The sequence below is a fragment of the Triticum aestivum genome, chromosome 5B (genome assembly GCF_018294505.1).
Source record: "Triticum aestivum cultivar Chinese Spring chromosome 5B, IWGSC CS RefSeq v2.1, whole genome shotgun sequence".
Lineage (NCBI taxonomy): Eukaryota > Viridiplantae > Streptophyta > Magnoliopsida > Poales > Poaceae > Triticum > Triticum aestivum.
In genome coordinates, this window is record NC_057807.1 from 178,347,022 (window position 1) to 178,491,200 (window position 144,179).

General features: G+C 47.2%; 1 protein-coding gene across 6 annotated transcripts; it reads right to left on the bottom strand.

The window, feature by feature from the left end:
* Window positions 1–11,153: 11,153 nt before the first annotated feature.
* Window positions 11,154–75,015, bottom strand: LOC123110955 (SAGA-associated factor 29 homolog A). 6 transcript variants are annotated; one of them, XM_044531613.1, is made up of 9 exons: window positions 74,642–75,006; window positions 66,625–66,718; window positions 56,908–56,984; window positions 56,707–56,819; window positions 45,662–45,744; window positions 33,158–33,217; window positions 29,230–29,380; window positions 12,359–12,406; window positions 11,154–11,622 (listed from the first exon to the last, which is right to left on the bottom strand). In XM_044531613.1, the coding sequence occupies exons 1-9, from the start codon at window positions 74,799–74,801 to the stop codon at window positions 11,605–11,607; spliced, it is 804 nt and encodes a 267-aa protein (XP_044387548.1). In that variant the 5' UTR covers window positions 74,802–75,006; the 3' UTR covers window positions 11,154–11,604. The 6 variants fall into 6 exon arrangements, with proteins under 6 accessions (XP_044387548.1, XP_044387546.1, XP_044387549.1 ...); XM_044531611.1 differs by having other exon boundaries at window positions 12,393–12,406; window positions 74,642–75,002; XM_044531614.1 differs by lacking the exon at window positions 33,158–33,217 and having other exon boundaries at window positions 12,393–12,406; window positions 74,642–75,008.
* Window positions 75,016–144,179: the final 69,164 nt, after the last annotated feature.

The window sequence follows — 144,179 nt, forward strand, 5'->3', positions numbered from 1 at the left end:
CTACTCCCACCGGGAGTAGGACTCCCTTCTTTCCAAGTAGGAGTAGGAGAAGGGGGGGAAGAGGAGGAAGAGAGGAAGGAAAGGGGGGGGGGGCGCCGCCCCCCTTCCCTTGTCCTATTCGGACTAGGAAGGGGAGGGGCACGTGGCCCCCTCCTGGCTCCTTCCCTCTTCTCCCTCGAGGCCCATGTAGGCCCAATAACCCCCCGGGGGGTTCCGGTAACCTCCCGGTACTTCGGTAAAATGCCAATTTCACCCGGAACGATTCGGATGTCGAAACATAGGCTTCCAATATATCAATCTTTATGTCTCGACCATTTCGAGACTCCTCGTCATGTCCGTGATCACATCCGGGACTCCGAACAAACTTCGGTACATCAAAACTTATAAACTCATAATAAAAATGTCATCGTAACGTTAAGCGTGTGGACCCTACGGGTTCGAGAATTATGTAGACATGACCTAGAACTATTCTCGGTCAATAACCAATAGCGGAACCTGGATGTTCATATTGGTTCCCACATATTCTACGAAGATCTTTATCGGTCAAACCGCATAACAACATACGTTGTTCCCTTTGTCATCAGTATGTTACTTGCCCGAGATTCGATCGTCGGTATCCAATACCTAGTTCAATCTCGTTACTGGCAAGTCTCTTTACTCGTTCCGTAATACATCATCTCATAACTAACTCATTAGTTACAATGCTTGCAAGGCTTAGGTGATGAGTATTACTGAGAGGGCCCAGAGATACCTCTCCGACAATCGGAGTGACAAAACCTAATCTCGAATTATGCCAACTCAACATGTACCTTTGGAGACACCTGTAGAGCACCTTTATAATCACTCAGTTACGTTGTGACGTTTGGTAGCACACAAAGTGTTCCTCCGGTAAACGGGAGTTGCACAATCTCATAGTTGTAGGAACTTTGTATAAGTCATGAAGAAAGCAATAGCAGTATACTAAACGATCAAGTGCTAGGCTAACGAAATGGGTCATGTCAATCAGATCATTCAACTAATGATGTGATCCCGTTAATCAAATAATAACTCTTTATCCATGGTTAGGAAACATAACCATCTTTGATTAACAAGCTAGTCAAGTAGAGGCATACTAGTGACACTCTGTTTGTCTGTATATTCACACATGTATTATGTTTCCGATTAATACAATTCTAGCATGAATAATAAACATTTATCATGATATAAGGAAATAAATAATAACTTTATTATTGCCTCTAGGGCATATTTCCTTCAGCCGGCCTCCCTTTCCTTCCCCTTCTCCATTCCCCCTTTCTTACTCCATATGGGAGGTGGAATCCTACTAGGACTAGGGAGTCCTAGTAGGACTCCACACCTTGGCGCGCCCCCCTAGGGCCGACTGCCTCTCCCTCTCCCTCCTTTATATACAGGGGCAGGGGGCACCCTAGAATACACAAGTTGATATTTTAGCCGTGTGCGGTGCCCCCCTCCACAGTTACACACCTCGGTCATATCATCGTAGTGCTTAGGCGAAGCCCTGCGCCGGTAACTTCATTATCACCGTCGCCACGCCGTCGTGCTGACGAAACTCTCCCTCGGCCTCAACTGGATCAAGAGTACGAGGGACGTCATCGAGCTGAACGTGTGCTGAATGCGGAGGTGCCGTATGTTCAGTCCTTGGATTGGTTGGATCGCGAAGACGTTCGACTACATCAACTACGTTAACTAAACGCTTCTGCTTTCGGTCTACGAGGGTACATGGACACACTCTCCCCTCTCGTTGCTATGCATTTCCTAGATAGATCTTGTGTGATTGTAGGAGAATTTTTGAAATTACCGCGTTCCCCAACACAATGATGATGGTCCATCAAAGCCTTTAACTCTGGTCGACCAAATTCGTAAACCAAATGAGTGTTGAAGACTCTGCTACTCACACTACATCGAAACAACATATGTCGTAGCATGGTCCGTCGAGGACAATGACTAATCATGAACTACTCATAAGTGTTTCATCATAAGTTTGACAAGGAGAGGAACTAGACTGATGACAAGTGACTGACATTGCTCATGAAATTAATGGTGTAAGCAACATTGCTACCAAAATCACTATGTTTCTTATGAAGCATACCGCTGCTCGTGGGGAGCCATACAACCTTCAATTCAAGTTACAAAACCTTGAATTCGAAACAGTAGGTTGCTTGATGTACAAGGTTATGATCTTATTTTAGGCATTGACTAGTTCTCAAGTTTTGGTCAAATGACAGTTGACTGGAGTAAAGGAATGCTAAAACTCAAGCATAAAAGCAATCAAGATCTTACAAGTAGGGAAACTACCTCGCCTTGGGGCCAGCATAGGATTCAGTAAGCCTTCTCGAAAGAAAAGGCCCCTATAATACTAGTCCACATGTCATTCTTGGGTCCCTACTTTTCAAGAAAAGTCTGTTGAGTATATGTGTTATGTGTATATTGTGTATTGGGCCCGCCTCCTAGTTCCTTGTATAGTTGAGGTCCATGGTCCACCTTTGCACATCATATATATGTGCCTATGCACGAGAGAAATACATCATGCAATTCACATATTCTACATGGTATCAATTTCCGGGTTCTAACCCTAAGCCCTCCGCCGCCGGTGCACGCCTCCTTCACGCCGCCGCCGCCATCCTGCCGGCGCCGCATGCGCGCCTCCCGTCCCGTTCACCGCCACCGTTCGCGCACTCCCCCACGCCGGCCACTGCTCCCCCGCCACTGCGGCCTTCCTTGCCGCCGCTGCCTCTCCCTCTTGTTAGCCGCTCGCCTGTCGATCCCATCCGATGGATCTAGCCGGCGAGTAGTGCGTGCATGTATCCACCAAGCTAGTTGCTTTGCTTTTCTACGTCAAAATCCGTCGACCTCTGTGCTTGCTTGCTTCTTTTGCTTTGCTATGTCTCGCGCCGCTCCTGCCACCCGACCCGCGATCCCATCGCGCTGCAGCCGCCCCGCCCCGCGCTGCATCTACCCAGCGTCGCCTGCTACCCGACCCGCGTTGCATCGCTTGCTGTCACCCCGAGAGCCCACTGGCCGAGTCGCCAAGCGTTGCGCCGCTCCACCTGTGCAGCCGCGCCGCTGCTTCCTCTCTGCCCGCATCGCCCGACTCGCTGCTGCTGCCGCGCGCTTTGTCTGCCCAACTGCTGTCGTGCGTAACTCGCTCGATCGCTCGACGCTGACCGCCGCTGCCCAGTCGCCATCGTGGACCGCGATGGCGTCCACCGGCCCGTCCGCCGCTGCCTCTGCCGGCCCACCACCGGCGCACTACGAGGCGGCCCCGCCGGCCCGTCCTGACTTGCCGCACGGCTCGGCTCCACTGCCCCCACTGGTGTACGTCGTCGCCCCACCGCCGGCGCTCTCCGGCCAGTCTGTCATCGCCCCGCCGCCGACGCCGACTCTGCTAGCCGACCCCTTGCTGTTGTGCGGCGCGTTCGACACGCCGGTGTATGGGGCTCCCTGGTACCGGTGGGGGTCATCCGCATGCCAGCACTCGCACGTTGGGCCTCAAACAGACGACACCCAGCACCTGCAGCATCTATCAGCGGGCCAGTAGGTTCTTCCGGCGGGCCATCCGGCCTACCCGATACCGCAGTCGCAGCCAGGGCTCCTTCCCATACCGTCTGGAGAGTACCCACCGCCGCTTTCGAGCGGTGGCTATGGCCTTCCCATGGCGTCTCCATCCCCCTCGCCGGCCTTGCCGCCGGCGCCCTGGGACCCGGTGCTCCTTCCCGCACTACATGCCGCTCCTACGCTGAACAACTACACCGGAGGTGATGATTGGTACATGGACACCGGGGCTACGGCTCACATGTTTGCTCATCCTGGTAATCTTGCCTCCTTCACTCCCGTCACCACCGACCGCCGCATCATTGTCGGCGACGGTTCCACACTCCCTGTCACACATGTCAGGCACATTTCTTTTCCTTCTAATTCCATGTCTATTACTTTGTTTAACATACTTGTGTCACCTCTATCTTATTAAGAACCTTGTTTCCGTTCGTCGTTTAACTCATGAAAATCCTGTTACTATTGAATTTGACGAGCTTGGGTTTTGTGTCAAGGACGCTCGCACCAGGACGGTACTTCATCGATGTGACAGCCTCGACGAGCTCTATCCAGTGCATTCATCGTCCGCCTCCACCACCGCATCGGTTGCTCTCTCCGCCGGCGTCGATCTCTGGCACGCTCGTTTGGGTCATCCCAACCCCGTCACACTTTGTCTTATTCTTAGGAGTTTCAGTTTCAGTTGCCATAAGATAGAGGATCACACCTGTCATGCCTGTCGTGTCGGCAAACATGTTCACCTCTCGTTTAATAACTCCACCACCATTGCGTCTTTTCCTTTTCAGTTGATTCATAGCGATGTGTGGACCTCTCCGGTTCCTAGTAATTTGGGCTATTTATATTATGTGGTTATCCTTGATGATTATTCTCATTATGTGTGGACTTTTCCTTTGCGCAGAAATTCGGATGCACTCTCCACTTTGACGGCTTTTTACTCCTATGTTAGCACGCAGTTTGGGTGTCCCATCCTTGCTCTTCAGATTGACAATGGAAAAGAGTTCGACAACCTTGCTTTCCGCACTTTCTGTCACATCACGACACAGTTTTTCGTCTCACATGCCTGTATACTTCACAGCAGAACGATCGAGCCGAATGCATCCTTCGCACTCTGAACGACTGCGTTCGCATGCTCCTGTTTCATGCTAATGTGTCGCCTTGTTTCTGGTCGGACGCACTCGCCACTGCATCACTTCTCCTTAACATTAGACCCTGCTGCCCACGGTGTAACTACGCATCTCACCATCTTCTCTTTGGTACGCCCCCATCTTATGATGGCTTGCGTATTTTTGGGTGCCTTTGCTATCCCAGCACTGCCAACACTGCTTCTCACAAGCTTACACCTCGATCTGTCGCTTGCATCTTCATCGGCTACCCCTCCAACTCCAAGGGATATCGGTGCTATGATCCTGTCTCCCACCGTGTATTCACTTCCCGGCACGTTTACTTTGATGAGCATGTGTCTTCGTTTCACCAGGTACCCCCGGCTGTTCCTCCCGCCACTGGTGACGCGGGCTCCTTGACGCCTCTCCCAGGGCACTCCCGCGCCTCTCTTAGCCCACCACCTGGCTTTGAGGCGCGCCCCTGCATGTGGCGCCTCCTACAGCCGTGGTGCTGGCGCCACCAGCGTACCCGACGTTGGCGCCCGCGGCCTCCGCGCCCTCCCTCCTGGTACCCCCGGTGCCCGTGGCACCCGCAGCCTCCACCCCCCCCCCCTAGGCACCCCCGGTGCCCGCGGCACCCGCGGCCCCCTCGGCGCCTGTAGCCGGTCCGGTCACCTGCTCCCGTACAGGCGTTTTTCGCCCGAGCTCGCGGTACGCCTCGGATGACTACGTCCATGCGGCGTCCACCCCTGAGTCGTCGCCGTTGCCGTCCTCTGTTTGAGCCGCTCTTGGTGACCCTATCTGGATGGCTGCGATGTAAGAGGAGTTTGACGCCCTGTTGCGCAATCGGGCGTGGCAGCTTGTTCCCCATCCCCGGCACGCCAACGTGATTACCGGGAAGTGGGTCTTTAAACACAAGCTTCGTCCTGATGGTACCCATGATCGCTATAAAGCGTGGTGGGTCATCCGTGGCTTCCGACAGAGTGTTGGCATCGACTTCACTGACACCTTCGCTCCGGTCGTCAAGCCCGGCACGATACGCACGGTTCTCCACCTTGCGGTCTCCCATGCTTGGCCGGTGCACCAGATGGACGTCTCCAACGCCTTCCTCCATGGTCACCTCGAGGAGCAGGTCTTCTACCAGCAGCCCACCGGGTTTGTTGACCCGATGTTTTCCGACCATGTGTGCTTGCTTTCGCGGTCCTTGTACGGACTCAAGCAGGTTCCGCGTGCTTGGTACCAGCGCATCGCGACGTTTCTCCACCAGCTTGGGTTCCGCTCTACCTGCTCGGACGCCTCGCTCTTAGTCTATCATCAGGGCTCTGACACGGCCTACTTGCTGCTCTATGTTGATGACATCATACTGACGGCATGTACGGCTGGTCTCCTCGGTCAGCTCACGGCTCATCTTCGCGCTGAGTTTGCCATCAAGGGCTTGGGTCCTTTGCACTATTTCCTCGGTGTCGAGGTGGTGCGCCGTCCGAATGGCTTCTTCCTTCATCAGCGGAAGTACGCTCATGATCTCCTCGAGCGCGCCGGCATGCTTAACTGCAGGCCCGCCGCTACGCATGTTGATACAAAGGCCAATCTCTCTGCCACGGATGGTTCTCCTGCTTCGGATGCTGCTTTTTATCGGTCTATCGTTGGTGCTCTCCAGTACCTCACTCTGACTCGACCGGAGATCTAGTATGCCGTGCAGCAGGTGTGTCTTCATATGCATGCTCCTCGCGACGTTCATTGGGTTGTCGTCAAGCGGATTCTCCACTATCTCTGTGGCACTATGGATCTTGGCGTCACGCTTCACGTCTCCGCCGACACCGCCCTCACCGCCTACTCCGATGCAAACTGGGTGGGCTGCCCTGACACTCGTCGCTCCACTTCGGGCTATTGTGTCTACCTTGGCCCCTCACTCATCTCGTGGTCGTCCAAGCGGCAGCCTACGGTCTCTCGTTCCAGTGCTGAGGCTGAGTATCGTGCGGTGGCCAACGCCGTCGCCGAGTGTTTGTGGCTTCGCCAGCTGCTTCAGGAGCTCTCTTGCTCTGTTGACCGTGTCACGGTGGTCTACTACGATAACGTCTCGGCGGTCTACCTCTCCACTAACCCGGTGCATCATCGACTGACCAAGCATACTGAGTTGGATATTCATTTTGTTCGGGAACAGGTGGCCCTTGGCCATATTCGTGTTTTACACGTCCCCACTTCCCAACAATTTGTAGATATCATGACCAAGGGCTTGCCTACGGCGTCATTTCAGGAGTTCCGGTCCAGTCTTTGCGTCAGCCGCGATGCCGCTTCGACTGCCGGGGGGGGGGGGTGTTGAGTATATGTGTTATGTGCATATTGTGTATTGGGCCCGCCTCCTAATTCCTTTTATAGTTGAGATCCGTGGCCCACCTTTGTACATCATATATACGTGTCTATGCACGAGAGCAATACATCGTGCAATTCACATACTCTACAAAGTCAACTATCGCTTTTCCTGCTTTCAAGAACTTCCTACTAGTCACTTCAGTCACGTTTGATCTCTTCCGTTTCGCTTTGCTTTTCGGTTTCCTTTTACGATCATCATCTCCTTCATTGAAACATGCTTCAAACCACTCACGTATTGAAAATCGAATGTACAATCTATTTTCTTATCCCGTAAGAAACTTTCCAAGACAATAGAAAAAATGCACGCCATGGGATTTCTTTAAGCATTTGACAACAGAAAAAATACAAGCATCGCCCCACTCCACCCCTCTTTAGTTCATCATCCAGTTCGTCCGAAGACACTACATCATTGACCATGAAGATACTAGTGCTACATCGCTAGATCCGGCGACAGAGCATCGCCCAGATGCTTCGACCGGCCCATCTACTCCAACGCACATCCTCGGTGACACTGCTCGGTTGTACCAACTTCTTCCTGTACATCTATATAACACTGGATGCCCGTGAATACATGTGTGTTGCATCCTATTCTTTCTCTATAAGAAGCAATGCCAGGCGGTGGTGGCAGATCGATTCATGGGTAGCGCTTCTTCGCAACAGAGCGATTCTTGGGCAGCGCTTCTTAGCGATGGTTGTGATGGAGCGATTCTTAGGCGGCCCTCCATGGCAGCAACGGCCTGTGAACGGATCGATTCCCTGGCTGCTTGCTGTGGCAACGGGCATGGCATAGGAGAGCAGCGGTGAGCCTCAACGAAGCAGCAATAACAATAGAGCCTTGGCAAGAAATGACTAGCGGCCAACAAAGCAGCAACACAAGAGCTTGAGTTGCTAGCAGAGAGACGAGCAATAGTAATCGACTAGCAGCGACGACTTTTGCAAATACGTTTTCTTTCTCTACCATCATGGTGCCAGCAGCCCAAGATTTTGTGATCGGATGAGTTTATGTTATTGTGTCGTACTACTTTCGCTAGTTTCATTCTTTGTGGAGTTGAAATCATTTCTAAACACAATGTTGTTCGACAACCTACATTTAGAGGGGATTATCCCCAACCCAAGTTCGTTCATCAATCATGGCTTCCCATCTATTTGATTGGGCGATTCAAGGGGCTTTTTAGAGATAAAGGAGTGGTAAAAGTGGTAGTCTTGCTGCTCTGATCCAATTGCACTTTAGTCTTAGAATAATTTCGTCTTGCAAGGATTGATGCCACATAGAAGATATCTCCAAAAGATTTTACTATAATTCTTAGGTTTAAGAATTACTTCATAATTCTTGGATCTTACATCCAAAGGAATTTATCTAAACAAGTACTCTCTCCATAATGTAGTGCGTACAATTTTTTTAAAATCAAACTTTACAAATTTTAACCAAATTTGTAGAGAAAAGCATATACATCTAGAATACCAAATATATATTCTTACATACATCACAAAACGTACTTTTATGCTGTATATATTTGGTATTGTATATATAAATAGTTTTATCTATAAACTTGGTCAAAGTTTGTAAAGTTTGACTTTTTAGAAAATTTATATGCACTATGGAACGGAGGAGTATGGATAAAGTTACAGGTGTTTGAAAAAAGACTGGACTTCCCTTTAACAGTAAAGATACGTCTAAGGTAGACGCATCCTTGAAAAAAAAGGCTAAGGAGCACCCGGTCTGATTCGTTCAACGGCAATAGCATCATCTTTGGTGAGCCATCTTGGAGGTCCGTAAAGTTGCATATCAACGATGGAGCCGCGTTGAACTCGGGTGAGGAGGTGATCTGCTATTTTTTTTCTTTGATGATTGCAGTGGTGGTGCCAAAGGCTGGTGACGGACGTTGATGTCAAGCTCGGCGATGTTCTGCTATCTTTTCAGTTTTGTCATGTCGGTCTTTACATGACTTGTAATTTGATCTTTATGTTATGAATGAGACACGTATTACCATGCAAAAAAGGTAGGAATCTAGTTTTTTCGTTTTTTGATCAATATGGCAATGGGTACCCGCAACCCGCGAATCCGACGGGTAAAAACCCTATTAGGGTAATGGTTTGGGAAAAATAAATACCCATGGGTTTACAAATGGGAAAAAATTATACTCATCGGGTAAGCCGAGTATGGGTATGGGAAGGAAATACCCATACCCATGTACCCGCATACCCGCGTACAAAAATGCAACCGTTAGCCTCGACCCAAAATCCCATCCCCTTACCCATGTGCATGATCTTATTTAAATGTGTTGGTCTTGTTTTGTGAACTCATGATTTTGTCTCTGATTTTGTTGATCTTATTATAGTCTCCTTCATTTGATCATTCTAAAGTAGGGCTGCAAAAGTAACTTCAATAAAAGAAAATTATAGGAAAGTGTGTCCCTCTTGTTTGTCTTGTAATTGGTAAAAAGAAGAAAGAACACATGTAAATGTTTCTCTAAGAGCAACTCTAGCAGACCCCGCAAAAACTTGACCTGCAAAACGCGTTTGCGATTTGACGAAGATCACGTTTACGGGTCGAAAACTAGCGCGGCCGAACAGAAACCGTATCTAAAACTGCATAATTTGAAAAAACACTTTCGCGGGAGAAATTGCACCTCGTTGACGCGAGTAGTTCATCACATACTACATAGATTTTACATGATCAACACAGTACAAACATAGTTCATACTACATACTACGTTAATACTAGTACTAGAGGGGGTCGGATCTGACGGCGGCGAGGTCGCGGCAAATGGACGACTTCGTGGAGGAGAAGGATGCTCAATCCTCCTCGCCGGAGCTGCAGAGGTCGATGTACTTCGCCCTCTACACCTCGCGGATGCGGCGCCACTCCTCGTCCTTCTCCTTGGCGGCGACCGTCTGCCGCCACTCGAGGTCTTCGAGCTCCTCGGCGTGGCGCCGGCGCTCCGCCTCCTCGCGCACGCTCCGCTCGGCGATGGCGGCCGCAACGGCATCGACGTCGGCGACATAGTCTTCCGGCCTGACGACTCCGCGGCGGCCGAGCGGAGCAGGCTCCTCCTTGACAGGGATGAAGTCGAACTCGTCCGGCTCCTCCGGCTCCTCCTCGTCCTCCAACCACTCCCTCTTCACGGGGAGAAGGCCTGCATCGGAGGAGGAGGAGCTCCTGGCGTACGAAGATCTCGCAGAGGAGAAGGACGCGCGCCGACGGTCGTACTCCTCTGTCTCGCTCCGCCGGAAGCTCGCCGGCAACGATAGGCCGCGGTTGGTCCACTTCCGGGCCCCGCGCTTCCTCGCGCCGTCCGACCGGATGCGCCGCTCGCGCTCCGGGTCGCTTCCGCCGCCGGATCTGCTGCCGGAGCTACATCCGGAGCTCCACATACTGCCCCACATGGCGGCTGGAGCGCGCGGAGGTGGTCGCCGGCGGCAAGAAATGTGGAGAAGGGGGTGGGGAATCTCATGGCTCAGCGGCGGCGGGAGATAGGGTTTCGACCCGCAAACGAGCCACGGAACCGTACATATAACGGTTGGGGCGTGCGGTTTGCGGGCCGCGGCAAATTTTTTTGCGTGCCGGACGAGTATGCGGGCTCTGTTCTGGCCGGAAAATTGGGCCGAACCCGCATACTCGCCAGAATTTTGCGGGTCTGCATGTTTTACAGGGTCTGCTAGAGTTGTTCTAAGTTCACTTACATATGTGATTGTTCGGTGCCATCTAGTTCATGTTTATTGCTACCCACTTTTGTAAATTAATACCATTTTTTTATTCCATCGGACAACAAATCGTGATATGTATGTGCTGAAATGCTAAAACGTGGTATATATTTGTTGAAATGTTGAAGTATACATGCTGAAATGTTGAAACGTTGTATATATACGAAAAAATGCTAAAAAGAATACATGGTGAAGTGTGAATTGGGCAAAGTGGTCGAGAAGGATATTTTTATCCGCAGGTATTACCCACACCCGGTCGGGTACGGGTATGGAAACAATTTACCCGAGGTGCGGGTACGGGCACTGGTTAATATTGAGATGGGTAAGGGTTTGGGCGACCATGACCCGCACCCGAACCTGGCGGGTGCCATGTTGATTTTTTGAACTGAAACCTTTGTTCTACGAAGTATATATAGGTAGGAATCTAGTTGAAGCCAGGAGTAATTGATCAGATTGTCACCAAAGTATTTTACAACGTGTGAAGTGAGGCAAACATATATTCTGATAGGGCCACTTAATGTTCTAAAACAACGCTCAATCAATTTCTATTTACATAACCTTCCACTTGCAAAGCCTATGAAATACAGTACATGGCATGCAAGCCAACTCTAACTCAAGATATATACATACAATGGTACAGTAGCACAGTCATATGAACTGCACCTAGTTGTCGGCTGCAGGTAAAGTAAGATTACGACATCATCAGGCTCGAAAACTGTCATCTTCGTACACACTATCATTTGCTAGAGCAAAGCCAGATGTCCATATCGAGGTTTTTCATTGCCGATGGCCCTCCGGGAGCGCAACCACTCTGTAAAATGGAACAGCTCTCTCTGGTAGATTCCCATCCTCTTCGTCGTCATCAAATAAGAGATTGTAACTATCAAAATTAAGATAGCAGTCACAACATATTCTTCAGAAAAGGTGGACATACTATTATTAAATACAGTATTTGCTGAACGGTGGTAATCAAAAGGTTTCATTGTAATATATACGTGCATATGTATGTCCCATCTACAACTTCAGCTACGTTTAATCAAAGCCCTGTTGTGTGTTTAAAGAAAGCAAACACGAAAGTACTGTTGTATTTTCGTAAATAAGAACCACGTACAATCGTACATGCAGAGCAGCTAGTGCAATAGATGGTTGAAAACAGTTGTGCTACTGACAAGAAAAACACCAGACTAAATTCTCATGCAAAGTCATAATTTATAACATCACAAATTGATCCAAATATCACCAGATAAATCTATAAGATTTCCTTATTGAGTAACGTTGGCTAGTCCTGCATATATTACAGATACTGGAGACCATATGACACGACCATATTGCCCAATTCCATGGAGACGGGTCATCTTAGTTATTGTTATGCAAGATATCTTATGTTTTGAGAAGGCAGAAGCACAAACATAAACATAGACCCAAACTAAATGAAGTAAAAATGGAAGGAGATTGTCATCTCTCGATCCATGGCGAAATAACCATCTCTAAGTAAACCAAGCTGTATATACAACTTCTAAAATGTGCAATACTCAGGAAATAAGAATTTCTAAGTAGATATAGAAATAGACACTTCCGAAATGAAAAATGTGTCATTTGCACAGATAAGACTGTACATCATAGAAGGTTGTAGAAGTATAGGTTACGTACTCATCAGACTTCCTCTGCAATTTGTTGCAGTGCAATTTCACCACATGATGGCAAAAAGAGAGTATTAGTGACATAGCAAATAACGGAAAAGATAGAACAAATGGATAACAGCAACTTGGTGATTTTAAACAGCACATACGGCTTCCACAAACTTCATACATGCCAAGGAATTAACCGAGTAAAAATCATGTTTATGCCACCCAGATGGAATGACTGTACAATGCTGAAGCATGTATATAAACAGGACAAATAATACTAATATATTACACCTTTAATGGCATTAATATTGACAGCATAATACTATTTGCACAGTAGTACTCGCATTAACTATGGTGAACCAAGCTAGTATCAACCTGTCCTAGAGTAGGCGTGTCATACGCCCAATCCCACAGCCATGTTCGTAACCACACTGGTAATACCGAAAAAGGCTTTCGCCCCGCTTTATAAATAAAGCAAACCGCCGGAGAGCACACATACAAGGACTAGTCCACACACACACACACCCAAGTCTCACAGATAAGTACAGAGGTTCTGCTGAGGGCACAGCTCAACAAGCCCAGACAAAATAAAAGAAAAAAGCCGGAGAGCGGGACAAGCGTCTAGTCAGGTTCCGGCGGGGGCGACGGGGGCGGGGGCGGCGGCGACAGACGGACGGCCATCGAGCGTAGGTCGGCGATGAAGGCGGAGATGGCGTCGCGGTCCTGAGGGCGGCTAAGCGGCCGCCAAAGCTGCAAGAAACCAGAGAGTTTGAAGATAGCGTTAGTAGCTCGTCGCAGAGGAGTGCGCTTATTGAAGATCGTCCAGAGAGTCCAAGCAATGACCCCAATCTCAAGCCACCTAATGTGGCGAGACGTTAAGGGGGAGTTCTGGAGTTCGGCAAATAGGTCGGGGAAGTTGGTGTGGCACCAATTTCCACCGACCGCTTCGCGAAAGCAGCTCCAAACGAATTGAGCGGACACGCAGGAGAAGATGTGATTCGAGTCTTCGGGGATACCGCATAGCGGGCAGATGCCAGTGCTCGGGCCATTTCGCTTGCGAACCTCGACCCCAGACGGGATCCGACCGCGAATCCATTGCCACATGAAGATCCGGATCTTCAGAGGCAGGCGGATGGACCACACCGTCATAAGGGGGGGAGGGGCGGAGGAGGGGGCGATGGCCTGGTAGAGAGACTTGGTGGAGAATTGGCCAGAGGGCTCCAGGCGCCAACGCACCTGGTCAGGCCCACCGTCCACCAACGGCTCGTGGAGAGCCACACAGTCCAGTAACTCACGCCAAGCGGCGGACTCCGGGGGCCCAAATGGCCGCCGGAAGGCGAGGCGCCCTAAGTCAATAAGGGCCCTGTCGACAGAGATCACAGGATCGACGGAGATGGAGAAGAGGCCGGGAAAACGCGCCGCGAAGGGAGCGTCTCCGGCCCACCGATCAAACCAGAACAAAGTCGGCGCCCCGGAGCCCACCGAGATGGAAGTCCCGATGCGAAGAACCGGAAGAAGCTGGACGACCGACTGCCAGAACCGGGACCCGCCAGATCTCTGACAGAAGGCGAGGGGCTGTTCGCGCAGGTATTTGTTCCGGATGATGTCGAGCCAGAGGCCACCGTGACCTTGCGAAATGTGCCAAAGCCAACGGGATAGGAGGGCGATATTCATGCGCTTAGAGCACATAATGCCGAGGCCGCCTTGTTCCCTGGGCTTGCAAATGTCAGGCCAACTGACCATATGATACTTCTGCTTATCGTTGTCGCCTGCCCAGTAGAAACGAGACTGGACTTTGGCGATCTCATGGTGCAGAGTCTCGTGGAGGCTGTAGAAACTCATGAGAAACAAGAGGAGGCTGGAGAGGGGAGAGTCATCCGCGGTTTCGGCCATGATGGCCGTCGCCGCCAATTCGTGGAATACATGCGTGATGAACACATTGACATTGTCGCCATCCAAGAAACCATGCATTCTGAATTCTCGCTTCCTGATCTTGACCGTCTGAGCTCCCACCTCTTTGCGTGGCATTGGCTCCCACCTCTTTGCGTGGCATTGGCTCCCTTCTAGTGGGAGCATCGGCCATTCGGGGGGCATCCTTTTAGGCGTTAAGGATGCCACCTTTGAGGTGAGTAGCATGGACCGGGGGGAATTCTTTGTTAGCATGGAACTTTACGAGCGGGCTCTTAACTTCAGGTGGGAGGTTATCATCGTCTACGGGCCGGCAGACCACGCCTCCGTGGTGCCCAGAAATGGGTTTTGAAGGGCGACGCGAACACGGCCTACTTTCAGGCCATCGCGAATGGCCGCCGTAGACGCAACACCATCCCCCTCTTGTGGGATGGCGCGACCCTCCTTCAAGACCCCGTGACATTCAAACCCACGTGGATGGGTTCTATAGATCTTTGTTCTCTGCCGCTTCTAGGAGCGGCCTCTCCCTGGCCCCTGATTGCTGGACCGGCCCCCAACTGGTCTCTGATGCGGAGAACGCGGCCCTTACGGCCCCCTTCTCCGAGGGCGAGGTCTGGGCTGCCATTAGGGGCATGAACCCTACCTCGGCGCCGGGTCCAGACGGCCTCCCGGTTAAATTCTTCCAGACCTTCTGAAACATGATTAAACTGGAGGTCATGGCCATCTTCGAAGAGTTCTACGTTGGATCCATTGACCTCGGACACCTCAACTTTGGGATCATCTCTCTCATTCCCAAGGTGCCTGGCGCTTCCGACATCCGCCAGTTTCGCCCGATCACGGTCATTAACGTGATTTTCCGGATTCTAGCAAAAGGTTACGCCAATAGGGTGACCCGTCTTGCTGACCGCGTTACCCACCCCAGCCAGTCCGCCCTCATCCAAGGTCGGTATATTCTGGATGGGGTGCTTGTCCTTCATGAAGTCCTCCATGAGGTCCGCGCGAAACACCTCAAGGCGGTATTCCTGAAGATTGATTTCCATAAGGCCTATGACACTGTTAGCTGGTCCTTCCTTCGGGAAGTTTTGCTCCGGAAGGGCTTCGACGACCGTTGGATCACCAGAGTCATGCGGATGGTCTCCTGCGGTCGTACGGCCGTTAACATCAACGGCGAGATCGGCCCTTACTTCCCCACCCTTTGTGGGGTTAGGCAAGGCGATCCCTTCTCCCCGTTCTTGTTCAATATGGTGGTGGACGCTCTTGCCGCCACCCTGGATAAGGCGAAGGCTGCTGGCCATATTCGTGGGATCACCCCCCACCTAGCCGGAGGCTCCGGGATTTCCCTCCTCCAGTATGCCGACGACACCACCATCATGGTCGAAGGCTCGGAGGCGGACATCTCCAATCTCAAGTTCCTCCTCCTCTGCTTCCAACAAATGTCTGGCCTTAAGATAAACTTCGACAAGAGTGATGTTTATGGTGATGGGCTATTCTCCTGCGGAGTGTCTGGCCATTGCCAACCGGCTTAACTGCCGCCTGGGCTCCTTTCCCACGACCTACTTGGGTACGCCCATTAGTGACTCCTGGCTCACCGTCGCGGACTTGCGCCCGACCGTGGACAAGCTTCAAACACGCATCGAGCCTTCGCAGGGGAGATGGTTATCAAAGGCAACCCGGACCACACTGGTAATCATGCAACGGGATTCAGGTGACGCAACACGGTAGTAGTCAAATTAACTATAGTGAACCAAGTTAGTATCAGCTTCTTACAGGCACCTTCCTGGGGTAGGCGTATGCAATAATAGGCCAATGCCGACAACCATGTTCGTAACTAGAATGGTACTCCGAAATCGTTAAGGGGTACCCCTAGCAAAGGTCACTCACACCTCCTCTGGTGGTCACAAGTGGTGCACTGCATGTGCGACACTTTTTGCAACAAGGGAGTTTTGTCGGCATTTTTTCCCATGCATGGGAGGCACCATGGGTTTGTTTGTGTGTTTGTTTGTAGATTCATTTTTTCAAATGTTTTATCTCCTGAACCGCGTGCCCAAATCACGAACTGTTTTCACGGTTGCCTTTCTCACATTGAGATTTTCAAACTAGATTCCATTTTGGTAGATTTCAATTAACTTTTTTGGGGCAAATTTATGCTTCCAGCTAGTAGCAATTTGTGCTTCAGTGTGAACTAAACTGTGCTCCCAATACAAACTAAACTGTGTTTCCTGACGGAAGCACAAATTGTGCTCCGTGCGCGGGTTAAGCACTACTTTGCTTCACGGGAAGCACTACTACGCTCACGCAGACGCGAAGCACTACCATGCTTCACGCTGCTGACAAACCAAAAGCCGAAAAAACAAAGAAAAAAAGGGCAGCCCGATGCACATGGGTTCGGGGAAGGATCCGACCACTTTACTTCTTTTGTACCCAGTCTTTCCCTGCAGGGTCCGGGGAAGGGGAGCTTTGGCGCAGCGGTAAAGTTGTTACTTGTGACCATGAGGTCACGGGTTCGAGTCCTAAAACCAAAGAAAAAGCAAAACAAAACAAAGACAGGAAAAAACCGAATCAACCCTCCCAAAAATAAAAATAAACAAGAAAAAAACCAAACTGCCCAGCACCGGGCGCACGACATGTGGCGCGTTGGGACGCTCTCGCGCACCAGAAAAGTGTCCGCTGGGATACCCAGCCATGGGGTGCACCCAATTAGTTGCTCCCATGGTAATCATACCACAGGATCCAGGTGATGCAATGCACCTAGGCAGGCCAAGAGCTGCAAGTTCATCTTGTGCACCGGAAAAGTACCTCGGGTTTCCAAAGTTGTTAGGACTTGTTTTTCCAAGTTTTATGATATTTCTAGCAAAAGTATTGAAAGCACAACTGCTCCCTGGGTGATTTTGGTAATTAATGTCAACATATCTCTTGTTGGACTAACACTTTTACCTAGTATGTTTCAGATAAGTTCAACAATAGTAGCATGGACTAGAGGATGTGGAACCCCTTTGAATGCTAAGGACAAAAGGATTGGCTTAAGCTCAAAGCACAAGACTCTACATTTTCTGTTTTAGTGATCCAAGATCACATTGAGTCTATAGGAAAAGCCAATACTATCAAGAGGGGATGAGGTGTTGCTTAATGGCTTGCTTGCTCAAAGTGCTTAGTGATATGCTCCAAAGCCCTCAACTACCTTCTCACATCCACATATGACCTAAACCAAAAGTCCAACTCGGCCCCACCGATTCTTTCTATCCGGCGCCACCGAGTTCAGATGTCATAGTCACTGCCACAAACCCTAGGCAAATCGGTCTCACCGATAGGGATCTCGGTCTCACCGAGAAGGGATTGTAATCTCTCTGTGTATGTCCATTACCAAAATCGGTTTCACCGAGTTTGCGTAATCGGTCCTACCGAGATTACAATGCAAACTCTCTGTTCCTCTTCGTAACATTTCGGTCCAACCGAGATGAGCGAATCGGCCCCACCGAGTTTGCCTGACCAACTCTCTGGTTAGCCTATTACCAAAATTGGTCCCACCGACTTTGTGTAATCGGTCTCACCGAGATTACGTTATGCCCTAACCCTAACCATATCGGTCCTACCGAGTTGCATGTCGGTCCCACCGAAAATCCTAACGGTCACATTATTTGCTAAATCGGTCTGACCGAGTTTGACGATTCGGTCCCACCTAGATTGGCAAGTTGTGTGTAACGATTAGATTTTGTGTGGAGGCTATATATACCCCTCCACCCACTCTTCATTCGTGGAGAGAGCCATCAGAACGTGCCTACACTTCCAGCATACATTTTCTGAGAGAGAACCACCTACTCATGTGTTGAGACCAAGATATTCCATTCCTATCATATGAATCTTGATCTCTAGCCTTCCCCAAGTTGTTTTCCACTCAAATCTTCTTTCCACCAAATCCAAATCCTGTGAGAGAGAGTTGAGTGTTGGGGAGACTATCATTTGAAGCACAAGAGCAAGGAGTTCATTACCTACACACCATTTGTTACTTCTTGGAGAGTGGTGTCTCCTAGATTGGCTAGGTGTCACTTGGAAGCCTCCGACAAGATTGTGGAGTTGAACCAAGGAGTTTGTAAGGGCAAGTAGATCGCCTACTTCGTGAAGATCTACCCTAGTGAGGCAAGTCCTTCGTGGGCGACGGCCATGGTGGGTAAGGTGGTTGGCCTCGGTAAGGTGGCCATATCACATGATAGCTCCATTCAAAATGTTATGCTCGTTGAATCTCTTGGCTACAATTTACTTTCAGTATCTAGACTTGCTGATTTCAGTTTCAATGTCCTATTCACTGAAGTAGATTGCCAAGTGTTTCATAGAGATAATCATAAAATGGTCTTTACCGGTATACGTAGAGGTGATCTATACATTGTTGATTTCACTAAAAAGGCTCAACCTAGAACTTGCCTTATTGCTAAATCCTCTAAAGGTTGGTTATGGCATAGACGATTAGGTCATGTGGGCATGCGAAACCTAGACAAGCTTATTAAAGGAAATCATATCTTTGGCGTTAACGATGTCATATTTGATAAGGATAGACTTTGCAGCGCTTGTCAAGCAGGTAAACAGGTTGGAGGAAGGCATCCCGTCAAGAACATCATGACCACAAGGAGGCCACTCGAGCTACTTCACATGGACCTTTTTGGTCCCAACGCCTACAAAAGTCTCGCTGGAAATTCTTTTGGTCTAGTTATAGTTGATGATTTTTCAAGATCTACGTAGGTGTTCTTTCTCGATGATAAATCGCAGGTCCAAAGGATCTTCAAAAACTTCGCTAGGAAGGCCCAAAATCAATTTGAAGTGAAGATCAAGAAAGTTCGCAGCGACAACGGAACGGAGTTCAAGAACGCAAATGTGGACACCTTTCTTGACGAAGAAGGGATTTTACATGAGTTCTCGGCTGCGTACACACCTCAACAAAATGGAGTTGTTGAGAGGAAGAACCGGACGCTCATCGAAATGGCGAGAATGATGCTTGATGAGTACAAGACGCCGAAGCACTTTTGGGCGAAAGCGGTTGAGACAGCTTGTCATGCAACAAATCGCTTGTATCTTCACAAGCTACTCGGCAAGACGGCATACGAGCTCCTCACTGGTAACAAACCCCAAGTTGGATACTTTCGAGTATTCGGCTCAAAGTGCTACATTCTTGATAAGCATCGTCGTTCCAAATTTGCTCCTAAGTCTCATGAAGGTTTCCTACTTGGTTATGGCTCAAACTCTCACACTTACTGTGTCTACAATAATTTCACCCGAAAGGTTGAAGAGACGGTAGATGTGAAGTTTGATGAATCTAACGGCTCGCAAATAGAGCAATTGCCAATTGATGTAGGAGACAAAGACCCTTCTGAAGCAATCCAAGACTTGTCTATTGGCAAGATTCGTCCAACGGAGGTGAAGGAGAGTACCTCGTCCGTCCAAGTGAAAGCTTCCACCTCACGACAAGGTGAACCAAGAGTTGATACGGAAGCATCCACAAGTGGGACACACCAAGACGAAGAAAACGAGGAAGTACACCAAGATGAACGTCAACAACCTCCTTCTCCACCACGACAAGAAAATGACAACGTCAACAATGAAGAAGGCCAAGAAGAAGAACAAGATGAAGAAGATGTTCCACCTAGATCCAAGCAAAAGCCTTCACGAGTTCGAGCAAGAGTTGCCAAAGACCATCCCGTCGAGCAAATCTACAATGATATCCAAACCGGGAGAATCACTCGCTCTAAAACTCGTTTAGCTAACTTTTGTGAACACTATTCATTCATCTCTAAAATTGAACCTATGAAGGTTGAAGAAGCTTTGGAAGATCCGGATTGGATAAACGCCATGCATGAAGAGCTACACAACTTTGAGAGAAATCAAGTTTGGACATTGGTTGAGAAGCCCGACAACAACCACAACATCATCGGTACCAAATGGGTGTTTCGCAACAAGCAAGATGAAGATGGACAAGTAGTTCGCAGCAAAGCACGTCTCGTCGCCCAACGCTACACTCAAGTCGAAGGTATGGACTATGGTGAGACTTATGCTCCTGTTGCTAGACTTGAGTCCATTCGCATCTTACTTGCCTATGCTAATCACCATGATATCACATTGTACCAAATGGACATTAAAAGTGCTTTTCTAAATGGTGAAATAGAGAAGGAAGTTTATGTTAAGCAACCTCCCGGCTTTGTCAATCCTAAGAAACCTAATCATGTATACAAACTTCACAAAGCTCTTTATGGTCTTAAACAAGCTCTTAGAGCGTGGTATAAATGCTTGACCAAGTTCCTTACTGAAAAAGGCTTTGAAATTGGAAAAATGGATTCTACTCTTTTTACTAAATGGGTTAATGGAGAACTATTTGTGTGCCAAATCTATGTTGATGATATTATATTTGGTTCGATTAACCCTCACTTTAGTGAGAAGTTTGGAAAGCTAATGTCGGAGAAGTTTGAGATGTCTATGATGAGTGAACCAAATTCTTTCTCGGTTTGCAAATCAAGCAAACTAAGGAAGGAACCTTTGTATCTCAAACAAAGTACACCAAGGACTTATTTAAGAAGTTCAATATGCAAAAATGCAAAGGTATGACTACACCCATGCCTACTAGTGGACATATTGATTTGACCAAAGATGGTGAACCGGTTGATCAAAAGGTTTATCGCTCTATGATTGGTTCATTGTTATATCTATGTGCTTCTCGTCCCGATATTATGCTAAGTGTGTGCATGTGTGCACGATATCAAGCCGCTCCTAAAGAATGCCACCTTAAGGACGTGAAAAGGATAGTGAGATACTTAATCCATACACCAAACTTTGGCATTTGATATCCAAAGAGGGCCTCTTTTAATCTTGTTGGCTACTCCGACTCGGACTATGCCGGTGACAAGGTTGATAGAAAGTCCACTTCGGGTACTTGTCAATTTCTTAGTAGATCTCTTGTGTCTAGGTCTTCCAAAAACAAAACTCGGTATCCTTATCCACCGTCGAAGCGGAATACATTGCCGCTGGTTCATGTTGTGCTCAATTACTTTGGATGACCCAAACTCTTAAAGATTATGGAATATATGTGAAACATGTTCCATTACTTTGTGACAATGAAAGTGCTATCAAGATTGCTCACAATCCCGTGCAACATTCTCGAACTAAGCATATTGAAGTTCGTCATCATTTCATTCGAGATCATGTTGCCAAAGGGGACATTAATCTTAAGCATGTTCACACCAAAAAGCAATTAGCGGACATATTCACTAAACCACTTGATGAGAAAGTGTTTTGCAGGTTAAGAGGTGAATTGAACGTCATTGATGCTTCAAACTTGGAGTAGGAACTCCATTTGATACATGCAAGACATGAGACTATGACTAATTCTTGATATTTCTCTTATGATGATAATCTTATGTCTTGGTTATATTTGCACCTTGCATGTTATCTAACCCATGTAGGTACTTGAATGAATCTAAATCAATGAGATTGCAACTCACTCACATCTTGAGCAATCTCTACATCACCAAGTCTCTACACAACGGTGGTTGAAGACGAGGAAGCACGAAACCATTCAAACATATCCTTTGACAAATTTATTATTGAGATTCATGATTGTCATTTTGGATACACAAATGCTCTTCCTTGCAAAAACTAACCCATGTAGGTAGATGAACTCAAATTCCAAAGTGGTGCTCCCAACTCTTGATGAGCTACATCAACCTTGAGCTACCCACATAAGTTGAACTACATGATCACGATCAACACCATCACCCAAGGTACGTTATTCCATTTTAGAGAAACTTTACTCCAAGTCATGAGTCAAAGCAACTCGATAAGATGTGAATACATCAAAATGCTTAAACGAAAAATGGTAACCCCATTTTGAGCTTAAACGATGAGTATGACCTATGATCAGGTGATCTCACTTGACTCCGAAGTCAATATACTCTAACGTAGGTGACTTTGTCGCCGACCAATTGTAGATGAAGTTCTCTCGTGTCCTTTTTCTGTGCTCTTGCATTTGTCTCATGCATATTTGTTTTCCCTTTTCTCAAAAAAAAAAACTTCATCTAGATTTCTTTTCTGTTTCTTTCTGTTCTGCATTCTCTGCATCCAATTCATTGCAAATCTTTCAGCTGATTCCTTACAAATCCTTGTGAGATCTTGTCTAGTGAGCTGAGGTGACAAGTGTTTTCTCTGTGATGAACTCGGTCACACTGGTCTGTTGTTTTCGGTTTAACCGAATTCCTTCGGTGCAACCGAAGCATAAAACTCGGTGCCACCGATTTCACTACAGGGAAGACATTTTGCCACTTGTTCGTGCATTACTTTTGAACTAGCTCCACTCAATGAATCTTGTCCTCTATCAGCATCACATTTAACTTCCTGCTTTGTTCTGTGACTCAAGGACCAAACCCATCGTGACAAATATCCAGAAGAACCCTTCTTGAAAATTGATGTCAAAGAGGGAGAGAGAGATCACATCAAAGCTTAATCATATCTATAAGGGGAAAGAATACTCAAGGGAAGAGAGAGTAATCATCAAGAACCCCAGATGCTTGATGTTCAAGAGGAGAGAAGTCGCATGTCTTTAAGAGGGGAAAGACATGTTCATATTTGTTTGTTTGCATTACCTCTGTTTATTTTCTTTAAGCTCTGATTTTCTGTTCCCTATCTTTTCCCAGTATCCCATGCTAGATTCAGGGGGAGCAAGACATCTAAGGGAAGGAAATCCTTGAATTCGTTGCACATCTTTATCTTTGAGGACATGTCTATATTCAATGTGGTACTCAGTACTCACTCTCTAAATGTCATCCCAGTCTTGGTACTCTTGTGATTTTTTTTTGTTTGCTCTGGCTAGTAGGTGCATTTGTGTTATCTAACCTTGTTTACGCAGGTTCATTCCATCCTAAGCCAATTCAAGACCACAAGGTAAGTATATGCATCACAGTCATGTGTATGAGGGATTCTTGCTGATGTACATACTGTTTGCAAGAAGGAGTCATGAGCATGAAGGTACATTTCCCACATTCACATCTTTTGCTCTGATGCATATAGCCAAGATACATGTAACACATTGCCTACTCTGTCATGCTTATGCATTCACTTGCTCCTATATTCCATATTCACATAATTGCATACATGTAGGGGGAGCCTATGCATGTTACATGTCTTTCCAAAGCTTTACTTGTTATTCTCTATATCTTTATCTAAAGCTTTGATGTACGTTGTCATCAATTACCAAAAAGGGGGAGATTGAAATCGCAAGTGCTTCCTGGGTGATTTTGGTAATTAATGTCAACATATCTCTTGTTGGACTAACACTTTTACCTAGTATGTTTCAGATAAGTTCAACAATGAAGTGGCATGGACTAGAGGATGTGGAACCCCTTTGAATGCTAAGGACAAAAGGATTGGCTCAAGCTCAAAGCACAAGACTCTACATTTTCTGTTTTAGTGATCCAAGATCACATTGAGTCTAAAGGAAAAGCCAATACTATCAAGAGGGGATGAGGTGTTGCTTAATGGCTTGCTTGCTCAAAGTGCTTAGTGATATGCTCCGAAACCCTCAACTACCTTCTCACATCCAAATATGACCTAAACCAAAAGTCCAACTCGGTCCCACCGATTCTTTCTATCCGGCGCCACCGAGTTCAGATGTCATAGCCACTGCCACAAACCCTAGGCAAATCGGTCTCACCGATAGGGATCTCGGTCTCACCGAGAAGGGATTGTAATCTCTCTGTGTATGTCCATTACCAAAATCGGTTTCACCGAGTTTGCGTAATCGGTCCTACCGAGATTACAATGCAAACTCTCTGTTCCTCTTCGTAACATTTCGGTCCAACCGAGATGAGCGAATCGGCCCCACCGAGTTTGCCTAACCAACTCTCTAGTTAGCTTATTACCAAAATCGGTCCCACCGAGTTTGTGTAATTGGTCTCACCGAGATTACGTTATACCCTAACCCTAACCATATCAGTCCTACCGAGTTGCATGTCGGTCCCAACGAAAACCCTAATGGTCACATTATTTTCTAAATCGGTCTGACCGAGTTTGACAATTCAGTCCCACCGAGATTAGCAAGTTGTGTGTAACGGTTAGATTTTGTGTGGAGGCTATATATACCCCTCCACCCACTCTTCATTCGTGGAGAGAGCCATCAGAACGTGCCTACACTTCCAGCATACATTTTCTGAGAGAGAACCACCTACTCATGTGTTGAGACCAAGATATTCCATTCCTACCATATGAATCTTGATCTCTAGCCTTCCCCAAGTTGCTTTCCACTCAAATCTTCTTTCCACCAAATCCAAATCCTGTGAGAGAGAGTTGAGTGTTGGGGAGACTATCATTTGAAGCACAAGGGCAAGGAGTTCATCACCAACACATCATTTGTTACTTCTTGGAGAGTGGTGTCTCATAGATTGGCTAGGTGTCACTTGAGAGCCTCCGACAAGATTGTGGAGTTGAACCAAGGGGTTTGTAAAGGCAAGGAGATCGCCTACTTCGTGAAGATCTACCCTACTGAGGCAAGTCCTTCGTGGGCGACGGCCATGGTGGGATAGACAAGGTTGCTTCTTCGTGGACCCTTCGTGGGTGGAGCCTTCCGTGGACTCGCGCAGCCGTTACCCTTCGTGGGTTGAAGTCTCCATCAACGTGGATGTACGATAGCACCACCTATCGAAACCACAACAAAAACATCCGTGTCTCCAATTGCGTTTGCACACTCCAATCCCATCCCTTTACATTTTTGCAAGTTACATGTTTTACTTTCCGCTGCTCATATACTCTTTGCATTCTTGCTTGATATGTATTGTGATTGTTAAACTTGTGCCAAAACTCCACTTCAACTTAAAGAAATTAAAAACTGCAACTTTTCTCACTTAGTGTCTAATCACCCCCCTCTAGACACCTCTTCTCGATCCTTCCAAGTATCCACATGCATTTCTACACCAAAGAGATAACAGCTACCATGTCTTGTATCGGGAACACTGCTAAGAGCCCTTATTTGTCCATCTATGGTACATAACAGAACACCTGCATGACTGGCAATAGCGCTAAATATTAATAGTGCATGTTCAAAATGCTGAGATAAGCACATACTTTACAGAGTGTCTTCTTAACCTTTTTTGCACACATCACAAAACTACAAGATTGCAATGTATGTCTAGTCAGAGTCAGAGTTACCAGATTTGCTCAAACCATTGTCGAACTCTGATCTAGATTGATCGATCTAGATTGGGATTCGAATTCGTTTGATTCATTCCAGATTTGCTGTCTGATTCGCGACCCAAGGGCGAACCGACATGTGTGTCCTTCATGTCCTCATAGTTGCTGCTTGGCAGTGCTACCTCCGTCACCCTTAATTTCAAGCAAGACGGGAATAGAGTTCAACCAGTAGCACCGTCAAGGAGCAGCCTGGACGTGTCGCTGGAAGGAGATGGAAGAGAGCTGCAGCCAGCACGGAGCAGCGTGCACACGGGGCTGAGAAGGCATGGGAGCAGGCAGAAGAAGAAGCTTCGTAAGGAGGATTTTCAGAGCCTGATTGACCAGTTGAGAAACAGATTAGGGCTCTGGCGAACTGGATTCCTCTACCAGAGCGGTCATTTAATTTTAGTCCAAGCAGTGTTATCAGCCATCCCAATCTTTCACTTAATGTCCCTTGACCATCCACCATGGGTGTTCAAGGCCATTGACAAAATCCGCAGAGCATTCCTTTGGAAAGGTACTAATGTGGTAAAAGGCGGCCACTGCTTGGTGAGTTCAAATCAAGTTTGTCGTCCGAAGGAGAGCGGAGGACTAGGCATTCTGGACCTAAAGATCATGAGCTCCGTGCTCCGGTTGCGTTGGGCTTGGAAGGCACGTACATCAAATAATCGTGTGTGGAGCATCTTGATAAACCCTTTGGAAAATCATGAAAGGCGTCTACTCGATGCTGCTGCTCGTGTTGAGTCACGTAATGGGAATGGATGTTTCTTTTGGACCGATAGATGGATCAATGGCGCAGCAGTATAAGATATCACGCCGGAAGTTTTCAGTTCTGTGCCTCCAGCCGCCAGGGAGAGAAGAACAGTAGCCAAAGCAATGGTCAGTGCAGTCAGGATTATAAGGACATAAAGGGGAAAATAAATATTCGTATTTTCCATCAGGTTTTAACCTTATGGGAGGTGATTTCTGAAGTTCAGATTATACAAGGTGCTGAAGACAAAGGTCATGGAATCCTAAAGGTACCTCTCTTGAAACAGGCTTTCGCCCGCTTTATATATAAATCAACAACCACAACAAGTACACGGCTGAATGATACAAGATGGTGAGGTAAACCTCATACAATGCCGATCCCAAGATAAACGAATCCCACAGAACGCAAGCGACTATGCTACCGAAAGAGTACACTGGAAGAGCATAAAACAACGCCACACAAAGCCCTAAACACCTAAGTTCCACGACAACGCCCAGGAGGGAGAACGGCGCAAAGTGTCACCGCCGTCGAGTCCAGAAGGGACAAGGGTCTTCACCAGGAACTCTGATACGGAGAGGAGTACCACAACGACATCTTCGGGAAGAGAACGGCGCCCGCGAGCGTCGCCGTCGTTGTTGACAAAGCGCGGAGCTTTCGTTCGGCAACTCCCCTGTGCCCCCACCAGGTCTTCGGGACAAGTGCGGCGAGATCAGATCTCCAGGTCCGGATCGGGGCGACGCCACTGCCAAAGATAAGGAGCGTGCCCGGGCCACCACCGCTATACCTCCTGCCATCCACACGACCAAGAGGAAAAGCCACCACCACCAACATGGTGCTCGCCGGAGAGCCAACCATGCGGACCACCCTCCGGAGCCGCCGCCCCGGCATCCATGTCCGAGCCACCACCCATCATCCACATCATGGTGCACCAACCACAGAACGGAGGAAGAGTAAAAGGCGTCTCCTTTCACTCCTAACCCGGCATCCGTCACGAAGTTTGGGTTGATGCCTCCACGGTAGGCGGCTTCCACACGACCACACCTCCCAGCCAGTCCCGATGGACCGGGAAGGGGGGGGGGGGGACACAACCCCGTGACTACCAACGGCCGTCGCCGAGCACTCTCGCATGACGCCATGCCCGTGATCAACAACGCCGATATGCCGACAGATAGGGGCGACTGGACCACCACCGCATCCGCGAGGGGAGAGACCACCCACGGATACACCCGGATCAAGCCCACCATCACCTACTCGGAGCGAGAGCTCCAACCGTCTCGGGCCCCAAACCGATCCGCCCGAGCACGAGCCTCAAGTCCGGCCATCTCCGCAACGCACACAACCGCGTCGCTGACCAAGACCCGGGAGAAGGGATGGGCTACCACCACCCACACCCCTCCACTAAGCAGCACCCGCCGCTGCAGACGCCTCGCCGGCTAGTGCACCACCCAGGCCGCTTGTAGCCACCCGAGCCCGACGGATCGAGCACCCACGAGCAGGCACCACCACATCGGAGTCCTCACTACTCCGGAACACAACAGCAAAGGCCAACCCGCGCCGCCGCGGCCCTCGTCGGGAGAGGCGGCCGCCTTGCGGATCTGGCCGCCCTGCAGATCTGGCCCAAGCCACACCACCGACACAGCCACCTCTGCACGCGCCTCCACCCACCATGCCGCCCGAGACCCAGCCTCGGCACCGGCGCCCAGGCACGAAGGAGCTCCGCCGCGCCAACTCCTGCATGCGAAGGGACGCGAAATCCTCACCGCCGCCGGCTCCGGTCGAGCTTTGCCCGGGCCGAGCCCCTTGGCGGCAGCGAGGGAGGGGGGAGGAAGGGTGGGAGGGCTGGTGGCGGAGGATTTAGGGTTTCCCCCCGGCCGCTCCGCGCGCGCGGGGGGAGGGGGGGGTTCGACGCATGAGGAGTTGGGGAGGAGCGGGTGGATCCCTAGCACCTCCGGTTCATCGGGCTTTTTCTGTGTTGCTTACTCCGCAAATCTGTTTATAAAGCACACTTCGCTGCATCTGTCATGTGTAGTACTGCCTGCACCATTTGGAAGGCTTGGGCTCCTCTAAAATGCAAACTCTTTCTCTGGCTGGTCGTTAGGGGGCGTGCCTGGACAGCGAACCGTCTCGCTAAGCGTGGTTTGCCTCACAATGCTGCATGCTGTTTCTACAAACTGCGCAAGAATCCGCTCATCATCTCTTCATGGGTTCCAGTGTAGTGACCATCATTTGGAGTTCAGTGCTTTTTTGGGCAAATCTGAGCAAGGTCATCCCTCAAAATGCTCCTGAATTCCGGGATTGGTGGCAAGAGGCCAGAAATAGAGTCCATGAATCCAAGAGGAATTCCTTGAACGCCATGGTACCATTAATTATCTGGAGCATATGGAGGGAAAATGAGAGCTAACACTATGACCATGCAATTCTCCCAAGTTCTTCGAATTTGTTAAATATGTTGAAGTTGGTTAATTTAAGCATTACAATGGAAGGGTAAAAAGACAGGCCTGGCGCAGTGTGAAGTAATCCCTACTTGTGCCAAGGAGTCCCGGGTTCGACGTGGACTCTCTGCATTGCACTGTGCATGGGGAAGAGGCTTGCCTCGTATAATCCTCCCCAGACCCCACCTGGTGTGGGAGCTTCTAACACAGGGTCTGTCCTTTAATGGAAGGGTACATGATGCGTATGAATAACAGGCAATACACTATAACAAGCTTCGCCTATCAGTAAGCACCAATCAATGCTTAGCAGTTTCACTACTTTGGTGGAAGATCCTATGATAACAAAATATTCTGACGTTCAGATTACTCCCCACCTTTTAGCCTATATAAGTTTAAAATTCCCACTTCCTAGGTAGCCTCCATTTAAATGGTTTTAACAATCAAGGAGACTGTTTCACACAGAATAAAATGGCACCATACATATGGATGTCCAACCTTGTGAACAGAACAAAAAGTCACATTATTATGAAGAATTGATGATCTGCCGAGGATTCATGTGCATGTTAAGATGTTACCTTACGTTGAGAGGCTACGGTAGCCCTATATAATGCTGTTGTGCCAGGATAAACAGCTAAGACTTGCCGACCCTGTCCAAAATCCTGAGCACTAGACGGATCTCCTTTCTTTGGAAATGGAATAATATATGACATAGGCAACTTGTATTTCCTGTACACATGGTTGGGATGGAACAGCATCAGTTTATGGGCCGCAGACATTAAGGATAAGGCAAATTAGCCCAGAGTGTACCAATAAAACTTTTTATTGCAAGGATATAGATTTTTTTAAAGGAAAGTCAATAAAACAGCTGTGGTCTCACTGAAATTCATACAAATAAAAAAGAACAAGATGTAGAAATAGTACAATATGACAACTGATGTGGAATTGAGAGATTTAATGATCGGATGGACCTTTAAGAAATAAGGGGAAAGCAAATTTGTAGATACAAGGGTGGGTGCATAAATTTTGAGAATATTTGAAGATGCACAAGTAGGTAAGCTCTAAAGTCTAGCAAGAATCTACTATTGGATGTAAAAAGTCCAGACCGACAAATAATTCAACTGAACTAACTAAGAATTTGATGAAGCATATCACAGCGCTGGATATCTTTTTTTCTCGAGTACGCAGGAGACCTGTGCATTATTACATTGAGAAGGAAAAGAAGGGGTAAGAACCCTTACAAGGCACACACCCGGCCACCTACAAGCCTTATCTCAGGGATCTGTCTAACTGAAGTTCAGAACTGACGAGAAATTCAAAAACCAAATTCAAAGTAGTGGATTTTGGACGACAAAAGCTTAGGGTTTCAGGCGCTCAGATACACATATTATGCCAGCAAGACAATCAGCAGTCCAGTATTTGTTGTGCGCCACTAGCCACATGAAAAACGGCGTTTGCACGGCTCGCAGGTCTTCCAGATGCGAACCCAAGGTTCAAAAAGGGTAGCTCCCTGGAAAAAAACCTCTATAGACTGACTTGGCCGAATAATGTCCACAGGCTAAGAGTTTCCAGTCCTCTACTCCTGGTTTCAGTACTGTCTCTGACAAAAGATCCCAAAGCTCCATATGTTTGGCTAGCTCATTGCTGACTATGCCTGATATAAACTACTGACTATGTCCGATAAAAAACTACTCCTCCGTTCACAATATAAGATGTTTCGGATATTTCAATATGGACTACATACGGACTGAAATGAGTGAACAAACACACTAAAATGTGTCTATATACATCCGAATCATAAAAAAGTTAGAACATCTTATAATAGTGAACCGAGGGAGTACTAGCTAGTTCATTGCTGTCAAATAGTCCAAAAGGGCCCGGTGTATTCATCTACTAGTAATCAATTCACAAATACCATTTGCAGCTTCTTCAGAGTTAGCCCTGCATATCAAATACGCAAACAGCATCGCCGAATTTAAGGTGTCCTCAACTACATCTATTTCTTATAGTTTCTTATGGGTCTCATCTACTCCCGAAGCTGGCTTCCGGCATATCATTAGGGGGAAATTTTCATTACACACTAGTAGGGAAAATAATATCAGAAGAAAATTAATTTCAAGAAAAAGTAATACTTATGTGGCAAAAAGGCAAAGCATCACTTGATCTGCTCACCACAAATGAAGGTACCTCAAAACATCGAAACTCGTCAACATTTTTTATCTGAGTAAATTACACAGGACCACACCTAATCCGGATGTGCTCAGGCAAAACCACAGTTCCTTTTCTTTTCTTTTCACATAACCGTACTAACCCAGCCTTTTGCCTCTCTGATCACCAAATCTTAGCAGTATGGCCCGCATGTTCAGTGAACATCTGGCAAAAGGGTGCCATTCCTCTGTTTTGGTTGCTGTGTTGCCTAATATCCAAAAGGCTGTGGTTATGTGGAAAGGGATAAAAAAATGTGGTTCCCTATTAACACCGCCTCAAAAACTGGAGTTCTATTACATTTGTTCTCTTTTGGTTGCTGTGGAATGCATCATTGATGAACACTCGAAGCCCCCCCCCCCCCCGGTCCCCCGCGTCCCTCTCGGAGGCAACACAGGGGAACCCTAGCCACGCCGCCGGCCCTCATCCACCCTCCCCTCCCCCTCGCCGTGCCGAGGACCACCGCCGGGCATAGCCCGGTCAGTGCCGGCGGCGGCGGGGCTTCTCCCCTGGCGCGGCTCTCCCTTCTTCCTCGCGGCGGTGCAGTCGCTCCCGGTGGGCTTGGTGACGCGGCACTTCGAAGTTCCGGCGGCGGCTCGCTTTGCGGCGGGGTGGAGGGCATGTCCCCGTCTGGTGGTGCCACCTACACAGCGACTGCGGCCTGGGGCTCTTGACCCCAGATTGGATCTGGGTGGTCTCCGGCCTAGCCGTGGCTGCCTGTCAGGCGTAGTGGCGGCGAGTCTCGCGGCCTGTGGGCACCGTGGAGGTGCCGGCGGCGGCGTGTGCTCGGCCTGGTGGTGGCGGCGGCCGTGCACGAGAGTTGGATTCCTTCGAACAGATCTGGGTGAAAACTTGCTTTTGGTACTGCCAAGGCTGGCAGTGGTGGCGCTATCTGCGTCGTTCCCTTCTTGAAGGCATCTCCGTGGAGAAGTTCAAGGCCACTCTCTACTACCTACAGGGGAAACCCTAGATCAGATGATCGGATGATGGCGGCGCTCTGGTGTCGTTCCCCCCTTGGGGGCGTCATTCTTGGAGGTACACACGTGATCGAGGGACCAGAGGACGGATTCTTTGGTGGAGCGGTGCTTCATCTCACACATTGATGGCGGCGGATCTCGGCGACATGGAGCTGTGGAGACTCGGCGTCCGATGCGCGGAGATGGACTCGCGCAGGAGGAGTGTGTTGTCTGGCGTCATGGTGGCGTCGATGGCAGAGAGGCATGGCAAAGTCGGTGCATTTGTTTCTACTCTGAAGATGGATTGATGGAAGATGGCGGCGACGACACAGAGTGCGTCGGACCAGCTTGTGCCCCAAACCCGGTATGTGGCTTGGTTGGGGCCTCTGGCTTTAGATGTTAGGCATTTGTGCGATGTCTGTTTGGTATTAGGCTCGGACTATCGGCACCCCTTCATCAGGTGGATAGGAGTAGCGACAGTTGTTGCTAGGATGGTGGCTTCAGACTACCTCATGTACTACTTTGTAAGGTCTTTGTGAATAATTAATAAAATGGCTGCATGCATCGCGCAAATGCAGAGGCCGGGGGTAATCCTCCTTTTCAAAAAAAAGTAAAAAAATAAAAAAATAAATGTACCACAAGGAAAGAATAGTGCATGTGAAGGGAGCAGGGACACACAGTGAAAATAAAAGTTGTGCAACCAAAATCAAAATTCAATGGTCTCTGTAGATGCATAGCTGCCAAGGAGACAGCATTCAAGCTACCAGCAGAAGGGCAACACAGAAGCTAGCGTGTCCTCAACATGTGCCCTCATATTGAAAAACAGTCAAATATCCAAAATTTAAGATGTACTCCCTCCGTCCCAACATAAGTGTCACTGATTTAGTAAAGTTATACTAAATCAGCGACACTTATTTTGGGACGGATGGAGTATATGTGTAGCTGCTAGGAAATGATCCACGATATGGCTGTTTAGACGGCAGAAAGAGAAGCCTAGAGGTGAAAAGTGCATGATTTAAGAGTCAGAGAGCGCTACATATTCGGACAGGGATAACAATTGACAAGGGTCAAGTACACTCATGGCTTGTTTGGTTCATAGCTTAAAAGTGCCTAACTTTTTTTTCTTAACTGGCCTAACTTGTGGTGAAGAACAGCTCCACACATCAAAACAAAATTGGCCCTTTATTAGTCAAATATTTGCTTAACTCGCCTAACTAAGGTACACGGAATATTAATTCACGGATTAGCAGTGTTCTGAGGACATTTCAGAATAGATCAAGAATAACATTTTTCGCCCGTACACTACAAAGAAATCACAAAGGGAATATATTTTTGTGACATAAACCTCTCAAACTTTTGGGCGCTCTCTTCATCATCACCAGGCTCCTCATCCAATACTTCAAATCTGCAAATTCATTAAGAGTGAATGAGTACTACTTCCCTGAATAGTATAGGCTAACCTGCTATAAATTGTATTTCATATAATGACCATGGCAATTGCATTTGTACTTATGCAGAAGTTGATAGTCTACCTGGTAAAGAAATATCGCACGTAAACAATACTCTCTCAGCGACGCGCCACATCGGAACCCGGGTGTGGTGGAAAATGGGCAAGGGCCGGGCCGGCACCCCCCAAGTGGCGCGCCGTATCTTGATCCGGATACGGTGGCAAGTGAGCGAGGATCGGGTCGTCGCATCCTTAGTGGCGCGCTACATCGGCGCCCGAATGTAGTGGAAAATGAGCAAGGGTCTTCGCATTTGACTCGACGAGTGCGAAGGGTAAGGAAGCTAGCCGAGCCTAGGAGGATTCGCTTAGGTAGCTGGAACGTAGGGTCTCTGACAGGGAAGCTTCGGGAGCTAGTTGATGCAGCAGTGAGGAGAGGTGTTGATATCATGTGCGTCCAAGAAACCAAATGGAGAGGACAGAAAGCGAAGGAGGTGGAGGATACCGGCTTCAAGCTGTGGTACACGGGGACGGCTGCAAACAGAAATGGCGTAGGCATCTTGATCAACAAGAGCCTCAAGTATGGAGTGGTAGACGTCAGGAGACGTGGGGACCGGATTATCCTGGTCAAGCTGGTAGCTGAGGACTTGGTTCTCAATGTTATCAGCGCATATGCCCCGCAAGTAGGCCACAATGAGAACACCAAGAGGGAGTTCTGGGAAGGCTTGGAAGACATGGTTAGGAGTATACCGATTGGTGAGAAGCTCTTCATAGGAGGAGACCTCAATGGTCACGTGGGTACATCTAACACAGGTTTTGAAGGGGCGCATGGGGGCTTTGGCTATGGCATCAGGAATCAAGAAGGAGAAGATGTCTTAAGCTTTGCTCTAGCCTACAACATGACTGTAGCTAACACCCTCTTTAGAAAGAGAGAATCACATCTGGTGACTTTTAGTAGTGGCCAACACTCTAGCCAGATTGATTTCATCCTCTCGAGAAGAGAAGATAGGCGTGCGTGCTTAGACTGTAAGGTGTTACCTGGGGAGAGTGTTGTACCCCAGCATAAGCTGGTGGTTGCTGACTTCCGCTTTCGGATTCGTGTCCAGCGGGATAAGCGTGCCAAGGTCGCTAGAACGAAGTGGTGGAAGCTCAAGGGGGAGGTAGCTCAGGTGTTCAAGGAGAGGGTATTTAAGGAGGGCCCTTGGGAGGAAGGAGGGGATGCGGACAATGTGTGGATGAAGATGGCGACTTGCATTCGTAAGGTGGCCTCGGAGGAGTTTGGAGTGTCCAGGGGAAGGAGAAGCGAAGATAAGGATACCTGGTGGTGGAATGATGATGTCCAGAAGGCGCTTAAAGAGAAGAAAGATTGCTTCAGACGCCTATACCTGGATAGGAGTGCAGACAACATAGAGAAGTACAAGATGGCGAAGAAGGCCGCAAAGCGAGCTGTTGGTGAAGCAAGGGGTCGGGCATATGAGGACCTCTACCAACGGTTAGGCACGAAGGAAGGTGAAAGGGACATCTATAAGATGGCTAAGATCCGGGAGAGGAAGACGAGGGATATTGGCCAAGTCAAATGCATCAAGGACGGAGCAGGCCAACTCTTGGTGAAGGACGAAGAGATTAAGCATAGATGGCGGGAGTACTTCGACAAGCTGTTCAATGGGGAGAATGAGAGTTCTACCATTGAACTGAATGACTCCTTTGATGAGACCAGCATGCGTTTTGTGCGGCGCATCCAGAAGTCTGAGGTGAAGGAGGCTTTAAAAAGGATGAAGGGAGGCAAGGCGATGGGCCCTGATTGTATCCCCATTGAGGTGTGGAAAGGTCTCGGGGACATAGCGATAGTATGGCTAACCAAGCTTTTCAACCTCATTTTTCGGGCAAACAAGATGCCAGAAGAATGGAGACGGAGTATGTTAGTACCAATATTCAAGAACAAGGGGGATGTTCAGAGTTGTACTAATTACCGTGGAATTAAGCTGATGAGCCATACAATGAAGCTATGGGAGAGAGTCATTGAGCACCGCTTAAGAAGAATGACAAGCGTGACCAAAAATCAGTTTGGTTTCATGCCTGAGAGGTCGACCATGGAAGCCATTTTCTTGGTACGACAACTTATGGAGAGATATAGGGAGCATAAGAAGGACTTGCATATGGTGTTCATTGACTTGGAGAAGGCCTATGATAAGATACCGCGGAATGTCATGTGGTGGGCCTTGGAGAAACACAAAGTCCCAGCAAAGTACATTACCCTCATCAAGGACATGTACAATAATGTTGTGACAAGTGTTCGAACAAGTGATGTCGACACCGATGACTTCCCGATTAAGATAGGACTGCATCAGGGGTCAGCTTTGAGCCCTTATCTTTTTGCATTGGTGATGGATGAGGTCACAAGGGGTATACAAGGAGATATCCCATGGTGTATGCTCTTTGCAGATGATGTGGTGCTAGTTGACGATAGTCGGACGGGGGTAAATAGGAAGTTAGAGTTATGGAGACAAACCTTGGAATCGAAAGGGTTTAGGCTTAGTAGAACTAAAACCGAGTACATGATGTGCGGTTTCAGTACTACTAGCTGTGAGGAGGAGGAGGTTAGCCTTGATGGCCAAGTGGTACCTCGGAAGGACACCTTTCGGTATTTGGGGTCAATGTTGCAGGAGGATGGGGGTATTGATGAAGATGTGAACCATCGAATCAAAGCCGGATGGATGAAGTGTCGCCAAGCTTCTGGCATTCTCTGTGACAAGAGAGTGCCACAAAAGCTAAAAGGCAAGTTCTACAGGACGGCGGTTCGACCCGCAATGTTGTATGGCGCGGAGTGTTGGCCGACTAAAAGGCGACATGTTCAACAGTTAGGTGTGGCGGAGATGCGTATGTTGAGATGGATGTGTGGCCACACGAGGAAGGATCGAGTCCGGAATGATGATATACGAGATAGAGTTGGGGTAGCACCAATTGAGGAGAAGCTTGTCCAACATCGTTTGAGATGGTTTGGGCATATTCAGCGCAGGCCTCCAGAAGCTCCAGTGCATAGCGGACGGCTAAAGCGTGCGGAGAATGTCAAGAGAGGGCGGGGTCGATCGATTTTGACATGGGAGGAGTCCGTTAAGAGAGACCTGAAGGATTGGAGTATCGACAAAGAGCTAGCTATGGACAGGGGTGCGTGGAAGCTTGCTATCCATGTGCCAGAGCCATGAGTTGGTTGCAAGATCTTATGGGTTTCACCTCTAGCCTACCCCAACTTGTTTGGGACTAAAGGCTTTGTTGTTGTTGTTGTTTAAACAATACTCTCAAACCCAAGTTCATTCCCCGATGAAACGCCATGAGCCAGCTCATGACTCTCATGCCCTCAACTGTGGTGTGCTCGCGCTGCTGCGCCCTCTTTCCCCAAAGATTTTTTAGCTGGTGGTCGCCGGCTTGAGCCGGCTCGCTGTGGTGTGATCGCGCCATTCCAGCATCGTATGCTTTCCCATGCTTCTTATTGTACGCGGATGACAGTGGTTCTTCTGCAACCTGACGGCAGGCATGTGCCTTGCCTCCAAGGAGATCCTCGTGCTCTTCGGCGATACTTCTGGGTTAGGTACCAATTATGAAAAGAGCGCCACCGCTGCCATCAATTACAGCAACGACGAGAAGACACCGATCAGCTTGCAATTTGGTTGCCAGTTCCCAATCACTTACCTAGGGATCCCCCTGACCATGAGCAAGCCGTCTAGCAACCAGATGCAATGCCTCGTCGACCAGATCGCCAACAGACCGCCTTCCTGGAAGGCGAAGCTTATGTCCAACACAGGGAGGGTCGCCATGGTCAACTCGATGCTTACCTCCTGTTAGAATAAATCCGAGGCACATAGTTGACCTACCGAGGACCAAGCAAACCAAGCAATTAGACGAGCACGGCATCGAGATTTGTTAACGAGGTTCACCGTCATGGCTACATCCCCGGGGACTGACTACGGGCGCTCCTCCCCGTGACACCGTCACAATACCGCACACCAGCCATCCGGGTGCCGGCACACGCCGCCGGCTCGCCCTGCGTACCTGTGCTATTATGTTGGCTTAGGTTACATCGTGTGTCTACCCCCTCATATATAAGAGGCCTAGATACAAGTGTCCTATTAGGACACGACTCCGTAATTCTATCTACACACCATACAACTCAAAGTCCAACTGTAACCTACCTTGTACACTAATATTCGACACAACTCTAACAAACTCCACCTTGGCGAATATTCTCCATCATCTTGGATTCATCGATGCGTTGAACCTCCATGTGCATTGAACTTGAGATACGCCATGAGCACCGCTGCTACTCCCAAACTCCATGTGCCTCCACCTGCAAATTTAGTCCCTTCTCGTCTTCTTCACAGTCAACACTCGAGCAAAATTAAGTTCCTCGTTACTCTAGTTTGTGATCCCAACTTCCGGGGTATCCGTTCGACACCATCACACACCGATCACTGATCTGCATGAAAGTGAACAACTCACCTATTGGACACCACATATAAGAGTTACCTGAACTCAACATCACCACTCTTTCTTGGCCGCCTGTCTGAAACTTGAAGAAATTTCACCGTCACCCTGAGTCAAAATCGCAGTTGTCTCATCCTTTTTTCCGGATAGTCTCTTACATGCCCCACAGCTATAGCACTCTGCCTCCTTCTGTATTTGTCATCCGCACATTGCCATATGCACCAAACACCACAGAATATACAGCCATGTACTCTCAGCTTTTGACAATTTCAGACTTTCCGCCACTTTCTCAGATTCCCTGTGGTCCACTCATTCATCAGACATGTCAAACTCGATAGATCTAGTCACCAACTTGAATCTGGTACTCGCCAACACTGCTTCAGCACCCTCCGCACACTTTGTCTGACCACATGTCTGACCACGAGTGCCTTGGCCTGTCACTGCCCGTGCTTACCGCACGCCTCGCCGCTCCGCGTCGACCTCTGCTGTCCTGGCCGATTCTCCCAAGGTCGCGAACCCACACCACTCAACCCTCACTACAGAGAACCACTGATCATCACCGACCGATGCCGAGTATCACGTCTTCATCAGACCACTGGTACCCAGTCTGAACCACGTGTCTCTCGCTTTCCCGCTAAAATAGGCTGCGATTCTCCGAATTCTTACGTCGTAGCCCCTCCATCAGCTTAGAGTGAAGTCTTCCGCTAGACTCCAGCTCCAACTGCAACATGACTCCATGTAGCTGGCCATGCTACCCCGCACCCTATCGACTTCAAGCTCTCATGTGTACACTGCCTTAAATCAACTCCGCGGCATAGTCTTGTCGAAGCCACACAAGCCCTCAGGCATGCACCACGTGTTTCCACGCCCCAGAAGGTGGCCACCATCAGCATCACGCTCGTATGCCATAGACGCTGAAATCACCGCCATCTTCTGCTTTGACCGACATCCACGTCGATGCGCCAGACTGTCCAGGTCGTCCGCCTTATATGTCTGACCCCAACCGAACTTGTCCAACTGCAACCGCGCTTCACCCTGCGTCGTGTCCGCCCTGCACATCTCCATGCCCCTGTGTATGCATGATCCTGCCACGACACGCTCCAGACTCCTACACCTGTTGCCATCCTCGTCACATACTCTCTTAACCCCCTTGGCAATGTTGACAGAAAAACCTTCCGTGCAAACATGATTCCTTGCAAAATTATTTTCCTTATCCATCGCTAGCACTAGTCCATGTGCCCCTAGCAGCCAAGACAAGCTATTTCATCTTCCAACTGCTCCTGGACACCAAGCACGTTCGTTTGCATGTGCCGCAAGGCACTTAGGCCTTTCTTTCTTTTTTACCAACAAATCTCATGTAGCTTAGCCAGCCTCATCGACTCTGAAGATCACCGCAACCCCGTGCGCTTTAGTCGGCCTGTGTCCACCATGCCACTTCGGCCTAGTCGCTTGGGCCACCACCTGCGTTAGCGCCCGCACATGGGCCTTGCACCACCTGCGTTAGCGCCCGCACATGGGCCTTGCCGTTGCACGCGCCAGGGCACCAGCCCTGCCCTTGATCGATCCATCCGCCGCCGCCACAGGTTTCTGCGTCCTGCACGCTATCGGATCGCATCTGCCGCACGTGATCTGATCTTGCCGAGTCTCTAGCCTATTTTCGATTGCTTCCGTGGACAAGACGACCGCTGCCTGTTTCTCGTCGACGGGCGTCACCCTGTGACAACTTCTGCAGCCACGACTTCTAAACAACCTAGCTCATGATACCACTTGTTAGAATAAATCCGAGGCGCATAGTTGATCTACCAAGGACCAAGCAATCACATGAGCACGGCACTGAGATTTGTTAACGAGGTTCACTGTCATGGCTACATCCCCTAGGACTAACTACGGGCGCTCCTCCCCGTGACACCGTCACAATACCGCACACCGGCCACCTGGGCGCCGGCACACACCGAGCGGCTCCCCCTGCGTACCTATGCTATTATGTTGACTTAGGTTACATCGTGTGTCTACCCCCTCATATATGAGGCCTAGGATACAAGTGTTCTATTAGGACACTCCGTAATCCTATCTACACACCATACAGCTCAGAGTCCAACTGTAACCTACCTTGTACACTAATACTCGACACAACTTTAACACCTCCATCCATGGCACCTCATAAGAATTTCATTTGAGCCGTGGACAAAATTCAACAAGGTTTCTTGTGGGAGGTTTGGGACTACCAATGGCGGCAACTGGAGCCATGATTGTACAAGTCGGAGCCTTGGCGGGCTGGATATTCCAAACCTGGAGTGCACATGGTTGTGGTTCAGGTTGAGATGGCTCCTGCTGAGAAGCACTAATCCCAGTGGGCCTTGGTTCAACCTCGATCTCCAATTCAGCAATGCAGATAAAAGTCTCTTCTTTTGCCTCCACCCTGATGCAGGTGGGGAACGGCACCACTATGCCTTCGGGGAAGACCGCTTGCTCGAAATTGCCCCCGGAGGTGTACGAGCTGATGGGCAAGCACACCCGGAAGAAGAGGACGGTGGCGGAGGGCCTCACCAGACACACCTGGGTGCAGGACATCCGTGGCAACCTCTCAGTTGTTGCGCTCCTGCAATTTCTCAAGCTCTGGCTTGCTGTTAGCAAACTTCAACTCGCCGATGAGTCTCGCTTAATTTGAGGTGGAGCTTGAGCGGTTGTTACTCCGCCCCCTCCTGCTACCCTGGTTCCTTCCTTGGCGCCTCGTGTTCTGGTTCTTGGAAGCTAAACTGGAGATCTTGGAAGCTAAACTGGAGGTCGTGGGCGCCACACGAGGTTATTTGTAACCTTTGGGTAGCGGAATGGGAGTTTGCACAAAGGAGTTTGTCGAGGGATTAGGCGTGGGAAATAGACTTTTACTCCCATTGCTTGTTTGGTCCCCATGGGTAGAAATCGGTGGGAATTGGCACCCTCAACTCCCATTTCCTTTCCTACTTAAACTTCCAATCTCTCTAAACAATCAGTGGATTTTTAGTCTCTTTACACCTCAACTGCCATTCCCCATCTCTAACTCCCACGAACCAAACACGCTCAAACATGTTGTGAGTTCTTTTTCTGGCTCGCCACCATGGACCGTTGCTGGACTGCTGAAAGACTAGCAAGCCGGAACTTACCACATGAGCGCCTACCTCCCTCCTTCGCGATCAGCATTAGGAAACAATGCAAACGCCTGCTTGTTGATTGTCCTTTTCACAGCAAGTTTGGTTTGAGACGTCGTCTTGACTTTGGGCTCAGGGGAACCCATCATGGACTGGTGGCATTTCTCTCACCACCGCACGCCAAAGCCATTGCGCAAGGGTTTTGCCTCCATAACGCTGCTCACTTGCTGGTTGATATGGAAGCAACGCAACGAGTGCATTTTTGAGCATGCCAGGCCAAGCACCTCCTCTGTGGTGGCCAGGATCAAAGAGAAAGTGAGGCTTTAGGCAAAAGCTGGGGCCAATGGCCTTAGGGAATTGTTGTTAGGTGTTAGAAGTATAATTGTGTAGATATAAGGAGATAAGAGTAGAATAATTTAAACATGCTACGACTTGTCTTCTACTACAAGTCTCATCCCACATTGTACTCTACAAGGGTCAATTATTTCCACATTTGGAAACTGGGATATCCCATGAGTGTGTTCTAGTGTTGTTCCAGGGATTGTTTGGTTTCAGACTAAGGTTGCCTCAAGTTGTCACACCTAAGGTTAGACAAGTTTAACCAACTTAGGTGGGTGTTTGGTTCATGCCACACCTTAGGCTGTTAGGCATGGTGTTTTTTGCCACACTAGGGCCCCACATCCCATACTCATAGTGTCGCAAGATTCCCTTAAGCTTGCCGACCTGTGGCTCCAACTTTATTCAACTAACCTTAGGCAAGTTTGAAAAAAATGTGTGGCTGTTAGAGTATGTAATGGGCCTAATAGGCCCATTAGTCTTAGGGTTAATTAGAGATAAGGGTCGCTTGCTTAGGGGTCGAGTAAGCCTTGTTTGGGAGTCAAGTAAACCTCTCTATATAAAGAGAGGAGATGTATCAATCTAATCAAGCAAGAATTAAGAAGGAAATCCCTTCCCTCTTGCCCGGCCGTGGGCAGAAAGGCCCCGGTCGGCCCTCTCGCGCCCTCCTTCTAGCAGCACCATAACAATTTGGTATCAGGTAGCTCAGTTCCGATCATGTCTTCGCCGCCGTCCACCCCGTCGCTTCCGCTGCCGACCGTCACCACCGCGCCGCTAGCCATCTACACCGCTCCACTGCCCTCCCCGTCCGCGCCGCTGGTCGCATCCTCCGGCGCCGCCACCGCCCAGATGCCGGCGCCCTCCACCGCACCACCGGACGCCGCCTACACCCCGGAGGAGATCACCGGGGTCCTCAACGACCTCATCACAGCCGTCCAGGGGATCAGTCTGTACCTGGCCAGCCCCTGCCGCCGGCCGCCGCCACCGGGCCGCCGGCCCTGCCGTGGTACTCGCCGCATCCAGGGGCCTCCGCGGCGTTCGCTGGGACGCTGCAGCTGTCGCCGCCGCCCCACAGTGGCCGCAGTGGCCAGCGCCAACTCCCGCCGCGCCTCCAGCGCCCATCGCCGCCCCCGCGCCGCTGTGGCTGCCATGGCAGCCGCCGCACCAGGCGGCCTTCGCCGCGCTCGCCGGGCCACTGCAGCAGCCGCTGCAGCAGCCATCCATCGCCACCACCGCCCAGCCCTGGCTGCAGTGGCAGCCGTCGCTCCTGGCGGCCTCCACCGCGCCCGGCGCTCCGCCGCAGCAGCCGCTGCAGCTGCAGCAGCCACCGTCGGTCAGCTCCGGTCCCGCATCGACTGCACCGGCAGGAGTCCCGCTTCACCAAGTCCAATCCCCGCCGTCGCCGTCACCGTTTTCATCTTGGATCGCTACTCGCCACGTGTCGGCGGCGGTGAGGATGCAGGCTGCTGCGCGCGGCCTCCTAGCGCGTCGGCGTGTGCGGGAGATGCGTGGTCTGCAACTGCCGCTCCTCCAAGTTGCCCTTCGCTACGCAAAGGACCTCGATCTCATCCGCTGCGTCGGGGATCTTGGGCATGCGGTTTCCCCTACGGGCGGCGGGCATGCTGTTTTCCCCGCGGGCAGCGACCTCAAAGTCTGCGACATCGGCGATTAGGGGGGCGCACCCCTCCTCGTCATTCTCCATCGCAAGCCCTCCACTCTTCCCTGTGCGGTGCAAACCAACACCCGTCCGGCAGGGAGAAGGCATGGTGTCACCGACAGCAGCGCACCGCGTAGCAGCACTGCATTCCGCCACCGGCCGCCGCGAGGGCACCTCTGCTGGTCACTCTTGGGACCACTTCCAGGTGGTCATACACATGCACTCCATTTGTCCAAGTGGTGTCCATGGGATCAAGGTGGCTGTACACGTGCACGTCCGACGTGCGGATGGTGTCCACTTTTTGTTAAGGGGTCCAAAATAAAGCGTCCCAGCCCATTTCAGGTTGAGAATAATCAAACAAGCTGAGATGTAAAAGGCTTGTTTTTAGGTGTTTGGTTTGTGTTGCGTCGAGTCATGGTTATAAATTGGTTAGGCTGCAGCTCGAGGACAAGCTGCATGTCCAGATGGGGTGTAGTGTTAGAGTACGTAATGGGCCTAATAGGCCCATTAGTCTTAGGGTTAATTAGAGAGATAAGGGTCGCTTGCTTAGGGGTCAAGTAAGCCTTGCTTGGGAGTCAAGTAAACCTCTCTATATAAAGAGAGGAGATGTATCGATCTAATCAAGCAAGAATTAAGAAGGAAATCCCTTCCCTCTTGCCCGGCCGTGGGCAGAAAGGTCCCCGGCCGGCCCTCTCGCGCCCTCCTTCTAGCAGCACCATAACAGTGGCTAAGTGTGGCATTGTTAGACTTAGAACCAAACAGCCCCTTAGACTCTTGTTTGTATTTTTGTCACCCAGTAGGCTTGCTTGTTGCACTCCTCTACATTTTCAATAAAATGAAGTGTGTTTTCAGCAAAAATGGAGTACTTATCAGCAAGAATTTTATGCTATTTTTAGAGCTTTAAGAACTTAGAAAGTCTATTTATTGTGGAAACAATTCATCGTTTACACTAACCATCAATCCTTTAAGCATTTTAGAAATCAAAAGCACTTGGTTGCATGCTAGCAAGATGGGCAGCATATCTTGAGAGGCTTAACTATCTCACTGTGCATAAATCGGGAGCAACCAATCGAGTAGCCGATGCTTTGAGTCGTCCATGCATGTCTCGTGACTTCTTTTGAGGCTGAACTTCCAGGCATGGACCAAATAAAGAAGTTGCATGGGGAAACAAATGTGGACCAAGTCAGCAATTCTTTGCCTGTGTATCCATCTATCCATTGAGAAGTGTTCTCCATTTCCGACCTCGGAAACTACCGCCATAGAAAAAAAGCTCGCACAGATTGAGCAACATGAATGAGGAAGGCCGACCATAGTTTGCAGAGGTCTGTTTTTTGTAACAAGAGACTTATCATACCGAGAGCCCAACCCAGGTACTAAAGAATAGAGATACCAAAACCTCCAAGCTCAAGAGGGCGACAGGACCTAGTCCAAGCGACCAGACAACATCCTTCCTCTCCATAGAAAACCTCGTCGTATATTGTCAATAGCTTTAATGGCCCCAATCAAATAATCCAAGGCACACGTCGATCATACAAGGACAAGCAATCACACAAACACAAAGGTTTATTAACGAGGTTCACTGGCATGGCTACATCCTCAGGGCATGACTATGGACGCTCCTCCCCATGTGCTAAATCATCATAGTACAGTCGGCAACAAGCCCAACAAGCCCAATAGGACCATCAGACAGCATCTCCAACCACCCGCCACGGTCGGTTCGACCGCCCCTGCCACGGGTGTCCGGACCATCCCCTCATGGTCTCTTGCCTAGCCTACCAGTTTATGTCTAGTCTATTTGGCCACCCTGTGGTGCCTTTATATATTAGGCCTAGGATACAGAATGGCCACAAGTTCAGAATTATGCAAAGCAGACACCGGTTTAGTTCTGAGAGGTGTGTCTGTTCCAAACTTCCAATAACAATTCTGTTTTTGTACCTGAGTACACCTTGCTGTAAAGTGTAATTAAGAACAGTACGAGGAGTAGTAGTTAATTGCACTAGTAGGTCCTTTCACTTGAGATCATTTTCGTAACTGGTCACAACTGTTGAAGTGTATATGTGGATTGCCTAGCCCTTTCCACCCTTTCCATCAGTTCGGACTTTTGGTTGCGTTGGCTAGTGCATGAAGCTTAGCATGGTATCAGAGCTAAGGTCTTGAGTTCAAGTCCTGGCTTTCGCAATTTATTTAAAAATTGCTGCTGCCCCCCCTTTGTCCATGTATGAGCCTCTTGAGCCATACCTCCGAGTCTATCCACATGTTAACTTTCCGCGTCACATGTGAGAGGGGGTGTTGAAGTGTATATGTGGATTGCCTAGCCCTTTCCATCAGTTCGGACTTTTGGTTGCGTTAGCTAGTGCATGAAGCTTAGCAACAACTTCAGAAACCAAGCAGGTTTAGCAGAGCAGGCTATCAAAGTGTGTATTTTACATCGTATTCTGGACAATGCATCAACTACTCTGTTTGTTCCCCTGTTTGTATTCAATTGTGGAATCGTGCCCCAGTAATTTAAAACCTTCAACTTATTATTTATTGGTGTTTTGTCTACCTCGGTATTTTAAAAAGTAAAAAGGTTCACGGCATCAGGACTCCTCTTCAAGTAACAGTAACTAAAAAGACAGCCCCAACAACAATTAACTAGTACTCCCTCCGTCCCAAAATAAGTGTCTCAGTTGAGACACTTATTTTCGGACAGAGGGAGTATTACCTAACACTCACTCAATTCAACATAAGCTATTTCCTCCATACCAGCTATTATATCACAAAAAATAATTTGCCGAATAGACAGGAAGAAATAAAACATATACATACTCTTTTGTTTCCTTATCGAAATGTATAACCTTCACCACAAACCACTCGTCTTTTTCATCATCCGATTTTACCCTAGCTGCAACCTGAAACGACAGAGCACAAGTGTCCGACATTAAATAACTACACAAATATGTGAAGAACTAACGTGAACAATAAATGAAGAGCTAAGTTCTCAAACTCAAGCATAATCATCCACCACAATTACAAGCACTGAAAAACTAGGCGCGCGCTTAAGATTAATGCCTAGCGCTTAACATGCGCCTAATTGTGCTTAAGCTCCACTCCGCTTTGGTCAGAAAAAGGCAAGGCGGAAGCAAAACACTCACTCAGCGCCTAGCTCTTAAAAAACCTTGAGTAGAAGTACTCATTAAAAGATTTTTCTAGGGAGTTGTATTAACATGTCCAACAAAAAACAGAGTATGGTTAAATAATTCATATAGATGTTGTCTGTTCAACGGTTTGGTGACTGACTGATGTAATATCACCAACATATACCAAATCTTCCATGGACCTTGGTATGAGAGTGCAGCTTCTAACTGTTTTATTCAATAACTCCCATTTGAAGTATTTCTTTGCAATCTCTAATGATCAACCTGCTATATGAATGTGTATGTAAAAGTATGTGCTATACTATGGTGAATTAAATAACTTTAGTATTTTACGACACAACAATGTCACAAATTTACAACCTAAACATACCAACAAGAGCGAACAGTAATGCTCCGTTTGTCACTTCATGTTCTCTTAAGCATGCTAATAAACTTTGATTTACCACACCATGAAGCTACCGTTGCTGAGTAATGTACGTCCATTTTTACAGAAAAATTGAAACCATTATTTGTTTGACTAACTGGATCTAATACACTAGTATTTCATTTGCTAAAGTCCATATTCTGCACTGCTAGAAACCTGGTTGCATAATGGACAGTATTGCATGAAGCCATTGTACCAAGCAATCCGTGTCGAACAGAAACCCATCACAGCCGTTTCACCGTATTGCTTTTCTACAAACAGGTTATGTTTTTATAATACAGTGGGCTTAAGGAATACAATTGCTAGAATATGATCCAAGTTCAAGAATTGTGCAGTCCAATAACTTCAGTCCAGCAAAATACAATCAAGTATAAGTAGGAAAGCAATCTCAGTACAAGCCTGGGCCACATAAGCCATTGTATGGAATAAGAAAAACTATCTGGGAATCGCAGACCTATGGCTATTTTCCAGTTGAAATAGTCTTCTTTGTCAATCCAAATTTTCGTCAATCAAATGTTTTTTTTATTGTCTTCCTGGACAGTAAGAAATATATTTACATTTAAGGCTATCGATGGCCCAGAACAAGAGGTGCAACACAAAATCCTAGCAAGGATGAGCGGTCAGCACTTTTTAACTCATACACATGCATAGTGTCTGGTGAATCCATCACTTATTATTGAACAAGCGAACCATGATATTACTACAACCAAAATTAAATTTGGTGCACTTTATTTAGACTAAAGACACTGAAAACATATGCACCTTAATTATTTGATAATATGATCATATGTGGGTGAAAATCTGTTAGACAAGCACATAAGTAAGCATACATAGTTTTAAACAAAACAATCAAAGTTAACAAGGTATCATGGTATTATAGATTAATGCTATAACTTGCACGTTTGTCCCTCATGTCTATCTAGAGATCCACGATTATAACAGCAATGATTAAAGCAACAGAAAACTGAGAAATAAATAAAGGAAGTCCATTGTCCAGAAGACCAGAATTAGAACTGATTGTGTTTCTTTGTATCATAGCTATTATGTCCGTGTAGGTAAACAAGAAGAAAATACAAAGGCACATATGCTTTGGATACCGTGTTTGTAGGCAACCCGCTTAAGCAAACTGATTTCATCCCGATTTTGACGTAAACTCTATTTGCACAACGTAACCAATCCATGGATTACTAAAATCAGTTTTGCATGTACGCATAATTCTGCGTTTTTGGAGAATTGACAAATAGTCGTTTTTTTGCAAAAACTGGCTTCCTGGCTGAGGTGACGACGACGACGACGACGACGTTGTCCAGCAGCCTGGCTTCGGCAGGAAGGACGCCATGCAGCAGTCGCAGGCGCAGATGGAGGCCATGAGGCGGGATTCACATCGGCCATGGTCGGCTAGGGTGGCTTCAGAACTGCGGTCATCAAGGTGCACCGCAGCACCGAGCGTCTCTGTCCAGGTGGTGAACGACGACGTCAAGGCTTCCAACGTGTTGCTCGACGTGGCCATGGGCGCCAAGGCTCTAAGACTTGGCTCTGCGCATGCTGGGTTCTCAGCGGTCGTCCGCCTACCGCATGTTGTGCTGGGCTTCGGCGTGCTCACCAAGAAGAGGGACATCGACGCGTACAGCCTCAGCGTGCTGCTCCTCAAGCTTCTCACCAGCACGCAACCCTTCCACGACGTCCGCCGTGGCGCCGATAATCAAGGCCGGCTCCTGTGACGGCGAGGTGATGTAGGCTCATCGACCAGACCTATGCCCTTTGGTGACCACAACATCAACGCTGCAGCTCATGGAACAGGAGATCAAGTACGTGCATCAAAGCTTCTAAAAAGAAGACGATGTATAGAATAGGAGGCCGAATATGAGCTTCAAAGAACAGAAGGCCAAGTACGAGCTCATGGAACAGGAGGCCGAGTACGAGCTCGGGAACAGGAGGCCGAGCACGAGCTCGGGAACAGGAGGCCGAGCATGAGCTCGGGGAACAGGAGGCCGAGTAGGAGCTCGTGGACCATATTTGAAGTTTTTAAGCCCAAACAAAGCACTCTACAAACCACTTTTTTTTTTGAACGGTCACCGGGGGGGAGAGCTTCCCCACCTGAATATATTACCACTCAAAGTAGGTTCGAGGATTACAACAGAGAAAAGTTACAACATCAGCCTTTTAGGAAGTAGCTGAGGATAAGAAGTGAAGCCATTGCTTAGCGAATAAATTGTCTTCCTTCTTTTTGAACCGAAAAACCCAAAGAGAGAAATCAGTTACAATGTTGCGTAGCGTGGTCCTGTGAGAATGGTCATCGTTTCTGAAGACTAGGGCGTTTCTTGAGTCCCAAAGCTTCCAAGATATAGTGAGAGCGACTGATGGCCATATGTTGGGGTTGAGGCCTTGAAGCGTTTGGTGTTGTAGCAGGTCGTCAAGAGAGGTTGGAGCGTGCAGCCCCAGGGCGGACCAGACTTGTGTAGCATAAGAACAGCTGGAGATGAGGTGTAGCGCGTCTTCATGAGGATCTTGACAGCGAGGGCATGCGGCTGATTGAGCAATACGCTTGCGAAATAAGTTGGCCTTCGTGTTGAGCCGATCGCGGAGGAGTAGCCAGGCGAAGATCTTGACCTTGATCGGGACTCTTGAGGCCCAAACAAGATCGTGGTGTGGGTCGATGTAGTCTTCAGCAACAATAGAGGAGTAGGCATTCTTTGCTGAGAACGGCAGGCCATGGGTAAGCGACCGTTCGTCCGGTTGGTCAACCTGTTGGAAGTCCTGCAACAACAACAGCACGCTATCCAGCTCGCGAGCAGCAGCATTAGATAGACGATTCCGCAGGTTCGCTAATAAGCTGGTTTGCCAGACAGTAGCCACTAAAACCTTGTCATCAATGGAGTGTGAGTAGAGGTTGGGGAAAACTTTTTGTAGTGGTGATTGCAGAAGCCATTTATCTAGCCAGAAGAAGGTGGAGAGGCCATTGTATGTGATGACAAAGGAGTGCTCAATTAACAGTGGCAAGTTGTTGTTGATAACCTTCCATAGAAAGGAAGGTCGTGTAGTTTTTGCAGCTATGCCAAGAGGGTGCTGTTGGTTGAACCACTGGGTCCAGGGGACATTTGGATGTTGCAGAATTTTGGAAGAAAATTTCATAAGCAAGCAACGGTTTTGGATCTCAAGATTTTTAATGCCTAGACCACCAGTATCTTTGGGTTTGCAAACGTTTTTCCACGCGACAAGGCAGCTCGCCCCAGTGCATGTAGACTCGTTAGACCAGAAGAAGGCCCTTCGAATAGCGTCAAGTTTTGCTAAGATGGATTTAGGTAACTTGAAAACTGACATGAAATAGACTGTTAAGGAGTCTAGGACCGCAGTCAGTAGGGTGAGCCTAGCCCCCCTTGAGAGAAGGCGCGCCACCCAGCCAAAGAGGAATTTCCGAAAGTTATCTATGATGGGGTCGAAGGCTGTCAGTGGTAATTTTGTAGGGGAAAGTGGTAGCCCTAGGTATACCAGCGGAAATTCTGAAGTTGAGCAACCGATAGTAGCAGCAATGTTATTTTGAGTAGCAGAGTCCGTAGCAATTGTGAGAAGAGCCATTTTGTGGTAGTTGATTACCAACCCCGTTGCTAGAGCGAAATCATGAAGGGTTTTTTTGAGAATCAGGGTTGCTGAATCACTAGCAGCGGCGATTATGAGGGTATCATCCGCGTATTGCAGTGTCACCGGTGGTTCATTTGGTCTTAGAGGGTGACAGAGTATGTTAGGTTGTAATGCTTTGGCAATTAATCTTTGGAGAACATCCGCTACGATGATGAACACATACAGTGAGAATGGGTCCCCTTGTCTAAGTCCACATCGACATTGAATCCAGGGCCCTGGAACACCATTCAAAAGAATAGCCGTTTTGCCATTAGAGAGGATATTTTGGACCCAGGCGCAGAAGATGGAGGGGAAGCCACGGGCTGTTAGAATTTGAATGAGGGAGATCCAGCATATGGAGTCAAATGCTTTCCTGAAGTCCAACTTAAAAACCATGGTCTGTGCTTTGCGAGTGTGGCACGTACTGAGAATATCTGCAGCATAAATGAAGTTTTCGGCAATGTTACGGCCATGGAGGAAGCCCGTCTGATCGTAGTGAATGAGAAGCGGTATGAGAGGTTTAACTCTGTTTGTGAGGATTTTGGCAACTGCTTTTGGCGTGCAGTTTTGGAGAGATATTGGTCTAAATGCATCAGGAGCAGTTGGCGCCTGTGTTTTTGGTAATAGTACCATGTAGGCTCGGTTGAAGCGTTCGAGAGAGCAGGTTTGATCCTGGAAGGCAGCAAAAAAAGGTAGGATGGATGGTTTGATGATGTGCCAAAATTTCCTGAAGAAGATGGGCCCGAAGCCGTCTGGTCCGGGGCTGGCATTGGTGTTCATGGAGAGAAAAGCTTGATGGATTTCTTCGTGGGAGAAGGGCAGTGTTAGATTACGAAGCTGAGGGAGGGGAGAGGGGTATAGCTGCAGAAGACTGAAGTTCCAGGTTGCCTGTTTAGTGGTGCCAATCAATTGGTGGAAAAAATCTTTCAAAATTTGAGCTTTTTGTTCGTGGAGAAAAACTTCAGTGTTGTTGTGAATAAGCATGGGGATTTTATTTGTTCTCGACCGCTGGGTTGCCGAAGCATGGAAGAATCTAGTGTTCTCGTCACCGTCGACGGCCATACGTACCTTCCCCCTTTGTTTCCAAAAGGAGATCTTTTGTTTGATAGTTAGTTGGAGCAGATTGGAGAGCGTAAGCCGAAGTTTTTGTTCGAGCGGGAGAAGTGGGGCGATTTCTTCGTTTAAATCAAGGGCCTGGATAGCCAGTTTGCAGTTAGTTTCTCGTTGGTAAATGGGCTTCAGTGTTTTGGCCCAAGACTTTAGGGCCGATCGTGTAGATTTGATACACCCAGCAAGGGCGGCAGCATGGTCTGTGGGGGGCCTCTGATGAGCAGAGATGGGCTGCCAGCATTCACGCACGACATCTGCACATTTTGGGAATGAGGCCCAGAATCTTTCAAATCGAAAAATGCGGGAAGATGGGACGGACGTGGATACTGTGACTAGTAGTGGTATGTGATCAGAAATAAACCTAGTGAGAGAGGTTAAGTGAGAGTTTGGGAAGATAGCATCCCAAGACAAAGTTGATCAGTACCCTATCTAGTCGGATTAGAGTAGGGGACTGTCTTTTATTTGACCAGGTGAACTCTCTGTCAAGTAGTGGTAGCTCTAAGAGGGCAAGTTGGTCGATTGTGTCGTTGAAAGCGTCAGCCTCTGATCTGCGTTCGTAGGGGAATCTGGTGATGTTGAAGTCTCCAATTAGGAGCCAAGGTGATTGCGCTGGTGGTTCAATTAGTTTTAGTTCGTCAAGGAAAGTCATCTTTAGATCACGTTGCGATGGTGCGTATACGTTTGTGACGAAGATGTTGTGTGGCGATGCAAGACATGATAGAGTTAAGGTAGATGTGAAGCGTTTGTGTTGGCAGTTGATGAGCGAGAAGCATCGGGAGTTTGTGGCCGAAAGAATGCCGCCCGCAGTTCCAGAAGCGTCCAGGTGATTGTTCGAGTCTAGGAAACGTGGCAAGATCGATCGAAGCTTGATTGTGTCAGGTTTTTGTAACTTGGTTTCTTGAAGAAGGGCTATGGACGGGCGCAAGCAGTTGATTTCAGAGAACACGTTTGCGCACTTGTCATTATCACCTAAACCACGTACATTCCAGGATACAATTGAGTAGGAAGCGTTCTTCATAGATGAAACTTGAGGTAGCACCATACATAGGGGTATTGACACGATCGACAACCATATCGTGTCAAGTTACAGTACGATAAGCTGACAGAAGGAGGCGTGAGCACACTAACAGATTCGGTCTTTCTACCATTGCAACTACATAGCGGAGCTAGACACCGGATACATGGCCATGATTGGCCGCCACACACGTGGCCACAGATCGGATAGCAGATCATGGCGAGTCCAGGTCACCAGAGGCCGACGCGAGATCCGCAACCTCGTCCGGCGAGGCACCGCAGGCAGCAGCAACAGCAGCAAGATCTTCAGGTGAGGCAAGACCGCGAGATGATCCGTCGACAAGCCCAGACTCGTCGCAAAGACGAGCATGGATCAGAGCGTCAGAAAGATCCTTGGACGCAGCTGCCAGGTCCAACTTCTTGGCCTTGGAACGCATAGCCCTGGCGGTCATGGTGGAGTAGACAGGCGGCTCGATCTCAGCCAGCCTGGCGCTGCGCCTGGCCTTGATGCCAGAGTCAGCCGCCATCTTAGCGCGCCGGCTGATACGCCTAGCCAGGCATTCGTGGGTTGGCTCCGGCGAGAGAATGGCCGTGTGGGCAGGTGGAGGTGGCGGTGGAGACGGCGGAGCAGGAAGCGGAGGTGAAGGTGGTGGGGCTGGCAGGGCGAGCAGAGGACGAGAGGGGCGAAGGCGAGCCCGATCCCGAGCCGGAGAGGGAGAGCGAGCTGGGGGAGCCCAAGGGGCATGAACCAGCATGGCGACGGGCATGCCATCAGCCATGACAGCCAGGATCGGGATGCCTTCTAGAGGCCGGTCCACAGGAGATGGAGGGGGGCCCGTGGGTGACTCCGGTGTACAAGCGAATGGTGACATGGCCGTAGCGATGTTTCTGATCTGTGAGATGGTGGAGGGTGAGAGATGAGGGTTTGAAGTGAGGGAGGAGAGGGAGCCATCGTCACCGTCCTCCGAGGAGAAGGGTGAGGCATGAGAACCATGACGGAAGAGCGCACGGCTCTCAAGCTTGACAATGACAACGTCATTGTCGGGGAGCCTGACCATGAGGCATGGGGGTAGGACGAAATCACGGGCAACCATGACCAGAGCGCGGACGCTCGAGTAGTCACCCTGAAAGCAGTGTTGGTCGGCAGAGACGAAGTCGCCAAGATGGGAGAAGAAATAGTCGACACCCTCAGGGTGCCATAGTTCGTCCGGGAAATCGAAAGCCTCGATTTCAGCCATGTGAATGAAGATAGCTGTGGATCTGTTGTCGGCGTGTTCTGGCCGTTCGAAGAAGAGCGTGTTGCCCTGGAAGTGGATTGGACCATGGCCAGTGGCCGCGAAGCGCTCCTCCGCGTTAGGGAAGGAGAGACGCCCGGCGCCACGTGCAGAGGAAGTGAGGCCGAACGTAGGGTTATTGCGGTGGTGAGCAAGGGCCTGGCGTATGAACCTAAATGGGTTGTGCAGCGGTGTGGCGAGGTGCACGTAGGCAAGGTTGTCAACCTGCCGAACGAGGCAACTGGGTGGGACGAGGAGGGGGATATGTGGTGACGAGGGGGGGGAGCCTGATGCAGCGGAGGGAATGTTGACAGGAGATGGAGGCGGAGGCGGGGCGAAGGACGGCGCCGGGGAGGAAGATGAGGATGCACGTGGCCCGAAGATGAGCGGGAGACGGAATGGTGGCAGATCATTGGTGAGAACACAGTGGGAGCCGAACCAGATTGGGGCGCCGTTGGACTGCGCGGAACCGGCAGAGGAGCCGGAGGCGGTGTGAGTACCCGTCGTATGAGCCATTGAGCTGCAAGGAGGCCGCACGAAAGAAGGGTTAATACGAGGAGAGGGGGGCATAGCAGGGAAGAACGGAAGGAAGCGGACAGCCTTGCACCTGAAGCTCCGGTGGCCGGAGCACCAACAGCGTGAGCACCGAACAGGGTCGCGGCAGTCAGCGATATTGTGATCGCTAGCAAGGCACCGAAAGCATCTACTCTTCTTCTTGCGGCTGTAGTGGTGGTGAATGTGTTTGGGGTTTGCTAGCAGTGGGGAGGAGGATATATAGGCCGGAGAGGCCGATGGGGGCGGGCAGGTGGATGCAGAGACCCGAGGCGGGGGGCTCAGCAAAACCTCCCGGTAGGAGCGCGGGTCCTGCGTCGGTGCGGAGATCGAAGATCGCAGGGGGGGTGGCAGCATCGGCAGGGGCGTGCGACTGGTTCATGGCGATCTCGGGACGGAGCTGAGATGACTGCTCGCACTGCTCGTCCTGCCTTGGACCGCACCCGTCAACCATAACAACACCCACCAAGGGAGATGACTGCTCGCACTGCTCACATATGGACGGTCACGCACGTACCAAGTGAGTCCGGCTCAAAGACTACAGGCAGCGGTACTGCTCGCACTGTGTGCGTGGCTTGGTCAAACGAGGCGAACAGTTGTAATTCAAAATTTGAAAACCGGATGGGCGCTACACGGAGAATTTCATTTCTGACCTGGGCCAAGTAGACATGCACTAGAAACAAGTTTGGAGCTAACGTGGTAGCGTGGAAAACCCTTTGAAACGAGAATTGGTGGTCTAGAGCATTATTGATCAATGTTTCATTAGCACACACTGACTTTGAGAAGAACACAATCCATATGGGAGTGGTTGGTTTGTAGGTTAGGCATGAGGTGGGCGAGGTGACAAGGCAGTGGTACTTAGAGTAAATCAACTTATTAAACGAAATACCTGGTCGGAACGGCCGTACCTTTGCATGCGTTCGCTGTGGAGAGAGTGAAGCGGAAGTCGCAGTAGACCCAGCGGGCGACCGACCGTTGGAGTCGCTAGGCCCCACCTGCATGGAGGACATGCACGGAGTGGAGCGTGGTTGATCGTTGACGGAGATGCAGGGAAATGCCGGCGATGAGCGAGGCGGCGACAGCTGCCGCCCAACCGACACCGCAGGTGAGCCGCGAGGCGCAATCGTAATGGTGGCGAACAATCGAGGAGCCACGATTGGGGAGCATGCCGCCATGAGAGTTGCGACGATGTTGGAGGAGACCGTCGTTGTGAAGGCGGCGTTGGAGAGACGGCGAACGTCGATGGACCTCTCGTGTCCCCCAAAGCGAAACGAGAGGAGGGTGGCGACTAGGATTTCATCGACCATGAAATCTGCTTTGTGGACGAAGATGATAGAGCTGGGTGTGGCCGCGTCCGGAGGCGGCCCGAAAACTTTCGATGAGAACAGCTCAAGGATATTGAGCTCGAAGTCGATGCCAGGAGAGGGGGAGAACCGCAGCTGGGAGCGCAGGAACGCGTCAGCGTGGCCGAAGCGGTCCCCAATGTCAAAGAGCTTCCTTTGGTCTGTAGGTTTTGGGTGTGAGGAGGAGTGTGGCGGTGGATAGGGAAGAAACTGAATGGAGTGTGTTTTTCCGGTGAGAATGGGCTCGGCGATGAGTGCTTGAACAATGCGGTTGTGGGAGACCGAGATACGAAAAAGCTGATCCCGAAGGCGGGTTACCTGGAAGGCAGGAGCGTTGCCCCCCAGGCAAGCTTGCATGAGGACAGCCACGAGATCCTCGTCGAGGTCGAGAGAGATGTGGTGGACTTGCACCGAGAGGAAGCAGGGAGCTTCATGGCGGCGCGGATTGATGTGCATGGAGAGACATTTCCATACTTGCGCTTGAAAGTCCTCCCCCATCGCGTCGCCCACGCCGAGCGCAGCACGCAGTGCCTTGTCAGTGGGGGAGTCCTTCCAACGAATGGGGTCGTGGAAGGGTGCGGTCGCCGGAGCCGGGAGGGAGGGCGCAGTGGTGGGGCTGGGGCTGCCGGTGGAGAGCGGGAGGGGAGGGAGGGGAGGGAGGAGAGGAGCCATGTTCATGGCCACAAACCACTTTTAACAAACCAACAACTTAAACTGTTTTTTCCTAAAAATCCTCTTAAAACTGATTTTGCTAAAACTTGTTCCAAATGCTAGTTATCCAAACAACCACCAAGATAGAATTAAATGTAACGCGTGCGCAAATATGATTAGTTGTCAATTCAGTTAAATTAGTTGTCGATTCCAAACTCCAAAAACAAAAAACGTGCATGACTTCATTCAGGGAAAGGAGGCCTTCACGAATTTTAAATAAATATTTTTATGTAATAGAAATTATGATTTGGAAATCAAATGTTATAATAAGAAAGAAATAAGATAGAAGATTAATAATTTAAAAATGAAAAACAATAGCTGTGTGTGAGTAGACGAGTACAATAGCTGGGTCTCCCATTTTCGGCAATGACAAATCTCCTAAAAGCATTCGTAAATATTAATAAGGCATAAATTATGCAAAAGATTGTAAGAACAAATCCAAATTCAACAACCGGACTGTCATGCTGGACATTTTGGATGTTGACACTGCTGAAAAATTGGCACCTTCAACAAGGGCAAGCAATCCCATGAAACTATATAAGAATATAGTAAGGTACGTATCCTCTCTAACATGGAAAGAAAAAAGCTTTGCCATCGAAGTACCATGTACCCACAAGTACATGAAATACAAAGACTAACTGATATTTCGAAATTCAGCTGGAAATGAAACCTGCTCTCCTTTAAGGTTTGCAGCTTGGTCAAGTTGGCTCCTCATAGATGCAGAGGAAAATCGTGTTGTGTCTGTATCAGACTTCATCCTCTTCTTTTTCTGTTCACTGATTTCTGCGATGTAGAAAGCGTCTATGGTATTTTGTGTTTCACATTTAAAACCTCTGAACATAACTTGCAAAGTCTTAATTCTAGTGCTTACCTATCTTTTTTCTTGGTGCAGCTGAAACTCCAGATTGCAACAAACCATCTAATAGTCCAACCAAAGCAGATGAAACACTGCAGTATGAAGGATTATGAATTAATTGATCACTGCTGAATGATGCAGTTTTCAAATAATAAGGTATACTGGAGAAAATGAAGATCCAACTTGTGATCCATGTCATACCCCTAGTCCCCTACACAATTCAAGCAAAGTAGTCATTGACTGCACTGGAAAGTTTAGTTTAGGACCCTCATAATGATGGAGAAGGACATGCACACCCTTTCCATCCACCACCCCATTCCTGCTTCGGATCGCTACTGTGTTAACCGGACTTGCCACAATAAACGCATAACATGGTATCATGAGCCCAGGTTTAGGGTTCTCCGTGCGCCACAACTCATGCTCGATCAATTTTTTTCGTTCGGTCTCCTCCCTCTTGATCGATTTCTTCAGATCGTTCTCCTCTTGATCGATCTCCCATGATCAGTCTCCTACCTGCACCTTCATATAATATATGTTTGCCCCCTTTGGACTGTGCAACTTTTTTTTTGCGGGAAAAAAAAGAGTAGGTTTCTTGCAGATGTTGCTGCTGCTCGAATTCTTAACTGCTCCAGGGAGCGGTCTTGACACCCCAAACCGTCATTCTTCATTTTCATAGCCACCAACTCATATGTGGCACAGATCTTATTGACAGTCATCATTTCGTAGCCACAAGTCCACGCATGGCCAACTCGCTCTGCCAGCCTAGCTCATCCTTTTCCAACCCGCCCCTGAGGTGGCATCTCCCGCAAGATCGTCTACTTGCAGCAACATTTGAGCGCCCGAGAGAACGATCCAGTACAGGGAGGGGAAGCACGAGGTAGACACGCATGGAGGAGAGAAAAAAATTGTCAGAGAAGGGGCAAGTGAGACTGAGACGCGAAAAGCGCATAGCGCAGCGAGAGGACGAGGGGACAAAGACAGTGGTGTGGAGGGGAAGCTTGGTGAAGGGAGCCGATTAAAAAATCGACTCAAAGAGCTTGGTTCAGGGGTACTCGGATTATGCTCACATTTTGCTCCAAGGTAAAACATTCAAGTGAAATGAAACGTTATGATGTCCCGAGTTGGCTCCAAGGTAAAACATTCTGTTCCTAACTAGGATGGTATTAATTAAAGCAAGAATATATTTGCCAAACGTTCGAATTATAGTCATTGTGCGCGACACGAAGGACACCATGGGTTGCATTGTCATCCGTTACTTCATGCGGCACAGTCCACGTGACCATGGCGCAGCTGGGCCACTTGGGCGTCGCGCTTCACGTCCATCGCGAGGACATCGACCCCTAGTCGCATTCTAATTGAAAATGCCTGAAGTTTGGGTGAAACTTTATATAATTTGTCTCGACTTGATATCCACTAGTATTCAAAATAGAGCGACAATTTATATTGTGCCTGAGACTACATAGATGTTACAGAAACGCCTGGAGTTTGAGCGAAGCTTTATATATTCTGCCTCCACGAGCATTCAAATAGAGCGACAACTTATATTGTGTCCAAGACTACATAGATGTTACAAAAAGCTTCCATTTTCTAAATAATGTTATGGAAGCAACTTGATTGTATTGCAAGGCCCAAGGGGAAGGCGGCGGGGGGGGGGGGGGGGGGGGGGGTATTACACAAGACTTGGGGGGTATAAGGAAGGACACATAGCCTAATAATGACTCCTAGACCAATAGTAATACTTCCTAACTATTAAAAGGGGTTTGGCTATATTGTGTAGAACTTGATAAAACAAAAGAGTATTTAAGTCTACCGATTCAAATTTCGCATACCTAACACCCTGATTAAGCACTCTTCACCTCGCACAGAAGGCCGCCTAACTAATGCATATTTTAATATAGGTGGTTTCAACGACATTGCATAAGTCAACTGAACAGCATGTCCGACACCTGTGGACACCTCCGACACCTGTGCAAATGCAAGTGAAGGCCTGGGCTGGGAAAGGATGGCTGGCGACCCTACGGGCGATCCTGCGCGCGACGCCGCCGCCCCCTCGCCGGCGGCCTCCCGCCTCGCCCCTCCCTCCCCCGCGGCCTCCCCCGCCTCCGCTCGGCCGGCCTCCCCCGCCTCCGCAGTGGCGCCGGGCCGTTTCTCCTGGGCTGACTGCGCGGAGGACCCCCCGTTCCCCCCTCCCGTCTCTTCGCCGGTCCCGGCTCTCCCATGCCCCGGTCGCCGGCCTCCCCCTTCCTGCCGGCCCGGGAGCTCAGCCCCCCGCGTGTGGGGTTCGGCTCCCGGCTAGCGGGCGCCCCTCTCCCCCCCATCGGCTCCTCTCAGCCCTCCCCGGTCCGCCCCCTCCCAAGCTGGGACCTTGGCCGGCCGGGCCCCCCGTCGCAGGCGCGGGCGCACCTGGGGCGTGGCTGGGCGCTCCGATAGGGGCGCCGCCCGCTCCTCGTGGCGCCGCCCGGGGGTGGCGGCTAGGCCGCCGGGTCCCCCGCCCTCCTCCCCCTCGCCGGCGGACTCCTCCTCCTCGGCTCTCTCGCGCCGGGCGCGCCGCGCCGCCCCGTACCGGCCATTTATCGCTCACTTCGGGACCTCCGGTCTCCGGGTGCAGGCGGTCCGGGGCGCGGTGGCCTCCCGCCCTCCCCTTCTCGTCCCCACGCCGGCGGCGGCGCCCATGGCTGGCGGCCGTAGGGTTCCAGCCCTCCGCCCCGCCCTCACTCGGCTGGTGGGCCACACCGCTCGGGTGGCTGGGCTGTTGGGCCCTGGCCCGCCCCGGCTGTTGGACCCCCCATGCACGCTCCTGGGCCTCCCCCGGCCTACCTCGGACCGGCCCGCTCAGCTCCCCCCCATCCCCCCCCGGCTGGGCCGGCCTACTTCTGAACCTAGGCCCAGGGCGTTGACAACTCCCTCGATCTGGCCCCCCTGCGGTTTTCCTCTCCCTCCCCCGATCCGCGCCGCCACCCCCATCCCGCTCCCCTCTCCCCCCGTCCCCCTACCATCTCCGGTGCCCTACGCCGCCCCCTCCCCCCCGGCCGGCGCTCCGGAGTCCGACCCACCCTCCCCCCCCTACTTCTCCCTCCCCCCCGGATCCGTCCCCTCCCTCCTCGCCATCGCGCGCCATGCCATGGGAGTGGGATGATCCCGCGCCTCGGGACAAGCGCAAGGCTGGCGAGCTCCACCGGGAGCCTGCTCGCCCCTCCCCCGACAGCCTTCGACGTGAGGAGGAGCTCCGGAGGGAGCTCCGCGAGCTCCGCGATCGCCGCCGATCTCCTCCCCGCCGCGAGGGCCGTGGACGGTCCCGCTCCCCTAGGGCTTCCTCGGGCGATTGGCGTGGTCGCCGGCGCTCTCCGTCGCCACCCTCCCGTCGGGCCCGCTCTCCCTCCCCATCCCGCACCGCGCGGCCGAGCCCGCCCCGACCCCGGGATGGGATCCTCCCCACCCCGGTGGAACCCCGACGCTATGTGCCGCCCCATGCCGCAGCCTACGGGGGTGCGGCCCCGGCCCTGGCTCCGGGTGGTGGCCCCAGCCATGGTCGGTCCGGTCCGACCAAAAAGAAGAAGAGGCGTGGCGTGCGCACCGCGCCGCCCGTGCCTCCGCCGGCGGGCCATGGCTCCACTCCCGCGCCGGGCCCCGTCTCCGGCCTCCCTCGCCCCCCCTGCTTCAACTGTGGGGTGAGGGGCCACTCTCAGGTCACCTGCGTCAACCCCCAGTGCTGCTACCTCTGCAAGGATCCCGGCCACCCCGCCATCCTGTGCCCGGATAGACCGGTGGTCTCCGAGCTCATGATGTATGGGCATGGGATTGAGGGGTTGGGCTTCTTCCACCTCGAGGTTCCGGATGCTCCTCCACCGTCTCCCTCCCTCCAGGCGATTGTCACTGTCGTCGATGGCGTGGCATCCCCGGAGATGATCGAGGCGGAGCTCAACCACCTCTACCGCCAACAATGGGATTGGGTGGCCACTCCTACCGCGGGCCACATCTTCCCCGTCGTCTTCCCCGACTCTGCCAGCTACGGCTACGCGACGCGTAGTGGCCGGATCACCCTCGCCCTCAACCAGCTGGTGGTCGAGATTTCCGAGCCGGTTCTCGACGCTCGGGCTGTGGCTGTCCTCGACACCGCCTGGATCCTCATCTCCGGCCTGCCCGACATTGCGCGGTCCGAGCCCGTCATCCGCCAGATGTCCCGTCTCCTGGGCAAGGTGGTGGCCGTGGACGAGCTCTCACTCCGCAAGGAGGAGGAGGTCCGGGTCAAGGTCAAGTGTGTCGACTCCACCAAGCTCCGCACCTCAGTCCGCGTCTTCTTCAACGACCAGGGCTTTGACCTCAGACTTGCCCCCGAGCCCCCCAACCACATTGGGCGTCCCGTTCCTTCGACGATGGCCTCCCTGGTGGCGACCCGGGGGCCGGTGGGGACTACCACGGGCGGCACCGCTCCCGTCGCTCGGATGAGGAGGGGGGTTCTGAGGACTCCCGCTCCCCCTCTCCCTCGCCACCCCCCACCGACAGGGGGGGGACCAGGGCCGCAAGGCCGCTCTCCTTCCTCTGCTGGCTGACTTTGCTCTCGCGCCAGTCTCCTCCTCCGAGGGGAGCGACATCTCCAGTGTGGGCATGCTGGTCCGCCCGGCCTCCTCCCCGCGCTCTCCTATGTCGTCCCCTGCCATTGGGACGCTCTCGGCGGACCTGCTCTTCGTCGCCTCCTCCACCCACGGGGAGTCGGTGGCGCCTGTGGAGGGGCGGGCTTCGCCGACGGCGGTCCCCTTCTCTCCGGCAGCCTGCGCCCCACTCGACCCGTCCCCCCCTCGGAGGGTGGATGCCCAGGCCGCCCTCCCCCTCCCGCTCGACGGCCCGGCTCCGTCGCCTCTCCCCGTCACGTCGCCTCCGCCTCCTCCACCTCCGGCCGGGCCGCCACTGGCTGAGTCTCTCCTCTTTGGCTTCGCCGGTCCAGCTCAGCCGACGTCGCCCTCTTCGCCGGTCTTGAGGGAGGGGGCGTCCCGCGTGCTCACCCCGACGGCGTCCCAGCCCCCTCCCCACCGCACTGCAGCGTACTCCCGTCGCGGCAGGTCGACCTCCTCCCCGGTGGTGGCCTCTCGCCGGAGCGCGCGGCTGGATGCGGCCCACCCGGAGGGATCCCCGGCTCTGCCCATTCGCGAGCGAGCAGAGCTTCGCGCGGCTGCCCGTAACCTGGAGCCAGGTACACCCCCTGTCCCCCCCTCTGCTTCGTCTTGTTCCTTCTCTGCACTAGAATCTATCCCCCTAGGCAGCCTTGCCAAAGTGGCCTCCGACTCTGCGATTATTTTCAGGGGGGAGGTTGGCCCCCCTTTAGTTCAGATAGCTGCCATCCGGGCCCGCGAGATCCTTGAGGGGAAGCTTGCCGAGGCCCGTGCTGCTCTCCTTTCCCCCCCGGACGCCCCTGCGGACGGGATCCCTCCCTCTTCCTCCGGGCCGCGGCGACCGGCTCCCCCACCTCCGAGCGAGATCCGAGGCCGTACCCGCTCCCGCACTGCCGCTCTTCGCGCGCAAAGCGCCTCCCGTGTCCTGGGGTCAAGCAGCCCCCCGATGGCCCCATAATGCGGGCCCTCTTCTGGAACATCCGCGGCTTCGGCCATGAGGGTCGTCGCCGCCAACTTGTGGAGTACATGCGAGAGGAACACATCGACATCGTTGCTATCCAGGAGACCATGCGTCGCGAATTCTCGCTCCCCGAGCTCGATCGTTTGAGTTCCCACCTCTTTGCGTGGCATTGGCTCCCTTCTAGTGGGAGCTCGGGCCACTCGGGTGGCATCCTTTAGGCGTAAAGGATGCCACATTCGAGGTGGGCAGTATGGACCGGGGGGAATTCTATGTCAGCATGGAGCTCTTCGAGAGATCTCTCAACTTCAAATGGGAGATCATCATTGTCTACGGGCCTGCCGACCATAGTAGGTCGGCTGCCTTCCTCGATGAGCTTCATCTTAAAATCTCGGCTGCCTCCCTCCCCGTGGTGGTGGGTGGCGACTTTAACCTGCTGCGCGTGGCGGCAGACAAGAGCAACGACAATGTGTGCTTTGCCAGAATGCAGATGTTTAATGACTTCATCGCTGACCTCGCCCTTCGGGAGATTGATAGGATTGGTGCGCGGTTCACCTGGACCAATCGACAATCTTCCCCGACCCAGTCCGTGTTGGACAGGGTCCTTGTCTCCCCGGATTGGGACCTCCGCTGCCCCCTCTCCTCTCTCCGCGCCATCACTAGGATTGGCTCGGACCATGTCCCCCTCCTTCTCTCCTCTGCGGACGATCGCCCGCCGATCACTCCTCGCTTCCGCTTTGAGACCTTCTGGATCTCCCAGGCAGGATTCACGGACGCGGTTTGCGCCCGGTGGATTGAGGCCCGAGCCCACCCCCATCCCAGGCCTCCCTCGGCTATTGACACGTGGCATTTCTGTGCGAAACGCGGTAGACAGTTTATGAAGGGATGGGGGGCCAACCTTGGGCGAGATGCCAGAGAGCGCAAGAAAGCGCTGCTTTCCGCGATTCAAGCTCTTGACCTACGGGCTGACTCGGTGGGTTTGTCTCCGGATGAGTGGCTCTCCCGTTATGCCCTCGAAGACCAACTCTCCGTGATCCACTCTGATGAGGAGGCCTATTGGCGCATTCGGGGCGCCCAGAAGTGGGTCCTGAAGGGTGATGCGAATACCGCTTACTTCCAGGCGATCGCCAACGGTCGCCGTAGGCGCAACACCATACCCCTCCTTTGGGATGGGGACACTCTTCTTCAGGACCCTCGCGACATCCGGTCTCATGTCGATGGCTTCTATCGGTCCCTTTTCTCCGCTGCTCCTCGGAGCGGCGTTTCCCTCGCCCAGGATTGTTGGGCCGGTATTCAGCTAGTCTCCAGGGCGGAAAATGCCGCCCTGACGGCTCCCTTCTCCGAGCAGGAGGTCTGGGAGGCTATCAAGGGGATGAATTCCTCTTCAGCTCCCGGTCCTGATGGCCTCCCTGTTATTTTCTTCCAGACCTTCTGGAACGTGATTAAACCCGAGGTCATGGCCATCTTTGAGGAATTCTTTGTGGGTGCCATCGACCTAGGTCGCCTCAACTATGGGATCATCTCCCTCATCCCCAAGATCCCTGGGGCGTCCGACATCCGCCAGTTCCGGCCGATCACGGTCATTAATGTGATCTTCCGGATCTTGGCCAAAGGGTACGCCAATAGGGTGACCCTGCTGGCTGACCGGATTACGCATCCTAACCAGTCGGCCTTCATTAGAGGACGATATATCCTGGATGGTGTTTTGGTCCTCCATGAGGTCCTTCACGAGGTCCGGTCCAAACACCTCAAGGCGGTTTTCTTGAAGATCGATTTTCACAAAGCCTATGACTCGGTCAGCTGGACTTTCCTTAGAGAAGTCCTTCTTCGGAAGGGCTTTGATGACCGCTGGATCACTAGAGTCATGCAAATGGTCTCTTGCGGTCGCACGGCGGTTAACATCAACGGCGAGGTTGGTCCCTTCTTCCCTACCCTCTGTGGGGTTCGCCAGGGCGACCCCTTCTCCCCGTTCCTCTTCAATATGGTGGTGGACACCTTGGCTGCCATTCTTGATAAGGCCAAGGCGGCTGGCCACATTCGTGGGATTACCCCACATCTCTCTGGGGATCCGGGATTTCCATCCTTCAATATGCTGACGACACGATCATCATGGTCGAAGGCTCGGAGATGGACATCGCCAACCTCAAGTTCCTCCTTCTATGCTTCCAACAGATGTCGGGTCTCAAGATCAACTTTGATAAGAGCGACGTCATGGTAATGGGATACTCCCCCGCTGAGTCTCTGGCCATCGCCAAGCGGCTTAATTGCCGCCTGGGCTCTTTCCCCTCCTCCTACTTAGGGACCCCCATTAGCGACTCGCGCCTTTCTGCCGCGGACTTGAGGCCCGCTATCTCTAAGCTCCAGTCCCGGTGTGAGCCCTGGCAGGGGAGATGGCTCTCCAAGGCGGCCCGAACTATTCTTATCAACTCTTCTCTCTCTAGCCTGCTGCTGTTCCTTATGAGCTTCTATAGCCTCCATGAGTCCCTACATAAGGAGATTGCTACGATCCAGTCTCGCTTCTACTGGGCTGGTGAGCATGATAAGCAGAAGTACCACATGGTCAGCTGGTCTGACATCTGCAAGCCCCGGGAGCAAGGTGGCCTGGGCATCATGTGCTCCAAGCGGATGAACATCGCGCTCCTCTCCCGCTGGCTCTGGCGCATCGCCCAGGGCCATGGCGGCCTCTGGTTGGACATTATCCGGACTAAATACCTTCGGGGTCAACCCCTTGCCTTCTGCCAGAGATCGGGCGGCTCCCAGTTCTGGCAGTCCACTGTTCAGCTTCTCCCAGTGCTGCGCATTGGGACCTCCATCTCCGTGGGCTCTGGCCTCTCGACTCTCTTCTGGTATGATCGTTGGGCTGGTGACTCCCCCTTCGCGGCCCGCTTCCCCGTCCTTTTCTCTATTTCCGTTGACCCCATGATATCGGTCAATAGGGCCCTTCTTGATCTGGGGCGCCTTGCCTTCCGTCGACCGTTTGGGCCGGCGGAATCCGCCGCCTGGCGTGAGTTGCTTGACTGTGTCGCATTGCACGAGCCACTGGTGGATGACAGGCCGGACCGTACCCGGTGGCGGCTCGAGCCGTCGGGCTTGTTCACCACCAAGTCGCTATATTCGGCCATCGCCCCTTCCTCCGCACCCCTCCCCTTATCGATGATCTGGATCGTTCGGGTGCCACTGAAGATTCGCATCTTCATGTGGCAATGGATCCGTGGTAGGCTTCCGTCTGGTGTGGAGGTCCGCAAGCGCAATGGCCCAGGCACCGGTATCTGCCCGCTCTGTGGTGTCCCGGAGGACTCAAACCACATCTTCTTCTCCTGCATCTCCGCACAATTCCTCTGGAGCTGCTTTCGCGAGGTGGTCGGAGGGAATTGGTGCCACACCAACTTCCCGGACCTTTTTGCTGAACTCCAACTGTCCCCTGTATCCTCTCGCCACATTAGGTGGCTGGAAGTTGGGGTGCTTGCTTGGACGTTGTGGACCGTTCGCAATAAACTTGTGATCCAGCGCGCTCCCCTTCGTCGCCCTACTGACGCTCTCTTCAAATTCTCGGGTTTCTTGCAGCTTTGGCGGCCGCTTAGTCGCCCCTCGGACCGTGACGCCATCTCCGCCTTCATCGCCGACATCCGATCGATGGCCGTCCGCCTTTCTCCGCCGCCGCCGCCGCCACCACCGGAGCCCGATTAGCCACCTTGTGTTGGGTGCGCTGTGATGTTGTTGTTCTCTTCTTTTTTTTTGGGCTTGTTGAGCTGTGCCCTCAGCAGAACCTTTGTTCTTTTCCGTGAGACTCGTGTGTGTTCGTGTGGACCTATGTGGTATGTATGCTCTGTGGCAGTTGCTTTATTTATAAAGCGGGGCGTAAGCCTTTTTCGGTAACAGCATGTCCTCACAATATTGCAGACAAGTCACTGGCATTTTATAGTTGGGAAGTACTTCAATAGATAATCTAGTACTACAGTCATCCAAACTAACCCACATAAAACAGACTTCCCGAAGTTCAAACTTAAACAAGCGATGAAGATGGGCAATGCGGCACTTTGAAGTTAAGAAATGTATGTCTTCCAACTATTTATTTTTGGAACCTTAATTTAACATGGAGATCCTCAACTGACTAATTTTTTTTTGCACGAAGAAAATACCTCGCTGACTAGAAGTTTCAAATGTTACCTGACTTCACTCTCAGAGAGTTCTCTTGCTTGTACATAAAAACCACGAAGCCTAGCCATCATGGCATCAACTGATTTATCCACCATCTCTGGGGCTAGAAAACAAAGTGAAACAATGTTAAGATTTCCATACTCACGGCTTCAATAGAAAGTAATGATAACAATATAAAAGAATTCGATCATCAGAATGGCGCAACTAGCGGTACACATATTGGCCATTTAATCAGCTGACTCTCTATAACAACAAAAACAATAACAACTAAGCCTTTAGTCCCAGACAAGTTGGGGTAGACTAGAGCTGAAACCCATACGATCTCGAAACCAACTCAAGCACAGTGCTAAAAAAGTCCAACCAGATACGACAGATTCTTACAAGTGTTATCTGTCTGATGGCAAAACATATACTTAAACATTGTTAGAGTTATATTAAAGCGTCGTAGAGCCTTTGTATTTTCCCCATTGTATAAGGGGCTTTCGGGATGTTTGCTGCACCTGTACGTGTATATATACTGGCCTACGGCCCCATGGGAATACAAGTCAAATATTTCCTAACATGGTTTTAGAACCCCAAGTTTAGGGTTTTAAACTTTTAATTTTATTTTCTTCCCACAGGATGCCGCAACTCATCCGCCGCTTTTCGATCAAAGTTCTCGGTCTTGTTCTCCTCTCCTCTCTTGATCGAAGTTCTCGGTCTCTCGAAATCAATCTCTTGGCTGATTTGTCACTTTCCACCGCCTTGACCCGATTTACTGCTACTACAATCTCACAATTCGCTTCATTCCGCCATGCACAAAGCCCCCTTAAGTTGTCGCTCCAGCTACTCCCCCATGCTGCTTTGCCTCAAGTCCGCATTGGACCACCTCAAAGCTGGCTTCCCCAGGACAGACATTTCGCTGCCGCCAGCTTTCTGCTGACCAGTCGCTGCTCCTTGTATGTTGCTACCCTTTGCTAGCCTTCTTGACATTGCTCTTGCCCATCACCCGCTCGCTCGTGGCCACTGCCGTTTCACAGGTCGCCGCAGCCGATTTGAAGGCTCGTTGCTCCCCGACGGCCACCGCCACGGTTCCCAGTTGACCTTTCCATAGCGGAGAGGAACTGGCTGGTGGCCAAGGAAATACGAGGGGAAGGCAAGGCAGGGAGCACCCCCCAAATCCCCCAACCCTAGGGGCCAAGTGCCCAATTTTTTTGGCTGTCTACCTCATGGGACTGAAGTTAATCATAAATCTCCGGTTTAATTGGATTGAATAGGGCTTATTCATATCGAAATGCCTTGAGCAAGGATTAATCGCGCAGTTAAGTTATATATTGCCCTATATTTGTAACATCGATTCGTGTAACTTATCCAACCAACATTTTGGTGTTCTTGATTGTTCGCCTATAATATGGCAACCACGGTACTATAACCTATCATCTAGCAATGACGTAAAAAAAAACCTCAAACATAAAAAACAACATGAGATCTTGTAATACGGACCCTACAATTAAGACGGATCACTAAACGGATTAATGGTTTATGTAATAAATCATATTCACTTTTCAAAGTTGGCGACTAATGTTGATGATGTCAGCATGGGTGTAAGAAAAAATATAACCACAATTTCATGAGGCACTACGATCTCATCACCAAGCCCCTCCCTCACTTCGCTCCTCAAGAACTTGGACATACCTTGCTCAATCTGCCTTCGATCAGCTCAAAGTAGCGATAGCCAGTTCCCCATCCTCTCCCTCTCGTACTTCCAGTAGCAGTTCGTTGTGGAAACAAATGCACGACACTGGCGTTGGATTGATCTTTATCCAAAAGCATCATCCGATTGCTTTACTAGCAAGGTGTTGAGCCCAGCGCCAACACCCGTCAATTTACAAGGACTTCCTCCTCGCGGTCGAGAAGTGGTGGCCCTATCATCAGCGAGTTGAGTTCGTGATTCACACTGACCACCACAGCCACAGCTGTTTGGAGGAACAAACTCTCCTTTCTGATCTTTAGGACATGGCCATGATGAGGCTCATGGGATTCCAGTTTAAAATTATTTACCGCAAGTGAAAGGAAAATCATGTTGCGGATGCTTTGTCCCACACTGGCCACCTTTTTATGTCTGCAAGCCATTTCTGAATGTTGCCCTTTGTGGCTTCAAGAGGTACTGCATTCCTATGCTATTGACCCAGCCACCCACCTCGCAATTGTCTGAAGACCATGGTTTCAAACCGCGCAAGATCTATCAACACAGCAAGCTATGGATTGGGGAGAATTCGGCACTCCAAATCAAATGGATCCACTTTTTTCATTCCAACGTGGTTGGAGGTCACTCAAGCATGGTTGCCCCTATCAGCATCTGAAGAATTTTTTTAATTGGTCCAACATGAAACGACAAGTGGAAATCCACGTTCAACAATGTGCAATATGCCAACACGCCAGGCACAACAACTCAAAAGTCGGTTGGCCTTCTTTAGCCGCTGCCCATACCCAAAGTTGTGTGGCAAGACATCAGCATGGACTTCGTCGAGGGGCTCCATTGTCTGAAGGCTACAACGTCATTCTCGCCAAGGTCGATTGCTATTCAAAGTACGCTCATTTTGCATCGCTCTGCCATCCACCCACTGCTACCAAAGTTTCGGTAGTCTTCTTAGACAATGTTGTCAATCTACATGGAATGCGCCAACAATCGTTACCGGTCATGACAAGGTGTTCACCAGTTGCGTCTAGAAAGATCTCTATGACGCTCACAAAGCTTCTCTACTCAACGGCATACCACCCGCAAACAGATGGGCTGACCTAGGGTGAACCAATGGCTCGATATGTCTCTCCGTTGCGTAGTGACTTAGCAAAAAAAAGTGCGCACTTGGCTCCCTCCTGTTGAGTTTTGGTACAATTCATCTTTTCCCAGCGCTCTCAGTTAATTCCCTTTTGTGCCCTTTATGGCGGGGATTGTAAATTTGGAGCTATGCACCCCCCCCTCCTCGGCATCTGGTGTTGCATCTTTGGAAGGAACACTACAACAAAGAGCAGCGCACACACCCTCCTACGTCAACACATGATTGCAACGCAAAATCGCATGAAGTTGCAAGCTGATCGCAATCGCACGGACAAGGTGTATCATGCAGGCAACCAAGACTTCTTATATCCTCGCAACCTTCAAGAAGGAGAAGAATGCAAACAACATCAGCCTTGCAACCTTCAAGAAGGCAAAGATCGCTTTGGCAAACTAAAGTTCACAATGCCTAAGTTCTTCGAAGGCATCGACCCCGAAGACGACATCTCTTGGGCCCTTAAGGTGGGCAAGATCTTCCAAGTCCACAACTTCAACGAGCCAAAGAAGATTGCCATAGCCTCCCTCAAGTTCGACGAGTATGCACTCCTATGGTGGGAATAAGTTCAAGACCTTCGCCAAGAACAAAGAGAAACCCCTACACTTGGAATGCAATGAAGCAAGTCATGAGAGCGAGATTTGTGCCCACATACTATACTCGCATCCTCTTCAAGAAGCTCCAAGTTCTCAAGCAAGGGACCAAGACCGTCGAAGAGTACTACAAGAGAATGGAGATTGCAATGATCCAAGCTAATGTCAAGGAACCCAATGAGCAAACTATGGCGCGTTTCCTCAGTGGACTTAACCATCCCATCAAGAGAACTGCGGATTTTCAACCCTACAGCAACTTGCTCGAATTGGTTCACCAAGCAACAAAGGCGGAGCGATAAGTCCACGATGACATCAAGTACTCCAAGCACTCCTCCTGCCCTTCAATGAACTTTACTGCCAATCCTCAAGCTACCTAAAGTGTGGTGCCATACCCACGGACTACACCCTCTAGTGGTGGTCCTTCAAGCTCCAAGGCACTGGCGACTACATTAAGCCGTCTACCTCCAAGATCCTCCAAGCCTAAAGCTTCACCAAGTGCAAATGACTCAAGGGACTCAACCGACAACACAAGCAAGATTGAGTACTTCACATGCAAGGGCCACGGCCACAAGTCATTCGAGTGCCCCTCCAAACGCACTATGGTGATCAATGAAGATGGAGAGTATAAATCTATGAGTGAAGGAGAAATGGAATCTTTGCAACACGTTGCTCGTCATCAGCACGTAAATCAAGAAGATGATCAAGTCCTTTGTGACAATGATGCGAGCCCCGCTCTTGTTGTCTCTTCATGATCCTGACTGTTCAACAAGATAATGCCGACCAACGATGCCACCTTTTTGACAAAAGAGTCAGAATCAATGGAAGATCGATCAAAATGATCATTGATGGTGGTAGTTGTTACGACTTGGCTAGTGAAAAACTTTGCTCCAAGTTGCACCTCAAATACAAGTGCCATCCTCGACCCTACAAGTTCCAATGGCTTAGTGACATCAGCGCTAGCACCGTCGAGCACATTGTTGAAGTACCATTCAAGATCGACGTCCACGACCGTTTGTCACCTTCTCTTGGGACTCCCGTGGCAATTTGACTGTGGCATCATCCACAATGGACGCACCAATCACCATAGCTACAAGTGGAAGAGAAAGGAATATGTGGTCCGCCCCAAACCAATTCATCGCTGAAAAGACACAAGCATCGCCAAGACCTTTGGATGGTCATGGTGAGTCTAGTAAGAGATCAAACGGAGAGTGAGCGCCACAAGCGAAAAATGAGTGTATCCATGATGAGTGCCAAGAAGGACATTGACTTCGTAGCCACCAAATCTGATTTGAGGGAAGTGCGTGAGAACCCGTCCAAGCTTCACTTTGTGCTCTTCTACAAAGATGAAGTCATTTTGACTAATACCTCACAAGCTCTTCCTAGCTCAATGTCGCATGTTTTGGCGGAATTTGAGAATGTTTTCCCTCTAGGCACACCACCGAGACTTTCTCCACTATGCGGCATCGAGCACCGGATTGACTTAATACCAAGTCAACCCCAAAGAGACCAAGGAAATACAACGGCGAGTACAAGAGCTACTTGACAATGAGAATGTTCACGGTAGCTTGAGCCCTTGTGGCGTCCCCGTTATCATGCTGCCAAAGAAAGGTGGAACTTGGCGAAATGTGTGTTTATTGTCGTGCTAATAATAACACCATCGTTCGCTATAGACACCCCATACCTTGCTTAGATGATATACTAGATGAATTTAATGGTGCCACTATCTTTTCCAACGTTGATTTGAAAAGTGGTTACCGCCAAATACATATGCAAGTGGGAGATGAATGGAAAACTGCTTTCAAAACCAAATTTGGGCTTTATGAATAATTTGTTAAGTTGTTATGCCATTTGGATTGTCTAATGCACCCAATACATTCATGCGCTTGATGAATCATGTTCTTAGGCAAATTTGTGGTTGTGTACTTTAATGACATCATGATATTCTATTGATGATCACCCCAAGCATGTCAACCAAGTTCTTCAAGTGCTAAGAAATTGGAACTTTGTGCTAATCTTGAAAATTGCACATTCTGCACGAAAAACTCATTTTCTTGGGATTTGTTGTGTCTCCCCATGGTATTGAAGTAGATGAGTCTGAAACTGATGCAACTAAAACTTAGCCACAACCAACCAATTTGACTCAAGTGCGTACTTTCCTTGGTTTGACTGGATTTTATTGTCGCTTTGTTAAGGACTTCAGCATCATTGCTTCAGCATTACATGCTCTTTCCAAGAAGGATGTGCCTTTTACATGGGGTCCTTCACAAGATAAAGCTTTTCTTGAACTTAAGAATCGCTTAACTCATGCCTCATTGCTTGTTTTGCCGAATTTTGTAAACACTTTTGAGATTGAGTGTGACACTAGTGGTACTGACATAGAGGGTGTGCTTATGCAAGAGCATCATCCTAGCTTACTTTTAGGGGGGGGGGATTGGCACTCAATTGAATTACCCCATCTATGATAAAGAATTGCATATTTTGAGTCTTGCAAGTTTGGCATCAGTACTTGCGCCTTAAGGAATTTGTTATCCATTCCGATCATGAACCGCTTAAGAACCTTAAGAGCCAAGCCAAACTAAACCGTCAACGTGCTAAATGGAGTGAATACATATAATATTTTCCTTATGTCATCATGTACAAGAAGGGTAAAGATGATGTTGTGGCGAATGCTCTTTCCCGCAAATGCATGTTGCTTCAAAGCTTGAGCGTAATGTCACTGGATTTGATCACATCAAAGTTTTTGCTAAGCCTTTTGCTCACTACCAAGGTGGCACTTGGTGGGAGCATACTATATGTGATGGATATCTTATGCGTGCTAACAAACTCTGTTTTCCTGAAAGTTCTTTATGTTTACTACTTTTGCAAGAATCACATGGCGGTGGACTCATGGGACATTTTGGACGTGACAAGACCTATGCCACGCTCTCCAACAACTTCTTTTGACAAAGGATGTTTCGAGACGTTGGGCGCTTTGTCCATCGTTGCATCACATGTCGGAAATCTAAGTCAAAAGCTCTTTCCCATGGTCTTTATACACCTTTGCCTATTCCACATGCACCTTGGGAAAGATGTTAGTATGGTCTTTGTGCTTGGGTTACCTAGAACTAAACATGGAAAGGCCTATCTTTGTTACTAAAAGGTTAGATGAAGAAAGAGCTTCTAAGCGAGGCTTTGGCTTTGGTTGTTGGCGTGAATTATCTTGTTAAGCTCTGCAAAGATGGTGAGCGTGAAGAAAGGACACTACCATCAAAGAAAGACAACTCTCAAATGGATTTGCTGGTCTATGATGATCAAGTAGAAGCATCCGTTCCACATAGGTGATCATTTTTCCAAAATGGCGCATTTCATTCCTTGCAATAAGAGCTATAATGCTTCAAATGTTGCAACTTATCAAATGACCACATTTATTGCTTATTTTGTGGTAGTTGATCATTTTTCCAAAATGGTGCATTTCATTCATTGGTTTGACCCTTATCAGGATACTACAAACAAGCTAGTTGTCAATTCAGTTACAAGTGGAATGGATTGGGAGATTGAAGGGATAAGCAATTGACCAAGTAAACCAACAAGATGGGCCTAGATGCCTTAGTAAATGAGACAGTAAGGGGCAAAGTGATTATTGAATTCCATACTAGAGACTAGCAGGGAAATTACACGAGTATTTGCCGATTGTTTTTACAGAACAAGCAACTTTAAATACCTGATTTTCTGTTCTTTCCTTACATGAATACTTCTGTAAGGCCATACCAGGAGAACTACTAATTTAGAACTCTTCTTTTCCATCACATTTTTTTCACAGAACTACTGAATCACATCATACAAGGTTACTAATCATGGAGTATACAAGATTTATTTAGCATTAAATGTTCTCGTTTTATGTACTATCACCTCTTTGTCATTAATTATAGTGCCACAACATCTTTTTGTGTGCTATGATACTACTCAATTAATACTTTAATCAGCAATTAATCAGCATTTCATCAGCAATTAGTGCTTACATTACAGATTTTAGTATCTTACAAAATGCCAACACAGGATTGTTAACTATACTTTTATGTTTATGTTGATGAATAGTATAGAGTTAAGCTAGATAACTTAATGCATGGTGTTTTTAAATAACTCTTCGAATTTATCTTGCTCCCCCTTCCTGGAAACGACCCCTTTGCCCACCTCTATGGCATCTAATGTTGCTCTTCGGCACGTGTTGACAAGAATTGTCATGGAGTAACTTTTACTTCTGTTGACACATAGTTCACAGCTCGAATGTTGACCCACCAACAAGAAAGCCCTCGCCAAGCAGTGGGGCATAACAAATCAATGAAGGCATAAATATATCAGTGAAGAAAGGGAAAAGGACAACGTATCTGAATATCTGATACACAAAGCCAAAAGAAAAACATTTCCAACATCCCAGAGTGAAGACAAGAGCCCTTCGTGCACAAATCTCGTACTCACATGCACGACAAATAAAATGCAATCAAGCAGCTAAGCATGTCGAACATACCACCAAAATTCGAAGTAACTAATACGAAGGAGCTCAAAATCCGTATCGAATCGACCTAAATGACAACCAGACAAATGACAGCATGGAAAAGGGGGACGAGCCTCGAGCAAATTGCTTACAGGAGATGATCTTCTTGTGGATCTTATTGATCTCGGTGGCCACATCGTCCTGCTCCTTCCGCAGCTGGTCCAGCTCCTTGGCCTTGTCCAGAAGGCCAGCGACGTCCCCTCCGGCCAAAGCCGCGCCGCCTCCCCCTCCGCCTCCGACCGACGACGACATATTCGGCTTGGATCCGATGGGAGAGCCCAGTCGACTTGGGGCCTGGCGCTTGGGGTTCTTTTTTCGAAAGTACTTCGCACACGATGCTTTGGTGAACGATACTGGAACGATGCCCAATAGAACCGGCTGGAGCTGATTAGCCTTGGCCTTCTTTTTTACGTTTGCAGGCGTGCAGCCGTGGAGTGCGGCAGGAGAGGAGAATGGGGAGTGGGGGTCGTTTCCAGCGAGAGGCAAGACAATTAATGCGGTCGCTTCATGATTGATGGCGGGTTTGATACCGTTGCCGCGAGAGGCAAGGCAATTAATGGTCGCCAGTTCCAGTCGATTTTTGCGTGTTAGAGAGCATCCACGGGACTTGTCTAATTTGAACGTTCTGTGCAAAACTGGGTGTAGCTTAAATCATTAGGTTCGTTGTGATGAAACTAGCTTCTCAGGACGTCCTAGATTCCTGTATTTATTTCAAATTTTTCGCCCATGTTCATTCAGTACGAGGAGGTGTTTTCGTCAACTACAAGACGTATATGATGACTTCATTAATCTCAATATGTTATATCATGTTGTGCCAGCTCAGTATCTCAAAAGTACATATAGGTGTAGTGTCTATGATGCGTTTGTTTATATATGGTATGTATAAGCATATGTGTTTTTCTACTAGTTTCTAGGAAGATACCTGGCTAGGGGACAATCCGCTTGCGGTTCAGTACTCATCTTTGTATAATGTTGTGCGTAAGAAAGACGATACAGTTCAATCAGTCCTTGGTTCAACAACTCTGAACATCCAATCCAGGAGGGCCTTGATTGGCGATAAATAGATGGCGTGGCTCCATTTAGTTTGTAGGTTGACGTCAACCTATCTCATGCGCCTCACGTCTTTAAATGGAGACTAAATACTAATGGGTGTTTACTGTCAAGTCTATGTATGAAGATTTTATTAATACAAGCTTGTGCTCCGTAAAAAGCATATATGGAAAATCAAAGTACTTTTAAAGATTAAAAAATGTATGTGGTTTGTTCAGAGGGAGGTGATCCTCACCAAAGATAATTTGGCTAAACGAAATTGGAATGGATGTAAGAAGTGTTTTTTTATAAGGATGGCACAATTCAACATCTTTTTATTTCTTGCCCTTTCGCGGCTTTGATTTGGCGCACGGTTCATGTTGCATATATAATTTGCCACCACCAACAAGTATCCCAAATTTGTTTGGAAACTGGTTGGTTGGTATCAACAAAATACTTAATGGTCATATCCGTGTAGGGGTTTGTGCCTGACTTTGGGCAATTTAGAATTGTCGGAATGACCGTGTTTTAATAGGTCTTGCTCTATTAACTTTCTGCAGATTATCTTCAGAGTCACCGCATCGATCTGTATGTGGTCATCACTTCAGCGTGGGGACGCTAGGGGCTCATGGCCTTTGGGTGCAACCGTGTGCAGATGGTTTCACAGGGGTTATTCAACCGGTTTGGCTAGCATGTCACTAATATATTATGTGGTTAAGTCATGTAATCTTTCGTTTGTACCCACCATTTGTGGTGTTTTCCTTTCCTTTTTGTCGTTTTAGTTGATATACTATGTATGTTTCGGACCTATTTTCCTTTTAATAAAAATGGTTGTGTGCATAATGAGGATGCAGAGGTCGGGGTCTTTCCCCTTTTCGAAGAAAAAGAAAAAAAATAAGCATATGTCTTTGTGCGTATTATATAGGGTATGTATAAGCATCTGTGTTTGTACTATCATTAAGAAAATGTCCATGGACAGCGTCCACTCGCTCCTCATATGCCTGTTTCCATAGCCGTCTCTCTCATATGCAAATCCTAACATCCATACAATCTCATGCAACATAAAACAACACACATACTTCATAGCTCAACACACATAGTTCAAAGGACATAGGATAGGAGAATCATACATGTCATCACACTACCAAATTTTGGCATGTTCTACTATCTATGGATATGGAGGAAGTCCAACCGTGTCTGCTTTTGCTCTTGATATTTCCCTTTCCTTGTCCTTTTCGGCGTAGCGATCGAAGACGCAATACGGGTCGAGGAGGATATGCTCGTTGCCTGAGCTGTACGCACCGGCATCCTAGCCTCCTCTTTGGGGGGGGGGGGGGGGGGGGCAGGCCGGTGAGGGTACGGACTACCCAGGTTTCCTCCATTGCGAGGGGCATGCACTGTTTAGGCTTGCCGCTTCATCATGATGCGAGCACGGTCGACCTCCTTTCCCATGTCCTCTACGGGCTTGTCTGACACGGCGCAGTGTGACTCGGCCTCCGCGGCGCGGCACGCCTTCGCCTCTCATGGCGGGCATGCCCCAGCCTCGGCCCCGGGTTTCCTCACGGATTCGGACCTCAACGCACCGGAATGAGAAGCCAACGCAGGGATTGCGCGGCCAGCCCGAAGCTGTCTGTTTGCATGCATGTACCTTGAGCCGCTCGTCGCTTCCGGATCCATCGTGGTCATGCGCTTCATGCCATTAGCACCATTGAATCCCAACCACATTTGAGTGGAGACAATGGATTCCCGCTGGAGTGACTCCGATGGCGAAGCTTGGATTTTCTCACAGGACTGGACGAGAACTAGCCTGATGGCTAACTCATCCTCATCTCTGCATATCCAATCAACGAATCCAGAGGTGTCAGACTCGGATCCAGTGTCCGCCTTGCCAGAGTAGGTCGGAGATCACCAGAGAGGAGTTAGGGTGGCAGAGCGAAGTGGAAGTGGAGTGGTAAATGGCTAGGGTTTGGTCTAAGATGCGAATAGGACGATATATTTGTAGGGTCGGGGTGGACCGGTCTAGTGTGGCGGCACCATCCAGGCCGCCACATATCTGCCTCGCATATGGATTGTGTTTGGAGGGGTGCCAAAATGGTCGGATGTTTGGGATGGGTATAAATTGTCCACTTGGGTACCAATTTCGTGACTAGGATGTGTGAAGGGATCAATATGGTTGACTAAAAGGGCGGGTGAATAGGCGACCAATAATTTTTAGCCCCTTTTTACAAATTTTAGCTTCAGCAAGAAAGTAGGTTGTCTATATATGCAACTAGGTGAACAACCTATACGATAAACAACACAACAACAAGTGCAAGCACAAAGTAAACTGATGACCCACAAGTATAGGGGATCAATTGTATTCCTTTCGATAAGTAAGAGTGTCAAACCCAACGAGGAGCAGAAGGAAATGACAAGTTGTTTTCAACAAGGTAATTTCTGCAAGCACTGAAATAATCGGTAACAGGTAGTTTGATAGCAAGATAATTTGTAACAAGTAACAAGTAACAATAGTAACAATAAGTGTAGCAAGGTAGCTTCATTCTTTTGATGGCAAAGGACAAGCCGGTACGGTCTCAGATAATAAGCAAAGCATTCTCGAGGGCACACGGGAATTTCATCTAATCACTTCCATCATGTTGGTCTGATTCGCGTTCGCTACTTTGATAATTTGATATGTGGGTGGACCGATGCTTGGGTTAAACATATGGTTACCTGAACAAGCCTCCCACTTATGATTACCCCCCTCGCAAGCATCCGCAACTATGAGAAAAGTATTAAGATAAAATCTAACCATAACATTAAACATATTGATCCAAATCAGCCCCTTATGAAATAGCGCATAAACTAGGGTTTAAGCTTTTGTCACTCTAGCAACCCATCATCTAATAACTACCTCACAATACATTCCCTTAGGGCCTAAGATGGTGAAGTGTCATGTAGTCGATGTTCACATAACACCACTAAGGGAATCACAACATACATATCATTAAAATATCGAACAAATATCAAATTGACATGATTACTTGCAACATGACTTCTCCCGTGGCCTCAAGAACAAAGGTAACTACTCACAAATAATATTCATGCTCAAGATCATAGGGGTATTAAATAGCATATCCCACCAAATAAACCATATAGCATCAACTGCGAGATGTAATCAACACTACTAGTCACCCACAGGTACCAATCTGAGGTTCCGATACAAAGATTGACCACATGAAATGAACTAGGGTTTGAGATGAGATGGTGTTGTTGAAGATGTTGATGAAGATTGGCCCACAAAGATGAGAGGGTTGTTGGTGATGATGGTGGCTTCGATTTCCCCCTCCGAGAGGAAAGTTCCCCCGGCAGAATCGCTCCTTCGGAGGGCAAAAGTGCTCCTGCCCAAGTTCCACCTCGAGACGGTGGCGCTCCGTCCCGAAAGTCCTCTGCTTATTTTATTTTCTAGGTCAAATAGGCTTATATACCAGAAGATGGGCACCGGAGGTGGGCTGGGCTGCCCACCACCCACTAGGGCGTGCTTGGGGGACCTAGCACGCCCTCATGTTTCGTGGGCACCTGACAACCCCCCTTTGATAACTATTTTCTCTAGTATATTTTATTTATTGAAAAATAATTCTCCATAAAATTTCAGCTCATTTCGAGAAGTGCAGAATAGGTAACTCTGACATAGCTTTTTCAGGTTCAGATTCCAGCTGTCGGCATTCTCCCTCTTTGTGTAAACCTTGCATATTATGAGAGAAAAGACATTAGAATTACTCCATAAAGTGTTATTAAGCATAAAAACATTATAAATAACAGTATAAAACATGATGCAAAATGGACGTATCAACTCCCCCAAGTTTAGACCTCGCTTGTCCTCAAGAAAAAGCTGATATCGAAAATCATGTCCACATGCTTAGAGAGAGAGAGAGGTGTCGATAAAAACAAAATATGGACATAGTAGCATCATGCATATTATTATAACAGCAACAAACTTAATCATAAAACTTCATCATATAACTTCTCATGAACAAGTAAAAATTCATCACAACATTGAAGTAGAAAGCATAAACTTTATTGAAAACCAACAAACTATGTTCTCAAATAACTTTGCAACTACAATTCATCATATTTTCAGGAAGGGTCTCCTATCGGAGCCTTTTGGTAAGTCCACATACTCAACCATCATTTACTCTTATATGATTGCTAATACTCACAACATATATATGAGCAAAAAGTTTCAATCGGACACATAGAAAGATAGGGGCTTATAGTTTCGCCTCCCAACTTATTCACCTTAAGGGTGATGTCAACAATAATAACGCATGCTCACTCATATCCAACTGGGTATATGTGCCTAGATCTTTCCTCACCACATGATGCTCGCCAAATAGAAAAATAAAAATAATAAAGAAGAACACTTTGACTCTTGCATAAAAGTAAATGCATAAAAGTAAAAGATAGGCCCTTCGCAAAGGGAAGTAGAGGTTGTCATGTGCTTTTTGGTTTTGTATGCACAATCTCTTAATGCAAAGGAACATCACATCATATTGCCCATTATGATAGCAACCTTTATTATGCAGTCCGTCGCTTTTATTACTTTGTCATCACAAGTTCCTACAATGCTTATTTTCCCTTACACTAAATGATCAAACACATTTAGGAGCATTTTTATTGCCTTTTTGCATCAATGACAACTTACTTGAAGGATATTCTCAATCCCTAGGTACATATGGTGGACTCTCAAAACATTGATTTGGGTTTAAGGGTTTTGGATGCACAAGTAGTATCTCTACTTAGTGCGAATTTTTGGCTAGCAAAGATATTGCAAAGCACCATGTTGAAGGATCTATGACCATATAACTTCTATGTGAATATTAACAAACATAAATCATTATGTTGTCTTCCTTGTTCAACATCAACAATTTTGGCATAAGATATTTAGTGGGGGCTCACAATCATAAAAGATGTCCATGATAGTATATTTGCATGTGAATCTTGACTAATTCTATGTTTGTCAACTTCCAATAAATTTTACCACTTATACTTTTCCTTATGTGATGTCATTACTTACCATGAGATTAGCATATGTTCTTCTCATTATTTCTTTTATTTTGATTGAAACAGAAAAGTAAAGAAGTAAAGAAACTCAAACTAAACTTTATTATATAACTCTCACTTGATTATATAGATAGATAGATCACGAAACTAGCACTCGAAAATAGATCATACTAAACTTTTATTCAACTAAATCACGAAATAGCTAAGGATCAAACTAAGATAGGTAAAGGAAATAAAAGTGATGGTGATACGATACCGAGGCATCTCCCCCAATCTTGGCACAAGCCAAGGGGGGTATCTCCGACTTCCATGGCAGTGGATCACCATCATAAGAGGAAGCATAAGTCTCCTGAGTCCTGCAACTGGCAGCTAAACTCATACCTTTAAATCTTGCCTCGTACTCAAAGACTTGATTTTGAAGATCATAGATTTGGCTTTGCAGAAAATTGATTTGCTCGTTGAATATGAAGACGATGTCCTTCATGGATCGGTCATCCACCTTGTGATCACAAGTGAATTTAGTGATCATGAGGTGATTTGCGCTGAGTCCATGCTCCACCATTCCTTGGCACTTGGAGATCTCCTGCTCCACCGCCTCGAGCCTGGCCTCCACGCTTCCCGTCTTCTTGGGCCCCTGAACATCCCGGATGTGGAGCACCCCCTCACGCATCTCGATGGCTTGAGGGTGCTTCATCACCTCTGACAAGTAGGGATTGATTACCCTCTCGAAGAACTTGTCCTTGGAGGAGCTTGGTGCGGCCATGGCAATCTAGATCTGTCAGAAAAATAGCACGAAACAAGAACAGATGATTTCTTCGCGATACGGTGGTCAAATCGTCCCGAGAAGTGATGCAAATTGGACGTGTCATAAACACAAAATAAAAGCTTGCACAAAGTAAAGGCACGAAGCAATTGCAAGTGGGGTCGATGGAGACGAGGATGTGTTGCCAAAGTTCCCTCTTTTGGGAGAGGTACGTCTCCGTTGGAGAGGTGAGGAGGCACATGAAGGAAATATGCCCTAGAGGCAATAATAAAGTTATTATTTATTTCCTTATATCATGATAAATGTTTATTATTCATGCTAGAATTGTATTAACCGGAAACATGATACATGTGTGAATACATAGACAAACATATAGTCACTAGTATGCCTCTACTTGACTAGCTCATTAATCAAAGATGGTTATGTTTCCTAACCATAGACATGTGTTGTCATTTGATTAATGAGGTCACATCATTAGGAGAATAATGTGATTGACATGACCCATCCCGTTAGCTTAGCACTTGATCGTTTAGTATTCTGCTATTGCTTTCTTCATGACTTATACATGTTCCTGTAACTATGAGAATTATGCAACTCCCGTTTACCGGAGGAACACTTTGGGTACTACCAAATGTCACAACGTAACTGGGTGATTATAAAGGAGTACTACAGGTGTCTCCAAAGGTACATGTTGAGTTGGCGTATTTCGAGATTAGGTTTTGTCACTCCGATTGTCGGAGAGGTATCTCTGGGCCCTCTCGGTAATACTCATCACTTAAGCCTTGCAAGCATTATAACTAATAAGTTAGTTATGAGATGACGTATTACAGAACGAGTAAAGAGACTTGCCGGTAACGAGATTGAACTAGGTATTGGATACCGACGATCAAATCTCGGGCAAGTAACATACCGATGACAAAGGGAACAACGTATGTTGTTATGCGGTTTGACCGATAAAGATCTTCGTAGAATATGTAGGAACCAATATGGGCATCCAGGTCCCGCTATTGGTTATTGACCGAGAATGGTTTTAGGTCATGTCTACATAGTTCTCGAACCCATAGGGTCCGCACGCTTAACGTTTCGATGATAGTTTTATTATGAGTTTATAAGTTTTGATGTACCGAAGTTTGTTCGGAGTCCCGGATGTGATCACGGACATGACGAGGAGTCTCGAAATGGTCAAGACATAAAGATTGATATATTGGACGACTATATTCGGACACCGGAAAGGTTCCGGGTGATTTCGGAGAAAACCGGAGTGCCGGGGGGGTTACCGGAAACCCCCGGGAGAGTATTGGGCCTATGGGCCTTAGGGGAAAGGAGAGAGGGGCGGCCAGCATGGGCCACGCGCCCCCTCCCCCCCTGGTCCGAATTGGACTAGGAGGGGGGGGGCGGCCCCCCTTTCCTTCCCCCTCTCCCTCTTCCTTCCCCCTCCTAGTAGGAGTAGGAAAGGAGGAGTCCTACTCCTACTAGGAGGAGGATTCCTCCTCCCTTGGCGCGCCCAAAGGGGCCGGCCGGCCTCCCCCCTCCTCCTTTATATACGGGGACAGGGGGCACCCCATAGACACACAAGTTGATCTACGGATCGTTCCTTAGCCGTGTGCGGCGCCCCCTTCCACCATATTCCACCTGGGTCATATCGTCGCGAAGCTTAGGCGAAGCACTGCGCCGGTAGAACATCAACATCGTCACCATGCCGTCGTGCTGACGGAACTCATCTCCGGAGCTCGGCTGGATCGGAGGCCGGAGATCGTCATCGAGCTGAACGTGTGCTGAACTCGGAGGCCCCGTACGTTCGGTGCTTGGATCGGTCGGATCGTGAAGACGTACGACTACATCAACCGCGTTGTTATAACACTTCCGCTAACGGTCTATGAGGGTACGTGGACATGCACTCTCCCCTCTCGTTGCTATGCCATCAACATGATCTTGCGTGTGCGTAGGAATTTTTTTGAAATTACTACGAAACCCAACAGTGGCATCCGAGCCTAGGTTTTATGCGTTGATGTTATATGCACGAGTAGAACACAAGTGAGTTGTGGGCGATACAAGTCATACTGCTTACCAGCATGTCATACTTTGGTTCGGCGGTATTGTGAGATGAAGCGGCCCGGACCGACATTACGCGTACGCTTACGCGAGACTGGTTTCACCGCTACGAGCACTCGTGCTTAAAGGTGACTGGCGGGTGTCTGTCTCTCTCACTTTAGCTGAATCGAGTGTGGCTACGCCCGGTCCTTGCGAAGGTTAAAACAGGACCAACTTGACAAACTATCGTTGTGGTTTTTGATGCGTAGGTAAGAACGGTTCTTGCTAAGCCCGTAGCAGCCACGTAAAATTTGCAACAACAAAGTAGAGGACGTCTAACTTGTTTTTGCAGGGCATGCTGTGATGTGATATGGCCAAGACGTGATGCTATATTTTATTGTATGAGATGATCATGTTTTGTAACCGAAGTTATCGGCAACTGGCAGGAGCCATATGGTTGTCGCTTTATTGTATGAAATGCAAACGCCCTGTAATTGCTTTACTTTATCACTAAGCGGTAGCAATAGTCGTAGAAGCAATAGATGGCGTAGACGACAACGATGCTACGATGGAGATCAAGGTGTCGCGCCGGTGACGATGGTGATCATGACGGTGCTTCGAAGATGGAGATCACAAGCACAAGATGATGATGGCCATATCATATCACTTATATTGATTGCATGTGATGTTTATCCTTTATGCATCTTATCTTGCTTTGATTGACGGTAGCATTTTAAGATGATCTCTCACTAATTATCAAGAAGTGTTCTCCCTGAGTATGCACCGTTGCGAAAGTTCTTCGTGCTGAGACACCACGTGATGATATGGTGTGATAGGCTCTACGTTCAAATACAACGGGTGCAAAACAGTTGCACACGCGGAATACTCAGGTTATACTTGACGAGCCTAGCATATACAGATATGGCCTCGGAACACGGAGACCGAAAGGTCGAGCGTGAATCATATAGTAGATATGATCAACATAGCGATGTTCACCATTGAAACTACTCCATCTCACGTGATGATCGGACATGGTTTGGTTGATTTGGATCACGTAATCACTTAGATGACTAGAGAGATGTCTGTCTAAGTGGGAGTTCTTAAGTAATATGATTAATTGAACTTAAATTGATCATGAACTTAGTACCTGATAGTATCTTGCTTGTCTATGTTTGTTTGTAGATAGATGGCTCGTGCTGTTGTTCCGTTGAATTTTAATGCGTTCCTTGAGAAAGCAAAGTTGAAAGATGATGGTAGCAATTACACGGACTGGGTCCGTAACCTGAGGATTATCCTCATTGCTGCACAGAAAAGTTACGTCCTGGAAGCACCGCTGGGTGCCAGGCCTGCTGCTGATGCAACTGACGACGTTAAGAACGTCTGGCAGAGCAAAGCTGATGACTACTCTATAGTTCAGTGTGCCATGCTTTACGGCTTAGAACCGGGCCTTCAACGACGTTTTGAACGTCATGGAGCATATGAGATGTTCCAGGAGTTGAAGTTAATATTTCAAGCAAATGCCCGGATTGAGAGATATGAAGTCTCCAATAAGTTCTATAGCTGCAAGATGGAGGAGAATAGTTCTGTCAGTGAACATATACTCAAAATGTCTGGGTATAATAATCACTTGATTCAACTGGGAGTTAATCTTCCTGATGATAGTGTCATTGACAGAATTCTTCAATCACTGCCACCAAGCTACAAGAGCTTTGTGATGAACTATAATATGCAAGGGATGAACAAGACTATTCCCGAGCTCTTCGCAATGCTAAAAGCCGCGGAGGTAGAAATCAAAAAGGAGCATCAAGTGTTGATGGTTAACAAGACCACCAGTTTCAAGAAAAAGGGCAAAGGGAAGAAGAAGGGGAACTTCAAAAAGAACAGCAAGAAAGTTGCTGCTCAAGAGAAGAAACCCAAGTCTGGACCTAAGCCTGAAACTGAGTGCTTCTATTGCAAGCAGACTGGACACTGGAAGCGGAACTGCCCCAAGTATTTGGCGGATAAGAAGGATGGCAAAGTGAACAAAGGTATATGTGATATACATGTTATTGATGTGTACCTTACTAATGCTCGCAGTAGCACCTGGGTATTTGATACTGGTTCTGTTGCTAATATTTGCAACTCGAAACAGGGACTACGGATTAAGCGAAGATTGGCTAAGGACGAGGTGACGATGCGCGTGGGAAATGGTTCCAAAGTCGATGTGATCGCAGTCGGCACGCTACCTCTACATCTACCATCGGGATTAGTTTTAGACCTAAATAATTGTTATTTGGTGCCTGCGTTGAGCATGAACATTATATCTGGATCTTGTTTGATGCGAGACGGTTATTCATTTAAATCAGAGAATAATGGTTGTTCTATTTATATGAGTAATATCTTTTATGGTCATGCACCTTTGAAGAGTGGTCTATTTTTATTGAATCTCGATAGTAGTGATACACATATTCATAGTGTTGAAACCAAAAGATGCAGAGTTGATAATGATAGTGCAACTTATTTGTGGCACTGCCGTTTAGGTCATATCGGTGTAAAACGCATGAAGAAACTCCATACTGATGGGCTTTTGGAATCACTTGATTATGAATCACTTGGTACTTGCGAACCGTGCCTTATGGGCAAGATGACTAAAACGCCGTTCTCCGGTACTATGGAGAGAGCAACAGATTTATTGGAGATCATACATACAGATGTATGTGGTCCAATGAATGTTGAGGCTCGTGGCGGATATCGTTATTTTCTCACCTTCACAGATGATTTAAGGAGATATGGGTATATATACTTAATGAAACACAAGTCTGAAACATTCGAAAAGTTCAAGGAATTTCAGAGTGAAGTGGAAAATCATCGTAACAAGAAAATAAAGTTTCTACGATCTGATCGTGGAGGAGAATATTTGAGTTACGAGTTTGGTCTACACTTGAAACAATGTGGAATAGTTTCGCAACTCACGCCACCCGGAACACCACAACGTAATGGTGTGTCCGAACGTCGTAATCGCACTTTACTAGATATGGTGCGATCTATGATGTCTCTTACTGATTTACCGCTATCGTTTTGGGGTTATGCTTTAGAGACGGCCGCATTCACGTTAAATAGGGCACCATCAAAATCCGTTGAGATGACGCCTTATGAATTGTGGTTTGGCAAGAAACCAAAGTTGTCGTTTCTCAAAGTTTGGGGCTGCGATGCTTATGTGAAGAAACTTCAACCAGATAAGCTCGAACCCAAATCGGAGAAATGTGTCTTCACAGGATACCCAAAGGAGACTATTGGGTACACCTTCTATCACAGATCTGAGGGCAAGATTTTTGTTGCTAAATTCAGATCCTTTCTAGAGAAGGAGTTTCTCTCGAAAGAAGTGAGTGGGAGGAAAGTAGAACTTGATGAGATAACTGCATCTACTCCCTTATTGGAAAGTAGTTCATCACAAGAACCGGTTCCTGTGACAACTACACCAATCAGTGAGGAAGCTAATGATATTGATCATGAAACTTCAGATCAAGTTTCTACAGAACCTCGTAGGTCAACCAGAGTAAGATCTGCACCAGAGTGGTACGGTAATCCTATTCTGGAAGTCATGTTACTTGACCATGATGAACCTACGAACTATGAGGAAGCGATGATGAGCCCAGATTCCGCAAAATGGCTAGAGGCCATGAAATCTGAGATGGGATCCATGTATGAAAACAAAGTATGGACTTTGGTTGACTTGCCCGATGATCGGCAAGCCATTGAGATAAATGGATCTTTAAGAAGAAGACTGACGCTGATGGTAATGTAACTATCTATAAAGCTCGACTTGTTGCGAAAGGTTTTCGACAAGTTCAAGGGGTTGACCACGATGAGACTTTCTCACCCGTAGCGATGCTTAAGTCTGTCCGAATCATGTTAGCTATTGCTGCATTTCATGATTATGAAATTTGGCAAATGGATGTCAAAACTGCATTCTTGAATGGATTTCTCGAAGAAGAGTTGTATATGATGCAGCCAGATGGTTTTGTTGATCCAAAAGGTGCTAACAAAGTATGCAAGCTCCAGCGATCCATTTATGGACTGGTGCAAGCATCTCAGAGTTGGAATAAACGTTTTGATAGTGTGATCAAAGCATATGGTTTTATACAGACTTTTGGAGAAGCCTGTATTTACAAGAAAGTGAGTGGGAGCTCTGTAGCATTTCTGATATTATATGTAGATGACATATTATTAATTGGAAATGATATAGAATTTCTGGATAGCATAAAGGGATACTTGAATAAAAGTTTTTCAATGAAAGACCTCGGTGAAGCTGCTTACATATTGGGCATCAAGATCTATAGAGATAGATCAAGACGCTTAATAGGACTTTCACAAAGCACATACCTTGACAAAATTTTGAAAAAGTTCAAGATGGATCAGGCAAAGAAAGGGTTCTTGCCCGTGCTACAAGGTGTGAAGTTGAGTCAAACTCAATGCCCGACCACAGCAGAAGATAGAGAGAAAATGAAAGATGTTCCCTATGCTTCAGCCATAGGCTCTATCATGTATGCAATGCTGTGTACCAGACCTGACGTATGCTTAGCAATAAGCTTGGCAGGAAGGTACCAAAGTAATCCAGGAGTGGATCACTGGACAGCGGTCAAGAACATCCTGAAATACCTGAAAAGGACTAAGGATATGTTTCTCGTATATGGAGGTGACAAAGAGCTAGTCGTAAATGGTTACGTCGATGCAAGCTTTGACACTGATCCGGACGATTCTAAATCGCAAACCGGATACGTGTTTTTATTAAACGGTGGAGCTGTAAGTTGGTGCAGTTCTAAACAAAGCGTCGTGGCGGGATCTACATGTGAAGCGGAGTACATAGCTGCTTCTGAAGCAGCGAATGAAGGAGTCTGGATGAAGGAGTTCATTTCCGATCTAGGTGTCATACCTAGTGCATCGGGACCAATGAAGATCTTCTATGACAATACTGGTGCAATTGTCTTGGCAAAGGAATCCAGATTTCACAAGAGGACCAAGCACATCAAGAGACGCTTCAATTCCATTCGGGACCAAGTCCAAGTGGGAGACATAGAGATTTGCAAAATACATACGGATCTGAATGTAGCAGACCCGTTGACTAAGCCTCTCTCACGAGCAAAACATGATCAGCACCAAGACTCCATGGGTGTTAGAATCATTACTATGTAATCTAGATTATTGACTCTAGTGCAAGTGGGAGACTGAAGGAAATATGCCCTAGAGGCAATAATAAAGTTATTATTTATTTCCTTATATCATGATAAATGTTTATTATTCATGCTAGAATTGTATTAACCGGAAACATGATACATGTGTGAATACATAGACAAACATATAGTCACTAGTATGCCTCTACTTGAATAGCTCATTAATCAAAGATGGTTATGTTTCCTAACCATAGACATGTGTTGTCATTTGATTAATGAGGTCACATCATTAGGAGAATAATGTGATTGACATGACCCATCCCGTTAGCTTAGCACTTGATCGTTTAGTATTCTGCTATTGCTTTCTTCATGACTTATACATGTTCCTGTAACTATGAGAATTATGCAACTCCCGTTTACCGGAGGAACACTTTGGGTACTACCAAATGTCACAACGTAACTGGGTGATTATAAAGGAGTACTACAGGTGTCTCCAAAGGTACATGTTGAGTTGGCGTATTTCGAGATTAGGTTTTGTCACTCCGATTGTCGGAGAGGTATCTCTGGGCCCTCTCGGTAATACTCATCACTTAAGCCTTGCAAGCATTATAACTAATAAGTTAGTTATGAGATGACGTATTACAGAACGAGTAAAGAGACTTGCCGGTAACGAGATTGAACTAGGTATTGGATACCGATGATCAAATCTCGGGCAAGTAACATACCGATGACAAAGGGAACAATGTATGTTGTTATGCGGTTTGACCGATAAAGATCTTCGTAGAATATGTAGGAACCAATATGGGCATCCAGGTCCCGCTATTGGTTATTGACCGAGAATGGTTTTAGGTCATGTCTACATAGTTCTCGAACCCGTAGGGTCCGCACGCTTAACGTTTCGATGACAATTTTATTATGAGTTTATAAGTTTTGATGTAACGAAGTTTGTTCAGAGTCCCGGATGTGATCACGGACATGACGAGGAGTCTCGAAATGGTCGATACATAAAGATTGATATATTGGACGACTATATTCGGACACCGGAAAGGTTCCGGGTGATTTCGGAGAAAACCGGAGTGCCGGGGGGGTTACCGGAAACCCCCGGGAGAGTATTGGGCCTATGGGCCTTAGGGGAAAGGAGAGAGGGGAGGCCAGCATGGGCCGCGTGCCCCCTCCCCCCTTTGGTCCGAATTGGACTAGGAGGGGGGGCGGCGCCCCCCCTTTCCTTCCCCCTCTCCCCCTTCCTTCCCCCTCCTAGTAGGAGTAGGAAAGGAGGAGTCCTACTCCTACTAGGAGGAGGAATCCTCCTCCCTTGGCGCGCCCAAAGGGGCCGGCCGGCCTCCCCCCCCCCTCCTCCTTTATATACGGGGGCAGGGGGCACCCCATAGACACACAAGTTGATCTACGGATCGTTCCTTAGCCGTGTGCGGTGCCCCCTTCCACCATATTCCACCTCGGTCATATCGTCGCGAAGCTTAGGCGAAGCCCTGCGCCGGTAGAACATCAACATCGTCACCACGCCGTCGTGCTGACGGAACTCATCTCCGGAGCTCGGCTGGATCGGAGGCCGGAGATCGTCATCGAGCTGAACGTGTGCTGAACTCGGAGGCCCCGTACGTTCGGTGCTTGGATCGGTCGGATCGTGAAGACGTACGACTACATCAACCGCGTTGTTATAACGCTTCCGCTAACGGTCTACGAGGGTACGTGGACATGCACTCTCCCCTCTCATTGCTATGCCATCAACATGATCTTGCGTGTGCGTAGGAAATTTTTTGAAATTACTACGAAACCCAACATCACAATGCTCCCCAAATGTCCCTAGGAACACCTTGTTATCCTCACGCCCTCGCACGATGCAAGGTCTCGCGAATCCACTAGCGATGGCATTGAAGGCGGCAACCAGAACCTTTACAAACAAGGTTGAGGCTCTCTCCACAACTTAATTGAAGGCTCCAAACACCACCACGAAGCTTTGCCACGAGGGAATGTGACTCTGAGGTGACCTCTTCCGTCTAGGGTGCCTAAACACCCAAGAGTAGCAAGATTCACAAGTGAAAGTATGGGGGTCAAATTTCCTTTGGTGGAAGTGTAGATTTAGGTCTCCTCCCTCAATCCCTAGAAAATCAAAAAGTTTGGTTAGCTAGGAAAGGAGATCAGGCAAGAACGAGCTTAGGGCAACAATGGAGGAGAGATAGAGGCAAGAGGTGAGTGGGAGGAGGAAGAACCCCCTCCTTAAATAGTCCTTCCCAAAATCCAACAGTTGCACACAAATTAACACATAAGCGGTACAACCGCTTAGGCTAGCAGTAAATCCGCTTGGCCGACAAACCCTAGCCAAAACAGCCGAAGCGGTACAACCACCCAGTCCATCGGTAAAATAGGCTATAGAACTACAATCGGGACTACCGGTCAGGTACTTCTCAAGTGCCGCTCTAAACCCAAAAAGAATCACCCTTTCACAGGTGGTAGGAGCAGTATATGAGGCGGTAGAACCGCCTAGTAGGGCTCAACGGTGGCTGCTAAGTCCCTGTGCAGTAGAACCGCTGTGAGGACCGGTTATACCCGATGGGGAACGTTGCATGGAAAAAAATATTTCCTATGGAACACCCATAGATCTATCTACACAGATGCTAGCAACGAGAGGGGAGTGTCTACGTACCCTTGTAGACAGAAAGCATTAACAATCTAAAGATCATGGTTGGTGTAGTCATACTCATGTCGCGATCCAATCCGATCCAAGTACCGCATGTGCGGCACCTCCAAGATTAGCACACGTTCGTCTTGGTGGTGTTCTCTCCTTCTTGATCTATCAAGCGAGGGAGAGGAAGTAGATGAGATCTGATCCAACACAATGGCATGGTGGTGGTGGCAGTAGCGAAACACCACCAGGGCTTCGTCAAGCGATGCACGGAGCGGGAAGGTGGAGGGAGAGGGAGGAGGTGGACAAGGGATGAAGAGTTGATGCACCCATGCACCTCCCCTCTCTTTATATAGGCTAGGTGTCGGTGTGGAATGACGATCTATGGGGCAACCCAAGCCCTTTGTGGTTCGGCGAGGGGAATGCATAGAACAAAAAGAGCAGGTCTAGCAGAGGATGTAGGGATCTTTACCCACGTTTGGGCCACCTTTGAGGTGTAACACCCTACTCCCGCTTTGGTGGATTGAAAAAGTGGGAGCACAAGTACAACAAGCGCTTTACCTCGGCAAGGTGCAAGGGGAAGGCAGCTACACGTGCTAATGTGTGTGGAGTTAGAATGGGTTCGAACCCTTGTAAAGGTTGCCCGACCCTCCTTTTATAGCTCAAGGGGTAACCAAAGTGGCAAAAAGTTAATTACATGTTGATTAGACCGCAACAGTGCTATCATACCTAACTTTGCCAGGCTAGGACAAAAGCATTTAATGCTTTGTTAGGTGTCGTGAGGAGAAGGAGCCTGGCAAGACTGCGACACCGCTTGCCCAACTGCCTCCTATTATCTTGGAACGCCTATGGGACGGGTGTCACTAAAGGCAATTTTCCCTCCAGCAAGCTACCATGTGCCCGACAGATCCCACCAAACCACCTGCAGGCTTGACACCTCATCGATTAGTGACTAGCTAATCGATGAGGTGGAGCACTGGTGGCTGACAAGAGCTTGCTGGCGACAGATCTTGCCGCCTTCACCTTGCCGGCTCAGCCTTGCAGGCAAGGGCTACTTCCAGTGTATTGTCTTGCTCTTCTCCTCAAGTCATTTTAGCCTTGAATCTTGGTCTTCTTGATGCGCTCTTTGATCTTCCAAGGAGTGGTCTCCTTGGTTTGGGAATCTTCTTCATAGCTTGTCGACTTTGGTCTTGGTCAATCCTTGGTAAGTCCCTTGGCCGGTAAGGGAACTGCTACTTGTCTGTGCATAAGTTAGGGTGTGAAACACCCATGTTTTTTACACTGAGAGGAGCCCCTGGGCCTGGTCCACATGCACTGCTGAGTGTCGTTGGGCTAGGCCCAAATGATGCAGATACACGCGGCAAAGATTGATGTCAGATTTTGTCAAGATGATATCTATACCGAGATCTTCTCTGCTCCTTCATTAACCTAGACTTGTGTCCACCCTTGGCCCCCTCCGGCAAGCCTAGTTGTTGGGTGGGTACCCACTTCACGCGTAAAACCCAGGGGCGAGCACGCACACGGGTTGCCGCCGGGCATGGCCCAGACAAAGCACGATCAAGGGTGGCCAAAGGTAACTGACATGCTTGACATCACTTCCACCTTTACTGCATCCCTCCCACGACGCGCATTATACACAGAACGTGGGATTGGGGGAGAAAGGAGATCGTGAAAGTAACACACTGGTCAGGGTAGGCACAACATCGAATTGGCGAGGTTGGACGATTGCTAGAGTAATGCGCCGGCCAGGGATGCCGGGTGCAAGACTGGCGGAACGGGGTTGTTGCCCTAAGATAATGGAGAGCCATCCCTCATGCCTCCCCCTATAAAAGGGGGGCTGCAGAAGGCGATGCTCAGTCACCTTTTCCTTCCCCATTCTTCCTACATCTGCCACCACCATGGCGAAGGGAAGAGGCCGACCTCGTGCTTCTGCTACTATAGTAAGGGCTTCTTGATGACCCACAAGTATAGGGGATCTATAATAGTCCTTTTGATAAGTAAGAGTGTCGAACCCAACGAGGAGCAGAAGGAAATGACAAGCGGTTTTCAGCAAGGTATTCTCTATAAGCACTGAAATTATCAATGACAGGTAGTTTTGTGATAAGATAATTTGTAACGGGTAACAAGTAACAAAAGTAAACAATGTGCAGCAAGGTGGCCCAATCCTTTTTGTAGAAAAGGACAAGCCTGGATGAACTATTATATAAAGCAAAGCGCTCCCAAGGACTCATGGGAACTATTGTCAAGCTAGTTTTCATCATGCTCATATGATTCACGTTCCTTACTTTGGTAATTTGATATGTGGATGGACCGGTGCTTGGGTGCTGCCCTTCCTTGGGCAAGCCACCCACTTATGATTAACCCCTCTCGCAAGCATCCACAACTATGAAAGAAGAATTAAGGTAAACCTAACCATAGCATGAAACATATGGATCTAAATCAGCCCCTTACGAAGCAACGCATAAACTAGGATTTAAGCTTCTGTCACTCTAGCAACCCATTATCTACTTATTACTTCCCAATGCCTTCCTCTAGGCCCAAATCGTGGTGAAGTGTCATGTAGTCGACGTTCACATAACACCACTAGAGGAAATACAACATACATCTCATCAAAATATCAAACGAATACCAAATTCACATGATTACTTATAACAAGACTTCTCCCATGTCGTTAGGAATAAACATAACTACTCACAAAGCATATCCATGTTCATAATCAAAGGAGTATTAATTATCATTAAGGATCTGAACATATGATCTTCCACCGAATAAACCAACTAGCATCAACTATAAGGAGTAATCAACACTACTAGCAACCCATAGGTACCAATCTGAGATTTTGAGAGAAAGATCGGATACAAGAGATGAACTAGGGTTTGAGAGGAGATGGTGCTGGTGAAGATGTTGATGGAGATTGACCCCCTCTCGATGAGAGGATCAATGGTGATGACGATGGCGATGATTTCCCCCTCCCGGAGGGATGTTTCCACGACAGAACAGCTCCGCCGGAGCCCTAGATTAGTTCTGCCCAGGTTCCGCCTCGAGACGGTGGCGCTTCATCCCGAAAGCTTCCTTCAGATTTTTTTTCCATGTCAAAACACACCATATAGCAGAAGATGGGCGTCGGGGGCCTGCGAGGGGCCCCACAAGGACAGAGGGCGCGCCTAGGGGGGTAGGGCACGCCCTCCATCCTTGTGGATGGCAGGTGGCCCCCCTCTGGTGCTTTCTTCGCCCAATATTTTTTATATTTTCCAAAAATATTCTCCGTGAAGTTTCAGGACTATTGGAGTTGTGTAGAATAGGTCTCTAATATTTGCTCCTTTTCCAATCTAGAACCTCAGCTGCCGGCATTCTCCCTCTTCATGTAAACCTTGTAAAATAAGAGAGAATAGGCATAAGTATTGTGATATAACGTGTAATAACAGCCCATGATGCAATAAATATCATTATAAAAGCATGATGCAAAATGGACATATCAACTCCCCCAAGCTTAGACCTCGCTTATCCTCAAGCGAATGCCGACATCGAAAAATATGTCCACATGTTTAGAGATAGAGGTGTCGATAAAATAAAATACGGACATGAGGGCATCATGATCATCTTTAGAACAGCAACATATAATGTCATATAATTCCTTCGGCTAAAGTAACAATTCATTCACAAAGTAAAGTATGAATCTGAAACTTTATTGAAAACTAGCAAACTATGATCTCAGTCATTGAAGCAATTGCAATTTATCATAACACCGGAAAGAGTCAATATAAGAGCTTTTCAGCAAGTCCACACACTCAACTATCATTTAGTCTTTCACAATTGCTAACAGTCACGCGATACTTATGGGTACAAAGTTTCAATCGGACACAGAGAAAGATAGGGGCTTATAGTTTTGCCTCCCAACCTTTTACCTCAAGGGTAATGTCAACAACAATACTTTATGAAAACCTACATCCGAGTGGATATATATATCTGTATCTCTCCAACACATAGTGCTTGCCAAAGGAAAAAGTGTAAAAAGGAAAGGTTAAGATCACCATGACTCTTGTATAAGGGTAGAAGGTAAAAATAAAAGATAGGCCCTTCACAGAGGGAAGCATATGTTGTCATGCACTTTTATGGTTGGATGCACAAAATCTTAATGCAAAAGAACGTCACTTTATATTGTCGCTTGTGATAAAGAACTTTATTATGCAGTCCATCGCTTTTATTTCTTCCATATTACAAGTTTGTATAAAGCTTATTTTCTTCACACTAATAGATCATACATATTTAGAGAGCAATTTTATTGCTTGCATCGATGACAGCTTACTTGAAGGGTCTTACTCAATCCATAGGTAGGTATGGTGGACTCTCATGGCAAAATTGGTTTAAGGGATGTTTGGAAGCACAAGTAGTATCACTACTTGGTGCAAAGAATTTGGCTAGCATGAGAGGGAAAAGCAAGCTCAACATGTTGGATAATCCATGACAATATAACTTCAATTCGGATATAAGAAAACATAACCCATTATGTTGTCTTCCTTGTCCAACATCAACTTTTTAGCATGTCATACTTTAATGAGTGCTCACAATCACAAAAGATGTCCAAGATAGTATATTTATATGCAAAGCCTCTCTTTCTTTATTACTTCCTATTAATTGCAACAATGACCAAAACTATGTTTGTCAACTCTCAACAACTTTTATTCATCATACTCTTTATATGTGAAGTCATTACTCTCCATAAGATCAATATATGATCTTTTTATTTCTTTTTATTATTTCTTTAATCCCCTCAAGATCATAGCAAGATAGAAAAGCCCTCAACTCAAAACAACTCTTTATTATATATAACTCATGGACTCAATTACATACACTACAAAAAAGACACATCTGTGACATTTTGGGCCGAACGGATTTTTTTCCTGTCATGCTTATGGCACTTTTATGACGATAATTGTGAAAAAACCCGGTATCATCACAGATGTGGTGGGATCCTACTTCTACGACAAAAAAATCATGACAGAAAATGGGCTTTTCGTCTTGGGCAGGCCGGAGACGCAGCTGCATGACATTCTTTGGGCCGTCCATGACAGAAAAAACCGTGGTAGAAGCAAGGGCGAGGAAAATATCAGGGAGTTCCCGGTTACGATGGGTGGTCGGGTCCGAGCGATGCGTGTTTCTCTTGTACACGTACGCATGTGGGTGCGAGGCGTTGGGCTCTAACTGAACCCGAGCGAGGCGTTCGCCTACTGAACCCGAGCAATTGCATTGTAGGCTACGCGTTACTGAACCCGATCGATCGATCAATCCTTGGCTGTTAACTGAACCCGATCGAGCGATTCCTTCGCTACTGCTTCTAACTGAAGCCGATCGAACCTGCTGCCTCCTTCCCTGGATGAACAGTGAGCATTGTTGGGGGGGGGCTTGGATGAACAGTTCCCGGTGGGGGGTTGGATGAACAGGACCCCATGGTAGTAGAGGCCGTTGCCGCTAGTTGAACAGGACCACGATCGATCGAGCCGGTTGGGGGATGGATGAACAGGACCCCGTGGAGGGCTGGATGAACAGGACGACCCCGTGGAGGGTTGGTTGAATAGTAGCCGGTGGAGGGCTGGATGAACAGTAGCCCGTGGAGGGGTGGTTGAACAGGACCCCATGGAGAGGGCTTGTTGAATAGTAGCCGGTGGAGGAGCGGTGGAGGCTGGATGAACAGGAGCCCGTGGATGAACAGTCGCAGGTGGAGGCTGGAGGAGGTCGACGGTGGATGAATAGTAGCCCGTGGAGGCTGGAGGAGGTCGACGGTGGAGATGAACAGTAGCCCGTGGAGTCCCTTTTTGTGGTATGCCACACCCCTCCCGATGAACAGGACCCCCGTTTCGACCGTAGCGCTCCAACACAAGTCCGTTTCCTCCGTTTTGCGGTACGCCACACCCCTCCCGATCAACAGGACCCTGTTTGACCGTAGGCACTCGAGCACAAGTTCGTTTCCTCTGTTTTGCGGTATGCTAGACCCCTCCGGATGAACAAGATCCCGTTTCGACCGTGGTCGGTCGAACACAAGGCCGTTTCCTCCATTCTGCGGTACACTAGGCCTCGTTTTGATCGGCTATTCCGTCCAAGCCGGTTGGCTCCCGAGAACACAACGACGCAATTTCTCCATTTTGACCCAGCCGGTTGGCTGCCGATGAACAGGACGCTGTTGTTGCCTCTCCATGTACATGAGCCCTGGCCGCACGTATGCGCGAGTAGGCGTTCGAGACCCTGCTCGTATGTACGTACGTGGCCGTATTTATGTTCTTGCACCCTGGATGTACGTACGTGTACATGCTATGTGCGCGCCTCTACTACGACACGTGCCCTTCCTTGCTCGGCCATGGTTCATCGCTGCAGCCTGCAGACAGACCGATCGACCAGTATGTACGTACACGTTCGCGACCAGAATGACAACGCTACGCACGCTTCGACCATGTGGGTCCCGACTGTCAGACACTTCCTTGGGTGCGAAGATGTAACATGTGGGTCCCAACAGTCAAGGCGGAAACGTTTCACGAAATACTGTGGCCCGTCCGGTGAGTCCCTGCTGTCAGGTGGAGGAATCATTATTTTGTGCGTAATAAGGAGGCACTTCCTTGCTGTGGCCGTGGACCCAGTTGTCAGCCTCTCCACATACAGTACTCTTCCGATGGAAGTCGTTCCTTGACCACATTGACCACGCCGTGCCAAGAGCACCAAGGTGGTGGACGACGGCAAGGCCTAGGAAGGTGACAACACAAAGAGGGGAAGACGCGGCAGTGGATGCCCACGCGGAGAGGAGTACGAGGGTTCACTGGTTCAGCTGCGGTGTGAGGCTGCCGTCGCCGCAGAATAACAGGGGGTGTGGGTGAGTAGAGGGATGGCCTGGCCAGCGGTGGGAGTAGTAGGGGCGGTGAGGCCTCCACGACAGCACAACCGGCCACAGGGGGCAGGAGCACGCGACACGACCGGCGCTGGTTTGGGCGGCTGAGCAAGAAGGCTAGAGGTAGAAGAAGCACTACGATCGTTTGATGGACACCGTATGGTCAGTGGAGCTAGAATCGTTTATATTGACTAAGTTGACAAAGCCATCCGTCCGCGTCAACTTAGTAGGCCCACAAGTCAGCCTCCCACTATTGTGGGTCCTAGCTAGCCGGGGGAGTATTATTTTTTGTGCGTAATAAGGAGGCACTTCCTTGTGTGCGAAGATATAGCTAGTGGGTCCGAGCTGTTAGCGGGGGAATGTTTTTTTCATGAAATATAGAGGCCCTTCCGATGGGTCCCAGCTGTCATGTGGAGGAATCATTATTTTGCGTGTAATAAGGAGGCACTTCCTTGTGTGCGGCCATGGACCCAACTGTCAGCCTCTCCACGTACGGTCCACTTCTAATGGATGTCGTTCGTTGACCATGTTGACCACGCCGCGCCAAGAGCACCAGGGCAGTGGACGATGGTGAGGCCTAGGAAGGGAACGACATGGAGCCGGGGAAGACTCGATAGTGGTTTCCCACATGGTGGGGAGTACGGGGGTTGACTGGTTCGGCTCCCGTCGCTGGAAAACAAAGGAGGTGTGGGTGAGTAGAGGGATAGCGAGGCCAGGGATGCGAGTATGGTGGGGCCGTGAGGCCTGCCCAGCAGCATAGTCGGCCACGGGAGGCAGGAGCAGGCGGTTCCATCGGCGCTGGTTTGGCGGCTGGAGCAGGAAGATTAGAGACTGAAGAAGCACGATTGCCGTTAGATTGGCATCTAACGGTCTGACGCTGGTAGAGTCGATTGTTGACTAAGTTTCTTTTTTTGAGAAACCTCGTGTACGCATGAACTTAGTAGGCCCACAAGTCAGCCTCCAAATATGTTGCAGACAACATAGAGCCCATTTGCCATTTTTTAATAATTGGCAGCCCATTTGTTAATTCTTAAGGAATCTATTACATCCCATTTTCTGCCCAGGACCATGGTCAAAAAGTTCAACCTTATTTTGCATATTTCGGTGGAGTCCGAACTGTTGTAATCCCAAAATGATAAACATTTATTTTTTGAGAACTTATTGAATTGCCACAAAAAAATCATTTTGTTTTTATAAGCAAATAAGACGTGGGACAATTGAGTTGGTTTAAGGGAAAACCAGTGGTCAAAAAATCAGCGTTGGGAGGGAAAACAACAACAAAAAAATAAGGATGTAAATATGAAAAGGGAACTTTATGTATTTTCAATATAATGATATGTGTATATGAACTAGTAAAACTTTAGGTAGAGATTAGAAAACCGAAGTAGGACATGGCGTTTCAAGAGGAAAATAGAACTGGGCTGTGTGTTTGATTCAGTAAAAAACTGCCTGCAGATGTTCTAAGACAAAATATAACTAACGCTGGCGGGCCAGAGGCCAATAGATACCTGCTGGATCTTTGTGCCCCGTTGCCATCATGTGCTGGGCCTGTTAAAAACAAAACCAAGCCTGGGCAGTCTACAGCCTAGTTGAAACTTGCTCGACCTGAAAAAACAATATACCTGCTGGATCCCAGTTATCAGTCTGTACTTGCAGAATTCTCTCGTTTATTGAGTACGTTGAAGACTTCATGGGTTTCACCATCTTAGACCTCATCATTATTTTTCCATCGTGATAATAAGTGCATGCACTTGCTTGCATACGACCATGGACCTGCTGGTTCCGTATGCTTAGGCTCTGTATGGACAGTCGTCTTGTGGTTCCATGAACGGATTTCATGCAAATCGGATGGTTTTCAGTGAAAGCGGACTAAATTCATTGCATTTTACATATTTATTTTCATTATGGAATATTTTACATATTTCAACTAATATAACGGACTAGGCCTTTTTAGTCCATGGGAGGCGCTTCACGATCGAGGTTGCGCACTTAACTGTTCTGGAAGGCCCAAATCCATTGCTCCTCTCTTTTAACAATTTGCATCTGGGCTTGGCATGCCACAACCCAGTTCCGACATGCTGCGTCCAACTATCAGCCTGTGAAACCAGATGGATCCCCTGCGTACTTCGAAGATGTAAAAAAATTGGAGAACTGGGAATTCGAATGGCAGGTGCTTATGCTACCCATCAAATAAAACTCAGGTGCCTGAAAATTCATTTCAAAACAAATGATTTAGCTTTATATCCACGTCGACCCTCGGCATGATGGTTGGAAGCAAATGCCAAGTTCATACCGAAAGATCGTTAACAACAATACCAACTTGCAGACGACTAGGTAGTACAAGTACAATTACCAAACTAACTTATAATCTTTTTAGTCCTGGCCCTAGTGTTCGTATGGTAGAAAATCTTGTAGAGGACCAGCCCCCACTCCTTCGCTTGCTCCAGGTCCCCGAGGTGGTACTGGTGCATCACCCAATTGGTCCTCTGCTGGTCAAAGTTCTTGTTGGTGTGCAGCACCAGAACATTTTTGCTGCCCGTCTGCCGGCCGTTGACCATCACCGGCAAGGTATTGCCGGTCTTGTGCCACATCACATGCATGTCGCACTCCGACTGTATCTTGCAACGCGCCCATGTGCCCCTTTTGAACGCCCCTGGAGTTGCGCTGGAAGAAATGCTTGCTTAGGCCACTTAGTGTGATACTTGCAGTATTGTCGAATATAGGTTTTAGTGTACGTAGTTGGCATTTTCATAACATCTTTGGCATGTTGTAGTCACTTGTTTCACTTTTTATTAACTTCCAAATTGTAATTGCTTCACTAGGTCTGCGTCTAAAAAGAAAAATAGAGCTATAAACAAAGGAATATGTTTGTGCAAGTAGACGGCCGATTGGTGTCTCACCTGGAAGTTTCTCAGGATGGGTGTAGCATATGCCGTGCTTGCTATCGATGGTTGGTATGAACAAATCGATGAGAGGGTGAGATATCGCGCTATCAGCACTCACTTTGGCCTCAAGGTGCTCGATCAGCTCCTGATCTATGGGATCAACCTTGACGCCACCCGGTAGCACCGGCCAATCCTTCTTGGACTTGCATCAGTTAATTCCAGTTATATGGTACTCAATGTATAACCAATCGACTATTTTAAGTGAATGATGAAAGATTTCAACAGATAAGTGGTACTCCAAATCTAAAGTCCACAATACCCAAACACGACGCCGGGACTCTTGTGTCACCTCACGCGCAGCATGTTGTCACGTCAATTCAATGTGAGGACATGATGAATAATTTGACCGATGTATACTAGTACTACTACTGTACTGTACTTACTAGTCGTATATTTAGTGTCACATTTTAACCATAGGTTGAACTAACAAAATATCAATGCATGTCACCAAAAATTATACCATTGGAAACTATGTTCAAATACGAATCAAACGATATAATTTTTTGTGACATGCATTAACATTTAGTTAGTGAAATTTATGGTCAAAATTTGACACAAATTACGAAGGGGGCCAATAAACCAGGAGGGAGGTAGTAGTACGAGTAGCGCAATATACGGCATAGAGGACTAGTACAAATTTATAAATGGTGTAAGAAATTATAAGGTTGTGCGTCAGACTTTGTAGGCTACATGAGTAATACAAAATATGATTCCCATTGGACAACACTTTCACCAACAAGTACGCTACATGCATGTGGTTTGATGTAATGGTTTGGTCAATTTGGTACGTGCGAATGAGCATCAAATGACCGCCATCAGCTGAACGAGCGATAAACCACCACCCATCGACTGGTATGATTCCAGGTCCTAGAATCATGAAGGCCAGCACATTTGCATCTGCTACAACAAATCAAATTGGAGACCAAAAGGACAAAAATATACAACCATGTTCAGAGTATGTGTGGAATTAAGATTATTATAACAGTGACACATATCATAGACAGAGAATTGCAATGCCGTGGTCATAATCATACCCCAAGTTAAAAAAATAAGCCAATGACTTTCATATTATAGCAATATGTCATGGTTCAAACGTCATGTAACAATGAGATGAAAACAACTATGACAGGGCCTACTCATATTCTACGATAGCACTTACTACTGTTCTCATATCAATTCTAAGCAATAACATGCGTTGTTATAAAAATCTTGGAAATGAGAGTAATATATAGCAATCATGATGTTATACTCATAATATCTATTCTAACAATCATTACATGCCAATTGTTCTCATATCAACTCTAACAATAACATGTGTGGTCATAAAAATCTAGGAAATGAGAGGAACATATAGCAATGATGTGGATATAGACATTGTCGGATTTCTAGATCCGGCAACCCGTGAGAGGTTCGAACACTAGGGTGCGTGCGGAGATCTCAACCTGCCCAGCCTGCCTACTCGCGATCCTCCCTAGCCTAGCGCGCAAAGCTCTCAGTGACACAAAGACACAGAGGTTTATACTAGTTCAGGCCACCGTTGTGGTGTAATACCCTACTCTAGTGTGGTGTGGTGGATTGCCTCGAGGGGCTATGGATGAACTAGTATAAGGATGAACAAGCCTCAGGAGGTGAGGTGTTCTTGAGCTGGTGTGTTGCTTGGGAAGGAATCGATCCCCCTCTATGGTGGTGGCTAAGCCCTATATATAGTGCCTTGGTCCTCCTCCCAAATATGAGCGGGAAGGGATTCCACAATGACGGGATTTGAAAGGGGACAAGTAGTACAGTCTATCCTGACAAAAGTGGTCTTCTCCTGCGAAAAGCCTCTGGTCGTGACGCTGTGGTGGGCTCGACGATGACCTTCGTCCTGCCGTCCTGGCAGTCTTTGTCTCGTTGCACCAGAATGGAATCCTTTGGCTTGTTCCTCGGGACTCCGTGCCTGTGCCTTGCCTCTCTTGCACCGAAGAGGAAACTGTAGGACCTTGTAGTATGTCTAGAGGGGGGGGGGGTTGATTAGACTACTTGACCAATTAAAAACTTAACCTTTTCCCAATTTTAGACTTTGGCAGATTTTAGCTATCTTTGGACAAGTCAAGCAATCTTCACACAATTCAAGCAAGCATGTAAAGAGTATATGAGCAGCGGAAATTAAATCATGCAACTTGCAAGAATGTAAAGGGAAGGGTTTGGAGGATTCAAACGCAATTGGAGACACGAATGTTTTTGTCGTGGTTCCGATAGGTGGTGCTATCGTACATCCACGTTGATGGAGACTTCAACCCACGAAGGGTAACGGTTGCGCGAGTCCACGGAGGGCTCCACCCACGAAGGGTCCACGAAGAAGCAACCTTGTCTATCCCACCATGGCCGTCGCCCACGAAGGACTTGCCTCACTAGCGGTAGATCTTCACGAAGTAGGCGATCTCCTTGCCCTTACAAACTCCTTGGTTCAACTCCACAATCTTGTCGGAGGCTCCCAAGTGACACCTAGCCAATCTAGGAGACACCACTCTCCAAGAAGTAACAAATGGTGCGTTGATGATGAACTCCTTGCTCTTGTGCTTCAAATGATAGTCTCCCCAACACTCAACTCTCTCTCATAGGATTTGGATCTGGTGGAAAGAAGATTTGAGTGGAAAGCAACTTGGGGAAGGCTAGAGATCAAGATTCATATGGTAGGAATGGAATATCTTGGCCTCAACACATGAGTAGGTGGTTCTCTCTCAGAACTGGTAAGTTGGAAGTGTAGGTTTGTTCTGATGGCTCTCTCCACGAATGAAGAGGAGGTGGAGGGGTATATATAGCCTCCACACAAAATCTAACCGTTACACACAATTTACCAAACTCGGTGGGACCGAATCAACAAACTCGGTCGGACCGATTTAGCAAATGTAGTGACCGTTAGGATTTTCGGTGGGACCAACATGCAACTCGGTAGGACCGATATGATTAGGGTTAGGGCATAGCATAATCTCGGTGAGACCGATTACACAAACTCGGTGAGACCGATTTTGGTAATTAGCTAACCAGAGAGTTGGTCAGGTAAACTCGGTGGGACCGATTCGTTCTTTTCGGTGAGACCGAAATGTTATGAAAGGGAAACAGAGAGTTTACATGCAATCTCGGTGGGACCGATCGCTCACTTCGGTTAGACCGAAACGTTACGAAGGGAAACAGAGAGATTACAATCCCATTTCGGTGAGACCGATATCCCTATTGGTGAGACCGATTTGCCTAGGGTTTGTGGAAGTGGTATGACATTTGAACTCGGTGACGCCGGATAGAAAGAATCAGTGGGACCTATTTTGACTTTGATTTTAGGTCATATGTGGATGTGAGAAAGTAGTTGAGGGTTTTTGGAGCATATCACTAAGCACTTGAAGCAAGAGGCTCATTAAGCAACACCTCATCCCTCATTGATAGTATTGGCTTTTCCTATAGACTCAATGTGATCTTGGATCACTAAAATGTAAAATGTAGAGTCTTGAGCTTTTGAGCTTGAGCCAATCCTTTGTCCTTAATATTTTGAGGGATCCACTTTCATCATCCATGCCATGCCATTCATTGAGCTTTCCTGAAATATTTGTCTTGGAATAGCATTAGCTCAATGAGCTATATGTTGTTATGAATTACCAAAACCACCTAGGGATAGTTGCACTTTCAATCTCCCCCTTTTTGGTAATTGATGACAACATATAGATCAAAGCTTCGACAAATGATAATAAGATTGAAAAACATCGTCGCTTTGAGAAGTATGTGATAAGCAAGAGCTCCCCCTAAATTTGTGCATAGTTTAAGATTTGCTTTGGACTGCAAATGCACAAGGAATTAGGCTCATGGGTTACTCTTCCATGTCACATACATCTTGGTGGAGCGCTCAAAATAATAAAGATTGAATACATGCACTCATCACCAAGCAAAGTGAATGATCATATAAGGATAAGTAAGATAATATCATCTAACAAGCATAAGTGTAGCTTATGATCAAACACATGATCATCAATGTCTCACAGAAAGTAGCATAGTATCTCAAGCAATCAAAAGTTTAACCACCAAAGCAAGAGAGAACAAAAAGCAACACTCTCTCTCTCGAAGCCTATGATCTATACATTTTTCTCCCCCTTTGGCAACAAGTTACCAAAAAGTTCATAGAAAATGCATAGTACTAGATCGACTCTCAGGCTTGGTCTTCAGGTGGTGGTGTAGAGATGGCTCCTTGGACGAAGGCTTCAGTTGATGTGGATGGAGCTGGAGGTGTAGGTGCTGGAGCTGGTTGCACTGGAGCTGTAGGAGCTGTAGCTGGTGCAGATGAAGTGGCTCTGGTGTCTGTCACAGGCACTGCAGCTGATCTCTGAGCTCTAGGCACTCTGGCAAATGCATCAGTGGTTGTCTTGCCCTTCCTCTCCTGCATGTCATCCTGTAGCTGCTCCACAACTGACTGAATCTCAGTTACTTTGACATCTAAATCATAGAATTTTTGTTCCATGATTCTTTCCAGGCTCTCCTGGTTTTGAGTTAGGGTGGCCAACCCCTTCTCAATCCTCAGAGTTGATGCTATCAAGTAACCAAGCTGCTCCTGCTTGTTCTTCAAAAAGTACTCAGATGCCTCCTCTTGAGTTGGCATCTTGGCAGCCTTCTCTTTCTTTGCTTTCTCCTTCTTCTCTTGAGCTTGTACTGATGATGGTTCATTCTCATTCATCACAACTTGATTGTCCTCAAATTCTGGATAGATAGCAAAATGTTCCTTGTCCAGCAAGTATGTGCCTGTGCCCATCTTTGAGTTAATCAACTCCTGAATTTGTGGGGCATATCCACAACTTCTCTTTTGGTCTGCTGCTGTCCTCTTGATAGTCTCAACCATGAGGCTCATGACCTTGAATTTCTGTGGCACATCAAACAAGTGTAGCAAGTTTATAGCATGGCCTCTTATCATGTTGTGGTCACCTGACTTGGGCAATAGAGTATGCCTTAGGATCCAGTTGATCGTTGGCAGCCCTGACAGAAGAAAATGGACTGACCCAAACTTATGTGTCTCAACTGCAGCATCTGGGATCTCCTTGTACATATGAGCCATGGAATTGTGATCCATCTTCTTCTTGGCATAGACATCCAAGTCATCTTCCTGCTCCTTGGTGCATTGATCAGATTGGCCCATTCCTCAATGGTTGATTGGTACCTTGTACCTTCAGACATCCAAACTATCCTGCCATCTGGATAGAAATGTGTTGTGGAGTAGAATTGCATAATGAGCTCATCATTCCACTTTGTGAGCTTCTGCCCAACAAAGTCTGCAACTCCACAAGCAATGAAACTGTCTTGCACTCCAGGATAGTGTTCTTCATTCTCCTTCATGTAGGTCCAGTCGACCCACCTCATATCACACACTATAGGCTTCTTGTCCAACAACACTGTCTCATAGAAATCCTGCTGTTCCTTTGTGTGGAACCTGTAATCAACAACAGTCCTTCTCCTGATAGCATAGGGATCAGACAACCTCCACTGTCTGAGTCCTGCATCCTTTCTTAGCTTCATGTTCTCAGCCACAGGATGAGCATCATTGTGGTCTGGAATCTTTGGCTTCAGCTTTCTCAAGACTTGTCCTTCATCATCTTCCTCAGCAGCAACTTTAGGCACTGGGGCCTTGTTCTTCTCAGCAGCTGGTATACTCCTGGTATTCGTCTTTGGTGCATTCTTGGGCTTGGGGGCAGCTTTGGGTGCTTCTTTGGGCTTTGATGATGCAGCCCCTGACTTAATAGCATCACCCATCAGCTTTTGTGCCTTGGGTGCTGGTGCAGCAACCTCTTCTTCCTCTTCTTCATCAGAAGAATGCTTCTCAAATTCTGCCATGGGATCAACTTTCTTGCACCATCTTCCTCTCTTTCTTTCCTTCTTCTGCCCTTCTGCAGCAGCCTCTTTGGGTTGAGATTTCAAAGGAACTTGAGTAGAGGCTCTGGATTTAGACATGGGAGTTCTCTTTGCAGGCACTTTGATCTTCCTTCCAGGCTTAATGGATGCAGCTGTGACATACTCCTTTTTGAGCACCTTCTTCTTGGAAGTGGCCTCATCTTCAGCTGCCACATAGTCCTCATCCTCAGATTCTGAGGTTCTTTTCTTCCTTGTCCTGGTGGCAGCTTTAGGCAGATTGCTTGGGGTGCTCCTGCTGCCATCATCTGAAGTGCTAGAGGGACTAGTGCCCTCACTCATGTGAATCTGCTCTTCTTCCCTGTTCTGACTATCACTTTGGTCTGACATGCTGCAAACACTGACTGCTGACCCTGTGAATAGTTATAGATGAGATAGAGTGGATGAGCATCACAAAATGCAGAGATTTTTGCAAAAGAATGATTCAAAAACTTGGTTTTAGTTTTCCACAGAAAGCATTTCGGATCAACCGATTTTCAAACTCGGTGATACCGAAGCAGTTTTGGAACCTAAACTAGTGAACTCGGTCAGACCGAGTCACAGTTCGGTGCCAAGACTGCTAGGGTTTCACAAAGTTCTAAAATCGGTCACACCGATTAGCAATTCTCGGTCAGACCGAGAGTTACTAGTGCAATGGCGTTAGCCGAATCGGTGGGACCGAGTTTTTCAACTCGGTGGGTCCGAGATGGTTTCGGCGGAAACCTAACCCTAAATTTTCAAATCGCATCTATTCTAAGGATTGTTTTGACTGGATAGAGGTGTTTCAATCGTGGCAAGAATCATAATGAACACAATGTGCTGAGAATCAGACGAGGATAGCACTGTGATCGAGTTCATACCCTAGTTCGGTGATGAACTCGCTACGGCGGCAACGACGGAGATGAAATCCGTTGACGGCGGCGGAGACCAGCGACAGGAGGCGGCTGGCGACGAAGTCGACGATCCGGAGACCTAGGAGGCAGAGCGAGCTATGCGCGGGCGAAGAGGTTTGGAGAAAGTTTTCCAAATTTTTGCCCGTGTGAATATATAGCCCGACACTGTCGGTGTGACCGAGTGGAACGACTCGGTGGCACCGAGATGCATAACTGTTGACAGTTACAGCAACTCGGTGTGACCGAAAAGTTCAAATCGGTTGCACCGAGATTGAAAACCTAGATCGACTTAGTGATCTCGGTATGACCGAAATGGAAGAATCGGTCAGACCGAAAAGCACAAAGAAGTTTTGGAAGTTTAAGTCTATGACGAATCGGGGACTCCGAGTGCTCCTCACACAGAGTTGTTCGAATCTGACTTGATCAAATTTTGTGATGTAGCATGAATAGAGTTTGAGACGAGAAAAGCATAGATAGCTAGAGAAGGTTCTTAGGCATTCTTGTCTATCCACTTGGCCAAAGAAAAAGAACCAATCAATCAAAACAACAAGTGGATGTCCTCGAATGAGTAAAATATGCAACCAACATGCTCACACAATAAAATGGCAAATGAAATATGTGGCAAAGCATGCACAACCAATTCTAGCATCTATCAAGCAATTGGCGATGACTAGGTCATCTATTTATGAGTATATTGACTTAGGAGTCAAATGAGAACATTGGATCATAGGTCATACTCATCGTTTAAGCTCAAGTGGGGTTACCACTTTTACATAATGCATTGATGTGTTCACATCATTAGAGTTGCTTTGACTCAATTCTTAGAGTTAAGCTCCCCCTAGATGTGAGATCCCCCCTTAGAGGGATGAACTAACCTTGGGTTTTGTCGATGATGACTTCATGTAGGTGTTGAAGATGTGGATGCTCAATGTTGATGTAGATCTTTTGGAGCAATCCTTTGGAGTGAGTTGCACTTTCAATACCTACATGGGTTAGTCCCACAAGGAACAGACAAGAATATCCATAGACATAGAGGATGCACACACAAGATGATGTCCATGAAAACATTAGGTTACCTTGTCCCTTGCCTTACCAACATGAGGGTTTGTGACTCCTTCAACTAGTGCAAGATATGGAAGTTGATTGCACTTGTCCTTGCCATAATGATATGAGTGAAGAATGTTGGCGGAGTCACCCTCAAGAACACTCTAGTTCTTCTTCTTCGGGATCCACATCATCTTGATGGGAATCCTTGGAGTTGTAGTTGTACTTGATGAAGTAGAACTTGACATAGTCTTGGGAACCCACTTGACCAAGGCCTTAGGTGCTTCTTCAAATGCATCAATCTCCTCTTGAAGCTTGTCCTTGCCTTTGTTCTTGTGGTCTTGTGGTGGAAGATCATCTTGTGCTTGTGTTCCCTTGAAGGAAGTAGGATCATACTTCTCTTGTTGAGGAACAAACTTCGTCTTGGGGTATTGATCTTCTTCCCACTCAACTCCATTGGCATTGAACTTTCGTTCAAAACCAACACCTTGATTCTTCCGGTGCCTTCCTTGCTTGCGTACAATTTCCTCGAATTGCTTACTCCCGGCAAGGCTCTTGTATACACCTTTCTCTATAATTCCCTTCAATAAGCTATTTTCTTGCTCAAGTGTAACTTGGCTAAGAGAATCATTAGTGGAATCAAGAGAACTACTAGAAGCAACAATATTGGATTTGGCATTATTATTGTTACTACTAGAGGAAGGATCTTTCTTGTACTTGTTACTAGACTTGACTTGAGGCATGTAAGTAGATAAGAGTAAACGCTTGGCAATGTAAGAAGAACTTTTCTTACGGAGATCATCATTTATTGCCTTTAAGAACTCATGCTCTTGCTCAAGATTGAGCTTTTCAAAGCGTAACTTCTCATGAGCCCTTAAAAGTTCTCGATGATTTTCGAAGATAGTTTCATGAGCTAACTTAAGAGTGTTTAGTTCTTTAGTTAGAAGCTCAATCTTCTCCTTATCATTGTCATTCGTTTTATCTTGATTAGCATGATTAATTGACGTTTCATCATAGTATTCATTACTAGAATTGTCAATAAGTAAATCATCATCACCTAACAAGTCATCTTCATCACTAATAAAATCTACATACTCGGGGTGTGTTACCTTAGGACCTTTGGCCATGAAGCATCTTCCAATTCCTTCATTTGGTGAATCAAATATGTCATAGGAGTTGGTTGACACAAGTGCTAGACCGGCAACACGTTCATCTTGAGTATATTCGGAGTCGGAGTGATAGCTTCTCTCGGAGTGATTGTCGGAGTCGGAGCTGGATACCCATTCACCAACATGAGCTTGATGTCTTCGTTTTGTGTAGCTCTTTGATGACTTGTCCTTCATTTCCGAATCCTTGCTTCTCCGTGAGGGTCTTCATTCATAACGATCATCTCTACTCCTTCTCTCTCTTGGATGTGATTCTTCTCTTCTACTTCTTCTTTTCGGAGAATCTTCTCTTCTTTTGTAGGGTGCCGTACACTCATTGGAATAGTGTCCAGGTCTCCCACAATTGTAGCAATTGCGCTCTCGACTAGAAGATCTTTTGTCATTGTAGGACTTTGACTTAGAGCTTCTTTCTTTGCTTCTACTCTTGTAGAATTTGTTGAAGTTCTTCACCATTAAGCTCAATTTTTCATTGAAGGTTTGTTTCTCACTTGATGATGTGGGGGCTTCACATGAGGGTTTGTAAGAACCACTTGACTTTTTGTGAAGTTCCTCCTTATCCTTGAGTGACATCTCATGAGCAACAATTCTTCCAATGACTTCCGTTGGCTTGAGATCTTTATAATTTGGCATCATTTGGATCAATGTGCACACGGTATCATACTTTCCATCCAATGATCTTAGGTTCTTCTTGATGATGAATCTGTCGGTCATCTCTTCACTTCCTAAGCCGGCAATCTCATTTGTGATAAGAGCAAGCCTAGAGTACATTTCAGCGACACCTTCACCATCCTTCATTTTGAACTTGTCAAGCTGACTTTGGAGCACATCCAACTTGGATTCCTTGACGGAGTCGGTACCTTCATGCATATCAATCAAAGTATCCCAAATTTCCTTTGCATTCTCAAGACGGCTGATTTTGTTGAATTCTTCGGGGCACAAGCCATTGAAGAGGATATCACAAGCTTGAGCATTGTATTGCAGCATCTTCAATTCATCCGCACTAGCTTCACGGGTTGGCTCTCTCCCATAAAAGAATTCACCTTGCAAGCCAATACACACAATAGCCCAAACGGCGGGGTTATGTCCGAGAATATGCATTTTCATCTTATGCTTCCAACTAGCAAAATTAGTGCCATCAAAGTAAGGACCTCTACGGTGATAATTTCCCTCGCTAGACGCCATACTCTCCTAGGTTGTGAAACCAAGGCTATGACCACCAAAAGCTATGGAAATCAAAGCAAATGGAGACCAAAGCTCTGATACCACTTGTAGGACCTTGAAGTATGTCTAGAGGGGGGGATTAGACTTCTTGACCAATTAAAAACTTAACCTTTTCCCAATTTTAGACTTTGGCAGATTTTAGCTATCTTTGGACAAGTCAAGCAATCTTAACACAATTCAAGCAAGCATGCAAAGAGTATATGAGCGGAAATTAAAGCATGCAACTTGCAAGAATGTAAAGGGAAGGGTTTGGAGGATTCAAACGCAATTGGACACACGGATGTTTTTGTCGTGGTTCTGATAGGTGGTTCTATCGTACATCCACGTTGATGGAGACTTCAACCCACGAAGGGTAACAGTTGCGCGAGTCCACGGAGGGCTCCACCCACGAAGGGTCCACGAAGAAGCAACCTTGTCTATCCCACCATGGCCGTCGCCCACGAAGGACTTGCCTCACTAGCGGTAGATCTTCACGAAGTAGGCGATCTCCTTGCCCTTACAAACTCCTTGGTTCAAATCCACAATCTTGCCGGAGGCTCCCAAGTGACACCTAGCCAATCTAGGAGACACCACTCTCCAAGAAGTAACAAATGGTGCGTTGATGATGAACTCCTTGCTCTTGTGCTTCAAATGATAGTCTCCCCAACACTCAACTCTCTCTCATAGGATTTGGATCCGGTGGAAAGAAGATTTGAGTGGAAAGCAACTTGGGGAAGGCTAGAGATCAAGATTCATATGGTAGGAATGTAATATCTTGGCCTCAACACATGAGTAGGTGGTTCTCTCTCAGAACTGGTAAGTTGGAAGTGTAGGTTTGTTCTGATGGCTCTCTCTTCGAATGAAGAGGAGGTGGAGGGGTATATATAGCCTCCACACAAAATCTAACCGTTACACACAATTTACCAAACTCGGTGGGACCGAATCGAGAAACTCGGTCGGACCGATTTAGCAAATCTAGTGACCGTTAGGATTTTCGATGGGACTGACATGCAACTCGGTAGGACCGATATGGTTAGGGTTAGGGCATAACGTAATCTCGGTGAGACCGATTACACAAACTCGGTGAGACCGATTTTGGTAATTAGCTAACCAGAGAGTTGGTCAGGTAAAATCGGTGGGACCAATTTGCTCTTTTCGGTGAGACCGAAATGTTACGAAAGGGAAACAAAGAGTTTACATTGCAATCTCGGTGGGACCGATCGCTCACTTTGGTTAGACCAAAACATTACAAAGGGAAACAGAGATATTACAATCCCATCTCGGTGAGACCGAGATCCCTATCGGTGAAACCGATTTGCCTAGGGTCTGTGGCAGTGGCTATGACATCTGAACTCGGTGGCACCGGATAGAAGGAATCGGTAGGACCGATTTTGACTTTGGGTTTAGGTCATATGTGGATGTGAGAAATTAGTTGAGGGTTTTTGGAGCATATCACTAAGCACTTGAAGCAAGAGGCTCATTAAGCAGCACCTCATCCCTCCTTGATAGTATTGGCTTTTCCTATAGACTCAATGTGATCTTGGATCACTAAAATGTAAAATGAAGAGTCTTGAGCTTTTGAGCTTGAGCCAATCCTTTGTCCTTAGTATTTTGAGGGATCCACTTTCATCATCCATGCCATGCCATTCATTGAGCTTTCCTGAAATATTTGTCTTGGAATAGCATTAGCTCAATGAGCTATATGTTGTTATGAATTACTAAAACCACCTAGGGATAGTTGCACTTTCAGAAACCTGCGCTTCTGTGCCGCCTTGCGCCTGCCTGGCCTTTGTCATCATGGCTCATGTCAGCTGATCCTCATGAGGTAGCTGCATAGGTCTCTCCGCCCCTCAGGAGCCCTCCTGAGGAGGCCAGCTCCTTCGAGGGTCTTGGCGTCATCCGCCTCGTGAGGCTTGGCCCCTCGCGAGGGTCTTGCTATGTTGATGTTGAAGCTGGGCCGTACTAGGCCGTCGATGGAGCCACGTGGTGGGTCGTAGGCAGGCAGGACTGGATACCCCCAAGTCCAGGACGCCGACAGTAGCCCCCGGGCCCAAGGCGCACTCGGACTTGGCTTCCAGGCAAAGCCAAGGGGCAAGTGCGGAGCGCCACGGGCCCTAACAGCCTGCGGCCCTGGAGACATGTGGCAGTTGATGGGACGTGGGCATCTCCACTTCCCCATGCTGCCTTGATATCTGGTAGACCTAGTAGCCACCCGTTGTTAGCGCAACTCGCCCTTCGTAGTGCACTGTGCCCAACTCTTGTTCCTTCCTCCCCAATCGCGCCGCCGCATCCGTAGATCTGGTCCCGGCGCCTTGCTCTCCCCTGGGATTCGCCATGGCTCCCAAGCCAAGGAGGAAGAAGGTGAAGTCGCGCGTGCCGGCAGGTCCTCCTTCATCGGCCTTGGAGCCGGCCCACGAGCAGTCGACGGTGATCAATAAGGAAGGGCTGGACAAGGTTTGCTACGCGCTTGCCACCAGCTCCAATGAGGGGGGGGGGGAGGGGCGACGGCTGCCCGCCCCGCGTCTTGGCGAACCAGAGAGATGAGCGCCACTGAGATTCCCATCCATCTTCATGCTCTTCTTGCTGGGTTGGTTCCTCCCTTCTCCCCCTTCTTCAATTCTGTGATGTCGCACTACCAGATCCATCTGCTACATCTGGATCCCCACTCCGGCATCCTCCTTGCCGTCTTCGTCGTCATCTGTGAGGCCATGGTGGGCATCGCTCCCTCTGTGGCCTTGTTTCGGCATTTCTTCGTGCTCCGGCTGGTGGACGCTCGCCAGCACTCTGGATGCGTGACCTTCGAAGCCGTGGCCGCGGCTGCCGGCTTGGGGATCGACTTCGAGCTTTCGCTCGTTGCGAAGTGGTTCTAGAAGCAGTGGCTTCTGATGGACGCCCACACATTCAGCTCCCTGCTCACGATTCCCGGGTCACCGGCTTTGCCAAGCTCTGGCTGGCGCCATGTGAGGCTCACTGACCGGCGCCTCGCTTTTGTCTGGAAGAGGTTGGCGAGGCTCCAGGAACTGGGGGTAACAACGCCAATGGTGGTGAAGGAATTCGTGAAGCGGCGCCTTGCTCCCCTCCAGTGCCACTCTCGCTCGATGTGGGCCTTCACCGGTGCCGGAGACCCGATGAAGCTGCAGGAGCCATCGCTTGCTGCCGATACCCTGAGCGTGGTGCTCAAGCTCCTGACAGGCGAGTCCGAGCCTGCCGATCTCCCGGGGGTGGCTGCCTCCTTTATCTGTGCTAAAACAAGGATACCTTTTCGCGAGGCAAATGCCCCTGTTTGATGAGTGGGGGTTGCTTCCCGAGGGCATTGAGGGCCCCCGTGAGAATCCAGTCTTCCTGGCTCCTTTCCTGATCGACCCCGTTGTGCACGCCCCAAGTGTGGGGGCAGGGGGACGCGCGCCTCCGTCAGCCGGTGAGAACTCCTCCGAAGGCTCGGCCTTATTAGAGGCTCAGGAGCCTCAAGCTTCTGGGGTCCCGGCAGGGGCCGCTGCAAAGCCTACACACCACCAGGCTCTGGAGGTAGGGGCCTATGACGCCCTGGCCGGTGGCTCCAGGGCTACTGCTGGCGACGAGAAGCCCACCAATGGCTCCGGGGCCACGGGCCAGGGGGCCATGCTGGGCGCCCCTGCCCTTGGGACCTCTGTTCCAGATATCACACCGGACGCCCCCCCTCCTGAGGATCGCCCGCCAGGGCCAGGTCGGCGTCACCTGTGCCTTGAGTCGCTCCTGAAGAGGAAAAGGTCTCCGTGCCGCGACGATGGCACCCGTCGGTCGCTGAAGCCAAGGATATATGTGGCCACCGACGAGTAAGTACCTTCACTCCTGATCTCAGAGTGTACTGTGTCTTCTCATGGCTGGGGTTTTGTAGGATCTTCATGAAGAACAAACCTTGGGAGGCGGAAACCTCCACGAGCCCCAGCGTGGCGCGGGCCTGCAGCCCCCCAGCGCCCTGAGCCTGCGCAAGGTATGAGTCCGGCTCCCTCCAGCTCGGCACCACGAGGGTGCACCGGAACCGAGCCCCTATTCTCTCTCCCCGCAATTCTGTCCGCGAGGTGAAGTGTGCATGATGACCCACAAGTATAGGGGATCTATCGTAGTCCTTTCGATAAGTAAGAGTGTCGAACCCAACGAGGAGCAGAAGGAAATGACAAGCGGTTTTCAGTAAGGTATTCTCTGCAAGCACTGAAATTGTAGGTAACAGATAGTTTTGTGATAAGATAATTTGTAACGGGTAACAAGCAATGAAAGTAAATAAAGTGCAGCAAGGTGGCCCAATCCTTTTTGTAGCAAAGGACAACCCTGGACAATTTCTTATAATGAGAAAAGCGCTCCCGAGGACACATGGGAATTATCGTCAAGCTAGTTTTCATCACGCCCATATGATTCACGTTCGGTACTTTGATAATTTGATATGTGGGTGGGCCGGTGCTTGGGTACTACCCTTTCTTGGACAAGCATCCCACTTATTATTAACCCCTATTGCAAGCATCCGCAACTACAAAAGAAGTATTAAGGTAAACCTAACCATAGCATGAAACATATGGATCCAAATCAGCCCCTTACGAAGCAACTTATAAACTAGGGTTTAAGCTTCTGTCACTCTAGCAACCCATCATCTACTTATTACTTCCCAATGCCTTCCTCTAGGCCCAAATAATGGTGAAGTGTCATGTAGTCGACATTCACATAACACCACTAGAAGAGAGACAACATACATCTCATCAAAATATCGAACGAATACCAAATTCACATGACTACTAATAGCAAGACTTCACCCATGTCCTCGGGAACAAACGTAATTACTCACAAAGCATATTCATGTTCATGATCAGAGGAGTATTAATATGCATTCAGGATCTGAACATATGATCTTCCACCAAGTAAACCAAAGCATCAACTACAAGGAGTAATCAACACTACTAGCAACCCACAGGTACCAATTTGTGGTTTTGATACAAGATTGGGAACAAGAGATGAACTAGGTTTTTGAGAGGAGATGGTGCTGGTGAATATGTTGATGGAGATTGACCCCCTCCCGATGAGAGGACCGTTGGTGATGATGATGGTGATGATTTCCCCCTCCCGGAGGGAAGTTTTCCCGGCATAACAGCTCCGCTGGAGCCCTAGATTGGTTCCGCCTCGTGGCGGTGGAGTTTCGTCCTGTAAGCTTGCTTATGATTTTTTCCAGGGTAAAAGCCTTCATATAGCAGAAGATGGGCACCAGAGGGCCAACAGGGGGCCCACGAGACATGGGGCGCGCCCAGTAGGGGGGGACGCCCCCACCCATGTGGCCAGGGTGTGGGCCCCCTCTGGTACTTTCTTTGCTCAATAATTCTTATTAATTCCAAAAATGACTTTCGTGGAGTTTCAGGACTTTTGGAGCTGTGCAGAATAGGTTTCCAATATTTGCTCCTTTTCCAGACCAGAATCCCAGCTGGCGGCACTCTCCCTCTTCATGATAAACCTTGTAAAATAAGAGAGAATATCCATAAGTATTGTGACATAACGTGTAATAACAGCCCATAGTGCAATAAATATCGATATAAAAGCATGATGCAAAATGGACGTATCAACTCCCCCAAGCTTAGACCTCGCTTGTCCTCAAGCGGAAGCCGATATCGAAAAAAATGTCCACTTGTTTATAGATAGAGGTGTCAATAAAAATAAAATACGGGCATGAAGGCATCATGATCATTCTTATAACAACAACATATATAGATTTTGTCATATGATTTCTTATGCTCAAGTAACAAACTATTCACATTGTCAAGTATGGTTCAGAAACTTCATTGAGAACTAACAAACTATAATCTGAGTCATTGAAGCAATTGCAATTTATCATAACATCAGAAAGAGTCAAGAATAGAGCTTTTCAGCAAGTCCACATACCCAACTATCATATAGTCTTCTACAATTGCTAACACTCATGCAATACTTATGGTTATGGAGTTTTAATCGGACACCGAGAAAGATAGGGGCTTATGTTTTGCCTCCCAACATATTCACCTTTGGGTGATGTCAACAATAATAGTTCATACTAACTTACATCCAATTGGATATATATATATATATATATATATATATATATATATATATATATATATATATATATCAGGATCTTTCGAACACGAGGTGCTTGCCAAAGGATGAAATGAAAAAGGGAAAGGTGAAGATCACCTTGACTCTTGCATAATGTAAAAGACATAAAGTAAAAGATAGGCCCTTCGCAGAGGGAAGCAGAGATTGTCATGTGCTTTTAGGGTTGGATGCACAAACTCTTAATGCAAAAGAACGTCACTTTATATCGCCACTTGTGATATGAACCTTTATTATGCAGTCCGTCACTTTTACTACTTCCATATCACACGATCGTATAAAGCTTATTTTCTCTACACTAATAAGTCATACATATTTACAGAGCAATTTTTATTGCTTGCAACATGACAACTTACTTGAAGGATCTTACTCAATCCATAGGTAGGTATGGTGGAATCTCACGGCAAAACTGGGTTTAAGGATATTTGGAAGCACAAGTAGTATCTCTACTTGGTGCAAGGAATTTGGCTAGTGATACGTCTCCAATGTATCTATAATTTTTTATAGCTCCATGCTACTTTATCTAATGTTTTGGACTATATTGGGCTTTATTTTCCACTTTTATATTACTTTTGGTACTAACCTATTAACCAGAGGCCCAGCCCAAAAATTCTGTTTTTTTGCCTTTTTCAGTATTTCGAAGAAACAGAATATCAAACGGAGTCCAAATGGAATGAAACCTTCGGGATCGTGATTTTCCAACCGAACGTGATCCAGGAGACTTGGACCCTACTCCAAGTAGTGCCCGAGGAGGTCACGAGGGTGGAGGGCGCGCCCCCTAGGTGCGGCCCCTACCTCGTGGGCCCCTCGGAGCTCCACCGACGTACTCCTTCCTCCTATATATACCTATGTATCCCTGAACGATCAGAATAGGAGCCCAAAACCTAATTCCACCGCCGCAACCTTCTGTATCCACGAGATCCCATCTTGGGGCCTGTTCCGGAGCTCCGCCGGAGGGGGCATCCACCACGGAGGGCTTCTACATCATCACCATAGCCCCTCCGATGAAGTGTGAGTAGTTTACTTCAGACCTTCGGGTCCATAGCTAGTAGCTAGATGGCTTCTTCTCTCTTTTTGGATCTCAATACAATGTTCTCCCCCTCTCTCGTGGAGATCTATTCGATGTAATCTTCTTTTTGCGATGTGTTTGTTGAGACCGATGAATTGTGGGTTTATGATCCAGTATTATCTATGGAAAATATTTGATTCTTCTCTGAATTCTTTTATGTATGATTGAGTTATCTTTGCAAGTCTCTTCGAATTATCCTTTTTGGTTTGGCCAACTAGATTGGTAGTTCTTGCAATGGGAGAAGTGCTTAGCTTTGGGTTCAATCTTGCGGTGTCCTTACCTAGTGACAGAAGGGGCAGCAAGGCACGTATTGTATTGTTTCCATCGAGGATAACAAGATGGTTTTTTTATCATATTGCATGAATTTATCCCTCTACATCATGTCATCTTGCTTACGGCGTTACTCTGTTTTTAACTTAATAATCTAGATGCATGATGGATAGCGGTCGATGAGTAGAGTAATAGTAGTAGATGCAGAATCATTTCGATCTACTTGTTTTGGATGTGATGCCTATATACATGATCATTGCATAGATATACTCATAACTATGCTCAATTCTGTCAATTGCTCAACAGTAATTTGTTCACCCACCATAGAATACTTATGGTCTTGAGAGAAGCCACTAGTGAAACCTATGCCCCCCCGGTCTATTCTCATCATATCAATCTATATCACTTTATTTACTTGCTTTGTTTTTACTTTGCCTTTACTTTTTACTTTGCATCTATCTATCAAAAATGCCAAAAATATTATCTCTATCAGATATCACTCTCGTAAGTGACTGTGAAGGGATTGACAACCCCTAAGCGTTGGTTGCGAGTTGCTATCGTTTTGTGTAGGTACGAGGGACTTGTGCGTGGTCTCCTACTGGATTGATACCTTGGTTCTCAAAAACTGAGGGAAATACTTATGCTACTTTGCTGCATCATTCTCTCCTCTTCGGGGAAATCCAATGCAGTGCTCAAGATGTAGTAAGAAGAATTACTGGCGCCGTTGCCGGGGAGGCTCACGCAAGCAAGTCAACCATACCAAGTACCCATCGCAATCCCTATCTCTCGCATTACATTATTTGCCTTTTGCCTCTCGTTTTCCTCTCCCCCACTTCACCCTTGCCGTTTTATTTGCCCTTTCTTCCCCAATCTCCTCCTCTCTTTCCCGTTTGCCTTTTTCCCTTTGCCTTTCTGTTTGCTTGTGTGTTGGATTACTTGTTGCCATGGCGCAAGATAATACCAAATTGTGTGATTTCTCGAATACCAATAATAATGATTTCCTTAGTACTCCGATTGCTCCTCTTAATAATGATGAGTGTTGTGAAATCAATACCGCCTTGTTGAATCTTGTTATGAAAGATCAATTCGCCGGCCTTCCTAGTGAAGATGCCGCTACTCATCTAAACAATTTTGTTGATTTGTGTGATATGCAAAAGAAGAAAGATACGGATAACAATATTGTCAAATTGAAGTTATTTCCGTTTTCACTTAGAGATCGTGCGAAAGTTTGGTTTTCATCTTTGCCTAAAAATAGTATTGATTCTTGGAACAAGTGCAAAGATGCTTTTATCTCTAAGTATTTTCCTCCTGCTAAGATATCACTCTTAGGAACGATATTATGAATTTTAAACAACTTGATCATGAGCATGTTGCCCAATCTTGGGAAAGAATGAAATTAATGCTTCGCAATTGCCCTACTCATGGTTTGAATTTATGGATGATCATACAAATTTTTTTATGCCGGATTGAATTTTGCTTCTAGAAATCTTTTAGACTCGGCCACGGGAGGCACGTTTATGGAAATTACATTAGGAGATGCTACCAAATTGCTTGATAATATTATGGCTAATTATTCTCAATGGCATACCGAAAGATCTCTAGTAAAAAAGTGCATGCTATAGAAGAAATTAATGTTTTGAGTGAAAAGATGGATGAACTTATGAAGATGTTTGCTCCTAAAAATACTCCTCTTGATCCCAATGATATGCCTTTATCTACTTTGCTTGAGAATAATAATGAATCTATGGATGTGAATTTTGTTGGTAGGAATAGTTTTGGAAACAACGCGTATAGAGGGAATTTTAATCCTAGGCCTTATCCTAGTAATCCTTCTAATAATTATGGAAATTCCTACAATAACTCTGATGGAAATTTTAACAAGATGCCCTCTTAATTTGAGAGTAGTGTTAAAGAGTTTATGAATTCACAAAAGAATTTTAATGCTTTGCTTGAAGAGAAATTGCTTAAAGTTGATGATTTGGCTAGGAACGTTGATAGAATTTCTCTTGAAATTGATTCTTTAAAGCTTAGATCTATTCCTCCTAAGCATGATATCAATGAGTCTCTCAAAGCCATGAGAATTTCCATTGATGAGTGCAAGGAAAGAACCGCTAGGATGCGTGCTTCCAAAGATGCCTTTATTAAAGCATGTTCTTCCAATCCCTATGAAAATCAAGATGAAGATCTAAAAGTTATTGATGTGTCCCCCATTAAATCTTTGTTTTGCAATATGAATCTTGATGAATCTGAAGATTATCTTCCTATACCTAGAAGGCGTTCTAAGAATTCGGAGTTTCTAGATCTTGATGATGAAATTGATGAAAGAGGGATTGAAATAAATAAAAACCGTGATGTTGCTAAACCCACTATTTTGGATCTCAAGGAATTTAATTATGAAAATTGCTCTTTGATTGGTTGTATTTCCTTGTTGCAATCTGTGCTAGATTCTCCTCATGCTTATAGTCAAAATAAGGCCTTTACCGAACATATTGTTGATGCTTTGATGCAATCTTATGAAGAAAAACTTGAGTTGAAAGTTTCTATCCCTAGAAAACTCTATGATGAATGGGAACCTACTATTAAAATTAAAATTAAAGATTTTGAGTTTCATGCTTTGTGTGATTTGGGTGCTAGTGTCTCTACTATCCCCAAAACTTTATGTGATTTTCTTGATTTCCGTGATTTTGATGATTGCTCTCTAAACTTGCATCTTGTGGATTCCACTATTAAAAAGCCTATGGGAAGAATTAATGATGTTCTTATTGTTGAAAATAGGAATTATGTGCCTGTAGATTTTATCGTTCTTGATATAGATTGCAATCCTTCATGTCCTATTATTCTTGGTAGACCTTTCCTTAGAACGATTGGTGCAATTATTGATATGAAGGAAGGGAATATTAGATTCCAATTCCCTTAAAGAAGGGTATGGAACACTTCCCTAGAAAGAAAATAAAATTACCATATGAATCTATCATGAGAGCCACTTATGGATTGCCTACCAAAGATGGCAATACCTAGATCTATCCTTGCTTTTATGCCTAGCTAGGGGCGTTAAACGATAGCGCTTGTTGGGAGGCAACCCAATTTTATTTTGTGTTTTTTGTTTTTGCTTCTGTTTAGGAATAAATAATCCATCTACCTTCTGTTTGGATGTGGTTTTATGTTTTAATTAGTGTTTGTGCCAAGTAGAACCTATAGGATAACCTACGATGATAGTTGATTTGATTCTGCTGAAAAACAGAAACTTTGCACGCACGAATTTAGTTATGGTAAATCACAGGAACGTGCTTTTGCGTTGATTCTTTCTGCTGCTGAAAAATAAACAAATTGTCCAGGACTTCCTATTTTGGTAGAATTGTTAGAGGTCTATAAGTTTGCGTTAGTTACAGATTGCTATAGACTGTTCTGTTTTTGACAGATTCTGTTTTTGTGTGTTGTTTGCTTATTTTGATGAATCTATGGCTAGTAAATTAGTTTATAAACCATAGAGAAGTTGGAATACAGTAGGTTTAACACCAATATAAATAAAGAATGAGTTCATTGCAGTACCTTTAAGTAGTCTTTTGTTTTCTTTCTCTAACGGAGCTCACGAGATTTCTGTTGAGTTTTGTGTTGTGAAGTTTTCATGTTTTGGGTGAATTCTTTTGATGGATTATGGAACAAGGAGTGGAAAGAGCCTAAGCTTGGGGATGCCCCTGGCACCCCCAAGATAATCCAAGGACACCAAAAAGTCAAAGCTTGGGGATGCCCCGGAAGGCATCCCCTCTTTCGTCCACTTCCATCGGTAATTTACTTGGAGCTATATTTTTATTCACCAACATGATATGTGTTTTGCTTGGAGCGTCTTGTATTATTTGTGTCTTTGCTTGTTAGTCTACCACAATCATCCTTGATGTACACATCTTTTGAGAGAGCCATACATGAATTGGAATTTGTTAGAATACTCTATGTGCTTCACTTATATCTTTTGAGCTTGATAGTTTTGCTCATAGTGCTTCACTTATATCTTTTGAGCGTGATAATTTTTGCTCTAGTACTTCACTTAGATCTTTTAGAGCACGGTGGTGGATTTGTTTTAAAGAAACTATTGATCTCTCATGCTTCACTTAGATTATTTTGAGAGTCGTTGATAGCATGGTAATTTGCTTAATGTTAATATACTTGGTATTCAAGATATGTGAAACTTTCTTTTGAGTGAATTGAATACTAAGATAAGTTTGATGCTTGATAATTGTTTTGAGATATGGAGGTGATAATATCAAAGTCGTGCTAGTTGGGTGATTATGAATTTGAGAAATACTTGTGTTGAAGTTTGCAAATCCCGTAGCATGCACGTATGGTTAAAGTTGTGTAACAAATTTGAAACATGAAGTGTACCTGGCTTGTGCATCCTTATGAGTGGCGGTCGGGGACGAGCGATGGTCTTTTCCTACCAATCTATCCCCCTAGGAGCATGTGCGTAGTACTTGAATTTTTGATGACTTCTAAATTTTTGCAATAAGTATATGAGTTCTTTTGACTAATGTTGAGTCCATGGATTATACACACTCTCACCTTTCCACCTTTGCTAGCCTCTTCGGTACCATGCATTGCCCTTTCTCACTTTGAGAGTTGGCGCAAACTTCGCCGGAGCATCCAAACCCTGTGATACGATATACTCTATCACACATAAACCTCCTTATATCTTCCTCAAAACAGCCACCATACCTACCTATCATGGCATTTCCATAGCCATTCCGAGATATATTGCCATGCAACTTCCACCATCATCATCATAACATACATTACTTTTGTTATATTGCCATTGCATGATCTTGTAGTTGACATCGTATTTGTGGCAAAGCCACCATGCATTATTTTCCATACATGTCACTCTTGATTCATTGCACCATCCCGGTACACCGCCGGAGGCATTCATATAGAGTCATATCTTGTTCTAAGTTTCGAGTTGTAATCCTTATGTTGTAATCAATAGAAGTGTGATGATCATCATTATTAGAGCATTGCCCAAATAAAAAAAAGAGAAAGGCCAAAAGAAAAAAAATAAAGGCCCAAAAAAAGAAAAAAAAGAAAAAAAGGGCAATGCTACTATCTCTTTTTGCACACTTGTGCTTCAAAGTAGCACCTTGTTCTTCATGTAGTGAGTCTCATATGTTGTGCTTCAAAGTAGCACCTTGTTCCTCATGTAGTGAGTCTCATAAGTTGTCTTTTCATACTAGTGGGAATTTTTCATTATAGAACTTGGCTTGTATATTCCTACGATGGGCTTCCTCAAATGCCCTACGTCTTCGTGAGCAAGCGAGTTGGATGCACACCCACTAGTTTTCTTTTGTTGAGCATTCATAGCTCTAGTGCATCCGTTGCATGGCAATCCCTACTCCTCATATTGACATCAATTGATGGGCATCTCCATAGCCCGTTGATTAGCCTCGTCAATGTGAGACTTTCTCCTTTTTGTCTTCTCCACACAATCCCCGTCATCATATTCTATTCCGCCCATAGTGCTATATCCATGGCTCACGCTCATGTATTGCGTGAAGGTTGAAAAAGTTTGAGATTATTTAAGTATGAAACAATTGCTTGGCTTGTCATCAGGGGTATAGAAGTTAGGAACATCTTTGTGTGATGAAAATGAAGCATAGCCTAACTATATGATTTTGTAGGGATGAACTTTCTTTTGCCATGTTATTTTGGGAAGACATGATTGCTTTGATTAGTATGCTTGAAGTATTATTATCTTTGTGTCAATATGAACTTTTGTCTTGAATCTTTCGGATCTGAATATTCATATCACAGTTAAGAAGATTTACATTGAAATTATGCCAAAGTATGACTCCGCATCAAAAATTCTTTTTTTATCATTTACCTACTCGAGGACGAGCAAGAATTAAGCTTGGGGATGCCTGATACGTCTCCAACGTATCTATAATTTTTGATTGCTCCATGCTACTTTATCTACTGTTTTGGACTATATTGGGCTTTATTTCCCACGTTTATATTACTTTTGGGACTAACCTATTAACCGGAGGCCCAGCCCAGAATTGCTGTTTTTTGCCTTTTTCAGTATTTCGAAGAAACAGAATATCAAACGGAGTCCAAACAGAATGAAACCTTCGGGATCGTGATTTTCCAACCGAACGTGATCCAGGAGACTTGGACCCTACTCCAAGTAGTACCCGAGGAGGTCACGAGGGTGGAGGGCGCACCCACCCTGGGCGCGCCCCCCTACCTCGTGGGCCCCTCGGAGCTCCACCGACATACTCCTTCCTCCTATATATATCTACGTATCCCCAAACGATCAGAAAAGGAGCCAAAAACCTAATTCCACCGCCGCAACCTTCTGTATCCACGAGATCCCATCTTGGGGCCTGTTCCGGAGCTCCGCCGGAGGGGGCATCCACTACGGAGGGCTTCTACATCATCACCATAGCCCCTCCGATGAAGTGTGAGCAGTTTACTTCAGACCTTCGGGTCCATAGCTAGTAGCTAGATGGCTTCTTCTCTCTTTTTGGATCTCAATACAATGTTCTCCCCCTCTCTCGTGGAGATCTATTCGATGTAATCTTCTTTTTGTGGTGTGTTTGTTGAGACCGATGAATTGTGGGTTTATGATCCAGTAATAAATATTTGATTCTTCTCTGAATTCTTTTATGTATGATTGAGTTATCTTTGCAAGTCTCTTCGAATTATACTTTTTGGTTTGGCCAACTAGATTGGTTGTTCTTGCAATGGGAGAAGTGCTAGCTTTGAGTTCAATCTTGCGGTGTCCTTACCTAGTGACAGAAGGGGCATCAAGGCACGTATTGTATTGTTGCCATCGAGGATAACAAGATGTTTTTTTATCATATTGCATGAATTTATCCCTCTACATCATGTCATCTTGCTTACGATGTTACTCTATTTTTAACTTAATACTCTAGATGCATGCTGGATAGCGGTCGATGAGTGGAGTAATAGTAGTAGATGCAGAATCTTTTTGATCTACTTGTTTTGGATGTGATGCCTATATACATGATCATTGCCTAGATATACTCATAACTATGCTCAATTCTGTCAATTGCTCAACAGTAATTTGTTCACCCACCGTAGAATACTTATGCTCTTGAGAAAAGCCATTAGTGAAACCTATGGCCCCCGGGTCTATTCTTATCATATCAATCTATATCACTTTATTTACTTGCTTTGTTTTTACTCTGCCTTTAATTTTTACTTTGCATCTGTCTATCAAAAATACCAAAAATATTATCTCTATCAGATCTCACTCTCGTAAGTGACCGTGAAGGGATTGACAACCCCTAAGCGTTGGTTGCGAGTTGCTATCGTTTTGTGTAGGTACGAGGGACTTGTGCGTAGTCTCCTACTGGATTGATACCTTGGTTCTCAAAAACTGAGGGAAATACTTACGCTACTTTGCTGCATCATCCTCTCCTCTTCGGGGAAATCCAACGCAGTGCTCAAGAGGTAGCAGCTAGCATGAGGGGAAAAGGCAAGCTCAACATGTTTGAATGATCCATGACAATATACTTTAACTAAGATGTGAGAAATGTTGTCTTCCTTGTACAACATTAACTCTTTAGCATGTCATACTTTAATGAGTGCTCACAATTATAAAAGATGTCCAAGATAGTATATTTATATGTGAAAACCTCTCTTTCTTTATTACTTCCTATTAATTGCAACGATGACCAAAACTAGGTTTGTCAACTCTCAACAACTTTTATGCCTCATACTCTTTATATGTGAAGTCATTACTATCCATAAGATCAATATGAACTCTTTTATTCCCCTTTTTTTATTCTTTCTATTTTCTCAAGATCATAGCAGGATAGCAAAGCCCTTGACTCAATACTAATCTTTATTATATAGCTCATGGACAAGATCACATAGAGGGATCACAAAGCAAAACTCAAAACTAATTCATACCAAAACTTTATTCTACTAGATCTAGATATTACCGAAAGGATCAAACTAAGAAAAACGATAAAGATAGGAGTGTGATGGTGATACGATACTGGGGCACCTCCCCCAAGCTTGGCAGTTGCCAAGGGGAGTGCCCATACCCATGTGATTATGTCCTCGGAGGTGGTGAAGAAGGAGTTGTTGATGATGCAGGCTTCTTCCTCAATTTACGCTTGAGGATAGCACTTTGCTCCTTTAGATCATCAATCTCCTGCTCAAGACTTACTATCCTTTTGCATAGTTCCTGTTTATTTTCCTGCAAGAGACGAAAAGGGATAAACTCGATCTTTGGCTTCTTTGCTCTATCAGGGAGGCTTGACTTTTTAAACTCCACATGCATGTCCCCAGGTTGAGGTAATGGGGCTTCATCCTCGTCTGAACTCGTCTCCTCCTTTCCCTTAGGCTTGTAGTCTTCTTCTTCCTCAATGGTCCAGCCATAGTGATCCAAGTCCCCGTAGACCTTAGGGTCTGCAAGGTAATCAGCCACATAGCTTTCTCCCTCTGAATCTTGGGATGACATATTGCTCTAATCTACGGCAGAAACAACTCGAAACAAGGATAGAAGATTCTTGCGTGATATGATGGTCAAAACCTTCGGGAGATTATATAATGAATTTTTACCGACCAAAAGAAGTAACGTGTAAGAAAATGGAGTCCGGGAGGCACACGAGGTGCCCACGAGACAGGGGGGCGCGCCCAGTAAGGGTGGGCGCGCCCTCCACCCTCGTGGAGGCCTCGTGTCCTTCCCAGATTACTTCTTGCTTTCCAAAATTCTGAAATATTCCAAAACGGAGAAAAAATGCCATTAGAATTGTTTTGGAGTCGGTTTACTTACCGTACCACATACCTATTCCTCTTCGGAGTCTGAAACATTCTGGAAAGTGTCCCTTATGTATTCCTCCGGGGTTACGGTTTCAATAATATTAGTTTCAACATTTATAGGATTACTGAGATATAGTGTTCGATTCTTTGACCGTTCACCACCTTCGGATTTGTGCCTTCGAAGTTGTTGATTTTTATGGCACCGGAACGATAGACCTCCTCGATAACGTAAGGACCTTCCCACTTAGAGAGAAGTTTTCCTGAGAAATATCTTAAACGAGAGTTGAATAGCAACACATAATCACCTACGTTAAACTCACGCTTTTGTATTCTTTTGTCATGCCATCTTTTAACTTTTTCTTTGAACAGCTTGGCATTCTCATAGGCTTGTGTTCTCCATTCATCGAGTGAGCTAGTATCAAATAACCTCTTCTCACCGGCAAGTTTGAAGTCATAGTTGAGCTCTTTAATAGCCCAATATGCTTTATGTTCAAGTTCGAGAGGTAAGTGACATGCTTTTCCATATACCATCTTATACGGAGACATAGGATTTTTATATGCAGTTCTATAGGCCCATAATGCACTATCAAGTTTCTTGGACCAATTCTTTGTGGATCTATTAATAGTATTTTGCAAAATTAATTTGAGCTCTCTATTACTCAACTCTACTTGACCACTAGACTGTGGGTGATAAGGAGATGAAATTCTATGATTAACATCATACTTAGCAAGCATTTTACGAAAAGCACCATGAATAAAATATGAACCATCAGTCATGAGATATCTAGGGACTCCAAAGCATTTGAATAGAGGCGTTATGATCAGCACTACTAGTTGGAATAGCTTCTACCCACTTAGTAACGTAATCAACAACAACTAAAATATGTGTGTATCCATTAGAGGCAGGAAAAGGTCCCATATAATCGAAGCCCCAAACATCAAATGGTTCAATAACAAGAGAGTAATACATAGGAATTTCTTGACGTCTACTAATATTACCAATTCTTTGACATTAATCACAAGACAAGACAAACTTACGAGCATCTTTGAAGAGAGTAGGCCAATAAAAACCGGATTGCAATCCCTTATGTGCAGTTCTATCTCCAGCGTGGTATCCTCCATATGGTTCAGAGTGACACTTGCATAGGATCTGTTCATGTTCATGCTCAGGTACACAACGTCTAATAACACCATCTACTCCTTCTTTATAAAGGTGTGGGTCATCCCAGAAGTAATGTCTTAAATCATAAAAGAACTTTTTCTTTTGCTGGTATGTGAAGCTAGGTGGTATAAATTTAGCAACAATGTAATTAGCATAATCAGCATACCATGGAGCAGTACGAGAAGCATTAATGACCGCTAATAGTTCATCAGGAAAGCTATCATCAATAGGTAGTGGGTCATCAAGAACATTCTCTAACCTAGACAAGTTATCTGCAACGGGGTTCTCAGCTCCCTTTCTATCAATAAGATGCAAATCAAATTCTTGGAGCAAGAGAACCCATCTAATAAGTCTAGGCTTAGCATCTTTCTTTTCCGTAAGATATTTAATAGCAGCATGATCAGTGTGAATAGTAACTTTAGAATCAACAATATAAGGTCTGAACTTATCACATGCAAATACAACTGCTAAGAATTCTTTTTCAGTAGTAGCATAATTTCTCTGGGCAGTATCAAGAGTTTTACTAGCATACTGGATAACATTTAATTTTTTATCAACTCTTTGCCCTAGAACAGCACCTACAACATAATCGCTAGCATCACACATAATTTCAAAGGGTAAATTCCAGTCAGGTGGCTGAACTATAGGTGCAGTGATCAAAGCTTTCTTAAGTATTTCAAATGCTTCTACACAATCATCATCAAAGATAGAAGGAATATCTTTTTGCAATAGATTAGTCAGAGGCCTAGAGATTTTAGAAAAGTCCTTAATGAACCTCCTATAAAAACCGGCATGACCAAGGAAACTTCTTATACCTTTTATGTCCTTGGGACATGACATCTTTTTGATAGCATCAACTTTAGCTTTATCAACTTCAATACCTCTTTCAGAAATTTTATGCCCCAAGACAATGCCTTCATTAACCATAAAGTGGCACTTTTCCCAATTCAAGACGAGACTAGTGTCTTCGCATCTCTGCAAAACTCGATCAAGGTTGCTCAAGCAATCATCAAAAGAGGATCCATAAATGGAGAAATCATCCATGAATACCTCACAAATCTTTTCAGAAAAGTCAGAGAATATAGCAATCATGCATCTTTGAAAGGTAGTAGGTGCATTACATAAACCAAAAGGCATACATCTATAAGCAAAAGTACCGAAAGGGCAAGTAAAAGTAGTTTTTGATTGATCCTCCGCTGACACAGGTATTTGAGAGAAACCAGAATAACCATCTAGAAAGCAAAAATGTGTATGTTTGGATATTCTTTCTAGCATTTGATCTATAAAAGGTAAAGGGTAATGATCTTTCTTAGTAGCTTTATTTAATTTACGGAAATCAACTACCATCCTATAAACTGTAATAATTCTTTACGGGATCAATTCATCTTTATCATTAGGAACAATAGTAATACCTCCCTTCTTAGGGACACAATGGACAGGACTTACCCAATCACTATCAGCAACGGGATAAATTATACCTGCCTCAAGGATCTTTAGTATCTCCTTCTTCCCACCTCTTTCATCTCAGGATTTAACCATCGTTGAGGATCTCTAACTGGTTTGGAGCCTTCGTCCAATTTAATTTTATGCTGGCATAGAGTGGGACTAATGCCCTTAAGATCATCCAGAGTATATCCAATAGCAGCACGATGCTTCTTCAGAGTTTTCAATAATCTTTCCTCTTCTTGCTCTGAAAGGTTAGCACTAATAATAACAGGATATATCTTCTTTTCATCAAGATAAGCATATTTAAGATTACCAGGTAATGGTTTGAGCTCAAACACGAGATCACCCTTGGGTGGAGGGGGATCCCCTAGGATTTCAACACGCAAGTTGTGTTTCAGAATAGGACCCTGTTGAAGGAATACTTCATCTATTTCCCTTCTTTCATTCATAAGCATATCATTTTCATGGTCTAGCAAATATTGTTCTAACGGATCAGTAGGAGGCACGGCAATAGAAGCAAGACCAATAATTTCATCCTTACTAGGCAATTCTTTATCATGGGGTTGTCTATGAAATTTAGCAAAATTAAACTCATGAGACATATCTCCTAAGCCAATCGTAACAACATCCTTTTTGCAATCAATCCTAGCATTAACAGTATTCAAGAAGGTTCTGCCAAATATAATGGGACAAAAGTCATCTTGTGGGGAACCAGGAACAAGAAAATCAGCAGGATATTTAACTTTCCCACACAAGACTTCAACATCTCTAACAATCCCTACTGGTGAAATAGTATCTCTATTGGCAAGCTTAATAGTAACATCAATACCTTCCAACTCAGCGGGTGCGATATCATGCATAATTTCTTCATATAAGGAATGAGGTATTGCACTAGCACTAGCACCCATATCACGTAAGCCATGATAACAATGATCTCCTATTTTAACAGAAATAACAGGCATGCCTACAACAGGTCTATGTATCTTAGCATCGGGTCTAGCAATATTAGCAGCCTGTTCACAGAAGTAAATAACATGCCCATCTATATTATCATCCAAGAGATCTTTGACCATAGCAATACTAGGTTCTACTTTAATTTGCTCAGGAGGTGTATATGTTCTAGTATTACTCTTACGAACCACAGTTGAAGCTTTAGCATGATCCTTTATTCTAACAGGAAAAGGTGATTTCTCAACATAAGTAGTAGGAACAATAGGCTCACTTTAAGTGATAGTCTTTTCTTCAACTGTAATAGGTGCAACTACTTTTACTTCAGTGGGAGGATTATATTTAAACCACTTCTCCTTAGGGAGATCAACGTGAGCAGCAAAAGATTCACAAAAAGAAGCTACTATCTCAGAGTCAAGTCCATATTTAGCGCTAAATCCACGAAAAGCATCGGTATCCATAAAAGATTTAACACAATCAAACTTAGGTGTCATACCTGACTCCTTACCATCGTCGGAACCCCAACCTTTAGAGTTGTGTTTGATTCTTTCTAGTAAATCCCACTTGAATTCAGTAGTCTTCAGCATATAAGAACCAACATAGGAAGTATCAAGCATGGTGCGATCATTGAGAGAAAGCCGAGCATAAAATTTTTGAATAATCATTTCTCTGGAGAGCTCATGATTGGGGCATGAATATAACATTGACTTAAGCCTCCCCCAAGCTTATGCGATGCTTTCTCCTTCGCGAGGCTAGAAATTATATATGTAATTACGATCACGATGAACAAGATGCATAGGATAGAACTTCTGGTGAAATTCCAACTTCAATCGTTTATAATTCCAAGACCCCGTATCATCGCATAGCCTATACCATGTCAATGCATCTCCCTTCAAAGATAAAGGAAAGATCTTCCTCTTAACAACATCATCGGGAATACCTGCAAGCTTAAATAATCCACAAACTTCATCCACAAAGATAAGGTGTAAATCAGGATGCAATGTTCCATCTCCTGCAAAGGGATTAGCTAGCAGTTTCTCTATCATACCCGAAGGAATCTCAAAGTAAACATTTTCAGTAGGTTCAGTAGGTCGAGGAGAAACTCTTTGCTCTACTGGTCGGGGCGAAGATACATCGAACAAGCTCCTCAAAGGATTAGTTTCGATAGTAACAAGTGACAGAAAATTTCAGCACACTATATAAATTTTTCCTTACCAAGTTCCACTCACCAAAGGCGCTTCACTCCCTGGCAGCGGTGTCAAAAAAGAGTCTTGATGACCCACAAGTATAGGGGATCTATCGTAGTCCTTTCGATAAGAGTGTCGAACCCAACAAGGAGCAGAAAGAAATGACAAGCGTTTTCAGTAAGGTATTCTCTGCAAGTACTGAAATAAGTGGTAACAGATAGTTTTGTGATAAGATAAATTTTAATGAGCAACAAGTAACAAAAGTAAATAAAGTGCAGCAAGGTGTCCCAATCCTTTTTGTAGCAAAGGACAAGCCTGGACAAACTCTTATAATAGGAAAAGCGCTCCCGAGGACACATGGGAATATCGTCAAGCTAGTTTTCATCACGCTCATATGATTCACGTTCGGTACTTTGATAATTTGATATGTGGGTGGACCGGTGCTTGGGTACTGCCCTTTCTTGGACAAGCATTCCACTTATGATTAACCCCTATTGCAAGCATCCGCAACTACAGAAGAAGTATTAAGGTAAACCTAACCATAGCATGAAACATATGGATCCAAATCAGCCCCTTACGAAGCAACTTATAAACTAGGGTTTAAGCTTCTGTCACTCTAGCAACCCATCATCTACTTATTACTTCCCAATGACTTCCTCTAGGCCCAAATAATGGTGAAGTGTCTTGTAGTCGACGTTCACATAACACCACTAGAAGAGAGACAACATACATCTCATCAAAATATCGAACGGATACCAAATTCACATGACTACTAATAGCAAGACTTCACCCATGTCCTCAGGAACAAACGTAACTACTCACAAAGCATATTCATGTTCATGATCAGAGGAGTATTAATATGCATTAAGGATCTGAACATATGATCTTCCACCAAGTAAACCAATTAGCATCAACTACAAGGAGTAATCAACACTACTAGCAACCCACAGGTACCAATTTGTGGTTTTGTTACAGGATTGGATACAAGAGATGAACTAGGGTTTTGAGAGGAGATGGTGCTGGTGAAGATGTTGATGGAGATTGACCCCCTCCCAATGAGAGGATCGTTGGTGATGATGATGGTGATGATTTCCCCCTCCCGGAGGGAAGTTTCCCCGGCAGAACAGCTCCGCCGGAGCCCTAGATTGGTTCCGCCAAGGTTCCGCCTCGTGGCGGCGGAGTTTCGTTCCGTAAGCTTGCTTATGATTTTTTCCAGGGTAAAAGCCTTCATATAGCAGAAGATGGGCACCGTAGGGTCAACAGGGGGCCCATGAGACAGGGGCGCGCCCAGTAGGGGGGAGCGCCCCCCACCCTCGTGGCTAGGGTGTGGGCCCCCTCTGGTACTTTCTTTGCTCAATAATTCTTATTAATTCCAAAAATGACTTTTGTGGAGTTTCGGGACTTTTGGAGCTGTGCAGAATAGGTTTCCAATATTTGCTCCTTTTCTAGACTAGAATCCCAGCTGCCGGCACTCTGCCTCTTCATGATAAACCTTGCAAAATAAGAGAGAATAGCCATAAGTATTGTGACATAACGTTTAATAACAGCCCATAGTGCAATAAATATCGATATAAAAGCATGATGCAAAATGGACGTATCAGTGCGCAAGGGATCCTCCCTCTTGTCCTTGCCGGCAGGGGGCGTCCTCCGGGACGCCTTCATCTTCAAGCTGCAGGGCCACGCCAGCCAGCCCCCAGTCGGCGACTGGCGGAGCCCCCAGCGCCTCCCAAGCAACCTATGGAGCCGACGAAGATCTTGGCGACAAGCTCATGCTTGCTCGTGGGTGCAGCGCGGTGCGCTTGGGGTTCTTTGGTGAGGCAATGCACGCGATGATCCATCTTGGCGGGGAGCGCGCCAACATCGACACCAGGCTTGAAGCAGAAAACCACCGCTTGGAGGGTGAATGGCAGCGGCTGAAGGTGGCCATCAACCTTGGGAAGCTTCAGCCTGATGAGGCCGAAGCGCGCGCGGAGGCCTCGTTCGCAGCTTCTCGAGAAGCTCATGCTCGCGCCATGGAAGAGGCAGATGCAGCCAACCGCCGTCGCGAGGCGGCTGAGGAGCGGGAGCAGGATCTTCTATCTTCGAGATCTACCCTGCTGCGCGAAATCGAGGAGCTTCCTACCCTGCTGGCCTCCTCGCCAGGTGAGGTGGTCCTTGGCGAGGCGGAGCTCCTGAGGCGCCATGAGGACTTGACACTTGAGGCCGTGGATCATAGCTTGGAGCTGGACAGGCTGGAGGTGAGGGAGCGACAGGTCGCCGCGGCTGAGGATGCTGTCGCCGCCCGAGAAGCTCAGGTCCAAGTGGAGGTGGAGGAGAATGTGGCGAAGGCACGTGCTGAACTGGCCGAGGGGCACCGCCTGGACCTGGAGCTGCTCAAGGCTGAGTTTGAGGGCCGGACCCTGTCCTGAGGACCGAGCTGCAGGCGGTGAAGCAGCGCGAGGGCACTGCCCGGGCGACCCTGGCTTCTTCTGAATCTACCCTGGATTCTGCTCGCGCCGAGATGTCCTCTCTTCGAAGGCAGGCCGAGGACGCCGCCTCCCTCCTGGAGAAGGCTTCGAGTGAGAAGTGCTGCCGCCAAACGCTGGAGCGCGAACACAGCCCCATGCTCCAGGGTCTGTGTATCAGAGCAAACAACGCCTTGGGTGCCATTTGTGACGAGAGCGCTCCCCACCCACACGAGAGCAATTATCCAGCCATCTCTACTTCTTCACCGATGTCGTGACCCGCCTGGAGGATCAGGCCGAAAAGCCCGCCAGCTCGTTGAGGAGAGGAGTCGGGGCCTCCTTGGGCACGCGCTCTCGTGCATCTTCAGTAACCTCCTGAACCTCGACTCCCACTTCGACTTCAGCACCGTGCTAGCCCCTGTGCCTACGGCCACCCAAGACAAGCTTGCCAAGTGGGTGGACGGTCATGTCGATGCTCTGGTGAAGGAGCTGACTCCTGAGGACAACACTGCCGTGCTCGCAGCCAAAAGAGCTGGCGCAGGTGGAGACGACGTGGAGGGCGGCAACTTCAGCACAAGCAACATGGATGGGAGTGGCGAGGAAGGTGCATCCAGTTAGGCCTGTATTTCTTTTGCTTTAACCTGTACAAAGAAAACTCAAACGTATCCTTGTGAGAACATTTTGGGAAGGGGGGGGGGCTTATGATATATGAGATTGTTGAATGCTTTTGAAGTAGCGCCTGGAGGGGGGCCCAGCAGGGTTGCGGGCCGATGAATGGGATAGTTGTTTTTGACTTATTTTGGGTTTCGTGGGTCCTGAGTGAGGCCTGATGCCGTGGCAGTGCCCCTTCTCCTAAGGCGAGCCTGTAACTGGCTCGTGAGGCCCTGCGCCTCTTGAGGGGCCCGCTGGCCTGCCGTAGAGCGCCTCGTGAGGAGCCAACTACCAGATTGTGGCATGGTGGGCGTGCGGGGCGGCCGCACCTTCGAGCCCCCGAGGGGAGCGATCGGCACCAACACGTACAACGTACCCAGGCCCCGCTCGCGAGGTGCTAGAGGGCAGGGTAGCAGTCACGAGCTCCAAGAAAAGAACGCAAGAACTGAAGGCAAGAGAGCGACACGAGAAAAATGAAAACTCCCCCCGTTGTATAAACGCAGAGAAAACAATCTGCTTCAAAAAGTCGGCAAGCGAGTACAAAAAGAGAGGCAAAAAGCAGGCGGCCGCGTCCGGCGCCTAACTGGTCTTCAGTGTTCAGTCTTCGGTCTTCTCACCAGCACGGAGCTAAGTGCTTCCACTGGCTGGGCATAGTTATTGGGGATAGTGTCGACGGCCAGCACGGAGCATGGTGCTTCCACTAGGACGTGGGTGGGAGCCCCCGTGAGGCCCCAGGGCGACACTCAGGAGACTCCGGGGCGTGTATAGCCCCACTCATTATTACGTGAGAGTGTCACGAGCGGAGACCTTCACAGGCCGGAGCCTTGCTTCATGTCGCCCGGCGAGGACCCCGCCGTGCACCACCCCTGACCACCATTGGGGAGACCGGAAACTAGGACGAGACCAAGGGTCCAGGGGGACGCTGACGGCGTCCTCGGCGACCGTAGGCCCCCTGCCGAGGGGAAGGGCTCGCCGGCGCCTTCCCCAGCAGGGAACCTACCTCCAGGCTGGATCCTGCTCCACGCATAGCGAGGAGGGCTCCGCCACTGGGCTCCCCCGCGCTGCTCCCAACGTCCTTCGCGCTCCTGTGGAGGGTCCGCCGTCTTGAGGGTCCTGGCGGTCTCCGTGTCTTGGTTTACATGCGATCCATGGTCGGTGTAAGCGTGCCCCTGCGGCGTTAACTGTACCCAGAGGCTGCCACTATTGGGGACGTCGGCAGGGCTTGGTGATGGTTCGAAGGAGAGCTCGGCCTCGTGTATGTCCAGCGCCCAGCCTGGCGTGTGGGATCGGCTGAGGCCCTCTCCTAGTGCGTGCCTTGGATCCATTGCAACGAGAACGTAACCTTCCAGAATATTTGCACCAGGGGCGCCGCCCGGCCGCCTAACGCTCCCACTCCCTTCTGCCATCCTCTGGTCCTGCTGGCCAGGGGCCGACACTCCAACGCGGCCCCTAGTGGTGACGTCCGAAGCAGCCCCGTGCCAAGGGAGCACGGTTGGGGCGGCGCGGGCTGCTCCACAAGGTTGGTTGGCATCGAGAGGCTCCCCATGGCCCCTGGGAGAGGGCACGTGGCTGCGTCGGGGATGGGCGCATGCCCCCGCCACCGCCTGCGATGTGGGGAGGGTGCAGAACGGCGCCGCCCCCCTGCACGCCGCGTCTAGCAGCTCAGCGACCCACTCCAGCAGGGCCTCGCGGCCGCTCTCAAGAAGCCTGCACCGCAGAAGCTCACGGGACACGATGACTGCCGCTCGCATGCTCGCTTGTTCCCTGCACGAGTGTGGAGCATTTGTTGCAGCGTAGTTCGCAGATCGCGCAGCTGCGCGGCTGCGGTGCGACGCCTGAGGAGAAGGCTGCGCCGCGCGCCCCCCGCGGCCGGTCGCCCCTGGCGGAATGTGGGCCGCGAGCAGGGCAGAGTGGAGGTCTTCTTCGCTGGTGGGTGCTGCCGAGGAGGTCTGGACGACCCAGTGCTCGACGTGGGCTCTTGGGGTGTCGACCATGGCGTCGGTGGAGCGGAGGGGGGCTGGTCGATGGAAGAGGAGATCCGACGCACCCCTACTTGGCACGCCAAATGTCGGATTTCTGGCTAAGGCAACCCGTGAGAGGTTCGAACACTGGGGTGCGTGCGGAGATCTCAACCTGCCCAGCCTGCCTACTCGCGATCCTCCCTAGCCTAGCGCACAAATCTCTCAGAGACACAAAGACACATAGGTTTATACTAGTTCGGGCCACCGTTGTGGTGTAATACCCTACTCTAGAGTGGGGTTGTGGATTGCCTCGAGGGGCTATGGATGAACTAGTACAAGGATGAACAAGCCTCAAGAGGTGAGGTGTTCTTGAGCTGGTGTGTTGCTTGGGAAGGAATCGATCCCCCTCTATGGTGGTGGCTAAGCCCTATATATAGTGCCTTGGTGCTCCTCCCAAATATGAGCGGCAAGGGATTCCACAATGGTGGGATTTGAAAGGGGACAAGTACTACAGTCTATCCTGACAAAAGTGGTCTTCACCTGCGAAAAGCCTCTGGTCGTGACGCTGTGGTGGGCTCGGCGATGACCTCCGTCATGCCGTCCTGGCGGTCTTGGTCTCGTTGCACCAGAATGGAAACCTTTGGCTGATTCCTCGGGACTCCGCACCTGTGGCTTGTCTCTCTTGCACCGAAGAGGAAACCTGTGCTTCTGCGCCCGCATGGCGCCCGCCTAGCCTTGGTCATTGATAACCCACAAGTGTAGGGGATCGCCATAGCTTTCGAGGGTAAAGTATTCAACCCAAATTTATTGATTCGACACAAGGGGAGCCAAAGAATATTATTGAGTATTAGCAGTTGAGTTGTCAATTCAACCACACCTGGATAACTTAGTATCTGCATCAAAGTATTTAGTAGCCAGGTGGTATGATAATAAAGGCAATAGTGGCAAAAGTAATATTTTTCGGTTTTGTAGTAATTGTAACAGTAGCAACGGAAAAGTAAATAAGCGAAACACAAGATGTGAAAAGCTCGTAGGCATTGGATCAGTGATGGATAATTATGTCGGATGCGATTTCTCATGTAATAGATATAACATAGGGTGACACAGAACTAGCTCCAATTCATCAATGTAATGTAGGCATGTATTCGGAATATAGTCATACGTGCTTATGGAAAAGAACTTGCATGACATCTTTTGTCCTACCCTCCCATGGCAGCGAGGTCCTAGCGAAAACTAAGGGATATTAAGGCCTCCTTTTAATAGAGAATCGGAACAAAGCATTAGCACATAGTGAATACATGAACTCCTCAAACTACGGTCATCTCCGAGAAATATCCCGATTATTGTCACTTCGGGGTTTTCGGATCATAACACATAATAGGTGACTATATTCTTGCAAGATAGGATGAAGAACACACATATATTCATGAAAACATAATAGGTTCAGATCTGAAATCATGGCACTCGGGCCCTAGTGACAAGCATTAAGCATAGCAAAGTCATAGCAACATCAATCTCAGAACATAGTGGATATTAGGGATCAAACCCTAACAAAACTAACTTGATTACATGGTAAATCTCATCCAACCCATCCCCGTCCAGCAAGCCTACGATGGAATTACTCACACACGACGGTGAGCATCATGAAATTGGTGATGGAGGATGGTTGACGATGACGACAACGACGAATCCCCCTCTCCGGAGCCCCGAACGGACTCCAGATCAGCCCTCCCGAGAGCGATTAGGGCTTGGCAGCGGCTTCGTATTGTAAAACGCGATGAAACTTTCTCTCTATTTTTTTCTCAACGAGACAGAATATGGAGTTGGAGTTGGGGTTGGTGGAGCCTCAGGGGGCCCACGAGACAGAGGGGCGCGCCCAGGGGGTGGGCACGCACCCCACCCTCATGGACAGGGTGTGGGCCCCCTGGTCTTGATTTCTTTGCCAGTATTTTTTATATTTTCCAAAACGTGCCTCCGTGGGTTTTCAGGACATTCCGAGAACTTTTGTTTTCTACACATAAAACAACATCATGGCAGTTCTGCTGAAAACAACGTCAGTCCGGGTTAGTTTCATTCAAATCATGCAAGTTAGAGTCCAAAACAAGAGCAAAAGTGTTTGGAAAAGTAGATACGTTGGAGACGTATCAACTCCCCCAAGCTTAAACCTTTGCTTGTCCTCAAGCAATTCAGTTGATAAACTGAAAGTGATAAAGAAAAACTTTTACAAACTCTGTTTGCTCTTGTTGTTGTAAACATGCAAAGCCAGCATTCAGGTTTTAGCAAATATTATGAAGTAACCATACTCACAATAACACTTAGGTCTCACAATTACTCATATCAATGGCATAATCAGCTAGTGAGCCATAATAATAAAACTCAGATGACAACACTTTCTCAAAACAATCACAACATGATATAACAAAATGGTATCTCGCTAGCCCTTTCTGAGACCGCAAAACATAAATGCAGAGCACCTTTAAAGATCAAGGACTGACTAACCATTGTAATTCATGGTAAAAGAGATCCAGTCAAGTCATACCCAATATAAACCAATAGTACTGAATGCAAATAACAGTGTGCTCTCCAGCGGGTGCTCTTTAATAAGAAGGTGATGACTCAACATAGAAGTAAATAGATAGGCCCTTCGCAGAGGGAAGAAGGGATTTGTAGAGGTGCTAGAGCTCGATTTTAAAATAGAGATTGAATAACATTTTGAGCGGCATGCTCTTACTGTCAATGCAATAACTATGAGATGGCTGTATCTTCCATACTACATGCATTATAGGCAGTTCCCAAATAGAATGGTAAAAGTTTATACTCCCCCACCAGCAACAAGCATCAATCCATGGCTTGCTCGAAAAAACGAGTGCCTCCAACTAACAACAGCCCTGGGGGAGTTTTGTTTAATTATTTTGATTTGCTTTGATCTTTTTGGATCATGGGACTGGGCATCCCGGTTACCGGACCTTTCTCGTGAATGAGGAGCGGAGTCCACTCCTCTTGAGAATAACCCACCTAGCATGGAAGATATAGGTAGCCCTAGTTGAAACATGAGCTGCTCGAGCATACAAAACAAAATTTCATTTGAAGGTTTGGAGTTTGGCACATACAAATTTACTTGGAATGGTAGGTAAATACCGCATATAGGAAGGTATGGTGGACTCATATGGAACAACTTTGGGGTTTATGGAGTTTGGATGCACAAGCAGTATTCCCGCTTAGTACAGGTGAAGGCTAGCAAAAGACTGGGAAGTGACCAACTGAGAGAGCGACAACAGTCATAAACATGCATTAAAATTAATTCACACCGAGTACAAGCATGACTAGGATATAATCCACCATGAACATAAATATCATGAAGGCTATGTTGATTTGTTTCAACTACATGCGTGAACATGTGCCAAGTCGAGTCACTCAATTCATTCAAAGGAGGATACCATCCCATCATACCACATCATAATCATTCTAATAGCATGTCGGCACGCAAGGTAAACCATTATAACTCATAGCTAATCAAGCATGTCACAAGCAACTATAATCTCTAAATGTCATTGCAAATATGTTTACTTCATAATAAGCTGAAGCAGGAACGATGAACTCATCATATTTACAAAAACAAGAGAGGTCGAGTTCATACCAGCTTCTCTCATCTCAATCAGTCCATCATATATCGTCATTATAACCTTTCACTTGCACGACCAAACAATGTGTATAATAATAATAGTGCACATGTATTGGACTAAGCTGGAATCTGCAAGCATTCAATTCAAGAGAGAAGCCAAGGTAATATGGGATCTAAGTTAAATAAATAATCATGCAAATGAGAGCCACTAAACATTTTCAATATGGTCTTCTACTCTCGACCCCCAAAGAAAAGAAAAGAAAATAAAACTATTTACACGGGAAAGCTCCCAACAAGTAAAATAAGAACGAGAAATTTTTTTGGGTTTTCATTTTAATTCTACTACAAGCATGGAAATTAAAATAACTATTTTTTTGGTTTTTCTTAAGGTTTATCAAACACACAAGAAGAAAACTAGAAAAATAAATTAAACTAGCATGGATAATACAATGAAAGAGTATGAGCACCGACGACTAGAATAGTGTGTGAACATGAATGTAAAGTCGGTGAGAAATACGTACTCCCCCAAGCTTAGGCTTTTGGCCTAAGTTGGTCTAATGCCAAGGGTAGCCTGGCTGATATCCGTAGTTGTAACTGGGGTCGTATGGAGATGCAACAGGAAATGCCTCCTGAGCTGTGGTATGCTGGCGAGCCGCCTCTGCTCTCCCCTCGTGTTCAACTGCTTCCTCCCTGGTAACAACATATCTTCCTTTTGCCTGGTAATCAAAAAGGAGAGGAGCAGGAAGAGTAACATGGACAACATTGCGTCTGTCATAGATTAGTCGATATGGGAGGAATTGTTCATTCCTCTTAAGAAAATGATGTTGGACCATAGCGTCATAGTCTAAATAAGCAAGAGGTAACATCATATCCCCCTCTCGTGGGGCAATACCAAGATAATTAGCCACACAGGTCGCACAAATTCCTCCAAATAAATCTCCAGCCCTACCATTATTATGCAACCTACGTGCAACTATTGCCCCCAAGTTGTAATCTTTATTACCTAACACGGCACTCTTGAGGACACTAAGATCAGGGACACACATATGACATGCTTCATCTTTACCGTTAATGCATCTACCAATGAAAAGAGCAAAATAATGTATACCAGGAAAACGAATGCTCCCTATGGTAGCTTGTGCTATGTCCCTAGATTCTCCCACAGTAATACTAGCAAGAAAGTCTCTAAATTCAGATTTGTGGGGATCATTAATATTACCCCACTGTGGAAGTTTGCAGGCAGTTGTAAAATCCTCTAAGTCCATGGTATAAGATGTATCATAGATATCAAATAGGGCACTCGGAGAATTACGTGTACATTTATATTTAAACCTTCGCACAAATGAATCAGTCAATTGATAGTACCGAGGACACTTATCTTGTAAGAAGTCCTCCAGATCAGCATTACGCACATACGCGTCAAATTCCTCCTTAAAGCCTGCTTCGACCATAAAATCGTCGGATGGCCACTCACAAGCTCGAACTTCTGCGTCCCTCGGTAGTTCATCGTCTTGCTCACGTATAGCAATCCTGGGTCCTTTCTTTACCAAGGAACCACCTTGGTACATTCTCCTAGACATATTTCTTTTTCTGAAAAATTTCTGAAATTTTAGTGACTTCCAAATAAAAGTGAATGAAACTAAACAAGATTGGTAGCAACTACTCCTACAAGTTCCTAGAGCCTATATCATGCATTAGAATTACTTGGGACCTCATAAATTTAACATGCAAGCTCAAGAACATGGTCACGTATGCACCAAAAATTTGCAATGAATAAAGCACTAGAACAAAAAACTAATTGGACCAATGGAGGAGTCACATACGAAGCAACAATCTCCCAAAGCAGTTTTGTGAATGGAGCTTTGAGCAAAGAGATCAAAAATCGTAGAAAAAATGAGCTAGAACTCATGCTTGAGCTGGATGGGGATTTTTTTTGGGAAGAAGATGGAGTGTGTGGGTGCTGGCATAAGTGGAGGGGGGCCACTAGGGGCCCATGAGACAGGGTGCGCGCCCAGGGGGGTGGGCACACCCTCCACTCTCGTGGCCTGGTGCTTGCCCCTCCTGCAGTTATTTCAGTGCCTAAAATCCTCAAATATTCCATAAAAAATCATACTAAATATGCAGGGCATTTGGAGCACTTTTATTTTCGGGATATTTTTTATTGCGCGGGTAATTCAGAAAACAAACGAATAATACTATTTTTGCTTTATTTATTCTAAATAACAGAAAGTAAAAAGAGGGTACAGAAGGTTGTGCCTTCTAGTTTCATCCATCTCATGATCATCAAAATGAATCCACTAACAAGGTTGATCCAGTCTTGTTAACAAACTCATTCCGAATAACAGGGAACCGGAGAAATTTTGAATAACACTAAGTTACCTCAATGGGGATATGAACATCCCCAATAATAGGAATATCATACTTTTTCTTGACAGTAGGGAGAGAAAATTCAAAACCTCCAATAATGATAGTTGGAACTTTTCCAATAGAATTGATGCTTTGAACTTGAGATTGTTTCCTTAGAAAGTGTACCGTATGCTCATTACCATTAACATGAAAAGTGACATTGCCTTTGTTGCAATCAATAACAGCCCCTGCAGTATTCAAAAAAGATCTACCAAGGATAATAGACATACTATCTTCCTCGGGAATATCAAGAATAACAAAGTCCATTAAGATAGTGACATTTGCAACCACAACAGGCACATCCTCGCAAATACCGACAGGTATAGCAGTTGATTTATCAGCCATTTGCAAAGATATTTCGGTAGGTGTCAACTTACTCAATTCAAGTCTACGATATAAAGAGAGAGGCATAACACTAACACCGGCTCCAAGATCACATGAAGCAGTTTTAACATAGTTTCTTTTAATGGAGCATGGTATGGTTGGTACCCCTGGATCTCCAAGTTTGTTTGGTATTCCACCTTTAAAAGTGTAATTAGCAAGCATGGCGGAAATTTCAGCTTCCGACATCTTTCTTTTCTTTGTAATGATATCCTTCATATATTTAGCATAAGGATTTACTTTAAGCATATCAGTTAAGCGCATACGTAAGAAGATAGGTCTAATCATTTCAGCAAAGCGCTCAAAATCCTCATCATCCTTTGTCTTGGATGGTTTGGGAGGAAAGGGCATGGGTTTCTGAACCCATGGTTCTCTTTCTCTATCATGCTTCCTAGCAACAAAATCTCTCTTATCATAACGTTGATTCTTTGATTGTGGGTTATCAAGATCAACAGCAGGTTCAATCTCTACATCATTGTTTTTGCTAGGTTGAGCATCAACATGAACGTTATCATTAACATTG

Excerpts from the sequence above, each read along its gene's own strand:
- LOC123110955 (XM_044531610.1), bottom strand. The coding sequence starts at position 74,801 with ATGTCGTCGTCGGTCGGAGGCGGAGGGGGAGGCGGCGCGGCTTTGGCC. Across the intron at positions 56,985-66,624 it reads CTCTCTGAGAGTGAAGTCAG|TGTTTCATCTGCTTTGGTTG; the intron begins GTAACATTTGAA and ends TTCATACTGCAG. Across the intron at positions 56,820-56,907 it reads TGCACCAAGAAAAAAGATAG|AAATCAGTGAACAGAAAAAG; the intron begins GTAAGCACTAGA and ends TCTACATCGCAG.